This window comes from Falco biarmicus, chromosome 4, assembly GCF_023638135.1.
Source record: "Falco biarmicus isolate bFalBia1 chromosome 4, bFalBia1.pri, whole genome shotgun sequence".
Lineage (NCBI taxonomy): Eukaryota > Metazoa > Chordata > Aves > Falconiformes > Falconidae > Falco > Falco biarmicus.
In genome coordinates, this window is record NC_079291.1 from 78,552,330 (window position 1) to 78,696,508 (window position 144,179).

Sequence of the window (144,179 nt, forward strand, 5' to 3'; positions counted from 1 at the left end):
TAGCCTGCTCCTGATGTTGCTCTCAGAATGATCTGAAGACAGATAATACAGCTGTCATTTCTCAAGGCTCCACTGCCATGCTGTGATAAAACCCAAATCGTGGTTTTGATGGTGCCAGATTTTACAAGCCTATTAAGCTGTCTCTGCCAAGTGATGGTTTTCCCTTTACAAGCTCTGGGCTGACACAGGGTTTCCATGCTTTCTGCAACGTTTAACATCCCATCTCCGCCCAACAGTCTGCCATTTTTTTAAATTATTTTTTTTTTAATCTGACTGGCATTATAGGAGCAGACTCAAATAGGGAAAACAGCATAGCCATGAGAAGCAATCACCTTATTCGTCCTCAAGCAGGGTGTCAAGAAGAAATATTTGTGTTTAAACAGAAAACCAGAAAGTCTGTAAAAAAAAATAAAATACACATACCCTGCCTTCTGGTTCAGATTTCTGTACTGTTTTTTTTCTGGCAAAAGATCTCTATTCACCAAAGCATTTAACACACATTTTAGTCCCTCCTAAATCTGAGAAATTAGAAACTAGGCACATGCCCAAGCACTGCACTGAAATCCCAGCCGCTTTGGTGAGACTCAGACACTACAGTCAGCAGGGACACAGAACAGGTGGGAAGAACAAGACCTGTTATTCATTCCAGCATTGTTTCTTTAATGTCAGGCAATTGCTATTCTGATGTGTAAACTGGGTCTTGCAGGAGATATCTGCCCTTCTCCAGTCCTCCTAGATTTTGCTTGTGTGGGTTACACTGTACAGGGGGGCAGACACATTAATTTAACCTTTAATCAAACATCAACTCCCAGCAATGTTACCCACTTTCTGAGAGTTTTCAAGGGGTTAACCAATTCTTGTGGTAAGCAGCCAAATAAAAGAGAGTTCACAGTAAGGGAAAATATTCATCATTAACAGAGATGGCTCTTCTGGACAGCAGCACAGCCTGCCCACAGCAGATGGTTGCTTTGAACCACATTCAGTAGCTCCTCTCTGCAACTGCCTATAAAAGCTCATACACCTAAGATAAGTGGTACCCTAATACCTTCATGGTCTATTATTCATCAGACCCAGCCTCCCCTCCACGTTCCCATCCTCACTCTTCCCTTGATAGACGGCAAAACCTCAACAGAGGGAGTGAGAGCAGTTCCTGTTTCCCCACTTCGCTGAAACTTAGCCAAGCCTAGAGAAAATTTCTAGCTGAAAATTTTGTAATGTTGACAAACACCAATTAAGTTGCAAAGCAAACTGTTGTGAAATGGGAGGTCACAGGGAGAACTTTCCCATTCCTATGAGTGCTAGTAACATGCAGATAAAGGACCTGTAGAAAACAGCAACCTGGCAGGCTGTGCCAATGCCCACAAGTCTCACGTAGCTCCAGCTCTCAGCCAGACCCGCTGCGCTGTCTGCAGAGGTGAGCACGGGTGGTGTATTACCACTGCAGAATATAATGTAAGGCTGTAGATTTGGGAACCAAAAAGGCAATGTTGTGTTTACAAGACAGAAGACAAGGATTCAGAGAAGAAAGTAATGATCTCTGCAGTGCTGATGCTACTGTCACATGACTGAAAAGCCAGGCAGCATGAGAGGTGACCTTAACTTTGTACATAGACCTAAGTCCCTAGAACTGCATCCAGACCAAAGAGTCAGTTTTCAGAGAATAGGAAGACGTGGAAATGAGTTTAAATGAGAGCTGAAAGGAAACCAGGGTCTGGAGAGCAATTCCGGCAGAGACAGACATAAAGAATTTAATATGTCTGAATAAAATAAAGGGACAACTCAATTGATACTCACAGGTACTTGCACATGGAAGAGCTAGCCAAGAGGAAGCCTCATTGAAATATGACCCAACGGGCAGAAACAAGTCAAACAAATTCAGCTTTGAAATAAAAGCTTGTTTCCCAGCATTGAGAGTAATTAAACCATTGGAATAGCTTCCCTGGGGAAGTGGCAGACTTCCCCACTGGGTAGTATATCACTGCTGGGTGATATACTTTCATCTGCTTTGTCTATCCCTACACATCCAAGCATGCCAAATAGACATATTGCAGTGGTCCCATCCCACATGGCCTGCCTTAAGGCTAAGGGCCTTTGGCTTACATGTGTCCTGCTGTGAAACAAGAGCCTGGAGCCAAGGAGCTCCTTCCCTAGCCAGGACTTGGCTCTTGTTCCCCTGGCAGGGCCTACGGGAACCTGAGGACCTCCAGGCCACGCCAGGCTCAGAACTCATGAGCTCTTATATTCAGAAACAGACTGTTTATTTTTTTAGAATTATGGAATTTGGTGAAGAGAAAGGCATACTCAACCACTCACGTAGCACACAACAATTAGTCATGCAAACTGCAGGTCCCTCCAGCCACTGCCACCACTCTTTCCTTTTCTTGGAAACTTCTCTCATTAAGTGCACTCTGGAAATGAATGCAGTACCAGAGATGCTGGGTCTAACTCTCTTTTGCTCATAAAAAGTCATCTCCCAAAGGCCATATTCTAGTCAAAAGGCCTCTAACATGGCAACCCACCACAGAGAGGTGATCTCCCCTCCCTGCAGCATGCAGCCTGTGAGCAGACCTCACCTGCAAGTCTGCCTGACAAGGTCCCCCAGCTCTGAAATCACAGCAAAAGCCCAGTACGCTGAACTGGCATAAGGAGAGCGCAGGCTGATGCAACCATCTGTGCTATCTATTGCTAGCCTGCTGAGCTCATCCCCTGACAGTACACTGTGCCTGCACTGTGGAACCAGCTCATTTTCCCCAAACACTGTGGCAGTGCCTATCACTGGGACCACACTTCCCAAATGAAGTGGTGGGGCACCAGACCAGAAGTCTGTACTGTGAACAGCAAGACCATAGCTGGCTTCACTGCAAGGGACAGACAACACAGTTCACTTCAAATTCTTCCCTCTCAAGCCTTCCAGATATCTGGAAAAGGCCATTTAAAAAGCCAGACAATATTGCTTGTTCATTTGCTTTTCCATCCATTATACTTATTTCCAACCAAGAGACTTTGCTCCAACTTGATAACCAACTGAGCCACATTTACACTTGCTCCCAAACCACTGACTCCTCAGTAACCACTTTAAGATGGCAAGAACACCAAGTTAAGTGGCAGTAATTTTCCAGCATGAAGAGATGAAGTCATATCTGCCTATTCTACTTTAGATTTTCAGTGCAAGAGTGGGCCATTTCTCTTTATGCATTGCAGGCGCCTTTCAAGCATACAGTAAGTTGTTTTCTAACGAGCTGGAACATCTTGCTTGATGAGATCTCTGTTCAAATTGTTATTTTCTTTCAGCTGGGTCAGGACTTTCTGGCTTTGACACAATGAGAAAAGCACACACATTTTCTGTGATTTATGTACTGCAAAGACTCAAGTGTCCATGCTGGCAGATGCAGTGCTTAGGCATCCACCCCTTTCCAGCAGGTTGCTTCGCCTTCTTACCAAACTCTGTCCACAACGGGACATTCCCCCCTTTCTCCCCCCAACTTCAGCAGAACCAGTCATGGTCCTTGCACATGATTCCATATGTAATTTTCCTATCTAACCCACAAGACAATGTGATGGCAACAGCCTGCATCTCACACTGAGTAGGAGCAACATGTGCACCAGGTACACTTTACAAATGTCTCCCAAGAGCAACCACCAGCATGTGACACAGCGATGCAGCCAGTGTTGCTGCCAGATGAGTTCACCTGTCACAACTCACAGATCCTCATTAAGCACTTGGCCAACTTGCAGTTATTTACTTTTGTAATGTCTCCTGCTTGACAACAAACCTACCATGCTGCTGCTTCAAAAGAAAAGTTTCACAAATAGCTATGCAGGGGTTTTATCTTCAAAGTAAAATCCCAGTGAGGCCACTGTTTCCACTCCACTACTCTCCCTCCACTGATAGCAGGTGTCCACCCTCCCCAGCACGCATGAAGCAGCAGATGTGTGGCAGACCACACTGCACAATTTGTTAGATAAAGGTTAGAAAAAACAATAATAAGCCTGCATGAATTCATGAATAAACAGACCAGTTTAATTATAGGTATGCTGTGACAGAAAGAACTTCCCATTCAAGCTTTTCACAGCACTCTCCCAAAAACAGATGAGAACCCCAAGAATATCAACAAACATATCCTCACATCATCCCTGCTGGGTGAAGCAAAATCCATTTTACAGAGAAGAACCTGAAACGGGAGGTTTGACTACAGAAACCTGTGGCACATGGTATCTAGCAGCCCCAGTGACATGACAGCAGTAGAGTCCCTTTTTGGAAAGTGAGGCTTTCCATCACAGGTAGGCAGCACATTTCACCCATGTGCAATGTTCTACCTAAAACGTCACAGTCTTAATAATATATATTAATAATATATATAATAATAATAATTTTTAAAAAAAGTTTTGTGCTGTCATGCTTCATTTATCAGCAGAAAAACAGAATAGAGGCAATTCCTGCCTTCTTTCCATCCTCCTGGCCTGCCCTCAGATTACTCAGTAACTTGACTGCAGAATGTGAAAGCCATCCTACCTTTCCGAGCCATTCTCCTTAGAGCCACCCATGAACATTTGTTCCCAGTTACCAGACATTTCATATCTACCATGCATTCACAGTTCTTGATTTATACCGTTAACACCAAAGACAGCAAAAAGCCATCAGCTCCATGATAAAGACATTTCTATCGAGCTCTGGCTTGGTTCTTCAACTGGCCAAGCCTACCTGGAGCCCACCAGGGTGTAAGCGGCCTTTCCTTTACAGCAGGTAGGTTTGGGCATGGGCCAGCTCCTCCAGGCCAGGAAGGCAGATTTCCCAGGATGAGCTAGGCAATTCAGGCTCAGCACAAAGGCCTACCAGGACTTCTGGACTTTTTGTGGTGCTGCAAATTCCTGTTGACATGCAGCACCCAGATTACCAGATATATATCCCTTGATTTACTACAAAGCCTCAAGGTCGGCTGTTCTAGAAGTCTGTTCCACCAAAGTTCAGAAAAACCTCTCTGCCCCTTCAGACCCAAAAACCTGAGAAGGCAGTGGAGCCAGCATCACTCCAGTGATTTAGCTTTTATTCACGCTGCAGCTCCCACTGTCCGTTCCAGGTAACCCAGGCACAGAAGAGCAAAACGTCAGCCAAAAATTGAATATTGAGGAAAAGAGACAGAACCACCATTACACAAAATGCCCGAGGTAATCCTGCAGGGAAGGTGCAGCCTGAATAGAAGCGAGCCCTCCAGAGGCAGCAAGTCTCTGGAAGTGTGCACATGGTAGAGCAATGCACTATTCGTTCATCAAGAATTCGGGCATCTCTCACCCTGACTTTACTGAGGTGCTCAAACAACATGGGAATGGAGAAATGGGAATTTGGGTCTACTTGAAAGTCAAAGGACAAGTATGAGCTAAAACAGTGCTTTGGTTGTCAGTTAGGAGCTGGATTGTGCTCGCACTCTTACATCAGAGATCAAGGAGATGGATAAATACACTGTCTGGACTTTGTGCTTCTGGCCAGACATTACTTGGTGGCCACTGCCACCTCGTGGTACTGCCACCCATGGAGAGGCCCAGAGACAAAGTAAGGACCCTTTCACCACTGTTACTCAGCCATGAAGACCACAACTTAAAACAAAGGAGCTCTCTGGATTGCACAGCAGCATAGAAGCAAGAAGAGACCACACCATGCGGTTTTCCCTGGCTGGAAAATCCTTGCAAAACATTCTCTGCCTAATTCTAGCCCAGTTATTCAGCCCAGGGCTTCGACACCCATCCCTGTCAAGACATTTTTGCTAGCACAACAGAATAAAGCAGGTTCTGCTGCATTCAGAGCACACTTGGAACTAAAATCTTTCATATATGGTACAGTTGCCCTTTAAAAAAAGGGAAATCTAACATTTAAGAGAAAAATAAGGCCTGGAGAGACTTGGAAGTTTTCTGTTCTGATGGGGGAGTTGAGAAAAAGCAACACTCCTACTAACAGAGAAGTTGCTCAGGGTTTACTGGATAGTATCTCCCTGCAGGTAAGGTGTGGTCTGTGTTACCCCAGCCACGCCTTCCTGTCTCAGCTGGTCCACATCCATTACTACCACTCATTAACAGATCAAACAGTAACAGCGCAAGCTTAATAGTTCAGATGCTCCATGTTCAATCTGCATCCAGTGCCCCAGCTGAACACTAATGTTTGAGATCTCCAAACTGTTGTTACACCCTGTTTTCACATAAAGTCAATGACAGGGTTTGCCCGTGCCACCATACAAAGACACTACTGTTACATTACATTACTTTCACTGAGGCAAGCCCTGGTTCTCCCTGCAGATTGACACCACTCGTGTATCCTCAAGGCAGTACAACCTCTTGTCTGTTGAGAATGACGTACCACCACTGCTGAATCTTCCAGGGCAACTTGATCACCAACCACCATTACAATACAAACCTCTCCTGAGGACTGCCTTTAATGGCAGATCTTAAATCTCAAGGCTTAGCACCATTTGTGCTTGCCCTTTATTTTATTTTTCTTTCTTTAAGATCTCTGTGTACATAAGCAGTGTAAAGCCTAAATCAATGCACACAATCAAACTACAGATGAAATTGTAACGAAAAGTCTCCTTGAAAGACAGGTTCCTCCTTCTATGGGAGAGAGGACAGCTGGGGTTACATTCTCGGCAATCATGAGCTTCCCTTTGCCATTGCTGGAAGAGAACTTGACATGTATTTGGTAGGAGCTGATGAAGAACCACTGTTTTCATTGTCTGCACACAGTCCTTTGGGCAAGGGTCACTGCAGGTTAATGCAGGCAGCACAACAGTGGAAACCATTTCCCCTTGGAGTGCATAAAGCCTTCCCCAAACTTCCCCTCCACAACTCCAAAACACAGCAAAGCTGTTGTAAAAATGTGGGTGAAACACGCAAGTTATACTCCTGAAGACGTAAGACCCACTTTCAGATGCCTGGCAGAAGACAGTCAGACCATTTCCCCACCACCACCAGCTTATGTTACAAGCAGGTCTGGGAGCACACACAGGAAAACAGGCACCCCTGCGTGAGTACACCTGTAATTGTAACTACAAACCACCTTACCTTGATTCTCCTGTGGAAATGTCAGCAGGAACCCTCCCTGTCGCTGCTGTGTGACCTCTGACTACTGTCTGTAGCAATACTGACTGTTGTAGTGGTCCCCCTTGCTCTGTAGCCTGGCTCCCAAAGTCTTCATATTTGGAATGTGTCAAATAAATGGAAACACTGACAGGGAAAGGAATTTAAGCCTCCAAGAACCAAACTACCATTAAACCACTAGCACACACAGAAACACATACTAATATCCTAAGGAACAACAGCCAATCTGAAAAACAATAGGTTATTTTCTTTTGTCTCCTGCTCTTTTTTATGGCTCATACTACCTGTCATAAATAGCTACTAAAGAGCCCATACCACAGCACTGAAGAGAGGAGGGGAAAACCCAAAATACACTACAAAACATTCTCCCTCAAATTCTGCCCATCAAAGGAAATTTAATCTCCAGCTGTCTACCATTTAAGAAATATCAAGTAAAATGGTGAGAACAGACTGCAAAAAGCCTTTTTTTGTCATTATACTCACTACTGAGGGAAAACATTTTTGATGGTGTGACCTTTGCATTGAGCTGTGTTCATACTGAAACGCATTTTGCACACCATGAAAAAAGCAGCTCCTTTTGACAGCTGAATTCAATACATAAGAACCATTTAAGAGAAGCTGCTTTACAAACAGTGGGTGGCAGATGACAATTAGTTTTATTCTTCTATTATGGCAGTGATGGGGAGAAAAAAAATTATCACCATTAGTCACAGTGTGCTTGATATGACAACAAAGAGGGACCGCACTCTGTCTTCATTCCCATGTTTTATTTTCCCTGTGTATCTGCAGGCATCGCCTCTTCCTTCACACACGCACAGACACACTTACTCTTCGATCTGTTCTGTTTTGTCTCCCTTTGCTTTAATTCAGCCCTAAATATGTTAAATATGTTGAATACAAATCTCAGCAGCTTCCTAAGCCGTGGAAGCATTTTGCATTGGTCCTTGAAGATCAGGATAAAAAGTTGAATCCAACAAAGTTGGGGATTAAAGAGGAGGAGGAGGAGGAGGGGAGGAACAGCAGCACAGGGAAGCATGAGGGCACAGAACAAATCCTCCACCAGTGCATGTCTCTCCCTCTGGGACCTGAATTACACAAGATTACTTTCTAAGTATCACCTCACCTCGACGGAGGGCCTTGTAGAAGGCCAGCCTAGAGCCATTTGCGGCCCTCCGGGGACGCCTGCCTTGCTGCTTCCCTCAGGCCGCGGCTCCGGGCCGCAGCGGCCCGCACGGCTGAGCAGAAGGCACACGGGGGCCAGGGGCAGCTGGGCTGAGGGGGCAGCTAGAGACCCAGGGGCCTGGGGCAGCTGCCAGCCCCTCAGGCCGCGCTCCCTGCCCGCCTCCCCTCAGGAGGGGGCCGCGGGGTGACCGCGCTCCCTGCCCGCCTCCCCTCAGGAGGGGCCCGCGGGGTGACCGAGCTCCCTGGCCGCCTCCCCTCAGGAGGGGCCCGCGGGGTGACCGAGCTCCCTGCCCGCCTCCCCTCAGGAGGGGCCCGCGGGGTGACCGCGCTCCCTGGCCGCCTCCCCTCAGGAGGGGCCCGCGGGGCGGGTCCGGCGAGAGCCGCGGGGCGGGGGCAGGGCGGCAGCAGCGCCGGGCCAGGCCCGGGCCAAGGGGCTGTCGCTGCAGTGATCTGAACCGACACAGAAGAGTGAGTCACAAGGAACCAGATGAGTGCAGGGATGACCCCAACCAAGCCAGTGCTGGTGCCCAGCAATCAAACGTGACATGTTTCCTGCACTGAGCACCCATCTTCACGGTGGGGACCCAGTCACAGCCCCTTCTGAACACTGGGAGGACTACAGGAGCTCATGGAACAAGATAGCAATACCGATCTGTTAAAGGACAAGGGATAGTAATTAATGAGACTGTATAAACCCGTACGTTGGCTATAAAGATGGTTTAAGTATGTAGTTGTAAATGTTGGTGAGAAGGAATTTCAATAATGAGAATTAAATACAACGGAATGGTTAGAAGACACATGTATGTATAAAGTTACATGGGACCCAAGCATGACACAAAGGGTGTGGAACAGGAGTGGAGATTGTACTGGGCCTGGCTGAGCCCCCTGGCAGCCCTCATGGTGCTGCGCTCACCCCATGGCAGCCCTCACTGTGCTGTGCTCCATACCCGCAGCCAGAGAGGTGCTGATAACACACCGGTGCTCCGGCTCCTGCTGAGCAGGGCTGGCACAGCACCAGGGCTGGCTCTGCCACATTCCCCCTCGCCAGCAGGCTGGGAGTGGGTAGGATCTTGGGAGGGGGCACAGCCAGGACAGCTGACCCACACTGACTGAAGAGATATTCCATGGCATATAATGGCCGCTCAGATATAAGAGAAATTGGGGTCGGGAGGCATTCATTACTTACAGCATTTGTCTTCCAGAACAACCGGTAAGTGTACTGAAGCCCTGCTTCCCAGGAAGTGGCCAAACATAGCTTGCTGATGGGAAGTAGAGAATAACATCTTTTGTTTTCCTTTGCTTCTGTGCATGGCCTTTGCTATTGCTTCATTAAACTGCCTTTATCTCGACCCACAGGGTGGGGGTTTTTATCTTATCCTCCCCGCCACCCTGCCCCTGCCACTGTTCTGCTGAGGAGGGGAGTGATAGAGCAGCTTGGTGGGCACCTGGTGTCCAGCCAAGGTCAGCCCACCACAGCCCTGACCCCCACAGCCCTGCCCTCCCCAGAGCCGCCCCATCCCTGGCATACTGGTAGCCGTGTGGCTTTTAAAGGGCTCAGTGGGCCAGGAGCTGAGCTGTGCCAGTAGCCCAGCCTCTTTCAGGAGACATGAGATTCTGAAACTCCAAGTCTGACAGTCATTGCTGGGCTGAATGAGGGAGAAATGAGTCAGTGGGGTGCACTCGGAAATGGGGCAACAAGAACGTAGAGCATCGACATGACACTTGCTGGTGCTTGTGCTGCACGTACCTCAGGTGGCCGCTCCCTTCTCACACGCGTAACGTCTCAAAATCCCACAGCCAACTGCTTTTGGAGGGGGACCGAGGGATGAGCAGAGCCCCTAGTCCAGGTGCCACGTGGGGAAGCACACATGTGCCTGGGCCCTCTCTGAGGCCACAGGCTAGGACAGGGCACCGGGAGAGCAGCTTGGCAAGGGGAGGGATCCCCAAATGCCCAGGAGCGAGGCCCAGCGCCCACAGCCTGGAATGGCGCAGGAGGGCAGCAGCCTTGCCTTTGGGCACCGCAAATGCAGATGCCACTTTGCCACCAAAAGGCCTGGCTTTGGAAGCACCAGTTCCTATGCAGGGATCCTCACAATGCTGCCTGCCTCTGCAGGGAGAGAAGCCCAGCCCGCCGCAGCCGCCAGCCCTCACCAGCGGCACCCTGGCTCCAGAAACACCAGTGAAACCCAGCCGGGTCTGCCCCGGGCCCCTCAGCACCAGCGAGCCCCGCCAGCAGGGCCCTGCCCCGCTCCCCTCAGCGAAGGCCCTGGCATGCCCTTGCTGCAACCCTCACTCACCTAAGTACGCGGTGAGCTTTTTCTGCAAGGGACTGAGCATGGGAGCACTTCCTCAACATCAGACGGCAGGCTGGGCTAAGTATGCAGCATCTTTTTCCTAAGAAAAAAATTCCACCACAGCACCTGCAGAAGGGCAGAGGCCAGGCAGGCTGCAGGCCCGTGGCCAGTGAAGGCCCGAGGGTGCCATGTGAGGCACCAGACAGCAACACATGAGGAGAGACAAAGACATTTACTGAGCACAATCCCATCCAGGCAAGCAAGTAAACAAAAAGTGGAAGCAAAGCTAATAAAAAATATCCTATAAAGAAGTTATTTGGCCATAAATGAACACCAAGGTGGCAGCATCAGATATGATGGCTCCCAGATATATATTTTTTTTTTTTCCCCCTGAAGGTCAGGCAGCCCTTTGACTAATAAAATTTGAGAACCACAGCTGTAAAGTCTGTTCCTGCCTCCGTTCTTTGCCTGCAGAGAGAATATATGTGCATGAGTCTGTATTTCAGATAGCTAGGGCCAAGGATAACTCAAAAGATCTTCAAAAAGGATAAAAACATCCTTTGTTGTATGGCAGCTCCCAAACTGTGGTTTTGGTAGAAAATAGGCAGAGTCTAATTTTAGGTAGAAAATAGAGCTCTACCTATTTTTGGTAGAAAATAGGCAGACCATACAAAAGGCAACAAACAAAAGCACGTGAATTCAGGCAAAGGTTGAAATCATTTTAATATCAGCTGAAGCTTTGTAAATGTGATTAGCATATAGTTAGGAGACACTTCTCCTTTGCTTCTAAAAATACCATGCCAGCTCTGGAAGGGAGCAGCCACCAGCAGAGCAGGAGAGTTGCATAAGCCTCTGTGCACCATTGTCTACGGGGAGCAAAAGGGTCCCAGGTGCTTTCTTGGTGTTGTGCAAAACAGCAGATAATTCATCAAGCATTTTGATTTTCAGGACACTCAGCGTAACAAGTCCATCAAGGTCAGCCTGAAATATTCACAAGACATAGGTATTCGCACGATACATTGGCATCCTTTCGATATGAGGCTGTGCATCTCTTGTAACACTTAAAAAGTGACACCAATTTTTAAGTGAAGGCCTCCAAATGACAGTTTAAAACCTGAAGTGGGAAACAACATTTAGAGCCTGGTTTTGTGGCTCTGATTTGCATGAGACTGTGCTCCCACATAGCAGGGACAATACCAAACTCCATGGGCTGCTCCCAAGTCGGTTCAGCTGGCAGCACTGCCTCTCAGAGCGTTCACAGCCTGGTGGGGTTTGGATCTGTGCCAGTGGAAATCTTCCCTTCAATTGTTTGAGCTTTGGATGAAGACTGACTTGCACAGACCTTTAAACATGAACTTCAGTGAGGTTCGCTGAGGAAAGCCAGTTCAGCACACACTGCCCATCCCTGAGTTGCTGACCTTTGATGAGCTTCACCAGGCAGGAGCAGGCACTGGCCAGGATCAGCCATTATCCTTCAGACAGACCATAAACTACTTTATCCTTCAGACTGGGTGCTAAAAGCAAGGACCTGAATGTCTCCCAGGCTGCCTGAAATCTGGATCTTTCTCAAGTCTAGGCAGGGGCTCTTTCCCCCCCTTCCTTCCCAGCTCAGCACTGGCATAGCACGAGCCTCACTGCAGCCCCACGCTCAGCCCAGCTCCCCATACCCCTGTGTGCTTCCCATATAATCTCAGTTGTTGTTCTAGGCAGACAGCTCTGTTTTTACTTAAGGCAATTCTATGCCTTTCATTGTGTTTTTAATTTTCATTTCACCAAGATTCACTCCCACGACTGTGCTTTCTGGCTTCTTCCAGCTTTTGTCCTTTATTTTTACTGCTGGAGTCAGAGATGATTATCTCCAAGAAAGAAATTTCAGCTGCATTATGTTGATGGTAAGTGCTTGTTTTCCTGCCCTGTCTGATTTTCCATGCAAGATGCTTTTCGTATAGCTTTAAGTGTTTTATTATTTGCAAATTAGTTGCCACGTCTCCAAGTTTCCCTTTCCCTGCTGCGGAGAGTGCCAGCATCACTGTAAGGAGGGGACTGCAGCCTCTGGCAGGCTCAAAGAAGCAATCAGTTGAACCTTGAAGAGGGCCATAGAAGCCTCCCACAAATGCAGGCTGCTCTGGGGCACCGTGACCTCCCATGGTGGTACCGCAGTGTCTTCAAGCACCTCTGCATACCACAGCCTGTGCCAGGGCATGGCTGAGACAGCAACAGGATCAGAGGCTTCCCAGCAGCCAACGCATTCAGTTGCTGGTACACAAGCTGTGACACCTCCACCCTCAACAGCACGTTCTCCAGCGTGCCATGGAGATCCTCAAACTACCACTTCTGCGGCCGGCACTGGGAGATGCCCAGGCACAAGGGAAGAAGTGCTGAAGTCTGAGACTAAAGACAGACCCTGATGCCACCTAAAGTCAGTACGAGCTGGACCTGGCCAAGACTGTCCTTCTACAGCATCATCTTCTCCATGACAGGAGGCTTCTGAAGATGCCACATGAACCTCCAACCACGACCAAGGTCTTCAGAGAAGCACCTTCCTCCTCCTGTCAGGCAGAGGAGATATGCCCTCCCCAGCCTCTCCAGCAGTACTCTGCGATAGCTTTCCTCACATTTCCGTCCCAGCACTGTTGCTGCCTGCTCATGCTTTGGACCACCAGTTCTCAGCTGCTTCAGCCACCTTTCACAGGTCCGCAGCAGCCTTGTTGGTCCTACACACGTATTACATAGGACCTGGCGATGCCATGAGCTCTCTCATATCACTTACTGCACTAGCACCCAAAGCTAGAGGGGCAGACAACCCTGTAAGAGAAGGCAAGAGCAGCAAAAGTGTCCCCACACTGTCACAGGTCACCAGCAGCCACAAAAGGTCCAACAAGGTCCTTGGCCCCTCAGCTAGCCATGCTGGCCATACCCTACAGGGGACACTTGTCTGACTTCAGCTAAGTAGTGCTGTAACAGCAGCATGAGTTTTTTCCTCCCTGCAGACTTGTCAGGTCCCTCTATTGACATATGCTACCTGCTCAGCTCTCAGCTCTGCAATACCTCCCACATGCCCAAAACCAGCAGGCAGGAGACCCTCACACCATACAACATCCCATAGGCTTGTGAAATAATATACAGTCAGGGCAATACAACAGAGCAAATGCTACTGAAAGCCACTGCTGGTTCAGCATTTTTATTTTCAATCAAAGCAGCATTTTCTATTTTTTGTAATAGTTTTTTTCCCCCTTTGGCATTTTCATTAGATGACCAATAGGAAAAAAACCACAAAACCCTCAGCAACCTCTGAGTGAAAGTTATAAGCAGCCTTACACCTGGTAACGAGACATTTCAAGCTATGTCCTGGCACTTTTATGGTATTTCTGAATCAACCACTCAATCAAATGAACTTAGGAAGAACAGAAAGTTTGTTACTCCTAGGCATACATCTTAAGGTTTTTCATCTTACATTTCAGCAATGGAAGACTACAGTACCAATAAGGCAGGCAAATACCTCGCAAGTCAATACTTTTGCCACAGTATAATTATTCCCCTCAGAAAAAAGGCTTCCAAGACAGCTCCTGAGACAGTACTTGGCATTCACAGCTGACCTGAGAACCTCTTGGCTCCTCACTCGAAATGCCTCACAATTTTTCTTAAGGAATCAGAGCTCAGACATTCACTTCATTTGTCCCCCTCATTGTCATCCCGTCCCCACACAGCTCTGCAATCCACCAGCCAGTTTCACTCAAAGTTTGAACAGTATGATAAAGGTCCAAGGTTGTCCATTTCCACACATACTTACATTAAAATGTGCGCAGAGGAGCTGGGAAATCTTACTTGCTGATGCAAAGCAACAATTCAAAGATGATGCCTGCTGAACCACTCGAGTGCTAAGACATTCGTCCTGAAGCTGCTGTGAGGGGGTCCTTCGCCCATGCCAGTGGGCAGCCAGTGTCTGCCCAACACCCAGACCCTCGGCAAAGCTTTTCCTCGCTCCAGAAAACTGGGGATGAAATATCAATCATATAGTGGGAAGCCCTCACTGAGCTGCTCAGTGATTTTAAAATTACTGCAGGTTCTAAGGGCAAGAAACTCCAAACCCACAAAACCAGAAGGAGCAGGGCAGCAGTGGGACTGCCAGACCCTGACAGCCAGCGTGACGGAGCAGGCTCTGGGCAAGCAAGCAACAAACACCTCCCTGCAGAGCCTCCAACCCTGCTCCCAGCTAAGAGCGCCAGGTACAAGGGCACCTGAAAGGACATGAGCACAGAAAAGCAAGACAAGAATAAGACAAGCGGGTTCCCATAAGCAGAAAGGTGGGTAACCTGCACAATTCAAGCAAGCGACCTTATCTCCATCGCCAATCTTCACTTGGAGCACCCAGCTCCTCAGAAGACAATCAAGCTTTCACCCAGCCACCCACAGGTCTGTAATTAAATTCCTGTGAGATAAGCGGGATGTTTCCACTCCCCTCCCACTCCAGCCACAGCTCAAATTAAGGCTGTTGGCTGTGACCAGGAGCCCCAGGGGCTGGTGAGAGGTGACTTGCCCTTGCAGGAGCTCCGCAGCACCCAAAAGCAGAGCAGAGCCACCATGGACAGGCAACTGTCAGGAGACGGGGGAGAGGAGCTGGCCTCTTGTGCTGCTGTTTCAGTCGTCTCCTGTTTGACACAAGGCACAGAATGTTTTCGCAAAGCACAGCAGTGCTTCGGCCACTCACTCATCTCCCACCACAAATGATGCCATCCAAACATCAGTGCTAATTGCAGAGACAGGAAAATCATCTGCATTCTGCCCATAACAACGTCGTTATTTTTACGTGCACACACACACACAGGCATGAGTAAAGAACCCTTCTCGTTTCAAGCTGTGCTATTATGCTAACTACAGGGAAATAAATATGCCACACTGTAGCTAATAAGTGTCATTCACATCAGTATTTATTCCAAACATGTTTCCCCATCACGTCTGTTCTGCCTGGAACTGCTCATCACTAAAGAGGAGACCTTTATTTCTAGTGATTTTAGCAGACAGGAGAGAGTTTGCAATTAAAGTACACTTTTGTACAGTTTAATTATTTTTATTTCAGCTATCAGGGAGTGTTATCTGCTATTACTGCACCTTTCTATTTCTGGAGCCGTCACCTACCACAACTGGGTTCATATTTTGCCAATTTGCAAGATGGATTCTTGTACCTGGGCACGGTAACAGGGCTGACTCCTGATGTGCAATGGGTCTGCTGTTCTCAGCCCCGTGCCATACACTGTACAACTGGGTCTCCATGGGGAAAATGGGCTTGGAGTCACTCAAGCTCAGACACATTCCTGTACTGCAGCTCCTGCCACCCCGCGTGTGTCTCACCCTCATCTGGTGCCTGCCATTCGGTGATGTCTGGGGGCGGCTGCCGTGCCAGGTGCTGCCCAGCACTTCCACAACCACACTGGGAGCTGCCAGCAGCTGAGCATGGATCCAGGCACCTTCAGTTGTTGCTTTCAGGGATTACATCTCTGCTCATCAAAGGCTGGTGAGGACTGAACATCATTCCAGAAAAGTATTTCAGAGCTAAAAATAGTCTCCTGATTTTTGCTTCCCTCCCAAAGCAAATGCCTGCCTGGCAGGCAGCAGATGAATTTAGTGGTCCTACGATGCACATCTCATCTTTCGCCTGAAGATGCTTCACAAACACAGTAAGCAAGGCATCACACCAAATCCCAAAACTCCCACTACCTGGGCTGAAATTTATATAGCATTTTTCACATTGAACTGAAAATAGAACTGATTCCAAAATCCTCCACTGATCATGGAAAACAAGCAAAGCTTTGACTTCTGCCCAGGAGGGACAGATCTACCCACCCATCCACACCACAGCAAACACAGGTCTCTGCACAAACACACGCACCGTGGGCCTCTGCAACACACAGCCTGCTGGAGTGAGGGAAAAATGGTTTCAAATCTGAGGAGCACAGATGCCCAACTGAGGGGCTAATATTGCTGCCCTAAGGAATAAATCCCAAGGACTGAACGAGGGTCAGCACTAACTACCAGCCCACACAAACTCGTGGAATATATGTTGAGGATCCTGTTATGCAAGAATACAGCTGGGCATGTTACTGCAAGTGAGGAGACAAGCATCCATGTGAATTGCAGAAGTACAGGGAGAAAAGGAAAAAAAAAATTCTTTATTTTCCCCGATTTTTTTTTTATTCTTAAGGCCTGATTTGTAAAGATACTAAAACCCTAAAGTTCTCATTGAAGTTCCTGAATTTTCCTTTTTAAAACTGCACAAAACAGTGGACCAAACACCAATTAGGCTCCATCCATTTGGCTAACGAGACTGGGAAAGTACCCCAGAGGTGGGCTTCAGCAGCAGCTTTTCTTTTAATCTCACTCATCACCTGCTTTTCTCCTCCTGCTCCCAGATATAATCCTTGCTCCTTCCTGCTTACAGCTTGGTCCAGCTGAAAGCACAATTTACTTGCATCAGCAGAAGACAACAAGAATGGTTACGCCACGTTTCTTCCCCACAACAGAAGGTGCAAATCCCACTCAAATCTAGCTGGGGAGGTGAAGACGGAGGGGTCTTGCACATAGATGCTTCTGTCCAAGATCACAAGTGTTTTGCTACTCCTGCCTTTTTCTTATTTTCTTATATTAGGGCAAGAGAGACATCTAGAGATCACAGGCAGGGGATTGCAAGTTCTGGAAAAACAGTTTTCTGTAGAATGGGCAGCATGGTGTGTTTCCAGAATGGGAACAATAAATGAACTTAATGAAATATGAAACAAATCAAGTCCCAGTTATAAATGATGAAGACTCAAGAGGGAATAGCAATGGATTAAGAGTAGCAGGGACACAGTCCATTTCCATGGCTTGCCCTCAAGGCAACACTACCCCCAAACTGTGACAAAAAGCACCTCCTTGGCAGACAGAAAGTTTGGGGTGGGTCACATACCCTGCTCGGGAACCTAGTCCAAAAGCAGACAATGCTACAGGAATGCATATGCAATGATTAAGTGCAGCACTAGCAGAAAAAACCCTCAATAAAATATAAGTAAACTAGACTTAGAGCTTGAATCCTGCCCTTTTAATCCCAAAGCAAAAGCTCACATCCATCCCACCAGCCCAATTGCACCAACAGCATCACTATGCTCAACTCAGTCACAATACTGATGAGATGGGGTGTCCTGAGGATCAGGAAAATTACAGCCCAGGACAGGCAGAACAAGCTACCCATTTCATTAAAATATGTACCTGACCCATTTGCTTTTACAGGCCATTTGACATCCACTTTAACAATGTTTTATGTCACTATAAAAAATGTAAGTGGTGGTTGCTGGGTGTTTTCAGCTGGCTGATCTCAAGCATCCTGCTGCATTATGCTGTTGCACGACACTAAAATTTGATCAACTACAAGTGCACAATGATTATTGCCCTGATGCCAACCCAAGAACACAATACATGTCCCCAGAGGTTTTCCTTCAACAGCTGTGTCACAACCAGCGCATGAAGGAGGGGGAACAGGGCTGTAGGACACATAAAGCAGTTGTAGCAGTCAGCTACATTTAGTCTGTTGAAGCAAGCAGACATCAATTTGATAACCTTGTTAGACTGAGGCTTGCCACTGGCACAGCAGGGTGTGCAAAAGGGGGTTTACCTTGCTTGCTGCTTGCTGGGAGTAATCGTTGCAGCTTTGTGGCACTTGCAAAGGCAGCTTCTACCAGCAGCTTACCCTCCTCTTCTTGTTTGCTCCCTCTCACCCAGAAGGAGTCGAATGGGATCAAACTCAACAGGAATGAGGTATGGGGCCTTTGTTATACCAAGGCCAGGGAATGTAACAGAGTACCTCTCCCGGACTTAGTTCCCAACTCCCATTTTAGAAGGTGGAACAATTGTGTTAATGACACAAGTATTTTCCCCACTTTTACTTTACATATATTTTTTGACTTGCGGTTTTCCTTTCCCCTTCTTCAGTCAGTGAAATTCCAGCAGGAGCACACACTGGGTGATTAAGGACATCCATTTCTCTGCTTAAGGAAAACTAGCACACCAAGGTGAGTCAGCACACAGCCAAGACCTGCATTACACAGGCCAAGCATGACTAAAATACTGTTGTATCACAAGTATCCCATTTTACCAGGTTGTAATTTAGTCATTAATCAAGTATCTGCCCATCCTTTCATTCTGGGTACTGCACGAGAAAAGATCACCAGTCAGTACAGCCTGTCCTGGTGGAGCTGTAACCCTTTTGGGATGGTGAAATTCCCAGCGGCTGCCACCTCCGCTTGGCTGTGCCCAGGCTCCCCTCGCAGTGTGATGTGCTCGCCCTGTGCATCAGTGCCCAGGTAATACAGGTCCTAATTTGTACTCCCTATATAAATACATACATGTCAATTTAGCAGCCACACACTGAGCAGGAATCACTTGGTGGCTGCCAAACCCAGCACAGCCAGACCAAGAATGCCAGGACAGCTTTCAAAACTGGGGGTAACCACTAGGTAACTGTGGACACCAGGACCACCCGATTGCACTGAGTTGTCCTAGCAAAGGTCAAAACTCTCCTTACCTTCACCAGAACCACAATACTTCTTTGTACATGTTCTCTGTTTCCAGTGCTTTTATGGTTATTTTTACATATCTCATATAATAACCCAGACTGAATCCAAAACTAAGGGGAAGGTTTTATGCCTCCATACATCCTCATTCACTTCATCTGAGAAGCGCAGAAGGTCAATGGAATTTATTTTTTTTCCCAGCAGAAGATGCACCTTTGCATACCAAGCAATAAAGTTTACCCAGTGATTCTTGTCACTTGCTATGTCAGCACTTTTCTCATTGTAAAAATATCTGTCAACAAAACCAAGTTAATCCAGGTCATGAGCTGGTAGACAAGACACAATGTACCAGAGCAAGGAGACAGTGAATAGCAGAAATAAAGAGAAAAATATGTATTTCTCTTTTAAAATAGAACTGCACAGGTAAAATAGCAGCACTTGAGCAGAGAAAGCATCAGAGGCTTGGGCAATAACAGAGGCCACCAGCTTCTGAAACTCTTTGGCTCTACCAGAATAGTCCTGTGGAATAAACTGAGGTTAAATCCATCCAGATATTTACTGAGAGCCTGATATTTGCATTAATTGGCAGTAAGACTGAACAATAGTCTTAAGTCTAAATTAGCTAAATAGCATTAGACAAAACACAAAAACTATCCTGTCATTTGAGAGCATGTCATTTGAATTAAAAACCCTACAACAGCAGCTTTGGCAGTCCCAGATCCTTTAAAAAAAAAGGATGTCTCCCATCCCCTACCATCAGCCTCATCTGCACATCTTGACATGCCCACCACCGTGCTCCCCGTCCCCGCATCCTGCAGTCAGGACCCCATACCAGTCACGCACAAATTCCCATTCTTTCACTGCTGTGAAATGACTGCTTGGTGCCAAATCTGCTGGGGCAAACTCTAAAGCCTCACTCACCACTTCCAGCCATTCTCTTTCCTTGCTTTCTGCTGCATCGCCACACATGTCCTTGTCTGTTGTGGTTGGTTTTCATCTAGACTCCAGTAGGTGTGAAAGAGCCACTCAGGGAACTGTTCAGACACTGGAGACCAAGGTTTAATTACTGCCTTCGTTTCTGGTGCAAGTAACCAGCACACAAGTTTGAGCAACACCACACAGGCTCCATTCTGGGGAACGGAGCTGGCTGACTTACCTGTGGCAGAAATCAAATGGAAGGATGAGGAGGGGAAAGCACGTTTCCAGTGAAGCTACTGTCACGCACCAGCCTTTTTACCCTGTTGTATTTTGAAGATCCGTACTTATTCTCACCTCCCATACCAACTTACATCAGGCCTTACTGCATCAAAGACAGAAAAAAATTATCTTTGCGGACGGGAGTGCAGGAGAAGCCAGGACATTTAGCTCTGCAGGAGGAGCAGGGAGACCAGCAGCAACAGGAAGCCTCCTCACACAGAGCCCCTCAGCCTCCAGCCATTCGAAGTCGGATGCTGCCATCTGTTGACAACTTCCCACTGCAACAGTAAATAGGTATTTCTCTTAACAGACGGCAGGCGGTTTGAACATGTTTTACCCTGTTTATAAAGAAGCAATGGCAATCGGCATCCGGAAATGCCAATCACGTATTGTGACAGCAGTGAGACCAGGCTGCACCCCGCACACGGGCACCAACCCGCTCCCAGCTACTTCCGACTTCATAAGTAATTTTCACAACTCAAATTAAGTTCTGACCCCATTTTACCACCTGTGACTGGGACTACTGATGCTTACCTTCTTGTGATCAGCTGAGCAGGGCCCTACAGGCAATACATCACCATATGCTATCCATACCATAACATGACCAGCCTCTCCACGGCACAACAGCCGGGCCAGCAGCTGCATTCACAGGGAGCGAGGCATTGGGGTTTGGCTCAGCAAGGAGAAGCAGACCTCCAGCCAAAAGGCCAAGACTTCTCTCTACATCTAGAAGGGTGTGGAGGTGACACAATCACTTCCAGACTCATTCAGCATCAGACTGCAGGGTGCCCAGGGCAGCACCAGGGGTAAACCTTGGCAATTCAGGGGTTTGCAGCACAGGCGCTTTCTGTGCACGTCGCCCACCCTGTTTTCTACACGTGAAGGTCAACTGGCTCTGTCCCACAGGGGATGACTCCATCACTAATGTCACCCTCTGCTCCACAGGTACCAAACACCTTCTCTAAACTAACACTTCACCTTGATTGCCAGTTGCAACCCATACTGCACTTTCAGCTTTGTGCTTCCTTCCCTCTCACCTCCCCCTACTAATCTTTGCATTACCCAAAATGATCGTTAACTTTTACCTACAAACTGCTTTCCCCAGGCGTACATCCTCAGCTCACAAAGCATCACTGAGGCTTAAAAAAGCAAAACCACTTTCTGATTTTAAACACGCCTAAGAATTTCTACAAACCCATTTAAAGCAGATGTGTTGCAGGGTGTGTCATAGTCCTGCCTGTCAGCTCTCAAGTCCCACTTCAGAAGTTCCTTGGGTTTCAGCCAGCAGCGACTGCCCAGGAGTAAAGCTCTCATCAGTGAGACGCAAGCTTAGAGATAATCTCAAGAACTCGGACCAGCCACATCAGCCTCCACAAGCGGTAAGCCTTGTGTGTAGCTACATTCGTTAAGACACACCACGGAGAAGGTACATCTGCTGCTGCATGCGTCTCTCGAAGTCATTCTTTTTACACTGGAGACCTAGTTTCCATTTAGTAATTCTACAAAGTCACTGGGCTGGCTTGTGAAATAAACTAATGGCTTACTCCCCACTGGTCCATCAACATAGAATATCATTAATTCTGCTACTTCAGACGTCTCTGTGGTAGTAAAGGACATACACAGGTAAACTGGTTCAGGAAAACTGGTGCGTGCACTGTATAAAACTGGTTTAAAACAGTAATGTCAAACTAGCAGGGAACTCAAAGCCATAGCACATTCATCTGAAGAAAGCCTTAGTGTCACTGACCTTCTTCCACCAGGTATCAGAAACATGTTTTCTATTCTGGACTGATCCCAGCTTTTATAAAAAGGATCAGTGGAATCTTGACATGATCCTCACGGTTACTCTGAGCAAGAAATACAAAAGCTTGTGTGTGTATCAATACTTAGTACTGCAAAATTATCTCCATTAAGCATAGAAAAAAAGACCTGAATAGCTTGACTTGACAATAAAAAGGGGTCAAGGCAGACTTATTTTGACTTTGTAACTGCTCTTTGTAATTCAAGGTACAGATCTTTATCTTCAGCTGAACAAATTTGTTTCAAATCAGAGAACACGCTGAGCTGATCACATTTGAATGTTTTGATGCCATCTGCAATCCACACTTTGTGACCTTAACCAGCATAGACTGAGACAAAACAGGTAAACTAGCCTGTTTTTTTATTATTCCTGTTCTTCTCAGTCAAGCTGCAAGTCTGTTACAGGACGCTAATGGTCCACCATCAGAACACTTGCTGTAAGCAGTCTTTCACAGCTCTGCTGCTTCTTGTTCCTCACAGGGGAGCCACCACCTCAGGGGAGATTGTGCTGCCTGTCTACACAGTTAAAACCTCTTTGCTTTGAAGGATCACCTTCTTTTCTCCATAAACAGTGACAGACTGAACCAAAACAGGTTAGAGTTTGAGGACTCTGTGCCCAATGATGGTCACTCCCATCCCAAGGCTCTTTGAAAAGCTTTGTGAAGTACCACCTACAAGGCACAATACTTGATCTCAAGCAACTGTAGATATCAAGTATCAGGACATATCGCCAAGAAGGGACATTGTTTCCATCTGTATCGGGAGAACCACAAACTCAACAGCTGTTTTGCAGCATGTTGAAACAGGCTTGCTACCCTTCAATAGGCTCCTTCCTAATAAAGACTCCCAACAAAGTGAAATAAGGCAAAGGATTTCCAACAGCTGGCAAAAGGACAATGCCATCAGCCCAGAAGCTTACCTCCTCAGCTGTAGTTACCTGCTCTGTGTACTGCTTTGAAAGAATTGTCTTGGTTTTTCTTTATCACGTACATTATGCTGTTATGCATCAGACACCTGAAACAAAGACCAACAACTCCTTCAACACTGAACAGTCCATCGCCTGCAAGTTCAGATATCCTTACCTCCTAGCTCCAAAAACTTCAAAGGAAATCCCAGTTGTACCTTCACGGCAACATGCAAAGCAGCTGCACAGCAACTACCCTACCCAAAATGTTTCAAATGAATGCCAAAGTAGAAATCTGAAGAAAAAGCAAGAGAAAACATTCACACCTCTACCTCAGTTACTCCTTACACTACAAGATGCGGAACCAGTTTGTGATCCGAAATCAAACTTCAACCATCTTAATTATTCCACAATCCCACATCTCATCACTTTTTAAACCATGAACAGGAAACAAATTTCTGGCAAGGCATCTCCTATTATTTAGCCAAAAGGTGAAACTATATCATATATATGTAACTATGGAGACACACTCATCCAACACCTATGAGACAATCTCACTGTTTAACATGTAGTTTAACGTGACAGTTCCCCTGCTGAAGTTGTTCTGTATAGCAACCGGTAACTGTCACTCAAGTGGCAGCTATCAAAAGTATGTAATATCATTAACAGAAATAAAAGCTGTGACCAGGGATGATGGGGAACCAGAACGTCACTTGAATTTGGAACTTGCACGCTATTGAAGAGTTGTTACAAGCACTACCAGCAGGTAGTGTTTGAAGTCATTAAAATACCGACTGGAAACACCAGAGTCCATTTGAACAATTTATTAGTATCCTCTTTTTTTACAAGTTTTAGAAAAAGAATCCCAGGATTTTGCCTCCTGTGTGTTTTCGCCTAGCCTCTTCATGGTCCATGATGCCAGCTGAGGTTGTCAGTACAATGTACCTGTTAAGAAACAACAAACGTTCAGTTTCTTGTTTCATTCCGTGCTCGTGCAGAGTTGACAGCGCAAACTTCATTTCTGTGTTACAACAGTAAGATTAGTTTCTGGAAGAACCCAATCTTACTTCCGTTAGGCCCACCACCAGACAACAAAAAAGAAACTCCTCTGAAGTACAACTCTGCAGCACTCAAAGGACATTTACAGGCTTCTGTTCTCCAAGTATCTGCTTAAGTCTCAACAAGAAGTTTTCTTGTGCATTCGCCCTGTAAAGTCAGTTCTGCTGTTGCACAGTAGCAACTCTATCGTTTCTAGACAAAGCCTGCTTCTATTTTAAGCAGACATTTTTCTTTAGAGCAGGCAGAGTTGCCATGGTGCCAGACAGCTCCTCAGCTCCCCACACGTTGTCTCTGTTTTGAGCACTGTGCACTGATGCAGATGAGTATCTGGATCTGGACTGACAAATGAATCAGCCTTCGTCATTGCTAATGCCAGCACCAGGATTATCAGCATACTTCATCCGCACAGCTTCAGGTCTGAGAACCTCTTCTCCCACCACTCTATAAATACTCTCAAAAATCTCAGTGTGACAACACACGCTAGTAAGCCATACAGGTACAGCTACAGCAAGAGGCTTATCTCTGGAGCTTTAAGAACAGAAGTGACAACCAACTGTTAATCCTGCCTTTGACAGGACAGACCGGCTGAGCCCCTGAAGGCTCTTCCAGTCCTGTCATCCTGGTGCACTGAGATTTATTACTCTTGACTCAGTGAATTTTGTGAAGGAAAAAAATACCACAAAATAGTAAGATTTTCTGTGTTACGGAGGTTTGTTTAACAGGGGCTCTGAGTCTCTCACCACTTATTATCTAATCAATTTATACACTATCAAGAAGTTTAATTTGAAGTAGTACAACCTAGTTCCATCAACCTTGTAACTTTCATGATTCCTTCCCCTAAAAACGGCCACTAATAAAATTAAAACCATTAAGAGAAAAGTACTGTTTTCCCAGTAAACTGTAGAAAAGGTGAAATGAGGATTTACCAAAGCCAAGCAAAACCAGGTGCTTGCTTAGCAGTGCCCCTTTAAAACTGGTTAAAAAGAGCATTTATATAGAAGATGGATTTTTAGACCGGTATCTACCTCCAGACTGATGAGAGAAAAGGTGTCAGGCAACTTGTAACTCAAGCAATATGAAAGCATAATAAAAAATCCCACGTTTTTACATACAACACAGATGTGTTTCCATACTTACCCAAACTGACGTGAAGGCAGCAGGTTGTTCTGCCACTTTTCCAAATCCTTCAGCTGAACGTCAAATCTGGGACTGATTACACCACACTATAAAACAAAATTCCATTACAAACTGAAGAACTTTATAAATTGGATTTGCACATTTGTCATTCCAGTTCACTGGATGAAGGAATTTAACAACTGCAATTAAAAATATTTTTGGCAGCAAAAGATTAGAGTACGAAGAAGCATGCTCCATTACCCGTAACATGAAACAGTGCTTCCTCTCATGTACGTTGAGCCTCTCACACAGCTATTCAGCTATTATTTTCTTAGCCTTGCCTCCTCCTCCTCCTCCTCGCTTAAATAGCGACTTACACTGCTGCTGAAGCTTAACTAACAAATTAATGGCTAGACCTGGGAGAGCACAAAAGCACACTATGAACCACTAAAGATTATTAAGCATCCTATATCATCAAAAATCCTTCAATTACTCAGGGATATTCTACTTCTAATCATCATACATAGATGGCAAAAAATACCTGCAGATTTTAAAAAGGGGGAAATTAACATTCCTAAAAGTTAGCAAAGTTTTCAAGTTAATCATATTACTTACTATGACCACCGCTATCACCTCAAGTTACCTCACTAGCTCAAAATATTTTAATTAATACCCAAGAGCAAAACAGAAACACAAATTCCTGCACTGATGGGCATTTTTCTGAATCAAACAACTCTTAGCTTGTTGCAACTATTGAGAGAAACGTTCGATCCAGCTACACCCTGGAAGATCTTTTACAAAAGCATGCTGGAAGAGTTCAAGGAACACTGTACTCAAACCTGACGTATATTATTTTTATTACAGACACATTGACACTAGTAATTTGGATGGTGTTGGAATTCTCCGCCTACTACACTCCAGTAATTTTCAGCTGCAGTACTTGTTCATTGCAGACATAGCCCCCAATGTATTTTGACCAAGTAATTCTTTTATTTCTTTAGTAAAGAGCCACCTCTGATTTGAATAGCTTAATTGGAAAGAATAATGCACAGCAAGTCATCACAGAACCAGATGGCTCAAGATTTTGCGACAAAAGCATTTTTAAAAAATCCAACATACATGAATACTTCATATGCCCCAGGAACTTAAAAAGCACTAATTAACATTCAACTTTCCCTCACCTGCAAGCAAAGCCCATCTAGCAGCAGGAGAAACGCTTGTCTTCTCAACATTTACAGGTATTAACCATCAAGTGGAAAGCAACTCAGTGCCTATCTCTTAAGACAAGTCTTCTAGATAGCTTAAACATCAAAGAAACTGAGAAATCGCTAGGTAACCAGAAAGCCTTTAAAGAGAGAGAAACACACAGCACTTGCAAGCAGACTTCCCTGAAAATGTGTCTTACATATTCAGAGTTTAAAAGAAATTTACCCAGTCAACCATCATGGATCTAGAAAAATTAACAAGCATTTGATAACCACTGATAATACCCATGAGTGAGAGTTGTACAATAAATACCACCTTCCTTACAAGTAATTCTTTCCAAACTGGAACAAACAAGGGGGGGCGGGGGGGAAGGTCTAATTTAAACGCCATCCTAGAGAACTGAGTTCAGGAAAACAAATCCTACCTTGTTGAGTCTGCCTGTGAGATTGACAACAATCTTCCCAGCTCTGTGATCATCAATTATCTCAAATTCACCAATGTAACCTATAAAAGATGAGCAAACAGACACATCAAATATGTATGCTTAGCTACCGTAATACAACTCAATTAACCACGATGTACAAGACTAACTCGAGCACCTCAATTTACTTTTAGCCAAAAAGCACCTAAACATAACAGCATCCACAGAAACCACGAACTGAGAAAAACAAGTCAGTGCTGTGCACTCAAGACTTACCGTGCTTCATCATCACAGTTAAAAAACGGACAATTACTTTGGAGCACGGCCTAATGAGAACTTGGCGTTTCCCACGTTTCTCTGCATTGTTGATGCTTTTGAGCGCATCGGCTAGAACATTCATGCGCACCATGGTGCCTGCAGGGAAGACAGGAGGCAGTTACGAACACCAGCTTTTCGGCACAGAAATCCCAAGCACTCCACTTTTTTTAAGACTAGTTTTAGTCTTAAAAGATCCAAGATTGACAGAAAGTTATGTTAAGCCTCAAAAAACAATTTTAGGCTAACAAGGAGAGCAGCCCTGTTCAAAAACCGAGTCGTACGTGGTGTTAAATGTCATAGATGCATTTACATAAGAGATACGAGCTCGGCTTGCCTAGCTGCAAGAGAAGTGCCGAATACACGCACGACACAGCACTCTGAAAAGGGAACAGGGCACCAGCTCCTGCGTTCTCATGGTACTGACATGGGCACCCGGCCTAGGGCACGGTGTGACCCGGCTGGCACTGTCACCCCGCTCACTAGCGGGGCCAGCGCACCGCCACCGCCGCCCACGGAGGGCTCCCGGGCCGGGCCAGCGCCGCTGCGAGCCGCCCCGGTCCCGCGGCACATGAGGCCTTTCCCGACGGAGCCCGAGGCCGCCGGGCAAGCGCGGCCAGGCCCCGTCCCCTCCCCCGGGGCCCAGCCCCCCGCCCGCCGCTACCTCCTGGCAGGCAGCGCCGCACGACCCTCGCTCCCCGCAGTCCGCCGCCTCCGTGCCCTGCCCGACCCAGCCCCCCCAGGGCAGCGGCCCGGGCCCGGCTGCTGCGCCAGCCCCCGCCCTCGGCCCCCGCCCCGCATCTCCGCGGGGAGCGGCGCCATCGGCAGGAGGGCGCTGCCCCCCACCCGCCACTCTGGAGGCTCCAGAGAGCGCTCGGGCAGACACCGGCGGCTCAAAACGGGCCGGGCCGGGCGGGCGCACCCCCGCGGCCCCGGCGAGGCGGGCAGCGGCGGCCGCGGGGTTCAGATGGGGCCAGGAGGCGGCGGATGCCCGCCGGCACCCAGCGGCAGCCTGCACTCACCGGTGCAGCAAGATGGCGGAAAAGGAAGGGACCCGGCGCCCGCGCGGGATTATGGGAGGGCCACGGGCGCGTGGTGGCGCGCGGCGCCCCGCCAGATCTCGCGAGACTTGGAGTCCCAGTCGGCTGGCGCCGCGCGCCACAGCTGGTCATCCCCATTGGCCGGGAGCCGCGTGGCGCACTTCCGGGGCGACGCGGCTGCCCGTTCCTATAGCAACCGGAACGCTTCGGCCGCGCCGGCGGGGCCACTGCCGGACACCGGGCTGCCCCGGAGGGCAGCAAGCCCCCAGCCAGCCACCCACCGGCCCCGAGGCGGCAGGCAGGGCTGGTACCGCCGCGGCCGTCCCGCAGTGCGCTGGGCTTCCCTTTCCCCCCTCCCATTTCTAATTTTTTAAATCTTTTTTTGCAAGACAGACCACCACTGCAGGGATTCCCAACGCATCCGCTGACACGTTACGGGCAGCGAGCAGCGTAGCTACTCAGTACCGTGAAGGGAAGGCGATGGTCCCAGCTCACCGAGCGGAGGGGTTGTGCTGCTATGGAATTTTCCAGTTAGAAGGGACACAGGGCACTCAGAGCTGGCACAGCAGCCATACAGCACCCAACAGCCATGCCGGCGTGGGGCACAGGCTCCCACCAGTCTCCCACAGACAGCTCCGTGACACTGTGCAGTGTCACCATGGGTCTTCTTCTATCCAGGATTTCTTCCAGCGACAGCCTGTGCCAGTTAAGTGCACAGCTCTCCCGCCAATGCTGACTCCTCCAAGTGGGTCCTCAGGGACATGCGGTGAGGCCTGACTCCCTCCTGGTTCAAAAAGGACGACCCCTCCAAAATGCAGTTAACTCTACAGTCAAGTAGAGCACTTTCTAAATGATGGCACGGCAGCATCTCCCCACGGTTCAGATCTCTCAAGTTTTACTGATTGGATCCAATTTGTCCACAACCTATCCCTTTTATCAGTGTCCATCAACTCCAGGTGACATTACAGCCCTTCCTCCCTGCAGCAGGAGCTGTCAGTGTACTGTCAGGGCTGATACAAGTTTTACTACTTACAGGGAGCCACTCCAAAGGGAGGGTGTTTTTCCATTAGGACACTGCACACCACATGCCACCAAAACACCACTCCCAGCCCCAGCTCTCAACTGGAAGATGTACTTATGCGATATTCTGTACATTCACAAAAAAGTCTTAAGTTTTTTCTCTTTAGTCTGTATTTACCTATTCAACAGTTACAATAGACACTGAAGAAAGTTCATTTTAAAACAGTAAACTTTTAAAACAGTAACACAGGTTTTAGCTTTTTAAAGATAAAGTTCAGTTTAAAAAAAAAAAAGAGAGAAGTCATAGAAAAGAACAAACAATTCAGAAAGGCTTATTTACAGAGACAAACCTAGCATATCCAAGGTGATTTTGTATACAGACAACAACATTCAGAAAACCAAACGTGCTACATGGCTCCACAACAGCAGTTTTTAGAACAATCGGCCATCAAGGCAACATGCACCTTAACTCACTTTCTACAGTCTCAGTGCAACGAGTTAAAATTTTACACTACAGCTAAATAAATGAACTACAAATTTATATGTTCCAGAGCCCTATTCAACAGATAATCTGGTATATGCAGTCAAAAAAAAAAAATCAAACAGGTTCAGCGAGATGATCACCTTCTGCCCCAATTTTGAGTATGCACCCTCAGCTATGACCATTCGTAGTCAGCTAATTGTCCTCCTTCCACAAGGATCAGTAGTAATAAGCCTCCAAGAAGCAGAAGCTTTCAGCACTGCCTTTCATACTTGCTGTAGGCACACATTAATGATCAGTGAAACTAACACATTTACAGAAATGCTATCACACATTATGATTCTGCTGTTTCTTGAGATTGGGTATTTTATCACAGGGCCTCTTAGTTTGGTGAAGACACTTAATAAGCTCTGTACATCAAAGGTCAGGATCTTTCGTATAAGATCAGCTGCAGAACTCAAGTCAGCACAGCAAGAGACACACAAACCCACAGCAGTTGCTAAATTGACATTTTCACTTCATCAGGGAGCCAATAAAAAAAGCCAATGAGCGATAAAATTTCTATTGTCTTAATTATACATTAATTCTCAAAACTGTTCAAGTAAACCTTTTACAAGAGTGAACAGCAGTTAAGTCTTCATTCATTTTTCTTCTCCTTGTGCTTGAGAAGTTTGTTTACCTCCCTTTTCGCCATTCCAACATACTTTGTAATGATCCCATGCTGGTTTAGTCCAGGAAACAGCAACAAGAAACTTACTAGAGGGGGGAAGAAAAAAAAAAAAGAAAAAAAAAGAATTACTTAATACTCCTTTAACATGCTTCTGTCACCCTGCAATTTCTTGCTTTTCTTAAGAACCATTAACTGCTTGAAAACAGAAAAATATGACCCTGCAACAATAACAAATCACCACACTCTCATAACCAAAAATTACTTCTACCAGTCTTGTACCATTTCAGGCAGCTAACAAAAAAAGTTACTTCTGTTTTGCATGCTGCATACTTACCAATAAGATAAGTCAGAAAGAGATTGTGAACTTGTTGTCCAATCCAGGCAACCACAGCAAGAGAAAACAGCATGGTCATGAAGTACTAAAAAATGAAAAGGAACAGTTATCACAGATCTGCTGGGAATTCTCCCTCCTCCCCTTCAGTATTCGGCAACACTTCAACATTTAAAACTAACTTAAAATTTGCTGGCTCTTCCACATGCAACACCTATGCATAGGCTTGTTAAAACTGAGATTACAGAATTGTAAGTTCTCATTTATTTTCCGACCATCAGTTTTACAGGATGCCAGCTCTTTTCTGTCCTGATATCCCTTAGTCAGCCTACATCAACCCCACTGACACAACTTCAGCCTCACGCAGTACCTGAAGCCGATTTCAGGGCAGAAAACTCAGCAGTTCACGTACCTCAGCTGGCATGTTACTAAGGGTTTTTTGGGGGGGTTTTTTTTTTGATAGTTCAAGTACACCAGAAACAAGTTGTGTTTCCAAAAACTGAACTATCCAAAGAAACCCAATGTAGCTTTACCATAGTATCAAGGGTACACTCCTAACCACATAACACCACAAGTTTAAAGTCATGTATCTTGCCACTTTAAGATGTTGACTGGATTAAGTCACAGCCAGAACTGCTGGTTCTTGGTTTGAAATACCAGTTCAATCAGACATGTACCTCATGAAAATAGTTAAGATAAAACAAACCAAATAAAATCTTAATACAATAGAGATGAACTCCTAGAACTCAATACCATTTTAGGCTTCTCTTCCTTCAATGTGAAGAGGCGTTTCCACCAGCCAACAATTCGGCGACGAGATTTTACCAAATTGCTACAAATCTCATGAAATCTTTGCTGCTGTTCCGTAGTCCTTTTATTAAAGAAAAAAAGCCAGAAATAAGAATTCAGGATTTCCTCTGAAATTTTAAAAATCTCCCATGGTATTTTTCTGGCAGTGAAAATTTATCCAGTACTTATCCTGGCATTTGTTTCACTTGGTTCCAGACCTTATTTTTATTTAGCATCATAATGCAATTCCCCATATAATTTTTCTGTACACTGACTCTGAAAGAGCAACACATTCAAACCAGAAGACTATTGATTTTAGTCTGATACCAGTGTGATACACACAAGCAATACACACCTGATACCAGCGTGTATTACTTTGGGTTCTGTCAATTCATTATTAGACAAGAACATTTATCCACTAGTCACCTTAAAGCAGATACACTAAAATTTACTTCTAACTCAATATTTAGTTCAAATAACATTCTTCTACAGCTTACTAATTTTATATAACCCTTGTCCTTCTTCAAATCTGTTTCAATCACAATCACATTCACACTCTCTGCACTGCTCTTTTCTTCACTGTATTTACCACTGCCACTCTTTCAAACATATAATCCAATACCCTTCTTTATGATTTTAATTCTCAGTGTCTTATTATCCATTAATTACTAAAAACCGGTTTAGCAGAACTAACTAGCATCCTTAATGGAAAGCAAAGAACGCACCTGCTCCTTCAAAAAAATCTTATTTTTCGAGAAGAAAAGAAACAATAAAGATACATTGTTGTAGTTCTCTTTCTCTTTTTCTGAATGAAGGACATCTTACTAGTGTCCTCACTTCATTTATTACAGAGACTGCCGATTTTTTACTACGACTATCATCTGGTATTTGCAAGCCACATACCATTTTGATAAAGTTTGTTATTTATTTACACTCAAACTATTTTAATTCAAGCTTTCCTCACCATTTATTAGAGCCAAAGATTCTAGGTGCAAGAGCAGGAACAAGATAATCAGCCAAACAGAGGAACATAACAAAACAGGAGACACCTGAAAGAACTGATGGGTCCAAGTAGTAGATCATCCTGCAGAAAGAAGATAACAGAAATGACTTCTGGATGCTCAGCCTACTAAATACTAGACAGTATTTAGTCCTGACTCAGGACTTTAAACAGTAGACCTACCCCCTTGCACAACCTTGAAAAAATTTTCAAATTTGCTCTTATTACTAGTAAAAAGTTTCAAGTACTTCAGCACTATCACAAAGACGTACAGATTTCAAAACACATTTTTCTTAATGTACTAGATAAGAAAATGCTACAATACAGCAAACGTAGTATGAAATATAGTAGAAATAAAAACTAATCAATTCTTGCCCTCTCAGAAGTTGACATCTAGTGAACTTTAGGCTGACCAGGGGATGAGGATGAATGAGTAACACAGGAAATAACCAGATAAGAGTGAAACCTCTACATTTGTTGGTTCTTAAGTCAGTCACAGAACTCACATCCACTATGGGCTGCCAGTCACTCTGTCTCACCTGTGAGAGCCAACCAAACCTGTTCTGGACAAGGAGCCATAAATCTCCAATTAGGACAGCGTGGTGCTTTTACACATTGTGTGCCAACACTCAGATACTGGAAGAGAACTAGCTCATCTCTTAAGCATCTGTTAAGACTCAGCTGTGCCCTGTGCTACTTATCTGCACTTAACACAACTTCCTGAACACTGAAGCAATAAAAGTAAAGAAATTACAGTCCATTGGAGGGGCAGTCTTTCTATACATCTGGCACAGTGCTACTGTGCTGAGTGTTGAAGTTCATTTTTCATGAAGTACCAATTTAGAATCTGAAGTAGTTCTGTTTCCTCAGAGTATTACTCAACACAAGATCTTTCCTTCTATAATGACAGAATTTATACCAGAATACCCTGAAGTTCATGTAATTACTTCTGTTAAAAGTTATTTTTCTTTTGTTTCCTTTTTGTTTCTTTTGTTTCCTTTTTGTTTCTTTTCATTTCCGTCCTCCTCGCCTCCCTTGAAGGCCGTAAAATTTATATAAACCAGGAAACCAATTATCCTTGCCTCACCTGCTTCAACATTTGTTTTTGTAACTCCCATCTTCTCCTTACACCAAAACCACATGCAACTGGCAAACTCCACAGCTGGCACGGACACTAGTCTGTACAAGGCAGGTTGATGTCACCTACTACCCCATTACATAAAAGCATGTACAAGTGCCTCCAGCAAGCCCGTTCTGCATCTCCAATGCAAAGACAGGCACATCCTCCCATCCTGTTGACTGAAAGTTACCTGCAGTCTCTCCTTTTCCTCCTTTCTCAAAGGACAGGGCAGAGACTGTAAAAGAACAAGTTCTGCAAATCTGATTGCTCAGGATGAGTTCAACACACCAAAGGTGCTGAATAGAAAAGTCTGCCCTATGGAAACAAGTCTTCCATAACAATACTGCTGTTGGTTAGGGGAAAAAAGCCAAAGGAGATAACCAGATTTGACTAAGAAGTAGGTTACAAAGGATGAGGGCAGAATAGGAACATACCAATGAAGAACATACAGCTGAGCATGGTAAAAAACAATGGCAACCACTGCTGGCAAACAGCCTTTGCAGAAAGCACTGCCCCCACCTCTGGGCAGGACGTGACTCACAGTACTTCCTGTTCTCAATACTTAAGGTTTTTCTTTTCAAGAAAGTTCACATGCATTCAGACACAGAACCTGGAGAGAGAGCCTTCCTACTAGATTTTTAAAGACGCCTTACTAATTTACTTAATAGGCTTTCCACCAGCCATGAAAGTACAATGGTGTTCTAGGCTCCGTCTACAAACTACTTACAGAAACGAAAAGGAAACAACACTCATCAGTGCCAGAGGAAACCAAGCTCTCTCCCAGCGAAGAACTTTATCGGTCATCAGAATCACTTCTCCCCATCCTTGCAACTGCTCTTCCAAGCTAGCAGTTTCTGCAGCCTACACAAAAAGAGAAGAAAAGTCTTTTGTTACTAACTAGAGTATCAAATTAATTCCCACACTCAAGTACCTAAAAAAAGTGTTGTAATTAAAAGTCCAGTCACAAACCTTTCTGAGTAATTAAATTACTAATAGTGCTGTAAGTTTTGTACTGAGTTACATTGTAGCACCGACACTTTAAAACAGTCAAGATCCTAACAATGCAGCAGCATATGTTACTAGACCAAATGATACCTCCTCCCACACTCAGCCAAGGTGTTTTCCCCCAATCTCCCATTTATGGTACTTCCTTCCCCAGGTTAGTAAAATGTCAAGTTTTAAAGTCTAGCTAAAGCCTCTCAAGTCTTCACTGGAAAACTGCAACATGAGAACTGTTTAAAACACATGTATTTTCCAAGACAACTCTACCACATTAAGCTGAGGCTTACTAGTTGCTGTCCAACACCATCCCAACACATGGAAGATGGATAAAAACTCAGAATCCACAGTTAAGGAAAATTACCCAATGGATCACATCTGGACTGCAAAGGTAGTTTTTCCACAGGTTGCCCAAGACAGTGATCAGGCAGCCTTTAAACTCCCCTTCCTGTATTATTCCTATCTTCACTGCTACACATCATCTGCAAGGAGGCCTTTTCTGTTCTGGCATCAGCTTGCTAAGCAGGTCACCTGAGATGTTCTGCATTTAACATAGCTTAACAGTTTCCCCTCATTGGGACAAAGAATCTCAGAGATCACAACATTCATTCAACCGCGAACAGAAGCGATCGCTGCCCAAGCTGTGAGAGGTGAACAGTCGCCAAGACCTGCACATAGGCTTGTGCAGAGACAGCAGAGCAGGTTTCATTCTCAGCTGTGTGCTATGCTTAACTCAAACGAGAAGCCTGATACCACTGGAGTAACAAGGACAGCTGAGTGCAGCTATCATGGTAAAGTATGTCTTTCCTGTGTGATTCCATTGGAAACTATTTGAAAACTATAGTTCAGGACAGAAATGTAGAAAACCATCTGGCATGCTGCCGACCACCTGCCCGTTACCACATCCATTTGAAGTTATAAACCCAAACTGTCAGATGGAAGAAAAAAAAGAACAAAAGCTGCATTTTTCCAAAAGTTTTATGACAGACTGTTTTGCTTTATTACCTCTGACCGTCTGCATTTATTATCACAACCAAGAGAAAATTTGATGGGAAACAGACTGGAAAACCACAGCGTTACTCATAGCAGCCTGCCCCTGCCAGCCCAGCAGACACGACTGTAAGGTGTTTTCCCACCGGGCCCGGTAGAGACAACTTAAGTCAGCGCCTGTCAACACCATTCGCATTCCAGAGCCCATCCGTCAAAAGTGGTTTTTCGTCAGTCGAACATTATGGAAGTCTCCACAAATACGAAGTTCTGCTCGAGGCGGGCAGCCCTGCCGAAGGCTGCAGGCGCTTGCACACACAGCTCCTTCCCCGCGGGGGCGGCGCGTTTGCCATTAGAGATAAAAAAGTAATTAACCGAAGGATCTTGCTTAAGTATTCAAACCCACCCTTGATATATTTAAGCCCATCACCCAGCTCCTGACACTCTCCCGCAAAGCTGCAGCATTCCGCAACGCAGCCGAAGAATGTTGAAACACAAAGACATGAATATTTAATATTTCATAACAAGTCATTAAAAATGAGTATCGATACGAGCCCGGCGCGGCAGGTACCGCCAGAGGCTGTTAGAGCTCCGGCCTGCGAGCAGCAGCCCCGCCGGAGCTCAGCCACAAGCCGATGCCCACCCCGGGGACCCTCTGCGGCAGCAGCGGACGCAGGAGGCCGCTCCCCGCCCTCCACGGGCCCGGCGGCCCTCGCCAGCCGCCGCAGCCAAGCCCGGCTCTCCCCGCCCTGCCCGGGCCCCAGCTCCCCGGGCAGCCCCGTCGCAGCCACCGGGCGGCCCCGCCGCCAGCCTCAGCGGGGGCCGCCCGCCCTCACCAGCTGGTAGACGCTGTTGTTGTCGCCCTCCGCCATCTTGCGCGGCCCCCTCACCGCCAGCCCCACCCTCCCGCGCCGCCGGCGGCTTTTGTAGCCTCCCCGGGCCTGATTGGCCTTCTCCTCACTCAGCGCGGGCCAATCCTAGCGCTTCTGCCGCGCCTCATCGACATCTGGTTGGCTGGTGGGATTTGAACACCGAGAGCCGCCCAATCAGCGTGGGGCCTCCGCCCCATTCCACCCCCCTCCGTCGCAATGCGACTGCGACAGGAGCGGGGCGGGGCAGCGCAGCGCAGCAGGGCCGGCCCAGCCGCGGGACCCGCGGGCAGTGCGGCGGAGCAGGCCCGAGGCGAGCCGTGGCGGCCGCCTGCCTGGCGCTGAAGCCAGCCTGGGCAGGGGGAGGCGGGCCCGCAGCCCGCCGTGGGCACGGGGGCGGTGGCGGTGCCACCTCCCGGCAGGCCCTGAGGGACGGTGCGTTCACTCTAAAACGCCCGACCCGTGTGCCCCGGGCGCGCCTGGGGAGGCAGGGCGGTGCGGGTGGTGTGCCGTGGGGAACGGTTCCTTCCCTTGGCAGACACCCGTGCCCGGCGAGCGGGGCGCATTCCCGCCGGGAACAGCTCGGTGCGGGTAAAGCGCCCGTTGCTGCCGAAGTAACGCGGGGCGGGGGGCCCGGCCCCGAACCGGCCGTGGCTGCACATCCCTGCCGTGTGCCCAGCGCGGCTGCGTGGCTGCTGCACGGGGCCCGGGAGCAGCGCCCGCCGTGCCCGCTGTGGGCAGCCGAATTCCCGGGTGGGATTCCCAGGCGCCGGGATTACCGCATGGGAGACCGATGCAGCACCTGGACTCCACCGGCAGGCTCTCCCAGCTGGCCCGCAGCTTGCTTCCCCGTCTTTGGTCACATAGCATTTCTTCCCATTTATTTCATGGGAATAGACACAGGAGAAAAAGCACTAGGATATAAATATTTTTTCTGGCTCAGCTGTCTAAATGTTTCAGGCACGTGTTACAGAGCTTAATCACCATCGCTAGGATGTAATGCAATTCCAAAACAAGGGCAAAGAAAACCTCTTAGGGTTTCTGGCACCAAAACTGTGATGCTTTTCCAAAGCAGCTCACCAGCTTGGTGGAAAGGAAAAAAAGGATTAAGTACGATACTATAAAAGCAAGAATATGGCTGTACTGGATTGTTGGGTCTTTTACAGAGTGCTTTCCACACTCAAGATTGTATGTAAAAAATAGATACTTTACTGAACCACCTTTGAATTCATTTGCATGTTGCTAAAAGCTAAGAGTAAAGAGTATTTTTGTGTCCTATTTTGCCCCTAAAAATAACGGAGTCCACCCTCAAAATCTGTAATTTTACCACAAAGCTCAAGCAAAAGCTAATTTCATTAGGAAGTGATGCCAGTAATAATTCTGATCAGTCTTTTGAGGAAGTACAGACACACATAGACGCATGACGCATCACTGTCCCTAGGAGTACGGGCAGTGTCCTGCAGAAGCCACCTCTCTGGCTACTCGATCAGCCAGCTCCCGGTTTCATCCATGTGTATGATTCTCACCCCAAAACCACAAGCACTCACCAGTGAAAACTCAGAGGGTATTTCCATCATCTTCGTCTCCTACCGGATTCACTACCTTCAAGCTGGTCTTGCAAATGCCAGCTCCCAGGTGAGTCCGCTGTTAGTATTTCTCCCATCCTAGAGGGGCCACCGAGGTGCAGTTCCCTCACGTTACGCCTTGCCCCGTAGCGGAGGGGCAGAAGGAACAGCAAGTGCTGCGGGATGCACTCGCACTCAGAAATACCAGGGCTGGGCCATCGCACTCTGAGACCAGGACAGCACGGGGTCCTGCCACACTGCTCAGGACCTTCCTCGCTGAGCAGCCAGGCCTTCCGAAGCACCGCGTCAAATGAAAAAAAGATGTGTGTGTATACATATACATGTATATGTTTATAAATGCAGTTGTTAAAATCAGAGTCCTACTGTAGAAGGCAGAGAAAGGTAATAGCTCAGAGCATGGAAAACCCTATTCATCACCTCCCGTACACTACCTGAACTATAGACAGGCAACTGTTTTCTGTGTGCTTCAGTGCGTGACACAGGTCGTGCTGCAATGCGATGCATTCTTCCTACGCTGAGCTTCCCTTAGCAGATGCACAGAAAATTAAATTCCCGAGCCAGCTTCAAAGCATCTTTAAAAGGAGCAGTTTATTGCTCTGTGCACTTAGACATCGAGACACAAGTTTTACATGTTAAGCCTCCACCCATTCATACCTCATATAATAAAGGCATCTCAAACTTTTTTCTTGTGCTATTAATAAATCTGATGCATAACAGAATTGCTCTAATCAGCTATGCACTCAAGTATATACAACAGTTTTATGTAGTATCTGTATTTTCAATTAAATTCTTTAACTAAAACATTTAAAGAATACCCATGGGTAACTGTTTTCCACTACTGAAAAAGAAATAATATATGCATGTCATAATTGGGTACTTTGTTAAGAAAGCAAAAGATGGCAGGTGTCATCTTTAACTTTCTTCCTAGACCAATTTTTCAATGTGTAATGATTTTAGGAAAAGCTTGCAAAAAAAAGTAAGGGAAGAAAACCAAAGAAATCTTTGAAATACTTTGAGTGAGCTAGAACAGGACTGCCAAATGTACTAGGCACAGAACACATCAATGAATAATTGAAGCAAATTAACCTTAAGGACTACAGCATTTCGAAAAATGGAGCTTTAACCTCTCCAATCCCACCCAGTATTTCTGAAGGAATATTTTTATATGGTGCTTTTAATTCAGGTGAATTCCCACGGCAGAGCTTGTGCAGGGACACACACCCTCCTCACCCTGCAACACAACCTCGCACCGGCACTATCAGCAATGCTTTTATGGACATCTCATTCATTTTTCCTTGGAAAACTAGCTCCCTCCCTCTGATTTACATCTTAGACACTTGAGTTTTGCAGAGAGGTGAAAAATTAGGCAAACCATTACTATTTAAATAGTTTTGCCCTCAGTGATTAGTCTAATTGTTGCAAAGTAAAACCAATTTATTAACTGTACACGTTACCATTTCAATTTCAGTTATATTAACGTGACACTGCTGTTATCCCAATCCCACCAAAATAATCTAAGACACCACTAACGAATCCTGATTGTTTAACACATCCCAGTAACCCGTTTGGTAGATCCACACTCACATCCTGGCTTTGCAGAAGGGGAGCGGGAAGAGCAAACTAGTAACTGGATTTTCAAAGGGTTAACAGCACGTCACCCACTAGCCTATAATGGGGAGGGGGTAACAACTTAAACACCGATGAGCACACTTTGAGTTTGACTTCAAGAAATCTTATTTAATTAAAGAAATCAAGAAGTCTCATTTAATATGCAAGATGCACACACAGAGCCTACATTTTAGCTTTAACCAAGACTGTACCGATTTGCCATATTGTCAATATTTACCAAGAAAAACATGCCAGCAAAAGCTGAAATTCCCACTAACTCCTAAGTGTGTAAACTGACTCCTCAACATTAGTAACCCAAATCTAAGTCTCTGGAGAATCCTGCTCTAATTTGGGATTTGGTTTGTTATTTGTATTTAGGCACTTCATTCTCCCCCCTGATTTTCACAATCACAAGTAGTTTTGCATACAAGGAAATTATGAATACAATTTTTTTTTTTTAAAACTTTATTAAATTATGCAGTAAGAACCCATCTCCACACAAGTGTTTCATTTCTGGATAGCAGAGGTATAATACATGAGCCACAGGTGAGTGCATTACCCCTCCCTTCCCCCCAGCTTCCAAGAAATAAAACAGCATGTATAATACACTCTTGTTACCATGGTACTCCAAACAGATTGTTCATAAGGTTATTTTTAACTGGAAAAAAATAAAAAGGACCAACAGTGCCAAGTGTCTCGTTCTGCATATGAATGTTCTTCACTGCAACGTTCAGAGCCTTCCTTCTTTCAATGCGTGGCGTGGCAGAGGGTTCAGGAAGCAATGGCAGTGGAATGCATCTGCATGGGTATCGTCAGAGATAAAGCCTGCGACTTCCCTAGAGTTAATCAGGCAATCAGAATGCAAAAAAGGCCGTGTGGCTGTTGAAAACTCTCACACTTCCAAGTGCATGTCCACGAAAAATTGGCAACAGAGGAGAAAGTGAATTCTAAGACCTACCGAGGAGGCAGAGCAGTTAGCATAGTGCAAATACTGAAAATAACACAAGTTTGTCTGTTACTTACGCCTGGTGTTAAATTTATGTTACCTGAAAATTACTAGCCAAGCTTTCTAGTCAGATGAACCGCTGCAAATTCATTCAATTAAATTAATTTTATGCCAGGAATGGGCTTGGCTCAAATCCTTTAATACTTAAGATTTTGATTGACAAAATGCTATATTTAAAGTTTTTCCTTTGAAAAGTAACTAAAATGGCAAAAAGGATTTTCCCATGTCTATTGTTTTTCAACAACTGTGCGTAAAGAATTCACCAAGTTTACAAAAGAGCAACTTTTAATACATAACTGCGCACATTTATCTGGGTTGAGAACACCAGTGTGCGCTTCTGCTTTAGCTATCAGCACCTGTAAGATTGTGTAGTTGTAACTGAATTGCACAAGGTTTATTTGCTCTAAGAAAAGGAAGTTGCTTTTTCTTAAGGGTGTCCGACTTCAAAAAGGAAGCAAGAAGTCTTTTAGACAACTGGCAGACAAGCAGGACATTGATCTCAGTAAGAAGATGCCATTTTTAGAGAGACTTTTCTGAACATAATCACACTTTGAGTACAGAATTGATTAAAAAAAAGCAAGAAACCTTGGTAGAAGTTTCACTGTGGATGCATCATTGAACAACCATTTATAGAAGTAATATGGCAAAGGAAAATTACTTTGCAGAAATCTTTACAGATCTAATTGAACAAAAATTGGAGAGTCCTTCATTTCTTGGATTATACATATACCCCTGTGAACTGAAGCACTATAATTTACAAGTGTAAACTAAAAATATTAGGAAAGTGAAGCAAAAAGCATATCACTCTACCTCCACCAGAACATCACTTTATTGTTTTATCTGTCATCAACAATGTAAAACTCTACTAGATACTCTATCCTGGTTTTTAAAAAGGTAAAGATTACATTGGATTAGCTACGTTGTACAAAAGAAACTACAGCAATCACAGTAGAATGAGATTGGAGGGACAATTTGAATTACAAAAAAGTGTACACTGCAAGCAGAGGGAAGTGCACATTAAATCAAATGCCTGTAAGATTCATTACTTTTAAATGCACAGTGACAATTTTGAGAAACTGTACATAATAGAATCACAGAAATGACTTTAAAATAACCAAAACTACATTTTGCATTTGACCAACTCATAAGTAACCGTTGATGTTCTCTATCTTCAGTGCTTTTGGAAAATTTGTTTACCAAACAAAATTTAAGTTGTTAATTTGACTAAACTGTGAAGTAGAAGCATTGAAATAAAAAGTATATTGGAAGTACGCCTAACCTACAAGAATAAGCCGAGAGGGGTGTATGCAAGGAGAGGCTGGGAGGGAGGAGAGAAAGGAAAGAGGAAAGGGAGAAGAGAACAAAGGCTTTTTCTTCTATCTCAGAAGTTCTTCCAATGCAGCGTGTATCTGATGTACAGCTCTTGGCTTTCAGTCCATTTCTGAAGTTTACATTTTGTAGCCTTTTTCCATACTAACTGGTTGACTCAACCAGCACTGTTGCCACGCAACAAGAGTAACAAGAATCTGAATGCATCAAATCTTCCCTTGCTGTGATTTCTTCATGGCCCCATTTTTTCTGTTTTTCTTTGAACAGGGTTCGGTGTTTCCTGAATTGTTCACAGGGTCGGGTGGAATTGAGTTCCAAATCACTCTGCGGTTTGTAGCATCCCGATTTCTTTCTGCAGCTAACCCCCAGACACGTTTGCAGTTCTTCCGTAGCAGAAAGACAAACCGTGTTGTTCAAGCAGTGAGCTTTCACCCTTGACCGTGGGGGTTGCAGACCATTGTGTTTAGCGTATCCCTGAGTGCAGCTATCCTGCAGGATTTCACTTCCCAGTGCACCGAGATTTCCTAGGTTTCCTCAGATTAAGCCCCAGTATGCATCACCACCGACTGTGGTGCGGCTATGGATGCCTGAGGCCGAGTTGATTCTGGTGGATGTCTGACCTCGCTGAACCAGACTGATCTGCTTTCTCCCTACTCATACCCAGGCAGTCCAACCTTCATACAGCTGAGCCAAGTTATCTAGATTAGTTGCTTCCTTAATCACAAAGTCAACCTATTAAAAAGGTCAAACAAGCAATTAAAAATAAGCTAGATTTTTAAAAGCATTTAAGTGATCTTAAAATTTACTGTTGAATGTCACCTGCAAATACAAAGCTTGAGTGAAAAAAAATCTATAGTAACTGTAAACTTAATCTTGCAAAACTTTATGTAGTCCACCTAAGAAACAGGAATTGGTACTGCAGGGGCAAAAAAAGATCGCACCATCTCATTCATCGCCCTCATCTCAAAAAGAGTCACAATGTTCTCAGATTTATGTGGACATCTGGGTCCCCTGATGCAGTTTCCCAGAGACAGGAGCATGGCTGTGTTATGCTACTAAACACAGACAAGTTCTGTCCTTTAGACAGCTGTACAGATCTCATGTTCTCCCTGGGTATCAACAGCTGTGTAACAAATGTTAGCTTACTGACATACAAAAATCAATTTTATCCAATTCGTGAATTTAGATAGATCTATGATATGGAAAACAAAAGCAATTGATTAAAAAAAAAAAATCAATGCAGCAATATAAGGCAGCAGCGTACCTTGATTTGCATTGGAATAAGTCACACATCTCAAAAGGGACCCCCCATTCACAACAGGATTTCAGCCTTTTAAGGCATACTCCAGCAGACATACACATGTGCTTGCCACCGAATATTTAAAGCGAGGACCAGTACTGGAACTTCATTATTTTCAACTCACCTGTTCAGCAACAGACATTCTCCTGTTGGGATCCACATCTCGGCCCTCTAACTTGGCTTTGACCCGCTTCCACACGCTAACTGCATACGAGTTCCTTTCCTGCACCGCTAAAGGTACAAAATAAAGTTAATTCAATTTTACATTCCCACACAGAAGGCCACTGATATGTTTCAGGGTTTTTTGTTGTTGTCAGTGGTCATTCTTTATTGGGTTTTTTGGGTGGTTTTCTTCTTGCAGTTTGTTTTGGGTTTTTTTGTTTTTGTTTTTTTTTTTTGTTTTGTTTTTTTTTAAAGCCCTGTATTTACCTTTTCCTGTTTTAGGGTCCCTGGCTGTCTTTTTGGGACTACAGGCAACACTTTTGCCAGCTCCTGGGACTGTGCTTGGAGGAGTATCTGCTGACGTGGCAAGATTTTTCTGGATTAGCTTTCTTGCATTCTGTGACATCACCTCTGGCTGAGTTTTCTGCCCGGTATTGCTACGTACAGCTGTAAAGGAAGTTTAAAAGCACTTAAAAGTACTCCAAAGAATGTATCATAGATATAAGAAAAAACACCATTAAACATATATCAAATGCAGTTATCAGTACAAATGCATTTTAAACTTCTATTTTAAAGTCTGCAGCAGTTGTTCCCTCCTCAATCTTTCAGTTTTCTAAAGTTCTTTCACTTTGTAAACAGGTTTTGTTCCACTGCAAAACATTTATTTTTATGGGCAAATTTTTATGGGCTCTCTTAAGCTCTAATTCTATCATTTTGTATGGTAGTTATAAAATGCAATCAGGAGCCTGTACTTAGTCCAAACATTAACAATAGAATAATCCTTGAAATAGAAATCCATGCTCATAAGAAACCTTGAGGTTTTAACTGTAATGTAATGAAAGTTTTACAAATGTGAATGCCCTTGTAGGGTTTCAGGATTAATTTCAAGGTCACTATAAATTTTAGTAGTAATTTCAACAGAAATTACAGTTCAGTTGATATATGTGACAATGCATTCCATGTATTCTGGGCTTCCTGGAGTGAATCCAGATCTTTAAGTCTGTTCAAAGGCTACGACCAAGCAGCCATTCAGCACTGTATGCTGAATGACTTGAATTTTATGGGCTTTTATGATCTTGCAGAGATTGTCTGTATATCAAAGTTTAATAAAAGTGATGATCCCCACTCTAACATCAATTCCTGATGTTTTGGTTTGTACTTTTTCAAGCATTACCTGCAGCAAAGGTTGGCTGATACATAGCAGCTGACGTTGGGCTTGAGCATTCATTTGATGTATCCGTGACTAAGGGTGATGCAAAACCCACCAGATTATTGTAGACACTAGGAAACATAATAGACTTGATAAATATTCATGCAACTACTCTACGTATTAAAAACTAAAACAGAAAGTCAAGTGAAATTTTGCAGAAGAATTTCTGCATTCTATGACTATCACCAAGCAGGTGCCCTGTACTGTGTCACTGCTCCATACAAGCAGATAAGCAAAGTGCCTTCACCTGAAGGCAAGTGACTTTCTTACCTTTGGCTCTGTGTTTTTAGTTCTTTCAAGGTGGGAGTTATTTCCTGCAGCATTTCAACATGTTCCTGACTGCGGGCTTGACCCATAACCTGAACTAATGTAAACAAAACTGTCTGAATATTATCTTGCCACGATTTATATTCGCCCAAGAACTGCCTAACACTATTCTCATAGGGAACATCTTCACCATCTGCCAAAGCCGCTTCTTCATCCTGTAACAAAGATGTGCAAAAAGGTTAACTACTTGCTGTATTTTGCCTAAGAGAATGAAGTTGAGCATTTCTTAGCCTTTTCAGCCCCTCTGTTTGTTATTTGACTACAAATAACCATTAATTTTCAGGAGTTACATTTCAAGAAAATCAATTTGAGAAAGACCAAATGTTTTAAAACATTTTTTAATTAAAACCCAAGAGAATTTGTAAACACAAAGAAAATGTTTCAACTGCCAATTGAGAGCAAAGGTTTAATAAAACCAAAGCCTGATGAGCCTAACTTTAGAAATAAAGCTTTATGAACTGTTAGAGATTAAATTAATTTTGTATCTCAAACTCCATATGCACAAACACATTTCACTGTTCATAGGTACTTTACTAAGCACATATTTACAGGTGTTAATTTTCTTAAAACCATACTGACATGGGTTAGAATAATAAGTTTAATGAAGTTTTAGGCATACCTTCGCCATAGCTTTCAGTAGATGTTTGACATCTCCAAGTTGTCTGTTATGACCCGTGAGCACAGTTTTAATACTATCCACCAGATTCTGAATTGTTTCACAAACTGTTTCTATTTGCTGTTCTCTTTCTGTTTGTACAGTTCTCTGTGTAGATATTTCCTGGGTCAACTGCTTGTGAGCTGAGTGAAGCCATTCAGAGCTGCCAATAGGATGTTCAAGACCAGTGCCCTAAAAATAACAGAAACATTTTTGTATCTGTATCCAGACATAAAACTCAGTTACTGTGTAGGTGCTACTGCCAATTGTTTAGCAGCTGATGGAATACACCGTAATCCACAACCCATCCAAAGGTATACATAACTAATTCAGAATGAAAGACAAAATTCAGAGCTCGTGATTACAGTGATTCTAACATTACATACTTTGCTTTGACCTTTACTTACCACTCTCTGAAGCAGGCGAAGCTCCAGTTCAGAGACCGAACTGTTGAACTGTGACGCAAATGAGCACATTTGTTGACAGCGTTTGAGAAGTTCAAATAATGCAGCATCAAGATTTAAGGCTTCTGCTGTTCTAGTGCGTAAACTTTCAAAATGAATGATATTACTGCAGAGGAAAGTGACCTGAAAAATCGAAGCAAAGTGAGAAAAATTATTCCAATTAAACTGCCTATTATACAAATTGCATTTCTTCCATGTCCTTGGAAGACAGAGTTTTAAATATAGCAGTAAAGCCGCTCTGTTAAGTAGCGGTATCATTTCAGGGCCATCCACCCCTGCAGCAATTCTCCCAGAGATTATTCATATGGCTTTTGAAGTGAAATTCCCAGAAGTATTTGGTTATTTCTGTTTGCTCTTTAGATGCTGAAGAGGAAAAAAGTTTTCTACATAAATCTCAAGCAGGAAATAAAAAGTGAACACACTTATCAAGTCAGTAATACTGCACTTCTGTAGAGTACCTGACTCGCTCTCTGACTTTCTTTCAGTACAAGGTTTCTCCTTTCAGCAATAGTGGCATCAAAATCTTGCAAGACGGGTGCCAGTGCAGGATTAGCGCCTCCTGCCCATTTTAAACGCTGCTCAATACTTGCTTCAAGTGCTGCTAGTTTTTCCTGTATTGGGGAAGAAAAAAACCCAAACAGATATAAATAACCTATTGATATACATAATCTCAAGCCCAACTGCCTAACATAAAAAAAGTGCACATATATAACACAGGCAGACATTCTTATACCCATATATGTAAAAGAATGTGGTATTCAAGACTGACAAATGTTAGCTTATGCTGGTTTTAAAGGTTTATTTTCAGCACACATCACAACTGGATTTGATTGTTATGGAAATAAAGCCATCTGTCTAGATTTTAACCTACCAGAAAAAGAAACACAAAAATAATCACATTTCTAGGCTAAAAATTATGTAAAATCATAGGAATACCAAATTATTTTACAAATAATCTTCAAAAAATTACAAACAGTACCTTCACAACTAAAAGGAAATTAAAACTCAGGAAGCTAAGCAGTATTTGTTTTAAACAATTAAACATTCTATATTACAGACACCCAAAAGCCTAAAAAGCCAAGCCACAGCACACAGAATAGCTGATTTGCTCAGCTCTACAACGGAAGCTTCTGACACTTAGCTGGTGAAATGACAGTAAGGATGACCTAAGTCAGACAAGCTTAAAGAACAGGAGCTTGACCAGCCTTCAGAAGGAAAGGTACTTTCACATATTCAAACTTTCACTCATGAAACAGATTTACTGATATTCCTGAGAGAATATTTTGTATGAGGTAGCAAATTAAAAAAGTGTAACAGTACACATCAGACAGACTGAAAGAGATTAATGAAAATACCACTAAGTTTGTACTTCAGTAGCAGGAGAGAGAACAATCTGGGGGTGGCAGACAATTTTGCAGTTTGTGCTAATCACATTCCGATACGCTGCTGAACAAACCTCCCGAAACCAGCAGTACCTGGACTGTTGCAATTGAAGCTTCAATCTGACTGAGCGTGTGAAGTTTCTTTTTCATGCTGGCTAAAATTGCAGAACGAGGCGGAGGAGTAACAGAAATAGCTTGTGGGCGACTGATAAGGAGATCTTCGTGCTGCCACTTTAAGAAAATAAGGGGAACAATTTTCAGCATTGCTCAGCACGAAGCACTTTGGCCCACAAACAGCAATTCCAGTGGTCCGTAACAGTTTACAAGAAAGGGTGTTTTAAAAGGGCTAGGTGCCAGATGATACTGGCACACTTGAAAGTTCTAAATCATTAGAGAGTGTTAAATTATGTAAGTAGTTGTAAACTATGTTTTGCTGGCTTGGATATTTATACCATTAATCAGTCACTAACTTACTATAAGTGATTTATACACATTTCTTTGATCTAAAGGAAAACCCATCAATATTCAGAAACAATTCACTTGTGACGCATTAAAACCAAGACTGTTTTGCTTACCAGTCTATGAAATAGTTTATTACCTGGCATGGAGAAAGCTTTTACCCTTCACCTACAAATCGCTACACAATGAACATCAATGATACTACAACACACCTGGATACCAGCACACACTTCAAGGGACACAATGTCATTTATCTAAAGCCTCAGAAGGACATTTTCAGGATTGATACTGCCGCAATTTCTATTTTTTCCGTAAGGCAAACAGTGGAGCAAGGATACAGTTAATGGCTTAAAACTTTGAAGGAAGGTACAAGATGACACTCAGCAATGCGTACCCTCTCTTTTAAGCAATCTCCTCCCTTAAAGTCATAGTCTGTTTGAAAAAAGGGGGAGAATAGGACAACATTGCCAGTAAGAGAGCCAGTGAACGATTTATTTTTCTAATAAATGACTATGTGGAGATTGAAAAAAAATACATGTACTGACTTGAAAAATAATTTACACATTGCCACACTGGCATCTCATAAAGCAGCTAGTCTTCAAAAGAAGCTAGCTGTAACATTTTTTTCCTTATACGTTTACAGGATAATTTAAAAGCAACACACTTTATCAAGTCTGTTACAATACTCTAGAGCTCATTCAACAGCATGTTGCTCAGACACAGTAACTAAAGTTCACTTCCAACAGACAACGCAGGCAGAAATAACGCACGTTGTGGTCTCACCTGGAACATGGCAATATGCAGCTGCACTCTCTGAAGGCTGGTCTTGCAAGACGAAATACTGGTTTCAAGCCTGCGCACTAGATCATGCTTCTTCCACGCTGTATCATACGAACTAGCTAATACTGTTGCCCTGTTCATGACCAACTGTGAGAACTTGCCAATTTGGATGTTGTGCTCCACAGCCTTCTTGCACAGGTCATCCACAGAAACCTTGCTTTCTGCCCCAAAGTCTTTAGCCTCTACCTGAGCAATTATATCAACACCCAAAGCACTGATGAAACTGCATAAAGTTAGTCCCAAAGCTTGATTTGGAAGGCCAATTAAGAGCTGCCTCACAAAGTCAGCTGTAAAAGCCTTGATTGGTTTGGCCATTTGGTCTTCACTAAAACAAGAGTTTCTGTAAAGAGCTTTCACGTTGACAATTTGAACAGGTCCATTTACTGCGTTCTGGTCTTCAAGGGAACTGATTCCTTTTAAAGGAAAGAAATAGTTTTCTGTTATAAACAAAATATTTGATGCATCTAGAAAAATATTATCTGACTTATAAATGCAACAAGATTACAGGAAGTAATTTTTAGTTTCTGCACACTTGCCACATATGAAAGGTAAGTTACAGTAGAAGTGACCATTTTATATCCTTCTAAAAAGGACACGGGATGAGAAGTGGACAAAGCAATACTGAATATTCAGTAACATTTATTTACCTGACAATGTTTTAGAAAAGGTACCACAGAGCCTGAAGAATTCTTTAATTGTTTGCAGTCTCTTCAGAAAGAAGATTTCCTCTAGAACTTGCCGATTATTGTCATCATCAAAGAAGTTAACTTGGGTGCTGCGGGCTTCCCTAATTATGTCAATCTTACGCCAAGCAACAGGTATTTCCATCTTGTTTAGCTGAGCAACGTAAAGGAAACAGATCAGTTTTTATAAAACTTTCGTATTTCTGACTCAAGAAGTCCTCTGAAAAGAACAGATCCATACCTTTTCAATCAACAAACCAAATGCAGTTTCCACTTGAGCAAACATTCCATCAAAGGCTACCAAAAGCATCTGACCAGCTGACATTTTGGGAGTTTCATCAACTGAACCATTTCTCGGCTGAATCAGTTCACCATACTGAGCATGAAGTACTCTTTAAAAAAAAAAAAAAAAAAGTGTTACATGTTTTTGCTTAGTCTACAAGAAATAAATAGGATTTTCTTAAACCGATTGATCCCCCAGCTAGAGCAGATTGGAATTAAGTTGTAGCCAAACAAGACAAAATTTTTGCAGGCTTTTCCTAACCCCCTGCTCACCACAATAATCCTAAGGCTGGTGTCGTAGGAACGGCTAAGGATACCATAAAAGACAGGATTGTATTCAAGGACCAACTACAAGGCTAACTTATAATACAGGTAGAGGATACAAATCGTACTTCCTATGAGCATGGTAAGAAAGTTACAAAAAGTGATGTCAGTATCACCTTTCCTTCCTTGAAAGCCAAGTACTAGTTTTATAACATACACGTATGTAACTGACTGACTGGAGTATGGGGTAAAACAAAGGATGAGGTCTCAGGCTGAGATGGTTTAACAGCTTGCTGCTCCTGAAAGGGTGGTCTTATCCTCGCCCTCCCTTATATCACTATTGATGCCCAACTAACAGGCTGAGCAGGCTTGCCAAGGGGTAAACTAGGAAGAAAATTAACCTAAAGGGGAAAAAAAGGTAAATTAACTGGTATAGCAGCCTTCCTTGTACCACTGATGAAGCCACCACAAGTGGCTCAAGGGAAGCAGCGAGATCACTTCTAGTCAGCAGGAAGCTTTTGAATTGGCTCAGCTGTCTACCAAGCACTTCCCCAGAAAGGTAGTTTCCCACATTCCAAGACGCACAGGTCTGTCCTTGGTTTGGGTTTTGTTTGTTTGTGTGTTGTTTTTTCAATCAAGTCACCGATTCATCACGCAAAAGCTGCTCATCAAACCTCCTGACGAGAGGAATGCCATGGTTACAAGCTCTCCCTTTCACAGGTTCCTCCCACACTCAATGGACCAGTTCCTATTTTTAGCATCCCTGAACTTCAAACATAAAATCATATCTACACGTTTTGGAAAAAGTTGACTACCAAAAGTCAGCTTTAAGCAGATATAAGTGTAAATTGCTGTAGCTCTGTATTTCTGTGTACGCATGCGGATAAACGCACAGAGAGGAAACACGTGCAGTTTAGACACTGCACTCTGCTTCAGGGTATTCTCAGGAGGAAAAGCCTGGGTGTCAAACAAGTAATAAAATTCAGACAAACTAGTGCTCTTCAGTCTTCATTTTCTCATACCTGATTTTTTTTTTTTTTTTAAAAGTGATTTACCTTGCAACATCGATGTAATGAGTATGCATTTCTTCCTCTAGTCCCATAGCAGCGTTTCGTAAGTAGGCTTGAAGAGATTCCACCAGTGTTTGCAAGGGGACTCCATCAGTTGTTTGTTCAATAAGATTATCTAATTCATGGAGCATACTTTCTAAAGTATACTCTCCTTTCATCAAGCACCTGAGCGCTTCAGGAAAAATGATCTGTCGGAAATTTGAGTTCAATTCCTGTTGGGAATCATGAAAACGTAAGAAATTTTCCCCTCTGAAAAAATATCATGTGCAACTTTTCTCATTTTAGTATTAGTCTGCCCTGCAGTAGACATCAGTTAAAAGATAACGGTGGTCAGTCAAGGGTCCAAATCTTACTTTTTTAAAATTAAAGAAATCAGGAATACATTAAATCCTGGACAAACCCAAAGGTTTGACATCTGCACAATGTAGCAACAACTACCTCAACAGCATCAGCAGCAACACCTTACAGCAATCCTCAGCAGAGGATTGGTGGTACAGAGATCACACTTCACAAGCCAATTTCATCAAAATTGGTAGCTTTTCTTTTCCATTATGTAACTATCAATGAGTTAAATTATATACTGAATTTATGATTTCCTAGACTGATTAGACTAGGTAAGGGAAACTAATCTAAAACTTGCCAGGTAATGATTATTTTGCTACAGTCCTACTCACGACACAGAAATCAATACAGGTAAGAAACACAATACCTTAAGTGGCACAAAGCAATTTTCTCCAAGCAGAATACAACAGAGGGCTAAAGGCAGCTACAGAAAGAACCAACCAACATGCTCTGTCTCCAAAATGAGACAAGACACGCCAAAAAGATTCGTAACCTTAACTGCCCAGTGAGTTACACATCTTACTTAAGAGCTCACACAGCGAGGACTACAATGTGTAGGTGAAAGATGTCAGCTGCAATGCAATGAAATTGCACGTACGTTTCTGCAAAATTTCTGAAGCACCAATATTTTGAAGAGCGACAAAACTAAGTGATTAAAATCTCCATGCACTTACACAGGTTGGTAGGAAAATATTTTTCAAATACAATACTGAAGAACCAAAAGCCTCAAAAAGCTATTTACACCAGCCACAGTTTATAAACCCCCCAAACCTTCGGCACATATTTCACTCAAGCTTCCGCTAATGTTTTGTGGTTTGAAGTAGAAACATTTCTAAACCACAAAATTATAAATGCATTTTTCTCCTTTTGCAATCTTGGAGATAGGGGCCTGTAAAACACGTTTTCAGAATTTGTCTCAAACTACTTGTTTTCAGGTGAAAATAACTAAGGCTTAGCAGGAGCAGACAACAGAAAAGAACACAGATTAAACAGTTAGGAAGTTGTTCTGGACTGCCAGCAACAGAAGAATGAAAGCAACACATGATGCTGGTGTGTCTATAAATCTCATGCTAACTTTCTCACAGTTACTTACTTGACAGCAGTTTTTACAATTTGTCATGTACAGATCAAAATGTTTTCTTTCAACCAGTGAAATGTAAACGGTAGTAGTGAATGCCTGTTCAGCTCAGCCAAATACAGCAATCAAAACTAAGGTCCAAACCCAACAACAAAACTCAGCAGCACCATAAAGAACCATTTAGCTGTTTGAGGAAGAAGCTTTTAAGAATGGCTTAGCTAAAACCTTAGAAAGTTGGGGTTGAGGAAAGTATAGTAACATAAAAGTAAGTATCACCTGAAGCGAGATATATACTCCATTCGCTAAGTGAACAGCTTCTGATGCTTCAATTGGGTTAGGAATATCTAAGTCCTGGGGTACAAGATGACACTGCTTCAGCAACTGTACAAGGCACGTAACGTTCCCACTCATGCTGCAAAGCTCCTCCAAGAACCAGGCTCCATCTCTTGAAGTCAAATCAACCAGCTGCTCTCCAGCACTAGATGCTGCACCTTCCATCATCAGATTTCGCCTAGATGAATTATGACACTTACTTAAGACAACCTGCTTGCCATTGCATTCTCCACATGTTACTTGAATATTCCTTTTAGGTGGTCTCAAACATGAATGCGTACAAAAAAATTTCACAAGAGGCATCTCACCTCGTCAGCGTGCAAAGAGCAGAGATGATAACACTTGCTAAGCTCAGTGAGCCCTCCTCTCCATTCTCATGAAGGAACACTTTTATGCAACGTTCGATTTCTTTCAGCTGCTCTTCACAAACAGGTACAGTAACTGCCTCCTGTTTCAAACGCTCCACCTGCCTGATAAGTTTGTTATTTATATCTGCTGCATAGCGCTGTAGAGTCATTTCTGTAGCAGTTATGAACTGACACATACTTGGAGGTGGCTGAGGAGCATACTGCATTTCATACCTGTAAAGTAGAAGTACAATGAAAAAATTCTCCCTTCTCAAGCACCAGCAAATTGCATTTTGCTCTGTGGGAGGAAAAACACACTGCATTTGAACAGTTCCCACACCACCTACACCATATCAGCTCTAAATACCACAGCAGTCGATGGCTACCCTAATGACACTTTTGTAAAATCCTAGAATGCACCATATTTCATACCTATTTGCAAGGACAGAAAACAATTAGTAGCCCTTGAGGCAAAGAACGATTAGAAAATAAGAAACAGGAAGAAAATAGGTTTCACTGTAAATGCTTGATATAATCTAGATCTTGTAAACCAAGCGGTAATAATGCTGAAATGGCCTGACTTCAGAACAACAACAACAAAAAAAACCTGCCTGAAAAATCTTGCTTTAATAAAGAGAATCTTTAGCTGACCTAAGTGATTTTTAAATACTAGAAGTTTCTGAACCCACTAAATATCACTACCCTAAGGCCACAAACATGGTTCTTCATTTATTCATTGCATGGCAACATTACTTGGTTTTCTTTTTGCAGTACCCAGATTAAACTTGAACTGTATTTTTAAAGCAGTTTTTCATCTTTTTCTACAGATTTCTAGAATTACAACTTAATCTTGTCTTGCTTTATAATTAAATCGGTCCTTGCAAAAGTATTAATCTTAACTAGAAAACTAAACCCCTAAGGTAGCTTGAAAATTAAGTTCTTCAAACAATCCATTATTCTGTCAACTTACTTCCTAAAGATATCCTGACAACGCTCTATTGTCATGTTACAGATGAGTTCTTCCATCCAGGTTTTCCACTGCTCTATTCGGTGCTTCTGGAACACAGCTTTTGGATACTGAAGAGCTACTGTTGCATAGTTGTGCAATTGTTCAAGACAACCACGTAAGACTGATCTTCTCTGCTGGAGAAGAGCCCCAACTTCCCCTTCCAGTTGTTCACACTGACTGATTAGATGTGCCTGGCCTGCATTTTGCAGAAACGCTGTTGCTGGTACATAACTTGGAGGACCTTATAAGAAAGATGGTTAAAAGTTATGATGCATCTCTGAAGCGCATATATTTTACAGCATACAACTACTGAGCATTAACATCTTTTCAAAAATATTTTTTTTCTATGATAAAGGAGGCATGGAGAAGTCATACTGAGAATTTTGAGCACAAAGAAAGAGAATAATCTTGTGCCCAGCTGGGGTAAAACAGACAAGTTCCTTCATACAGCTTGGCACAGAAACCTTGAGTGCTCTAAATCACCCTTTGAAGAGCCCCCTTTCTTTCCATTTATTATACACAGGTCCTTGCCTTTAAGTCAGAGGATACTCATAATACCTCCTCATATTAAAGTCTAGTTATTTGCAAACCATTAAAAATCCACACAAATACTATTTTATACCTAGGTCCATTTGTGTGCTAATTTCTTGAAGAAGACTTGCAAGTTGTGTTGCCTCCAAATTAGTGAATGCAGTTTGGTAATGTGTTATCCACTGCTCAAATTCATTCAGCTTCACCTGGATTGCTTCCTGGACAGCTCTTTGTTGAGACTGCAACTGTGTGTGCTCAGAATACCTGAATTATTGAAGCCACAGAATCAAGTTAAGTATTACAAGAAAAAGAATACTTAACTATATCGAATACAAAACCCTACAGAAAAATACAACTACCTTGTCGACCAGAAAATGAACACATTCTCACCAATTATGTAAAACTTTAACAGTATTAATAATTCTGTTTACCTACAAAATAATGAATGCATATGCATATTCATGCAATTCTGAAATCCTTGATCAATTTCAAATAAACTTGAAAGCTAAAGAAACTTGTATGAAAAGATTTTTCTGCTATTTATCAATAGCTGTATTATGTGGATTAATGTGATGGGACACCACATTCAGCACATTGTCTCTTGCCTTGACAGTCAGGTGTGGAACACTGACTAGCACAGGTTATATCGATAGAGTACGAGGCGTAGGACATAGATAAGATTATTCAGTAGGAAAAGAGTTTCAGTAGTTCTTCTGTACAAGCAGCGACGTGCTGACTTTAAGAAGAGCTTTCACCCAGCTATTTATCTCTCTCATATATACATTTCTAACATTTAACTTGTAAGTGCATTACCAAATCGCAAATGGTATTGAACTGTGAGATTCCTGACAGGATTTCTGGCTCCTCTGTACCTGTGCTGAAGTGTGTGGGAGGGATGATCCACTCCTTCCGCGCCTTCCAGAAATTCTATCTCCTCCAGTAGTTTTCCTTGCAACTTTTCTACATCTGTCAACTGCTCTTGCAGGTTCAGATACTCTTCTAAACTACTGTCCAATTTTGGCAGCACAGCAAGCATTTCATCTCTGTTCTTAAACCAGTTAACCTATAACCAAGACACAGATGTTATAGAACTGGACTTAGTTCAAACAGATAAGAGAAAGTAATATACAGCAGCATTTAACCCTTCAGCGATGTTGTTCATCTAGGACTACATCCAGTGCTACAAGTACTAAAACTTAACAGACATTCTTCATTTAGATTGCTCACTAAACCTCTATTTTTATTCCTCTAGCCCAGATTTAGGCAAAACACTAAAACATGTTTTAGAATTACACACACAGAAAATGAAAACTAAATACTTGCAAGTTCCATACAAGCATATTGTATTTCCTCAATACAAACTCATTTTAGCTCAATAGAATTTGTGAACTACTTCTAATAAATGACCACCTCTTCCACCACTGCCAAAACACACATGTATTAAGTGAAAGCATAGGGCCTCATTTGGTTATAAAATAGAAATTTTTGTAGAAAACTCACCTTTATCTCGGCCACTCTTGAAGAAAACAGACTACGTGTAATATCTCTTTCCATTTCTCTTTTGCTTTGTTTGTTTTCAGCCTGCTGGCCACCACCACCATAGACAGCTCCAGCAAATCCTGCTTCACCTCCTGCTGTCCAGTCCACCAGAGGATCATAAACAAAAGCTTCAAGCAATGTAAGCAAAGTCTCTCTCCCACGCCGCATAATATGAAGGACCTGCATCACATTTTAAACATTCTGATCTTGCATTATCCTTCTATAGCAGTGGAATTTTAAGTGCAAAATGTTGTACTTGAGTAGGTACAGAAGTCCACAACCTATCCCAAGCCACTACAACTACAGAACACCACCACAATGTATACAAATGCGACAAAACTGTAGTAACATCACTAAAACTAAAGAATGCATTCTAGCCTTCCACAAAACCTCCATACTCTAGCAACAGACACTTGGAGAAGAAAACTCCCTTTTGTTCACAGCATTTTTCTTTTTAAAACTTATCTGTCATGTTTATAAAGGACAAGTCCTGAAGAAAGAGGGCAAGTAAAACTTTACAAAGAAAGCTGCAGGAAAAACTTAACATTTTACATCTAGCACGACAAGTCCCCCTTCCCCCCCCCGAACTGTAATTGTACCATTACTTGCATATGTATTTATTTGACATTCTCTGATTTCTTAAATACCACTACAGGAAGTATCTAAAGTAAGTCCAATTAAAACCACAGCAGAAAAGACTTTATAAATCAACAGCAGAAGTTTAATAAAAAAAGTTCTAAGACAGCATTTGGCAAGTGATAGCCCTCAGTTTTCTGCAAGTTCCCCAACTTACCTGTTCACAAGAAAGCCTGAAAACCCCTTCCACTCCTGTCACTCCAAGTGCTGTCTCAATATTGTGCGTCATCCGGAACGGAACCTTCTCTGGTACCCTAAGGCTTTTTCCTTCAAGATAAAAATTTGTTTCTTTTAATCACCAAGAAGGGAAACCTTTCATTTGAATAACATATAGCATTTTTTAAATTACCTTTTTCAAAGCAAACATTATAATCTATGTGGACAACTTCTCCTGTAGTCATATCTATAAGAACATTATCCAGATGTCTGTCTCCAAGACCAATGATGTAGCCAACCATGGACATAACTGCAGTGGATCTTGCATACGACTTTAAAGAGAGTTTCAGGAAAAAATTATTTGTGGGAATCCTCTGCCAACACATTGGACTGACTACCATCTTAAAACATTTTAAGTGTAAGACAAATCAAAACCAACTTATTCCAAGCTGTCTTCTATTTGTTGTCTGATTATATTTTACAAGAGTTTTCATGTCTTAGGCTGATAATTCTAGTATAATAATGTAGAACTATCAGGTGTACACCCATTTTTCATTCCAGATGGTACAATTGCCAACCTTTCCCATTATATGAAACTTCAGCAGTGCTACCTCACCTAACTCACGAGTATCATTGCTTGAACACATCCCAGGCATTTGTTGCCCCTCATCCCATTAAAAACACAAGAGTTTCAAAGGGAAAATATATTTGTTGTAACTCACCTGCGTAACTCTCCACCATTCATCCGGTGTAGTACATGATGACCAGAGCTCCTTAGCTAGGAGATTTGGGGGAGTTGCTTCCATCAGTTCTTCTAGAACAGCCCTCATGACATTCAAGGGCCAGTCACGACGTGACACATCAAGACTAAGCCCAACTGCCTTTAAAGCAGGTCCAATTTTACTGTAGTAAAGTTCACTGGGTCTAGGCACTATTCCAGGATTCTGAGGAGTCTGGTACGAGTCCTGAGCCTAGGAAAGGTAAAAATGGCAGTTTACATATCGCAACTCATTACCACAGAAAAGTGTCCCAAATTCAGTTTTGGTGAGAATGAAATACGAAATCAACTCTTCTGAGCTGTGAAAGTCATCCTCAGTAGAGAAGTCTTTCAAAATTTGGTAGTTAAAAAAAGTCTGAATAAACTGAAAACACATTGTTTTGGCCTAACTCTACTCTTATCAAGGTAATTTCAAAAATATAAGTGAAAACTATATTTAAATGAGAATGAGAGAATGAGATTTAGAACTAAAATAATTTTAATTGAGGTTAACTGTTTGTTCAAAAGCAGTTCTCCTTGAATTCTTGTGCCAGAACAGTATATTTATGTTACATACTGATATATATATATACACACACACACAAATACTTACATGGTTTCATCACCATCTGGTAAAATCCCAAGAGATATGAAACAGAACCATTTTGCATTATTACAAACAAAACACAATCCTTTTAAGACTACATTATTTAGAATTGCAAAGCAAATCTGAATAAGTGTTTCCCTTCTGATTTGTTCTAGCTGGCATCAAACATATGTTACCTTTTGTGCTTGTAAAGCAGCTTCTCGTTGTTGCCACCGCTTGTAGAGACCAAACAAAGGTGTAGCTCCATCCACCCACTGGATCAAGCCTGATCTTGTTCCTAGAGGTGTCACAGAGTAGTGCCTCGCGTGGAACCTTGGTGTCTCTTGACGGTTAATAGTAGCAAACATTGTGTTCACAATTGATAAGAATTGCATGATTCTTTCATCAAGATGCAAGTCTTCCAAACCTGGAATCAATTTATTTTGTTTAAAATTCAGTTTCTAGATAAAAAAAATTCTTCTCTTGCAGCACAAAACATGTAATTTTTTGAAATCCTACTTAATTTCAGACCATTAATAGTTTAATAAATTATGCAGATTAGGATGAGTTGTTCAGCCTAAACCTAAATGTTTACATAGCACTTACCTACTAGAATCACCAGTTTATGACAGCTCTTGGTGTAAGCAGTACACACAGCATAACGAATAGGCCTTGCCGGGAAGGCATGAAGTCTCTAAAGTTTGCTTCTAGGTGCTACCTTAACCTTCTGGAAAAAATGCATCCAGCTAATCCTAACAGTATGCAAGCAGAAAACTGTTCCTAAAGCAATTCTTATAAAGAAGGGGTCCGAAACACCCCGACTTAGCTTCACAAGGCCAAATTCCTTGAAAATGTATGGTGAAGTGGGAGGTGGGGATGAAAGGGAGCAGATGCTCTAAGCAACTCTTTCTCCATGTCATGCAGGCAGATAAAAATCACAACCATGCATCTTTCCAACTTCAATATAGTCTAATTTATAAAGAGACATTAACTTGTATGAGAAAATGTCAATTTCTTACCTTTGAACAGGTAGGGATAGTTCTTTCCATCTGAACCCAGGAAAAGCAGCTTTTTAGGTTTGGTTTTCGTAGGCAGGATTGTGATGGTGCTGCCCACGCTGTGAATTGTGACTGTGTCTCTGGTAGATACTTCTCCAGGAAGTGCTATTTCAGTGTTCATCATGGCAGCCAACCAAGGACTGATTTCTTCAAGTCGTAAAAGGTAACTAGCCCGCTTCTGTGCTCTTTGCTGCAAACTAAGCATAACCTATTCCACAAAAACATAGTTGTGTTTTAGGTTGAAGTTCATCTTAACAGCTAGCATTAAAAAAAACAAATAAAAACTACCACCGAAACAGACTTAATGACGGTCATTTTCCAGAAAGCATGGAGATTTTTCTTAAAATGCTTTTCACCCTTGCCACCCTACTAATCCATTTACAGCCTAGGATGAAGACGATCAAAACCTGAAAAACACCCTTTATGCAGCAAATATACCCTGCCTGGCAATAACTGCCAAAGTCATAAACAAATCAAACTCATCAAGAAGTTTGCTCCTGCATTTACAAATATTGGAGCTGTGGTCAAAGGCAGCAGCATTCAGCCACCTCCTCTTTATGTATCTGCATGCTTGCTTGTTCTGCAAAGCAGTAGGGGAACTAAAAACAAAAAGTATTTATATGAAAAACCTCGGTTCTGTCTAGCAAGACTTTTAAAAATCACCAGGTTGGTTCTAGATATTGTTTCTCCTCAGACCCATTAAAAACTAAGACAAGACCACATAACTGAAAATAAAATATCTTTGGGAAAGGTTGATCATTTGACTGTTGCTGCACAGCCCAAGGACTATGCTTAGATAACCAGAGTACCAACTTGTTAAATTTTAAATTCACTAAATTCAAACAGCATGGAGTTTCAGAAAGACAGTATTTAAAAAAATAAAGCCCTCTGCCCCTAAAAAACTGACAGCATCCCAGACAGCAGAAGATGCAAGATTTGGAAAAATTCAAATAAATTCATTGGGTAGAAATGCAGTAATGCACAAAGGAAGACTTGTTACAGAGGCAAAAATTACTGTGCTTTAGTGTCTAGCATGCCTGTGATTGCAGAGAAGACTAACTTTCAGGCTGCAATTTTGATATGGCAAGAAACCACTGAGGGTCAAGCACATGGTGTAGCAAGGGTACCAAGAATCTCCACACTGTACTCTTAGTCTGTGAATATAATACCTCTTTAAATGGCAGCCAGCTGCTTCCAGGTTTAGCAGGGTTCAAAGGATTCTTAAGTTTCTCTAGCGCGTTTTCAATTGCATCTCCATAGTTATCCTGAAACCATTTCTCATGAGGAGTTTCTGCAGGAGCTGCAGTGATGCTCCGTACGTGTTCCAAAGCAAATACAATGGGCTTCATTAGAGCTGTATGCTTTTCACGCATGATTGCTATTTTCTCCTCTCTATTAAACAAAAAAAAGACACCAAAATTTTCTCTTAACTCCATAAAACCAAGTTATTTCATAGGCAAAGCATTAAAATAAGACTGCAAATGAGACATCTAAGAATGCATAAAAATTATTACATCTCTAAAATGAGGTCTTCAAGAATTACAGTATTAAAAGGAAGTGTATTTCATTCCACATTGAATGCATGTTCCTATGAATGACACTTTTCCCCACCCCATTTTTTAAAACTGAAACATCTGAACCGGATTCTTCACCACTGGAAACCCTGAGGAGAAGCTCAGAGCTCAAACCACTCCAAGCAACTGATTTCCTTTAATAAAAAGTTCTTCACTACTACTTCCTGAGGATGTACACACTATAATGAAGGGAAAGAGAAATATTCACATCAAGCTGTTCTCCCATCCCATGTCAGCACCAACTATAGAGTTCAAGAGGCATTCCTAAGCTTAGCCAAGTGCCCAGTGAATGGCCTTCCTCTTCCACAAACTCATTCAAAGGAAGACAAAGACAGACTTACTGAACACTGAAAACCAAAAGCAGTTTAAGAAGATCTGTTTACTCCCAATACCTGTATTTACAGTAAACTCCAAAAAGATTACACGTTTCAACATCCTTGTCCTCGTTTTAGATGACTTGTAAGACAGAACTTGGAAAACTATAAGATCTCATAATCCACAACTTCACATGCACTGGGTTCTAACACATTATTGGTACAGAACATGGATTCACAAGCAGACTTGTTCTTTCTCATTCAATTAGCATACTAGCTGTAGCATCAAAATATTCTTGAAATAAGGTCACTGCCTTACAAAGCAGCAGCTAGAATAACATGAATTCAGGAGCAACACCACTGCTTGACTATATGCTTCCCCAAGAACAAACATTTGTTAGGATTATCACTTGAATTATTCAGAGACATACTTTCGTAAAGTGTTGTTGTTTTGGACCCTCTTGACTTCATCTTCCAGTTGCTGAATCCTTCTGAGGACATACATGTGCTGCTGCAGTAAAACTCCCAACCAAAGTTCATCCCAAAGAACTGTAACTCTGCGCAGCTCAGCCACTAACATCTGAACCTGTGTAAAATAAATTAGGATTCACTTATTTTTAAGAGTACTAGTATTAAGACTTATTGTTGTAGATGAACTTGAAAAAAGATGACAGCCTAACAGCAAAGATGCACCAAACTTTCAGTAGGTCTACCCACAAGATACATGAATTATATTTTTTTGTGGTTCAAATAAAAGCACAAGTCGTATATATTTGCATTATTTACCTGCAATACCATTGTTGGATTTGCAGCAGAGAGTTTCTCCACAATTTTGCTGTAACAATCTTGCATCATTGCTTGATCTTCATTTAATCCAACTTTTGTGTCATCCTTACTACTTTCTTGAGAAGCTGGGGGGCTCCCTCCATCACACTCACCACCCAACAGCTCTTCTCCTTGAATATTACCTAGCAAAGTAGGGATGGCAGAAGGCAGCTTGTTTCCTAAAATAAAAGCAGATTTTAAAATATTATCTACACTGTTCTGGCCTTAAAAGATACATCATTCAATACTTCATTTAGCATCAGGTCCCCATATTACATTAAGCACTAGCAAAATATACAATGATAAAATTGAAAAAACTAAATCAAATTAAAGGTATCAGTGAGGTCCCATAAAAAAGTAGTCTTAAGAAAAACTATCAGTTACTGAAAAAACACACCCCTATCATCTTACGGAGTATATAAAGATATATTAGCTTTAGTGTATTTGAACATTTATTTTTCCCTCCATACCTGAAGTCTGGGATTCACTGCTAAGTGAAATGGTACCCACTATTGCAGGATATAGTATGAGATGAGGAGAATCTTGAGCCACTCGACACAGTAAGTTGCAAATACTCTGACGAACATACACTTCTGGGTGATTCAGGCGGGAGAAAAGCTGAGGTATAATACCTTTATAAACAGGAAAAGAAGATGTGCTGACTCAATTTCAAGTGATGAATATTTTTATTTTATTTTTAAAAGCAGGCTGGTTTTTCATTGAGGGAACATAAACGTCTAGTTTCCCAATAAAAACTTCTTTTAAATAACTGCTTTGCACAGTCCACACAGTAGCTTATTTTCTTCTACTATTCAAATACAGAATCCTTTAGTCAAGCACTAGGAATTGAGTTTTGCACACTTATCTGTCACATAATTTTTCAAAAATAAGGGGACTCACATTAGTAGCTCTTGAAGTTAGCATAACTGGATGTTTCAAGAGAAAGTAGAGTTTTACAATAGCTGGCCTCCTCTCCTGCTGCCTTCCACGCTTTAACTCAATAACCTTTTATGGGGAAGTCCCTGAGCAACCTGGACCAGTAGTGTAGTGACAAACAACTATTTGAGATACCTGGCTATACCCACACATCCTTCTCTGAACTGCATTTCAAACCATAGCTAAGAAAATACTAGTTGCTTGTGGTTTTTTTTAAGGTGGTAATATAATGTAATATTTGACAAACTACATCTCCTTTCCCCTTTCAATGCCTTAAGGCACAGGAGGGAGGGAAACAGAATCTATGCCACCTATCTATTTTAAGATCAGAATACATGGTAGACAAATGCCTTCAATGAAATTATTTAGTAAAAGCCAGGCCCTCTTTCCATCATGCTTAAATAAAAATGCTATGAAAGGACAATGATACCTTTCTGCCTGTGTTTAGAGAAAATGCATCAAAATTCATTTTAATAACTAGATAACATATATTTACCTCTCCAAGGAGCAGTAGGTGTAGTTTCTAGCCCATGCTCCAGATACTGTCTAAGCTCTCCAGCATGTTTCACAAGCAATCGTAACAGTCTTAGAGTTGCCATCACAATAACATCATCAGTGCTTTGCTCAGAAGTATTTCTTAAGTGCAGCCTGGGATCATCTTCATCAAGTGGAACCTTGAAAGAAAGAAATACTCCTCTAAGCTAAGTATACAGTTCATATCACATAGAAAAGTCTCTGACTGAATTTCCTCATCAGCACAAACACTAACCTGACCAGCATTGAGTTTGAGGAAAGTAAAGTATGCACTGCAGGAGAGTTTATAGAGACTGAAGATTCTGTCTACAACTTTCCTCCAAACTTTAATTAACCCTTCTGTTGCGTTTTCATCAAGATCTGAAAGCCAGGGACAACTTGTTAATAACTGACGCCATATAACATCCACCATATCATCTTCTTCATTGTCTTCATTTTCAGTGATTTGTAGAGTCATATCTTCATCCTAAATGCAAATAAAGAGAAAACAGATTTAAGTCCTCCAACCATTTCTACAAGCAATATTAGTTCCTAATCCAGTTTTTGTCTAGGCAACTGATGCAACTGCACATACTTGATCATATTACCGTAGTCCACAGATGTGTTACCACTTAGCTAGGAGATTGTTTCTTAAGAGGACTCTTGTCTGAATTTTAAACTTGAAAACATTTACAAGAGTCAAGAATCACAAGTAGAGGAAAAATAACATTCACACTGAAGTTAAACATTTTTTAAACAAGCAAATTTACACTTACTTGAATCCCAGCTGGACGACACACTGCTTGCCCAAGAATCCCATAGATTTTCTCTTTATCTTCTTCTGCAATGTTGTCTGGAAGCAAGTTCTGAACCTCAGATTTTTCCCGGGGCAGAAGACGAACACCTTCTCCCTGACTGTAACAATTAATGAATTACTGATCCCCAATATATTAGTACTCACAGAGCTACTGAACCCATTAAGACTGTGCATATAAAATTTATCGAAGGAAGAAATCTTCATCCTTATCTCAGAATTAAACTTCTTTTTAAAGAGGGCAATAATCAAGAGAACATTCAGTTCTCTGATCACATGCAACTTCAGACCCCAAAGAACAGTAACCAAACACAAAGCTAGGGTTTATCTTAAGAAAACTAACTGTGCCATTTAAGTTTAAACATTAGGATGAATTTACCTAGCATTATCGACTACTTTCCGTCCCCATCTATAAGCCCAGCTAGCCAGGGCTGCCCAAGACTTGGCTACTTCAGGTGCCTGTACCGAAGACAAGTGATACAGCTGTCCCAAGATGAAGTCAGGTTCTCCAACTCCAATATTTACTGTGATGGGAGAAAAGAGCAATACATGTTATGATGCAAAGTCTACGTCTAATTTCTTTAGCATAGAGAATAACACTGTAAAGTATGTAGTATTTTTTTCAGTCAAGTTAGTACCCAAGAGGAAAATTTTCAAAAAGGAAATTACTTTTCAGTTCTGACACAGACTGCAAAACAAAGACCAGTTTTTCATTTGCTAACGACCACTGCCTATACCCTACAATTGCTTTCTCCTTCACAGAAAGAATGGAACTGAGGCAAGAAACTCATGGTCTCCAAAACAGCAAGATAATGCAGGAACAGACTTTTATGAAGTACCTAGGGCAGTGTGTTTATTTGTGTATATATATATATATTTTCTTCACTGTCAAGTCAAAGCACCTACCACTCAACATCCATTAACAGATGTTAAAATAATTCTGACCCTGCAAGACAGGAATTAAGTTATTTATGAAATCCATGTCTAAGCAAAGAAATAACTTTATCTTGACATTTGAAGAAAAGTCTGCTGAAAACTAGGAATTTAGGGTACATTTTGGGGCAACAGAAGTGTTCAAATTAAGTATAGGTTTTCTTGTTATCTTTAATCTAAAGGTAACAGCTTTTCACAATTATCAAGGCCTTAAAAAAATAAATCCTGATGACACTTAATCTGAAAGATTTCATTCAAACTTTAGCAAACACAGGAGCCGAAAGCAGACAACAACATAACAAAAATTAATAGCCTCCTCAACATAAAATAAATGCATTCCAGTTTCTTCTCCAGCCACCATCACTTGAATCAGAAAAATGTGAAAGAAATATGAGACAACAATCTTAAGGTGTTTGGGGTTTTTAACTGTGTATAGCTACCTATTGCACAAAGCACACAGTGTTTATACATGTATTAGGAAAACAAATACATGAGTGATGGAGCACTTAGTGTTTATCAGTGTAAATGATGCTATCCCTCAGTGGAATCATTAGTAAATAATTTAACAAAGCATGAGTGAGAACAAATCTACCTGTAGATTCACTTTCAATCCTAGGATATTCCTCTTCTAGCGTATTAACAGCTGGGAGATCAATCAAATTACATATGTTTTTAGACAGGGTAGACAGACCAGTGTGATTCTGCTGCTGTCGAGCTCTATATACTTGTTTCAACTGTCCTGAAATTTCTTTCCATTCTGCTTGAATCCATTTAGCCAGCGTGAGAATAGATTTAGCAACTGCATATTCAGCTTTGGCAGATTTGCAAAAGGATATGGCACAAGAACTCAGCATTTCCATGGCATGTGTTGACTGACCTGCATATCATGAAAAGCGTATTTTCAGTTAAGTGTTTAGTCAAAACACTTCTGAAATTCAGCATATTCAGATACGGCTGGTAACAATGTATTTTTACAGAGAAAATTCTCTTTTGACGTTAAAAATTACAAGTAACAAAAGACTTGTGAGAACACTTTCAGACTGAGACAACAGTTAATAGGATGAAATTAGTTCCTAATGATACTGTTCTACAATTTCTTCAAGGTCAGGGGAATTAGCATGGTTATAAGGACAAGAAGCTCAAATATCTACAGTGTCATTAGCAAATACTCACCTGCTGTGTATAACAATTTTGTTTTCTCAATATCAAGTTCAGGACCCCATTTTTCATCTATCTGACCTGGTGCAGACAATTTTTTGAAGTGCTGGACTAAGTCTTGTGCAGTGGTGGTTTTTCCTAGCTGAACTTCACTGCACTGGGCAAGCAGTCGTGTAGCTAGAGCAATATTTCCTCTCTTCCGTGCAAATTTTGCTGCTGTTAAGCCCAGCTCCATTAGATGGCTTTTAATTGGGACTGTTGGTTCTGCAGAAGAAACCAAGACATTGTAAACAAAAATATTAAACAAACAATAATTGCACCTACATTATATACATAGTTTCTGTCCAATCTATTCCATATATAGCCATCAGTAAAAAATTGCTCAGGCCTTTTATACTTCCTAACACCTTCACGAATTTGGATGACTTCTGCCTAGAACGTTAATATACCTCATCCAAAACAAAAAAAGTATTTCCACAGATTATCTGTTGGGCAAAAATGTATTTTTTTAACAATAAGCAGTCTTCTTAACTAAGAAATCTACTTGTCCCCGATACAATTTTTCTCCCATTGCCTTTTATCATACTGTATATTTAAATGCCTTCTGACTGGTTTTAAAGACCCATTATTGATAGTGCTGAAGTGTTCGGAAGTGAAAGTATTTAAAGTATGAAGAGATGAGCAAGTAAAAGTGTAACCAGAGGAGTAAGTGTAGAATTGCTAAGCATTTCGGAATAATTTTTGTTCTTTTTAACAGTCTACATTACAGTAGTAATTGAGACTCCCAGTTATAAACAAGTCATGCAAATAACCAGAACTTGGCTTTTTAAAAGTAATCCACCTAAAATAATAGAAAAAGACACAACTGCTGCTTTCAGCAGATTTAAGTTTACTTTTCATAACACTAAAGTAAGAGCTTTTATACCTTTAAGTTTTTCCATCAGTTGATTCTGGTACACTGTGTACCTCAGTGCATGCATCCATGGCCTTACATCATGTTGTTTGCATGACCTCAAAGCATCATTGAAGAGAGGTATAAGACAGTCCTGAAAGAGGCATAGAAATTGCACAGTTGTCATGACACATCTTTACCAAAATGTATTTTTATTTATTAAAACCAATGAGCATTTTTGTGCAGAGCTTTCTTATTTGTATTAGTAGCCGCTCTATCGTTAACTAATAAAGTGCAACTATTTTATTCAACTCTAGAAAGACATGCTTGATTTTGAGAGGACAACTCTAAGAATAGCTTAAAATCAAGTAGATCTGTTTTCTGGACAACATGATTAGAAATTAGAACTAGATCATTCATACTGTTTGAAGTTTGACATGGAGTTTTTAATTGCTGAAGTGATTGTTTTTTGATAAATATTTTAAAGTTACTTTTAAAGTAAATTACACGTGTTGTAGGAATAAGTGCTACAAAGTATTTAGAGATGAAACAGCAACACTTCTCTAAAAAGCAACAACCAACAAAACTTTAAAAATACTACAAGTGTAACTGAAGGAGATAGTATAACTATAAAAAGAAGTCAAATTGAAGTATATTTAAAAAAAACCTGCGTCAAGGCACATTAGAAAACTATGTGTCTTTAGCTAGAAAACTAACAGGTCTTTTTATAGTATGATTAAGAACGCTTAAAAAGATTAATATAAGTTCTATATGCAAAACTTCATGACCTGACCTGGAAAAAGACATTACTCCTATTTAGGTTTTAAACACAGACCTACCTCTGATGTCAGCCTGTTGGATACAGTATTTTCCAAAGCAGAAGAACAATACAACTGAAGAGTGCTCAATACTGGTAAAGACTGAGACACGGTGAGTGTGGAAAGTCTTAAAGGGCCAATAGCGATTCGTGATGTTTGCTTTAAGTACTTAATAACATTTCTGAAATGAAGAATCAGAACAGCCATTTTTTTCAGCTAGACTTTAAGAATAAACAGTGGTCTCAAAATTACTGAAGAAAAAGCAAATTCAACATCTTCAAAGAGAGGAGAAGATCTTGCAATATCACACACAAGTGCCACTATGATACTTTAATTAAATCAACAAGCAGCAGTACTTATCAACTTAAAGAACTACATAATCTCCAAGTTAAACAGTCTTGTTTTTCTTCAGTAAGCTTATAACTCACAACACCTAAAACTGGTAGCAAACTACCACAGATGCTGAAGTACAAAGCAGAGTAGGCTTTTCACAAACTTACGTTTAACAAATAGAACAGCTTTTCACAGTATATTACATTCTTTCATTCAAAGCACATTTCAACTTACTCTGATATTGACTGCCACTTTTGCTCCTGTTCTATGTGGTTTACAGCTGTTGCCAGACATACTGAACTTCTCAAAAGCTGTACTTCAACGGCTTTTTGAAGTTCTCTTGGATCAGGACTTAGCATATTAGGGAGGAGCTTCTTCATGTCTACATGGAGATTAAACAATTGAAACCAACTAGAATTGCCAAATTTTTATCAAGCGTCACTGAGAATGCATTTTTGAAAGCAAGGAAGTTTGGGGAAAAAAAACTTCTTTAATATATATATTTAATATATATATGCATTCATATTAGAAATTGATGATAAATTACTTATAAACAAACACATTAACTCCAGAAAATACACCTGTATCAACAGTTACAATGACCACTGTCAATCATTTTGAAGCTCGATTCATAAACATCACGGTCAGTCCACTGAACACAGCAAACTGCATTCAGAAGGTCAGTCTCTCATTTATAGAGACAGACACATGAAGAAATATTTACTTTTGTATTTGAAGTAATGTTAACTTAGGTGTGTATACCTATTTTTTCTTTGGATCCCCCTGCAAGTAGGTTGATATTTTCTCCTGGTAATAATTCTAGTTGTTCAGTGCATTCAGTAAGTTGTCCAGACTCAAAGCTGCTCAGAGATCTGCAATTCAATGTTTATAGTTTTATTTTCACATTTCTTACTTCATTGCAGTTGATAAGTGTCTTATATAGCCAAAAAGAAAGACTCAAGCCTAACTCAAAATCCTACAGAGCACTAATGATTAATCCTAAGCAAAAATACCAACTTTCACATAGATCAGTAAGAGACAATAGTACTGCACCAACTGGGCAAATTCAGTATCAAAGTGAAAGGAAAAAAACCCACACCTCCCCGGCTGTGAAGCTTTTATCATCACACTATATATAATACTCTACCACCACAGCCAGGAAGAAAAAATTTGGTTTTAAACTCTTTCCAAAGTCAAATCAAGAAAACCCCAAAACTCTTTCCCCTGCACAGAAAAATAAGTTTGGGGGCAGAATTTCATGAGGTGATGGTTTCATCACTTCAGTTTACACAAAACCAAACTACCAGAAATACTGGAATATCGTGCAGGTCGTGGATCATCCAAATTTATATTGTTTAATGGCCTGAAGCAGCAAATTTAATTTTTCCCTCATTATTCCACATTAGGAAATAATGGAAATAATTTGGGCATTATAGATTTTTACGGAACTACACAAAAAAAGGGAATAAAAGGTTAACAGGCTTGACGACTCTGAAATACAGAAGATTCAAAGGTTCAATATTCTTGTTACTATCCACTGAAGGAGAATTATCTAAGTATCTGCATCAGAAAAGAACAGAAGTATTCAGCATGTGAAAACTCCCCCTTCTGCTGAATAATTTTGATTGTCATTACTACACAGGGTCGCTTATCTGCCTGCTCAGGAGTGGAGGAGTCAACGTGCTCCGCATCCTCAGGAGCTCTTTACAGGATTTTTCTGATGATTTAGTATCTTTACTTCCAGTAATTACCTGGATGAAAATTAACTCAAGCCCGTCAAAACAACCAGACCTCTGCATCATTACAGCAAGTACTTGCGATGTTTATCATTACAGTGGGTTTAGTTTACAAAACCACAAAACATTCAGAAAATGACACATTCTCACATCTGTGACAAGCACTCCCTTTCCTAATGGATTAAATGCACAACACTGAGTTACTGCAGTAAGGAAAAGGATCAGCCCTTTCTCTGACAAAAGTAGTCATCTTTTCAGACCTGCAAGATTTTATTTTGAAGCTTCCTTCTATGCTTTTATTTTCAAGTCAACAAGTTTCAGCCAAGAGGATTTTACAATCTTCACCACAATAGTACAGGGATAGAAAGTAATGAAGTTGTCAAATGAAACAGAAAGGACCCTTAAACATTGAGGGAGTATTTCAACATCACGAAGAATTTTCAAGAACCAGACAAATATCAAGGGTTAGGAAATAAATGCACAAACAACAATTCTATGTTCCATTAAAAAAAATGGAACCAAAAAAATGTAAGCAGCCAAGACCACCTCTTTAATATACTTTTTACATTCAACTACTGAATTAAAATATTTTTGAAGAACTGTACCACTGAGATAATTTTTTTTTACTATTAAGTTGTACAAAAGGATGCATCTTCTACCAATAGAAGTAGAATAAATTTTCTTTTACTTTCAATGAAAAGATGGTTTTCTTGAACACTAAGAAACCTTAGCAGTCAGAAAGTCATAGTAACTATTTAGAATTATGTTACCTCTTTATTTATCTGCATGGCTAGTAAATATCATGGCCAAGTTTTCCCTCTCTGAACACAACTTTCTTCTTATCATGCCTCTATTTCAATAACATCTGGTTTCTAAAATCCATAAAAACTTTAGTATTTCAGTTCTAAGATACGGAACTGTAAGACGCTGCTGAATAAATTCATTATATGCTTACTTTATGTAGTTAAAATCTGCTTTCAGATTGATTGAGGTATTACTATTGCTTTTCTTCAATTCATGGACCATATTCTGCCACTCCTGAACAGCAGACCAGTCAGCAATGGAAATGTAACATTCACATGCTTTGTTACCCAAGTAGTTTATAACTTCAGGTGAAGAGTCACTTGGCTTAGTCAGAACAGTTTTTCTAGTTTCTCCTGTGAAACAGCAAAAAAAAAAAGTACATATACTTTAATGTATATTTATGCTTATATATTTTTAAATAACAATTCTATTACTCAAATGTAATTTCTGTGTCTTTTGTCAAGAAAACCACTTAATTAAAAAAAAAATAAAATCAAGTAGTTATATAACATTTACAGTATTCTTCTTTCACTTAAAAAAAACCAGAACCTTTTCAAAGGAGATTTTGGAAGAATTTAGTCCATTTCTGTAAAGAAGCATCAAAACAGATAAACAGAGTAACTAGAATTAAGAACAAAGAAGGCCCCTTTTCAAAGACAAAACTGAATACTGAAACCAAGTCTCAGTAATTAAAACACTTTAACTAGTGCATTTACGATATAATTGTATCACAAATAATAAGCCTTAAGTCATGATCTAAAATAATTTAGCATTCAATTTGTAAGTTACAAAGTATTTTACTATTATTTTTAATTTCATTCATCCAGACCTCAATACTGCAAAGCTTCTATGCATACTACTGGTTTCAACGGCATTACCAGTTCAGTTTAACTGCAAACAGAAATAGATGTTCAGATTTAAGAATTAGACACCATCACTACCACGGCTATATCAACAAACATTCCAATTTTATGTACATACAGTAACAATATTGTATTTCTTCTAAAAAGAAAACAATAAATACCGACCATTCAAGGAATGCTTTGGGCTGGCATTATTCACACTGTTTGAATTGGCCAACTTCAGAACAGTTTTGTCAAAGCCTGTTATGCAGCAATCCACTCCTGTCATGGAGCACAGGTGCTCCTGATACTCCGCAGTTGCTTTTTCAAACCTTAAATGGTTGAATATTTTAGTCAGCATTTTACAGAACCAGTTTTCTTTTTTGGTAAATAGAATATATTTTAAACATTTCTTTAGCACAATACTCAAAAAGTTCATGTCACCTTCAGCAAAAGGAAAGGATAACGTAGAATACATGTTTGCCATCTGAATTTCCAGGTTATAGCACAGTATAAAAACTTTTCCATTCAGGTTTTAATGCCAACTTCAAACCAAGTACAGATTAAAGGAGACAATTAAGTTTTTTATTTGCCTGCCACACTTTTTATGTGAATGAGTAAACCTGAATACTGATTAACTATGTATCATTTAAGAGAGGATTGTAAAACTGGGTCTAGGGCAACAATTCACACCTTAAACTTGACATTTCTGAGAAACTTCTCACATGTTACAAAGCTGCACGTTATTTTAAGTAATCTAACAAAAATGGTAGAGTTGTAAATGCAAAACCTTATTTTTTTGTTTTGTTGTGGTAATCTTACATTGCAGGTAAATAATGACAGGTGTCCCTTTTTTGTTTCATACAGAACAAAGGATGCATTCCTTTAAGGAGCTGAAAACACCAAAAGGAAGGCATATCCCACCTGGAACACTGATCCACTTATTTGTACCTGCAGCCAAAGATTCTACTTCAATAGACGTAGAAGCTACATTTTCAAAACTGAACTAAAACTGCAAAACATCTCCCTTGGAGTCCCTCTCTTTGCAAACTATAGCAGGTAACCAGATCACACCATTGGTCAGAAACTTCATTAGAAAATATTTAAGTTAATAATATTTTGCAATGGAAAATTAAATACAATATGAAAATAGTATTGCTGGGTATGAAAAACCAAGAAAAAACAGCTTAGAAACACCATTTATATTAAATTCCTGGTAATTTAGTTAAAAGTTAAAAGTACCTAAAAACACTGAATGCATTGGGTATCTCTGAAAGACACAATGACTTGGACATGGAAATTACATCAACAGCCTTGATTCACACCACAATTTAAAAGATTCAGAAGCAGAACTATGCATAAGAAGGAAAAAGTGTCCAAGTTTGTAACATTGTTATCTGAGAAAACTTACCGCCCTTCTGCTTGGAGAGCTACAGAATTGATCCAGGCAAGACTCTTCCCAAGTACAGCAGAAGACCAGACAGCGATACCCTGAATAGCTTCAGGACAGTGAAGCTCACATAATGCTTCTACTAGCATCGTAATTGTCACCTCCAATTCATTTCCCTAAAACCAAACCGAAAGCTTTATTAGAGAAGTCTCACATAAAATAAAAGCTATATACACGGTTAAATACTTGGAAATAGTAAAATAGTATTTCATTATATGCATCTACAAGTGAAGTGCTTTGCATATTCATCCACTACACTGCTTTTGGAAAAGCAGGGGAGCTAAGGGAAGAGGATATGCTGTGAATCCATAGCCTAAATGTCAGCAGTTAGCAATCACTATGTGATGGCCTATATCTATGTAAGTATGAGAATTCTTAAAGAGGCAGGAAGCAAGTCTATCAAACCTCCTTTGTTAAAATATTTAAGCAAATCAAGTCATGTACTGAAGAAACTATTCAGCCTTTTTAAGAAGGCTTAACCATTTTATCTACTGATCTCACCCAGCACTTACCTGCTAGCTGCTTACAGAGGAAGGATACCCTCACGATACATCCCCCCTGCCCATACCCACAGGTAAGCAGAGACATTACACTGCCACAAGCTCAGGAAGGCCACACTAATAACACAGCAGTTTCATAAGGTTTAAGCAGAATCTTCCACTTAAAAAGAATTGCTCAATTCCAACTGTGAACAACCTACAGCACTCATTTACTTATAGTATTTGACCACATATATACAGTACATCCTAACCTCCAACATACAGTATCGCTTAACCACAAAAGTCTGTCAATACAGAAGCATGTCTGTACAACACAGTCTTTTACCACTTGGTTTAATAACTACTGATTGCCTTAGCTTAGTTCTTTTAGAATGACGTGGAAATATTTTTGCAATAGCCTACAGAGCTTGAGAAGAGATTACCTGAGAAATACTATTGTTAGTTTTCATTTCTGTGAGTAAATCAAAGCCATGCCTGACTGTCACAGCAGGCTGGCCGGCCAGCAACCCAACTCTCATGATGGAAAGTCTAATCCGCGTGAGCCAATCTTGGCATGTCTGACGATTAGTATAAAAGAATGTCCTGATAACCTTTAAAGACAGAAAAGGTAAGTTTTACAACACCATTCTGCATGAATCAAAACAGTTACATTAAGTACTTAAATACTTACAACAATCAGTCAGGACAGGTAGTTGAGTTTTCAATTGAGAGATGATGAAAGAGGTAAAATTCTGCATCTTCCGTTTTATTAATGAAGATGGTTTGAAATCATGCATAGCCCACAACTGGCCAGGCATACTTGCAAGCTAAAAATCTTGAAGTAAACCGACTATTAACTGTACATTACTACCAAAGTCTGCTAATTAAATAGCTTATTTCAACAGTGAAGAGCACTTTGCAGTTAGAACTACACAAAAGGGTATGTTGTTTATAAATAATTACTGTACTCCTCAAAAAGCAATTTAAAGCCTCAAATAATTGTATTACTTTATAACAGGACTGCTGGCAATCTACAAATAAGTGACTACTACAAATCAGACTTACTACACACTTGATTGATTTTGTACCACTATACAAGCTGGTACTCCAGAAATAAGTCCTGTTTTCACGTTTCTCTAGGAATAAGCCAAAGTCAAAGCCAGACAAATTACAGTCTCCAACTTTGTTTAAGAAGTTTTTCTCAACTTCCACAGTCAAGACCTGAACAACCTTGAAAACACTGTTCATTCAATAGACTTTCAAGTAACATCAGCACCATAAGACAGACAAACCTTGGGTGGAGAGGTAAGGGCATTGGCACATCCTTCATAAGCATTGTACATCAATTTTTCCAAGTTCTCCAGATACTGTAGAAGGAGAACAAGCCTAAGCTGGTTGCTACTGTGTCCTTCATCGTTGTCTGCAGTAGTCCACTGGCTAACATCTTGGTCAGGGTTTAACGTATGGGCTGCAAGACTCCTAATAATACCTAAGCATTTTACCAAAACATGGGAAAAAAAAAGTTACCAGAAGTACTTTATTTAAGTGTGTCAAGGCATAGCAATGATCTCTCAAAATCTCTCAAAAGTTAACAATAATTATGCAACTGCTCTTCTGCAATTACATTTCTTGATGTGTCAGTCAAAAACATGCTAAAAATCTATAATCACTGAAAAACAAAGCCACTGCACTTCTTGCCTTGGACACAAAGTTCTTAGCTGCTCAACCTTACAAAAAAAAATCCCATGAAAATAAACTATATTTTTTACATTACCTTCAATTGTTTGAAATGTATCTTGGGCTCTACCCAGAGGAGTTCGTAACTTCGAAAGAACAGTAAACTGAGCTGCTTCCCAAACAGCCCATTGCCAAAGAACAGCATCAGTCTTCAACAGATTACGAGGGATGGTTGGCTGATCTCTCTTATCTAGTCTTTGACAGCTATAGAATAACCTTTCTAACCAATTATCCTTCCTGAAAGAAAACATCAGCATATTAACACAAATTCACGTGGCAACAAGTTTATATTGCACACACTTCAGCCCCCTGTTGCCCTCAAGTCTTTCATATGATTATTTCCAAGCAGCAATGTACATAGGCAATTATGCAAAAAAGGTGTGCATTTGAAGATACTTATAAATACTTCAAATATAAAAGTAAATGACTGAAGGTAAATCAATGTAATTTGTAAACATAATTACAAATTTAAAACTAAATACGGTTTTGAATTGTTTGCTATAAATTCAACAACCATGGATTTCAGTTTTAAAAGCTCTTACCCAGTTCGGTGAGAGTTTCCATACAAAATAAAACTAATGACATCAGAGAAATCCTGTGGGTGGAATGTATTACTTGGAGCTTTGCTCATATGACTTCTTATAGCCAAAGAAATTTCTTGTATTTCTGTGTGGGTACGGTTACTACAGGAAGAGAGAGAGAAAACAACCCATGTTACAATGCACTTGAATACATCAAAAGAAGTTGTGCAAAAAAGTTACACACACACACACACACGCAATGACTGGAAATAAGTATATTCTCTGGTGCTTTCAAAAGTTCAGGCCTGAGACAATTTGCAGGATGTAATATTGCTGAAGCTCTGGATAACATGTACCTTACAAGTATTCATATTTGCTACAAGAAGTGTTGCATAGTTTATCAGATTTGTTAATTACTTTGTGTACTACCTACTGTTCTTAGACCTGCAAAGTAAGAGATAGAAGACACTCCATGCAGCCATACTTTAAAAATCTAAAAGCATGACAACATTCAACTGGCTTTATTTTTCAAATATGTCATTGAAGTTAATTTCAACAACTTACCTCAACACAACATCTAAAGGAATCGACTTCAGAAGTTTTCCAAAAGTTTGTCTTACACGAGCACCACTATGTACTAGTTGAACACGACACACATCAACACATCTGCATCACCAAAAAGGAAAAAGAAAGGTGGTAACATTTCCATTAACAGCATAATTCAAATATTATACAGAATTCTGTGCAAGTACCTTTGTAAAAGGTCATCTGGGAGGGAGGAAGACAGGGCATGGAGACTACTACATGCTTGAAGACAAATGTTCATATCATCCAGAAGGGCTGAATTAAGGAATTGAAAGAAAAAAAAAAGTTATTCTTCCTAGAATTAGGTAATTTATGCATTACTCTGTTTGCGGTAGAACATCTGCATACATTACAGCATAGCTGGCAGGAGACAGAGGCTTCAAGCAAAACTTTTTCATTGACTAGTTTTACTGTAAGCAAGTATATGACTAGTAACAAAGTCACTTGTGATAAATGTACTCATGGGTCTTTTCCGACAGCTGACAGATTAGTCCTTCCTATGGTCCCCATACACTGGCGTTGTACACAATACATTTCAATAGAAAAAAAGGAAGGTGAAGTTGTAACTCCTGGCCTTGGGAAGTTACTGCTCTTGCTAGTATTATGGTGCTAAAAGCATTTGTTCCCATATTTCTGTTTCCAGGTTTTGAAATCCAAAACAAACAATACATCACATTATGGAACGGTTCCACTGCTTTTGATAAAATATAATGCAATCTTACAAGTAAGATTTGGCACATCACTGACATTTTTGGTAGATGCTTTTCACAATTTCACAATCACAAATTGTTACTCAAGGACAATAAATTGTTTGCATAAGTAATAGGTAGGGATGCACTTGAGGAAAAATACAGGAGTGTAAGTTTTTGTGCAATACAAACTGGAAGCCTACCCAAAAGTAAATTAAACAACAAGTAGTTACAGCTATCGGTGGTATATGACATGGTCACTTAATTATGCCAAGTAAAAGACAGTTAAGTAAAAATATGTGATATCTTACTGTTTGCCAAAAGTCCTTTACAAAATTTATGAAAAGATGGGAGAGAAAATAACGGTGCATATGTTTCTGATTTTTTCATCAGAACAGCCACTTCCAAAGCCCATGTCATAAGTAGTTTCCTTCAAAAAACAAAAGTGTTAGTCACTCTTTACTGTTACAGAAAGATATCTTTCAATATAACTTAAACTACTTTACATTACAGATGAGTATTATACCAGAACTCTTTTTTTTTTTTTTTTTAAACAGCAGCTTTTGGAACATTAAAACGCTCCCTAGCTTTCACAACATTTTGGTAATACAGGGTTGTAACTATGGTAAAAGGGTACTACTACTGAACAAAAACCTTTTTTCAGTAAGCTTGGATAGCTCTGCTTTTACTGTATAGATCTTACGATGGCTTCAATTTTTATAGTTTTCATGCCTAAAAATCAGCAGCTACTTTTTCCACAGGTATGTCATTATCAATGTTTCAAATAATAAAAAAACCCCAAATATCTGATTGGTTAAATTTATCCCAAATTTTACAACTAAAATTATCCTGGTTTCTGAATCAAGGCATTCTACTGGTGGGGAAAAAAAAAGCCTCCTGATTAGTAAGAAAACGTTAGTTACCTGGTATCTTGAGTAAGGTTATCCTTCTTAAGCAGTAGCCCCAAAAGGTTTAGTATGATTGAAAAATGTTTTTTTGTTGCTGTGGTTACAGTACTTATAACTGCTCCATCAAACAGAGAGGGAGAGGAAGAGCTGAGGCTACTGGATATGAAATGGTCGTGCCTGAAAAGGCAAGGAAAAACATAAAATATAAACCCACCCCAAGAATAGGGGTACTTCCTTAAAGTATACAGGAGAGGGGAAAAACAACAACAAGAAAAAAAAACAAACAAATGAAAACAACCAAAAAACCCAGCAGCAAAAGTTAACATGGTTACTGTGTGGGTGTACATTCTGTCAAAACCCAGGTGTTCTGATCCCTAGCCGAAAACAACAAAGCGACAATTTGACATCAGTCCATGCAGCCCCATAACCTGGTTTCAACTGTGGCTGGTATCAAATGCATAGTGAAAAATCACCAGAACCAAGAAATGGGTAGAGTAACAGTTAAACTAGTATATTCCCCTACTTCAGCAACATTTTGTAGTAATAAGTTCCAAAGTGTGTTTAAATCTGTTGTTTACATTTCATTACCTCTCCTAGATCTCACAGTAAGCAAAACAGTAAATAATCTTTCCTTATTTACTTCAGTAGAGTTCTCCCTCAGTTATCTCTATTCAAACACAAGACTTCTAATCTGCCTTTGAATAAAATGCCAAATTTTAAGCCAGGATATGCTTTCTTGGCTGAGATACAGACTCCCTTCAATTAATGAAAGTAAAAACTGATTAGGGAAGTTGGAACAAAAGCTTAATTGTAATAGCTTATTTATATTCATCCCTTCAACAACATAATCTATTCAGATCAGTCCATCCTAGTGCTCTTAAAATACTGATGAATTATTAATCTTCATACCTGGAACAGTGTGAATATAACGTATAGAGTACTGCATACTGGACAGCAGGAAAATGAACTGCTATGTCACCATGAACAATCATCAGATTTTTACTCAGTAGTGCAAATACAGTCGGTGAAAGGGCCCACATCTAAAAAACAACAGCAACAAACAAACATAATAAACAGGACCTATTTTTAAGTGTCATTTCCACACCATTAATTATTGTGTTTTGCTTCTTCCCATGGGAAATAATTTAACTCACTTTTCTGACCATAATTGCAACTATTTTCTTTCATCTTTTTAAGCAACCTGTTCAAAGCAGTTTACGTCTTTATTTGGAAAGGTCTGAAACCAAGGTTTTCATATGGCTGATATACCACCAGAGGACAACCTAAAGCTGCTTTTATTTGTCTTGATTTTCAAAAAGAATTACTATGACTATCTTAGAATCAATCCATTAATAACCCTGATAAGATGCTCCTCCCTAGAAACTGTTTTTCCTTATGCACCAACTAGAGACACAATCCACCTGTTCAGTTTCCCCAAAGTTTCAATACTAAAGTTTTTCTACTAACATCTTAGGAAACAAATATGATCATTTTAATCATACATGTGCGCACTAATAGTGAAAGACATTACAGTATACTTTAAGTAAAAAATTGTTTTTAAACTTGTACAAACTGTATCTGTAGAGTTTTTACTCACCCCAATTAATGAGTTTTTAGCATTTCCAATAGTACTTAGAGCACTGAGGTCAAATATAACAATAAACTTTGCATTATCCACATTGAGGATACGCTTCTTGAAAGAGTCATGCTGGATTTCAGAACAGGCATCAGGAAGATGTAAACTATAGAGAAGACTATTCAGAGCACAGGTCATTTCTCCTAGAATCAACCTATAAGCAGTCTCCAAAACAGGAATGTTCTTCAGGCTCAGTACGGCTTGGTATACAGCAAGGGCTGCTGCAACAACCTTGAGATTATAAAATAATTACAGTAATCATTGATTAGCATGAAATCATAACATATATTCATCACCAAAACTGAATTTAAAATTATGCTTCATTATCTATGAATAGCCTAGTCTGATACACATACCTATCTCCAGTTTTCTATAATTAAGTACTACTTACTTGCAGAATCTGTTAATTGCTTTCCAGATCATCCACACAACACACCCGACTATGAAAGTCACATCAGCTAAGGACTTCCCTATCTGGTACAATGTCCAGCCAACCAATTCCTTATCTAAATGCCAAAACCAAGGACTAGCTGCATCTGCCTTTTCAGAAGTTTTATAGATATGCAGTTAGATTAAAAAAAATATATTTAAGATGAACAAAGTTTTACAGCTTAATAAATATATTCTAGGCAATACATGAAGGCTGTTGTAACACCTGCAGAAGTCACTTACTCTTACCTCTTTCTCCTTATGATAACGAAGAACAAGTAGTTTAGACTCTGGTATAAATAATTTCTCTACAAACGACGATGGTAGTTTTGTATTTATTTGTTCAACAATCTGGGGATAAAAGCCAAGATGGTAAGCATCCTCACCTGAATTAATTTTTATTAGAATAGATTATTTAAGATTAATTTAAACACTGTTTTTCTAGCTTATACACACTGTATCTAGAAAAAACAGCTTCCCAGCAATGCAAGTACGTTGTATTTGCTTTCCCAAATTCACATTCAGAGAATTAGTTATTTTCAGGCTTTAACAGCACAGCTGAGAGCTAAAAGTTGCACAATTCATTTAGATCAATGCAGGTTTAAGAGTCTGTGGCCTACACATGGAGCTATATATATTGACGAAGTCTGATTTCCCACATCATGGCATCAGTAGATAAATAGAACATATTATGCACTAAGATTCTGAAATTCACCAGGTGGTGTGGTGTTATCAACTGCAGAGGCCAGAGAATGGCACTGTCCAACAGTCAAGCCAGACAGGGTGGAAAAAACAACCAACCACCCCTCACCAAAAAAACCCAAACCAAAACAAAACACCACCCCACAAACCACAAAACATGAATGCTCAGGCTAAAACTAAACGCCATGATCTACAAGCCAAATGCATAAAAAAAGCTAGCAGCAGATGCTTTACAGAAAACACAAGCATTTAGAAGAGGAATTTCTTGCTTCTGATCAGGAAGGGAAGAGTTTTGAATATTTAGTACACACAGAAAAACACCCAAGCTTGCTCAGAAAATAGTATTTTCCAATGTGAAAACCACAGTAATAAAAATATGTACAAACCAGTGTCAACAGATTCAGAACTGAAATGATATAATCCGTGCCACAAGTCCGACAGTTTTCCATTTGATCTAATCCATACGTGATGACCATGTCACAGTGTATGGTCATGCTTGGATCTAGGCTGCCAAGTAAAACACCAACACACTCATTGGCAGCTGTAAGTACAGCTTCAGAAAAGAATACTTGGTTCGCTGTAGTCACACATCTCATTACTCTGTACAGCACCTGGAAAATTAAAAACACACCTAAATTAAACTCCATTAAAAAAAGAGTCAAGGACCGCATGGTATTTAATAATATTCACATCCATTTGATATCCCATCCATTACCTACTCTGCAGCTTGGTAAATTCTGTCAAAAGAATATTCTGAATAATGCACATCATGGCACTACAGAAGAAAAAACAAACCTTCAATTGCCTGGTTTCCTACTCAGTTAAAAGCCTAGAAAACCGAAATTCATTATTCAGAATTCTGTTCAGTTCCAACTGATGTCAACAGAACTCCTCTTGTAAAAGACAGATTAGTGCTCTTTCTGAGCTTTTGTCACAAGAAGCCTCTGCAGATTAAGACACAAGTTACATCACTGTCCTGGCTTTCATTGGAAAACCCATACACTTATTTACCCAAGAAGTTTTGTCCCTCACAGAATGTCGCAAGGGCATAAATTCCAGTTGTGCAGCTCACGCAGCAACAAGATTCTGACTGCTAGCATTTTTTTTTTTGATCATCCACATCCTCTAGAGTTCCTGTTACGGAAGTGTAACAGCTATTAGCATATTATATAATATTTATTATAAGTTTACACTATCCCATCCTATACTTTAGAACAAGTGGACTTTGCTATCAGATTTGCTAGATACAATTTCAGCATAGACTAGAAACCCCTACGTTTTATAAATACAAACTTGTAATTTGAGTTCAGTTTTTATACTGTCATAACAATCTGAATAAATGGTAACATTATGGTTACAGACAGGTAACACATGCATAATCCTAGCTACATGAAATTAAAACACCTAAAAAAAGCTAGTTTATGCTGTATGACTCCCATGTGCTGCTATCACAATCTATACCCTAATATTTAATAAAATTCTTCCAGTATGTTTCTTTAAGAAAATACATTTCCTCAAAGCTGAGCATATATATACATATTCATGTAAAATTCACAAAACCTAAACAAACTCAGCAGTGAATAGCATCATTATTTGGTGATAAATTACGTCAGCAGGAAACGAGAAGAAAAACTTGAATTCTTACATCAGTTACATATGCTTCTGTAATTGGTGGCCCTCTAATTGGGCTGAAGCGTTCCCCAATACTCCTCACCACAGTACTGAAAACCCGAAGCAGCGCAGCCAGTTTAGGTAGTGATACCGAAGGAGGAGGAATATCTTCATCTACTGATTCCCCTGAAGCCACATGGCTGAGGTCCTACAGTACAAAAAATGTATATATCAGTACATAGCATTAACAGTTATAATACATGCATAAAAGATCAAAATATGAGATGGAAAATACTTCATCTATTTTCCAGACATATTATAGGTACTATCCTCTGTCTCTAACTTCACATACATAAGATGGGAGATAGACACAGAATGGCAACGAGCATGTCACAGACCAGTAAGGAGATACTGTTCGTTAGTTTAGCGACTGAAACAGTGTATGCAGACTGTATCTTGTAAATTAAAACAGAAGTTTATAATGTTCCCGGCCCCTGGAACAGGATCATCCATATTGCTGCTGTCACAACAGCTGTCTGCAAACTTTTACCACTCTCCCAAACAATTCCCATCCACAAATTGAGTCAGGATGTTTGAGTGGCTATTCCCATCACACTGTTTACATGCAGCTACCTTGATCTGGAGATCCTGAGTTTACTAGCAGGGTACTTCATGCCAGCTGGCATCAGTGCCTGGGAACATTCCCATAAGTGTTGATCTCATTACTATAGATATAGCCTTGGTCTACCCCACTGCGAGATAAACACACACTAGCTGGAATCACCTCCTCCATGGTTTAAGTTAACACACGTTGTCTTAAAACTCTTCCGTGACTAAGAATACACATGTTGTCCAGTTCAGCAGACAAGCTGATAAGCAGCAATTTACTGCACTGACTAATCACTTTCAGCCGTGCGCCTACAGTCGCAGTAGTGCAGGTTTCTGTGGGTTTGACGCTGCCAAAGAGGTCTATGAATCCTAACTCTTAAAGCTGTACCTTTGTGTATATATAGGTACACCAATAAAATCAATTTCTTTCTTCTGCTTTGAGGGAAACAGACTATGCTGGAAATACGATTTCATCTATAGGATCTGCATGTTAACATACATAATATAGCATAATCTACTTATAAGCATATATACATATGAGCACATATACCTTAAGACAACACTCCCCCCACCAAAAACCCCAAAACTTCCTTTATTGACACCGCCAGATAAACTCTATGCTCTGTTAACTAAGCAAAGGTTACAAAGTCAAAATCAAATATGTTAAATTAACATACTTTAGTTTTCTATCAGCTCCTGGTACATGATTTTGTGCACAACATAATCTCATAAAAAAAAGAAAAAAGACATTTACCATTAATCTAAGAATCCCTCTCCCTGCAGTAGTCACTACTTCTAAAAAATTTCTGAAGCTGGGCAATTAAGAGAAAATACCAAAGAAAGACTGCAAAATGTCTTCATTGCAGTTTTTTTTAAAATTAAGGCATTCCTGCTTGGTTAATTGTTTTCATAACATTATATTGTCAATCAACAACGGCTGAAAGCCTGGTTATGATACTGTTTAAGTAGTTCATGAGGATTCGTGTGGAATTGTCATTGTACATGCCATAACTGTACTCTGTAATTTGATCCCATTTTCCCCAGGAAAACCATATAAAGTTATTTTCTACAAGTGTAATGCCATCCATAAGAACCACAGCTGTGGATTTTTTAAGAAATCTGTAACAGTTAACATGGTATATACCATAAAGTCTCATTTACCTCAGCGTAAGCTTCCATATCTTCTAAAAACTGACCCAACAGCGTGGTAGAAAAAGTAAGATCAGCCACCCAAAAGGGCTCCAAACTCTGCAGCCATCCTGTATAAAAATACCAGGGCAATTAAAACAGGGAAACAGGGTAACACATGAAAATTAAATTTTAGTTGCATATTGCTGAGCTAAAAGTTGCTAAGGTAGAGAAAGTCACCTGCATGAAAGCTTTTACATAAGTTGTTTTTAAAATAAATATAAACTTCATTTTCCTCTTTTGTCCCTTTGACAAATCCATTTTAAGGTTCAGTCCTGTCCCATGGCAGTTAAACATTAAGGACAGAACCTAGGACTGACACAGGAAACATAACAGACTTGCTGTGAATAACTCCAAGACAACTGCTATAGCTATACGAAAAAGTTTCCAGTTTCTTAAATGCCAGTACAGTATCTTTACCACAAGGATTCTTTGTAAGCACACAGGAGAAAGCATTCTTTCACAGAGAACATATTAAGATGTATAAAATTATTAAAAATTGTTTAAAACTTACACGAAACAATTTAGGTTCAAATGTAGCCTGAATAAAGCATCCCATTTTTCCAGATATAGCATAATATGGCAAATGCAAGTTTACTAAAAATTTGGAACAAGGTCTCTTGTTACATAGCCAGAAACTCATTTTGGTTTTATGTCAATCTCCATGTCAGTAGGACCAGACTAGTGTAAGTAAACCCACATCATCTGCAACCCAGTGGACTATATTAGTGACTCTTTAGCCAAACTTACCAGACACCTGCTGCGTCAATGAAGGTTTCTGAGTGTGATCTATATGCCACCCAACCAATATGTCCACTGTGTCCTGGAAAGCGATTTTGAAAAAAGTTATTTACCCATTTTGCTGCACCAGCATTTATGTGAGTAAGGAAACACAGAGGATAAAGTAAGCTTACCCTAAAATTGGTGCTGAAAATGTGTGGGTAGCATCGGGACACCAAAAGGATGCACTTGACACATTTGCACAGTAACTCTGGTGTATCCACATTTTCTAGAATGGACTGCAAGCTGGTCATCACAAGCTAAAAAGTAAAGCAAAGCCACTAGACATAACACTTCATTAAAACGACATACAAAAAAGTTATGATATTAGACACAGATTTATTCAGTGTTGAACACTTTTCAAACTACTCTGACTCAAACAACAGAAGCATCTTAATACTCTTTCTGCAGGAAGAAAAAAAAATGTAAAAAGCATCACATACTGCATGAAAATAATAATTTCAAGTGGGCATTTGTTTGAAATATGACAGTCAGGTTCAAGGCTTGGGGACACCACATTCTTTAATTCTTCAGCCACAGAACAACTAGTTGTTTTAAATTCCCGTTTCTCCTGCTGAAGTTTTTTGGCTCTGTAAAGTAAATATTACATTGGAGCACAGACCTGGATGTAGTTGTTCTACACCCAAAATACAGACCCTAAAACTTGAACCAGAGGGCCAGATTTGTCTGCATACATCCTACATCTAATTACAATTCAGGTTAGAAATTGTAAATAGGAGGGGTAGCATAAAGTAATCAACAGGTTGGATTTTGTGTACCACTCCACTTGAGTTCTCTTTTTGGTCACAACAAGGTTCTTCCTCTTGGATCTGCAATATATACTAAAAAGTCACTTCAAAATACGTATCATCCTACAAAGGCTTGACATTCCTTTCCAATGTAATCAGAAACAAATAATTCCTTTGGTCAGAAAGTTCCCTCCCAGTTATTATATTTACTATGTTAACATATCATTACTTATTGTTCATTCCAGTTTAAAAAGTTGATTCAAGCATTGCACTGGAAAAAATCATTAATAATCCTGTTTTAACTTGTAGTCTTACCGGCATCAAAGATGAAAAGGCTTTCTTTTCTCCTACAGTCTCTAATGCTTTGTAGGTTGCACACAAATAAAGAAGTTTAACTTCATCTTTTGTGGATGAGCTGAATTTGCTAAAAATCCATTTAAAGATCTTCTCAGCCTCGTAGCTCAGAGAAGCACAAAGAAGGCCAAGACAGCATGCTCCTTCCTGTCTCAGTTCTTGAAGCAGTTTGCTACTGTATTTTTGGGGAGGAAAAAAAACAGTAGGATCTCCAGACACGACAGCAGAACACAAGAAACCACGAACAAATTAAAATATTTCCTAAAGCAGAAAAATATATGCATGAATGAAGCTTCTTCTCTCCTACTTAATGGCAGCAGTGATGAAACTAAAATAAAAATAACCTGAAAAACTCTGTGAAATATTTTTTCTATGGAATACATCAACTTGAATAAAAGCATGCAACAGATAAGCCATTCTACTCGCGACACTACCCAAGGAAAAAAATTCTTAACATACAACTGACTTTGGATAATAACACTGAACACCAAAAATCCCATCGACATCTAAGCTCCCTCTACATATGCTCTTAGTAGGATGTAAATTAATTAAATCAGGTTGTAGAAAACAATCCAATTTGCAAGCTAGACAACCACAGCAGCGTACTACTACACCCAGGTGATTAAACATAGCTGAGACAGACTTCATATTACCTACAACACAGAAGCCACGCTTGTGCATTCAAATTGTCTCCATGTGAAGTGTACTTTAGACAGTCTAACAGTCCTGTTGATGTGCCTAAGAGTCTTAATTCTCCCCCAGTTCAGTCTTGTTACTGCAATGTCACACCCATGCAAAATTAGTGAATTAATTTCTTTCAGTCTTTCCCCCCTCCGTTACATTTCTACACTGAAATCCAAACTTAAAACTGAAGTTATTTTTCCTCTTTAAAACCTTCAAACCGTTTAGCTTTTCCAGCTTACCTTTCATTGAGTACATCATGAATGGCAGTCAGGATATTATCCAGTTGTTTAATTAGTACCTATAATACAGGATATATAAAAGCATAAGCACAATAACGGCACGATAACTTCTGCAAACTACGTCCTGTTTACACCCACATTAAAAACACCACTGCCAATTCTGTTTGCCAATAGACTACTATTATGCTTCCCACAGCCACTGCAGACAGCATGAACTATATTAAGCAATACTGCAATATTATCCTACATGTTATATTTCATATTTATTTACACTACCCACAAAAATACACTGGCAGCCTGCTATCACTGTTTGTTCTAAGTTTAGTTCTTGCTGATAAGATTACATCACAAACATAAGATTCACCATCCAGCTCACCAGTAGCATCTACTGAAGACCTAGTCTCCTATACTTATAAACAATCGTATCAGCAGAATATTTAATTGATCAGATAGCAGAATCTGAAGTATTTTCTCCTTAGGCAATCCAGACTCTCAGAGAAACAGAGTATTATTCTGGGGAATGAAAATTATCGATGAACTGGTGCTTCTCAGTAAACATAACCAGAAATACTTGTTTTGCTAATATGCACTAAAGAAACCCAACACATCAGTTAATCGAGTTGTAAAATACTACATTAGCTGCAACTGTGTATAAGATGAAGTAGTCTTCTTGACAAGTTAATAAAAGCTTTGTTCTCTTTTCTTCAGAAAGATATTAATCTTCAGCACCATGGACATTATATAGTTTTTGTTGTTGAGTTTTGAGTAACATCACTCTTTTGGGGGTAGAAGTGGGGAGAAAAAGAGGTTCACATGCTTGATTCCTCAAGAAGTCACAAGGACATTTTAAAAATGTGGCTGGTGTTTGCAAGACGTTACAAAAGAGACGGGAGAAGGCATCTATACAACTTAGGAGCTGGAATATTATGTCATTACATGACAATGCCACTGCCTGGTGACTTTTATTACTTTGTTGAACACACATTTCAACCCTGAGAATGAAGAGAACTCTGCTAAACTGCACTTAATACTGTCAAGATCTGCAGGAGCTACTGCTAGGTTAAATACTGTCCATTAAAAAGTTTTAGGCTTGACATCGTGGATATCACTTGACATACGGTCTTGTTCTCATTGGCAAGCTGGGAGAAGTTTAAAGAAAAGTTTCTCAGTGAAAAACTTTTAACATTCTGATCACTAACAAAGTTTGTCACCACCGAGTTAGATATTTGACTGGCAGTTCCAACAGGGTCTGATATGCCAATGAACTTAAATAAAATGCAGTTACAAAAAAAAAAACCTAGGGAAAAAATGCATTGAGAATAATGGAAGTAAATAAAAAAAACAGCCATGGAATAATTGTGGAAAGCATTTACTCCCCAAACCCTTGTACAAACAAGGATTTAGTTTCAGAGGAAAGCTGAAGTATTAGCTAGGCTTGCACATGGTCTGCTTATACCTAGGTCCACAGAATAGGTAAGCCTCAATATTTAAGTGTCATGACTTTTGGAAAAAGAGCACAATTACCATTGAAAAATTAATACATAACGAGAGAATGAACCAACTTCTTATAAATATGGATAAATGTATAATTCACAACCGAAAGGTTGCAGCACTGCGTGTAAATGAGCAGCACAGTATTAAACCATCACTTCCTGCTTTTTTAATACTTGGAGAACTCCTAAGCTCTCCAAAACAGTGAAGGAGATGTGTCAGATTAAATATTCTTAATACTGCACTTCAAAATAAGTAATATTAAAAACGCATACCCACAGTGGGATACTTCCCCCCCCAACCCCAAATCCTTAAGAATCACCTGAGGACACTAAAGAGTTCAACAACCCATTAAAAAACCCAAAGATCTAATGAAAACAAAGATCCTTTTGTTCTATTCCCCTAAAAGGGAATACACATACAAAGGTGTTTAGCTGGAAAGCTGAGTTAACTCTAAGATGAGCTATTCACAAGACTGTAGAAACATCTGTGTATTTTGTTTAAAATACAGAAACAGTTCTTGAACAAGACAACAATACATTTTACTTTTCTCTACTTCCTTGTTGAAGAATCCAGAGAATATTGCTAAGATGAGGCAAAAAGCCCCATACACATACCTTATTTATTGCTACAGTGCATGACTTCAATAGTTTGCTTTAAGGCAATGTGTCCCAAGGAATCAAGCAATAACAAGTTTCCTGAATGCTGGAAAAAGGGCAGGCAATCCAGAAATACACTTTCCTTTGTTGTGGAAGGAAATTCCCTGTATATAAGATATTCCTTGCAGATATTTCTCAATACTCAGATTTTTAGTTAGTTTTATAAAACAAGAAATACTCCAGTGCTACAAAAAAGAATTACTAACCAGTTTATTATCTGGTTGCTGGATGAATTCTTTCAATTGCTTTACAGTAGCCAGTCTTCGGTCTCTGTCGTCTTCCCGAGTAATCCTCCGAAGAAGATTTGACAGTCGAGACTCGTCAGAATAAGACAACGATCGCTCTGAAGAAGAAAAGGCAATTATTTCTTTCCTCTACAGCATTTGATCAATAGTATCTGTATAGTCTGAAATGTGTATTTGTGGACTCAATAAGTCATAACAGTAATTTGAGAAAAAAGTAAAAAAAAAATCCTGATTTGTTTTAAAGCTACTATAAGAAAAATTAAACGTAAAATCTAAGTTAGCTACTAAAATATTTCATTTCTTCCACTGGACAGCCCAGCACCTGGGTAAAATTCATTCAGAACTAAGCAGAACTGTTTTACTTCTACACAAAAACCTGGATTTGGTTCCCTTCTACATAAATGGACCTATAAAAAGGTGGGGGTGTGGTAAGGTTAAATCAGATTTCTGACTGAATATATAAACAAAAATAATTCAACAAATAATATTTAAAGAAAACCTTGTGGAATAAACAAGCTGCTTCTTGAAGCAAAGAACCAAATTTAAGCTCAAGCATCTACCAAGAAACAGGATTTTCTCCACCATTTTGCCAGAAGAACTAAGATTATGAGCAGTTCTCTGATAGCTAGCAGGGTTCTGCTTTGAAATGGAGAACAGAATGACTCTTCCTTTATTGATGAACAAAAGTATACAGGCGTGTAGGGGTGCAGCGGCTACCGAATTAAGTGGATAATACAAGAGAATTAGCATCTTCCAAAGAAAACATTTCATTAAAGTTGACCAATAGCACTATTGATACCAGTGAAGGTCACAACTCTACCTGATTTAGGTACCAATTACAATGAATTTGCATGAATAATTCAATTCCCTTATTTGCAAAAAAGAAACAAAGTTTCTTTTGAGAAGTTTAACATTAGATGTTTCACAGTGATTAAAATTAGAGGTTTCATGGAACATGATGGGTTTTTTTTAGTCACCAAGCCTCTTATAAGAACACCCAAGACAACTAAAGGCAGCTTTTTTCTCCAGTATGTTACACATCAGTCATCTGATGGGAGCAGCCATAAAGGCAGCCTGGTTATAATGGAAAAATACTGACAAATGATGGGAACTGCAGCCTTGGAACCTGGAGCATCCTTGAAGGGCAGCTGGGCACCTAAGAACCTGAGACATCCCGAGATACCCTTGATAAGCACAAACCCAAGAAAATGCAGCAACAACCTTATTGTCTAGAAAGGAGAGAAATAGACTGTAATGGTGGAAAACATCCTCGGAAGGCAGGATTCTGCAACAGCTACTGGCTGCTCCAGCTGGAAAGAGAGACTGGGAAAACAAACATTGGTCTGAGAAAATAGAAAACAGCACCATCTATTGCCTGTTCCAGGTGAAAAACAGTAGTTAGTAAGAGCTGCTGGTGGCTCCAAGGGGTTGCATCCTAAGAGCCCTTACGTCTTAACAATAACTCGCTTTCCACCCAAAATGAAGCTTCTCCCCAAGAGCTCCCCCTGCAAAGACTTCACTATGCAAGATCTCCTGGACAGACTGGACCCGTGCTGGGAACACCCGACTGACTCCAGGTTCCGTGATGCAGATCATCGTTGAAGTTTTTCTGTCACCAACTGGCACCACTCCTAGAAGGTCTGGTGAGTGCTGTACCAGTAACACTTTGAATAGTGTATATATATAGGTGTGCATGTAAGTAAAAAATCCTAAGTATATACTTGCTTTACTAGTGGTAATTTGTAGTAACTTGTAATGAAGAAATTTAAGAAATAGAGAAACCTTTGTGTACTTGTATATTACAAAATCCTATGAACCAACCCACAGGCCAGTAAGTCTTATAGATCATCATCTACAGGACAGCATGTCTTCTGTATTAAAATCATGAAGAATGTTCTCAACCTCATGTCTTTATTTTTTACATTTTAAAAGAGTATGAATAAAATAGGCTTTGATGATCTGTTTCTTGCCAGGCACCAGTTTAAGCAACTCATTTTGAAGACACCTGACATTCTGAAGGATTAGGCAGGCTTAGCAAACATTAAAATAGCAGTAAGAGTCTGAAGGATTGAATCTACATTTTGTTCCTAGCTAGCACAACTACACAAGACATGTCGAGATGTTACCTGACAGGCATGAAAAGCACCTGTTTTAAGATGTCACTGATTTTACAGAAGACTAAGGCATACGTATCCATTTAGGAAGAACTAAGATTCTTGCCCCTTGCTTTATCTAGAAACCAGAGTCTTCAGTAGTGGACAAAAAGACAGATGTCTGGTGGGAAACATACAAGAAATCATGAATAGCAAAGACACCTTTTGAAGAAGTATCTGAAGTCTTCCTGAGTGATGGTACCAGACTAATAGTGACAATCCCTGCTAGATGATTGCTTGCATCTGAAGATCTCCTTGTATTTCTGCCCACAGCTGAGCTAGCAACTGTAGTCCAAGGCTTACCTGCCAACAGTTAATACACTGCCAAACTTCAGAAAGATGGACCTAGTGCAGTTACTGACCCCAAAAATATATCAACCCTGGAGAAAAAAAGAAAAGGACTACCAGGAAGAATGCAGCCTGCCCATGGGTGTGCCATGCCTACTACCATTTTTTTTAAAACCTGGACAGTAGTAGGTCACCAGACCAAGGAAAAAAGGAAATTTTTTTGAGAGTTCAGATACAAAACATATGCAAACAAGAATGAAAGTTCTTTTAAAGCTGGGTTACAATGGAAACTAACACAGACCACAGTACACAAAAAGCACAACTGCGATCCATCAATGATTCCATGTAAAAACCCTTCTGCTAGGGAAGTAGTTTTCTACATTACTGAATGTATCTTGAAAACTTAAGCTGAACCAAATCTACACATGCTTATTTCACTATTAGACCATCTACATATGAAGCCTCTCAAAATAGCAATTTGAATAGGTTGTTGAATAATTAAATGCATTGGCCACCCCATACCACAGTCCTTTCCAAGACAACAGATGTGCCTCATGAGAAAGAAAACTGTTCTACAATATTCCTAGGGTTGTACTCTACCAGCACTAACCTGGACCAGAAACACACAGCACACATTTCTGTCACTCCCACTTCGCACTGACCTCTGCCACTCAGCGAGCGAATGGGAGGCTACACCAGCACAGCTGAGTAAGGTCACTAGAAACTGCTCTTGAAGGGCAAACCAGGATGCAGTGGTTTGGAAATACTGAAAAATATTTTTTGTAAATAACTTTTTATAAAGATATTCTAGGTCTTTGTAAGGTCCCTAAAAAAGTTCCCCCTCCTGTCCCTAAAAATGCTGGTTGACTCTTCAGTGTTAGATGAAAAGTCAGCAGTAACTATAAGCCTTGAATTACTTAAATCCACAACTTGCAACTTATTAGTGTTATCTTCCCTGCATTTATCTTTTTCTTTGTAATCTCTTCATGGAAAACTGTAATTTGTTTTGAAATACAGTTGCACTGTGCTACATACAAAAACATCTTAAAACCAGAACTGTATAAATAAAACTAACACCATCAAGGTTACTGCTATGAGACACACATTTAACTGCTGCCAGAACAAGACATACTGTTCAAAACTCTACTAAGAGCAACTTTTGTTTTTATTAATATCTGATGAACATTGGCATTAGTCCCTAAGAGTGTGAGCTGTCTGTTGAGCCATAATCATAACTTAAAGATAAATAAAAGAAGGATAAACTAATCAAGAGCATGACTGAAGCTATACTAATCAAATCACTAGTTAATGAACACCAGTATGACTTCCACTTCGTGAAAAATCCATGAGGTCTCAGCCACATGCTAACTCACAGAAGACAACTACTGTAAAAATTGCTTCATGTACACATAAACAAACAAGAAAATATAAAAAAAGAAAATAAGATCCTGTTGCAACATAATCTCACTGTATTTTGAACAAGACATGAAAAATCAAAATGACTTGCTGAAACCTACAAACAATTACAAAGACAACCTAATTAAAAAGGAGAAACTCTTGAAATCTGACATCTAGAGGACAGAATACAAGTCACAGGCAGGGTCTTCAGTCATCCAAAATTATAGTTCTTAACATTTTAAGGATTAAAGAGGTACTCACATACGTAGGAGGCCAGTTTTAATTTTCTGCCAGTACTAACAGTAAATTCACGCACTAGCCCACTACCGAAAGTATCATTTACACAGAGCTCTCAATTAGACAATTCTCTGTTTCCTCCACAGACATAATTTAAGACACTAAAAGGACTGAATAATTTTTAGATCAAGACACCAGAATGGTATTATAAATCTTGAAATTAACCCATTCCAAAGATCAGGCTTCCGCAACACTCATGTCATCACTTGCACCTCAGTCCTTCCACCCAGAAAGCACACAACATTCTTTTTTCACCTTTTGTCACCTCTGAAATAGAAATTCCTGAGGAGAAACACCGTGTCCTCATATGTTTATGATGTGGCTGGTATAAAGCAGTAACAGTTTTTGTCAGTGGCTCCACTACCACTTACACTAAGTGATGCAATAAACAACAGTGCTCGGTCCTAACAAAGTTTCTATTTTCATTCAAAAGTCCCTGGAATTTTTTTTTTTTTAACTATGATTTAAACCCAAATAGCAAAAGCACAAGTCCAGCATTCTTGCACCCTCCTGCAACTCCAGATTCCCTCTCCTTGCATCTCCCAAGACCCTGCCCACATTCTTATGATGCCTCTGGTTCCCCCCTGGCTTCTAATCCTCAGCTGAGCAAGAGGGAGCATGAATTGTTGCTGGTTCAGGAGTATGCATCTACTAGTGACTAACCAGCTGGTTTGATGTGATGACTGGTTGACCTGCAGGCCAGTGAGAACAGGTAACGGCTGAGCTCATTGTCACGGGTTTTCTCACACTAGGACTCATTAATAAACAACTTTTCAACAAACCAAAGAGCAAATTCTCCTCCTTGGAGCCCTCGAACTCTTAGCCAAATCTGGTTACCCTGAATAAGGGTTTAAAACTTATTTAAGGGAAACGGAAAGATTGACAGCATAAGCCATAAAGTCAAGAGATGTGCCTAACCTATGGAGGAATGCTCAACACAGGGAACAGTAAATACAAGATGAGTGTTTCCATCAGCATCATCTAATCATATATCACAAAAAAATATCTGTATAGATTGCCTAATCATAGTGAACTTCTTTTCATATTCTGAACACAAGAGAGATTGCTAGAAGACATCCTCTTTTCCTATAAGTCTGTGGTATCCTTACCCTGTGATTTCCTCATGTCTTTTGTGGCTAAAGCACGATTCCCATGCGGAACACTTGTAAAATCAGGATTGGTCACATTGTTAACTCTCAGCTCTTGCCCCAACGACTTCCGACCATAAGTATTTTCCCCAGATCCTCCATTGACACTGTATCCACCTGTGGAAAAACCAACATGAGATTAAAATGGGCTATCAGACCATATATTTAGTAGGGTAGTATGTTACGAGTTATTCTATTCATATGCAAATTAGCAGCCCTATGCTCTACCACCTTCTTTAGCTTCCTTTCTTCACATGAAAAAATGTTTTGTTATGCCCTGCAAGTTTCCAGGTCACATATTCAGAACCTAATCAGTCTTTTTTTGAAGCATATGAAAATCCCTCTATTTGGGGCAAAAACATCGATTTTGTAGCATTTGGGGGTTTCTTATTATTACTTTTGACCCTGTATTTTACAAGGCCCTTCATGTCAAACTGCTAGTACACATGATTAGATACATTCACTTCCTTGATTCTTGATTACGCACATCAAATTTCCACACTGTTTTTGTTACAAAGGCCACCACATAGGCTCAGTAAAACGGGAAAAAAAAAAAAACCCCGAAGAAAACTTCTCAAAAGCCACAGGTTATTTATATGTACAGATTGAACACCTCTCCCTAAACACACAACAGTCAATATTTTCATACACTAATACTAACGTTATCTTAAATTAAACTCAATCCTACATACTCCCACTCAAGATACACATGGCACATCTCTGGTAACAATAGAAAATCGAGGTAAAACTGTCATTGTGTAATGCAATTACTTTTACTCCTAGACTCACAAGAATTTACATACACAAATGTTAAAACCAAAGATCTCTCTAGTCTGCCACACCACTTTGAGGGGCAAGTTCTTGAGCCTGCCCAATATTTCATTCAATGTATCACAGCTCACTTTTGAGGCAGTTGTGCACACAGCTTTCCAAAGTACCTTTCCTGTCTAAGACAAGGAACAATCAACTAATAAAATTAAATCCAGAACAACATGAGATATGCAAGACTTCTTTCAGAAAAGTTATTTCCACAATTCCACCTGCATCAGTGAAAGGCTGGGGAAAAGGAAAGGTGGCTTTCTGTAAAAAAGACGCAGCCTCCTGAGGCGACAGGATGGATTAAAACAAAAAAAAAAAAAAGTTGAAACATCGAGGTGAAACCAGACTTCAGCAGATGTAAAGACGTCATCTTGAAGTCAAAGCTTTTAACATAAAGAAGCTGTGAACTACCAGCAGAATTTTGTGCATTTCTATACACATGGGACTATCCTACCATTACAGAAAATCCTGTGCAAAGTCTCAGTTGTAATTAGATAATTATAATTAAAATAAAAAAATAATTTTTTATTTGTGTATATTTGGATTTGCAACATTAAACTCAATTTTTAAACATAAACTAGCATGTGTGCCACCTTAATGTTATTTTGTCATAACAAACCAACACTGTCCTATGAAGGAAATTACTTCTAACAGCAATAATCACGAATTCAAAGCAACAAAGATTAGTTTAACTGAATATGTCAGATAATCATGTTTTCAGACCACAAATATTAACTAGCAAAAACAGACATACTACCATATACTACCGGAGCTCTTAAGGTTATTCCATACTTCCCCTCTAGCACATAAAATATCCCAGGGGTTCTGGTTGTCTGCAAAGGCATGTAGTATTCACTATAGCATATTTGACATTATTTTAAATTAAACAAACACAAACCTATATTCTCCCACTGGACATATAGTTGGTACATCTTTGGTAATAATATGAAACACTGTCATTTAATTAAAAAACAGCAGGGCAATCAGGTTTTTCAGCAATAAGGTTGCAAATATTAAATTATAACTCTCCCCAGTTACCTCCTGGTCTGAAAAGTTTTTGAAAATCCTAATATATACAAATGCTATTAATTTCCCTTCAAATGCTAAATCTGACATCAAATAAGAATATGATCAGCTATGTCATCGTTATTAATTTTAGCATAAATATACAGGTACCATGACATACAAATAATAATGCAGTATCTTTTTAGCAGTAAGGACTCCGAGTACATCATAATTACAAATCAAAAGGGAGGTAAGTGTCACAGGGAGAACACCTCATCTATAAGTAAAAAGCCAAGAGCCTTCTTTAAAAACTTCTATCTTCCAACTTCCTTGTCTTGTTCCGAAAATAAAGGGGAGAGATCTAATTGCAGTCTTCCACTAGTTAATGTGATGAGTTTTATAAAAATAAAGAAGAGCCAGGCTAATCTTACAGATACAGAGCAGAAGTACAGGAATCAAGAGTCAACAGTCATAAGCTGCAGCAAGGGAAATTTGAACTGGATATGAGAAAACAATTATTTATCAGGAGAGTGGCAAAGCACTAAACAGGCTGCTTAAGGGACACTGCAGAAACTCCCATCATTGGAGGTTTTCAAACCTGAACAACTCCTAGAAATCATCAAGTTGGAAGTAATTTTTATTATGAGTACCAGAAACTAGGGGAAGGGGGCTGTAGAATCTCTTCTCAAGGATTCTAGGAATTTATGACATGGTTATCCAGGACAGAAAAGCTAGATGTTTTTAAAACGAAAATTTCACGCTGGCAGACTCCAACAGTTTAAGTGAAAAATTTTAGGAAACAAGGAAACTATTCTGTAAGTTTACAAGTTTCTCCAAAAATAAAAATGAACTAGAGAGACCTGGAATTTGATTTTATGGTACAGAATATCCTAATCATCTCTTTTCAAGTCATACCTGAACAAAACAGCATAGTTAAAGTGCTGAGCTAGCAGAGACATGCCCTGTAAGATAGAGTACTTGAGGGAGAGATAAGTGCATTTTTCTTTTCAAATGGCACTTTCCCAACAACCTCAGGAACTACCTTACTGAATTTGTCCAGAACTTACTATTTCAGTATCCTGCCAGTATGTTCTTTAAATTCTAGCACACTTCAAAGTATAAGAATAACCTACTATGGCAATCTGTGTAAAACACAGTAAAGCTCCCCACGTTAGCAGACACTCTGACAAATATACTCACTTTCTAAGCAATTCCTCTGTTAAGGTTAACCAAATCTCAAGGTTCTCAAGGTATACAGATAAACAAATACCCGTTTCATGCTCCTGCCTCCTACTAACAGTACCTAAAAAAACCAACTTTGCAGCAGCACACCCAGCTGTAACTTCCCCTAAGATGTAGCAATTCTTTGCAGAGAGTTAGAGGGCAGAGAAGTAGGGTGAGTGCAAATGCTTTTCAGGTTCCTGAAAAAAACCTCCCACACTAATCTCCCTGTGAGATTTTTGGGGGTTTTCAATCTGGCCTGCCTGAAGATTTATGTAGTCTAAAAAGTGACTCTGCAGGTAAAAAAATCTTCCTATTTGATACCTTGATCTGGCAATTAAAAATATAAAATCAGAATACAGATTTTTCATAAAGATGAAAAAACGTGACTAAATTTTCAGCTGTTTTCTACAGAAAGTATTTCTATTCTAAAAAAAAAAAAAAACAAACCAAAAACCACACACCAGAAAAAATTGTATGAAGCATACATCATGCAATTTATATGAAATCAGATTGAGGCACACAGAGGTAGGAATTCCCATTAATGACAAAACATAGATATGATTCCCAAAGATTCCAGCTCACTGCAGTAAAGCTGCAATAGGTAATATATCAGATTAGCAGCCTGCTTAATCAGGCAGTCCATTTTCAATACCATCAGGACTAGACAGTATTCAGGAAGAAATTACAACTTGTAAACCAGACAACTATTCTTTAGGAAAAAGTGCCTATTCTGTTAATGCATTAAGTCTTCTCTCACATTCTTCAGCTAATGCAACTGCATATTTTTCTCACTATTCATATCAACCACACATTTATTTGATCCCTGATAAATTTCTCAACACAGAGATACTGTGGCAATAACTTGAATCAGTTCACAGTCTTTTTTTGGGGGGAAAAAAAAAAAACCAAACCAAAAAAATAGTTCTCCACCATTTCCAACTTCCTGCCTTCCTCTGAATGTCCCCTCAATTTACACATGAAACAGCAATCTGTATACCTTTTTCTTCATTCTGTATGTCAGTGTGGACTCTGATATCATCGTGTCTTTGTCGAGACACCACAGCTGAATTTGAGGGTTGTAATCCATAGGAGGCAGAACTGCCCCGATCTCTGGATGAAGAGTATTTTAAATTGTCCTGGTCAGCTGATGCACTGTCAGTTCTATAAAGAGAAAAATATTTTTTTTTATGTAGGGATATAACAGGAGTGGGATTCACATTCACTTATAAATGCAACATATTTAAATGACAATCCCAAATGTATTTTTCTGTGTCAAAAAAAAGTTGTAAATCTAACCTGCTTCTTAAAAAGAAACCTTAAATTCACGTTGGCATTAGAATTGACTTAATTATTATCGCAACATGCAAAGGAAATGCATTCTAGTGTGCCAGTGCCTTTTCTCAGGATGTTCTCAAGTCTCTTTTCAGGTAGATGCCTACATAAGGAAAAATGACTTCCCAGAAGTGAAAAGTAAAATACAACTAGGTATAGGTATATGCCACAGCTAGGCAATACAGCACCTGCCATTTATGAAAGTCATTACTAATGCACACAAGTATTTACACAATACACTATGGGCTTTATTGAGCAATGTAAAACCACTTATTAGATGGAGGTGTTACTAGTATGTAACTGATAACGAACATAGGAATCACATATTAAGTTTCTGCAAAACAAAAATTGCAAAACAAGAAAACAGGCTTTACCATGGAAAAACCTGGAAATGTAAATTAAGAGCTGTTATCCTTTAGAGTAACTGTTTGCTGATAAGAAGTGAGTTTAAAAAATCTGCGTTAAGCTTAAACCACTCTCATATTAGAAAACTGATTTACAGCCCAGCATAAACTTTTGCAGAAAAAGTTGAAAATTATAAAGCCAATTTCTCACTGGACATACTACGTGATTTCATTTTTTAAAAATACAATAACTTTAATTTACGAAACTTGTGGACATGAGACTTCAGAACTTAAATTCAACCAATGATTTTAAATGCATCCTTACGAGCAATACTGGAGGTTTTACATTAAAACTGGTAAAACAACACCCATCCAAAACACCATAGAATTTTGTTCAGTTCAATTATATCTGGAATCATACTATTCAAATTATTTACAGAGGGCTTTCCCCAAGCAAACTCTAGAAGACCTACTATTTTTATTTTAAGCTTTGGATAGTTCACTTGATTATTTAACAAAAAGCAGGACAGGTTGTTGCTTTTCATTCCTGTAAATTAACTATAATTTGTGTAATGAGAAACATCACATGTTCTTGGAAAAGTCTTTAATTTTTACTTTCCAAGAGAACACTATGATTAAAACTGGTAGACACATTCATAGAAAAGGAGTTGAATACATCTTAAGGCCAAAAGGGAAAAACACAGCTACAATTTTTGAAAAGCAGTTGTTAACTTGAGCTGTCCTGAAGGCTTGCTATTTTCAAACACAGCCCGTCCTCCATACAATTGGAGGAGTAATACCATGAGGGCTGATATTTGCAAAAACCACTGGAATTAAAGACACACACACACACACAGACTTTATTCACTTGAGACAGTTAAAAGACAATATACCACCAATTTGGAACAGGGTTCAAATGAAGAAAATTGTGCGTTTGCCCTGTTCTCACAGTACAAAGTTGACAGTACGTTTGTTTGGCAAATATTATTCCCTTTCGCTCTACTACAAGCAAATTCATCTTCAGATATACAGGAAGACTTTTCCTCATTCAGTGTTCACTGTGGCATCACATCTACTTTTTTGCCGAGCACTTGCTTGGACTATTTCATAAAACAGGCTGTGGTACTCAAGAGGCAAAGCCTTAGTAAGTCTTTCCTCATGACAGTCAACTAAGACTGCAAAAATACAGTTGGACCTTCATCATTCACCTAAATTATGCTGAACAACAACAAAGTTCTGCACTGCACCTCCAAATGGTATGAACTGTAAATGTGCATACACCATGTGCAAATTTTCCAGTCTGCCACAGAGCCCCCAGATTTTCTCCCTGTCCTAAAACCTCAGGAAACTTCCAGCTCACTTTGAGGAACAGCAGAGTTTATTACGGAGGATTCAAATTATTTTAGCCTTCCAATGAAACAGACAAATTTTCAATTGGTAACTGTAAGTACTGGTAGGTTCTCAGTAGTGTACCTCCCCAAAGAGCATTGCTTTTTTTAAGACGATGTGCTGCAGCCTGTATCATCTCCAATTGTCAAGCGTTAAGTCTGAAATTCTTAAGTCTGAAGGCAAGCTGATTAAATGGAACAGTCTAAAAAATTGTATGTGTATCCCAATCAACTGAAGAACTACACGTGTTCTCAGCTAACCTCACTTCCCACAGCACAGCCTTTGAACAATCTGTAAAATTTTCCATTGTGGTAAAATACGTAAGCCTATTGTCTCCCTGGGAAAAACCACAGACTCACTTCATTTTCATTTTGTCTTTGGGAACGGCTTTCTGCAAGCTGATCTGTTCACACTTTATCACCCAAGTAGAAGGTGAGCACAATTTTGTTAAAATATATAACTGTTCTCCAATGTATCAATTTAAGAGACAATAGATCCCACTGAAAACATTGTTCCCACTACAGTAAGTGTGTAGCTTGGATATCTAGCGGTTTCTAAGCTTTCTTTAGGAAGCAGAGAAAACAATGCTTCATAGAAAAGATACTGTTTCCAGAGAACTGGGTTCTGTGGCCCAATGGGCTGCTACAGCCCGCATTGCTTTGAAGGATTTTGAACTGAAATAAGCTTAGAGTAAGACTTACACCAAAAGCAGAGCCCGTCATCTCATGGGCCTGTACATTTCTAGCTGTTCAACACGCACTGTTTCTCAGGCGGGAAGGGAATTTAAGACTTGTACTGTTGCTCCTGCACAGGCACTCTGGGAGTTTGTGGTGTAGGCTCGTCAGGACCCCAGGGATAGGACCCCAGCACCCGTCACCTGTGCTCCCTTACCCAGAACCCAGACGCCTGGGTGACACAGGATGCCGCGGTGCAAACTCACAGTGAAGCACAGCCTGTGTGCACAGGAAGAGACATACAATTTTCAAATCTGTTTCTGAAAAATACCGTTTTTCATGCCAGTAACACGTTTGTGATTTTGAAAGACAACCACTTAGAACTCAAAACGCAGCCACTCTATGAGCAGGTACTTGCCAAAGTCTTACAAATAATTACTTTCTCTACCTGCCTTCAGCCCTTGGAGGTACACTGCAGCCATTCCACCAGGTGACGGTAAGAACTACTCCCAGCTACCTCAACTCACACCTGCATTTCGGGAGCGCACTTTTCCTGTTCACACAGCAGTATTTCCACTTTACTTACATTGTGCCAAGCAGACAGTAGGTTACGTGACAGACATAATGCTTAACATCATCTTTCAAAAAAAGCCTATGTCACAACAAATTTATCAGTTATACACACTGACATTGCCACAGACCTGAACAAACATTGTATGCTAATAAAATCAGTGTACAACGTTAGCAACATATAAGCAGAAGTACAAAAGCAAATGCAGTGTTAGACAAAGTTGGAATGGGAAACTGCAAGGATGAACTTGATGATGATCACATTATACTGTAGCTTTAAAAGCTTATTTCTCATTTTGAGACACTACTCTTATTTTCACCCAAAAAACTCACTGATGGAAACTAAGCACAGCACTTCAAGAGCTCACATGACAATTTTCACCTGTGCCTGGTTCTGGGTGGAAGACTACCTGATTACCACCAACACCAATTTCCTGCATACACTGTTTTAGCAACATCATTTACACAGAAAAGATTACATTCAGGTTTCTGCAGGGTGATGTTTAACCTGCCTTTACCCATCAGAAAAAGAAAATAGTTTACCCACCTAAATAAGCAGAAATGGCCACTAGTTCTTTCTAAACAAAAAGCGCTACTGATCTCCCTCCCCCCCCCCCCCCCCCCCCCCGCCCCCCCGGACGTACAGAAGGAAATAATTCCCAAAAATAAATGTGTATCTCATTCCATCAAAAGTATCAGCATGATTTGACTAGCCAATTTGTATGGCTGAAGAAAGCATGGCTGAGAACAACTGGCTTTTAAAAAAAAAATATCTAGAAAAAGAAAAATAGGTCAATCAAAAATACATCACACTTCTTTAGTTATATGGAAGCCTTAAGAATTTTTGTCCAAAAAACTTGTTACAAACAAGCTGGTGTGTTCTATTCATTATCTGTAGCACACATATCTGCCATATGGATATTATTTTGAGACAAAAAAATAATCATTTAATTATTCCATTTATTTCCAAGTACAGGTTCTACATTTATCCCAAGACAGCTCTACTGTATGAGTTGTATTATCATGCAAGTCAGTCAATTTTACTTGCTTATTTGTTCCATTTGTCAAGTTTATTTGCTATAATGCAGATAAATTCTTCATTACTTAAAATCTTTATCAATAAAATATTTAAAACTTAGAGCCACTGTATCCACTCAAATCAACACCTTCCTGTCAAGTTTCCAACCTTCCTTCCACTGGCATGCAGAGTGATGACAGCCACCTTTGCCATGCTCTTTTATCATCACTTAGTCCATCTTGCCAAGCCCACCCCAAAGCCACCTTCTGTTTCTACTTCTGCGCTGAGAGCGCGTAACAAGGGTGTAAGTTGCCATGTTTTCTACTAGTGAAATAACAGCTGTCTATTTTCCTACTGCAATTCTGTCATATCCACTGCTCGACAACTACCTGCAGTCACAGTACCTTTTCAGATCACCGCTCGATTCTGCATCACTCCCTTCTTAACACGGCAGCTCACCAATTTCCTTCTGTCCTGTGATGGACATTAGGAGGGAACATCAGGGTAACGTATCACACACACACATCCTGTTCTTATTTTTCCATAGGCATCTTCTGATAGCCATTTTTGGATACAGGATATTATGCTAGCTAATTATTGGTCTGATCTAGCATGGCTATACTTGTATGGAAGACTATCTGCTCTCCAAGTTCCTTTTGCTTCCCACTGACACACTTTCACCTTCTTTCATCTCTCCCACACCTCATTCTCCTCTGTCTTCACATTAAAAACAAAGGCTTTCACATTACAAACTTGGGCTCCCCCATTTTACCAAAAAAACAAAAATCACCACCAAAAAAGCTCTTTGATCTCATACCTTCCCAACCTTATCAGCATATTCAACACACTCAGATGTGAAAGGAGATTGAGAATTACTTGTTGTCAGTTCAGAACTGAACACATTCCTGTTCATCTCCCTCAGCCCACTGAATCTCTTCCCAAGGTTTCCACTGATCTCTTCACAATGGCACCTCACAACTGATACTACATCTAGATCTCTAAGCAGCCATCAATATCACTGACTATTTCTTTCTCTCTCCCTATGCACACTTTATCTCACCTTTTGCCCTCTACTCTCTCGCAACCATCCCTGAAGGGATGGAAATGCCTTACCAACTTCCATCATACACAACTCTACACCCATTCTCTGGTAATTTCAGCAACATCCTCAAACATCTCTATGTTGTCAACTTTCAGGTCTCTCAGTTACAGACCTGTCCAAACCAAGATTTCAGCCTATTTCTAAGAAACACGTTCTGTTTAACTTGTACATGCAAACACAGAAGAAACAGTCTCTGTTTCAGCTTCCTTCTATAGAGCATCCCCTATTATCACCCTGCTTGTCATTCAATGTGTTAATTGAGCATTACGAACAGACAACATCCACAATAACTAGTTCTTGCCTTTTGTAGAAGGCATGTCTCTGCTCTTTACAGCCACATAAAAAGCACTACTCTCATCACTTTCTTAGCCTATTTGCTCTGATGAGCTTCTTTGCTCCCTGCCAATACCTCCCATTCAATCTTTAATCAAATACAGGGCACTTGTCCTCAGTTATAAAGTGCTAGCCAGTACTGTTCTCCTGCTTAAGTTATAGGCTACCTGGAAGGAAAGCCATATTCTATTGTCTTGTCTTATCCTGTCTAGACACACAGAGACCTAGGCAGCGACTTGGTTTGGCAGCACCACGCTAAAAGAAATTAATAATTTGTAACACTGACTTACATTGCATGATGAGAAGGATACACTTCATTTTCAAGAACGAATTTCAGTACTAAACCTAGTAAGACTTCTGGAACTTCTCTCAGATGCAAAAGACTTTCTTTTTCACTCTTCCCTGTACTCCCCTGCTAACCTATATTTATGACAGGAGAGACAGAGAGGTCCTGTTAATTAAAATCTTATCTTCCTTTCCTCCCTTCCACCTAAGAATAAGCAAGCCATGGTGCACCCTGTACTTGCTAGCCTGCTACCCTGCACTCACGCTCCTGCTTCATACCATCATAAGGACATGAAACTTGCTTTGCCACTCAGACCATTTTGTATCAAAGGAAGGTATTGCTTGTTTCAGTATATAATTAACCTTTGGTACTCTACCAAATTAATTCTGCTCATAAACAAGACCTGCACACTGACATGATTTTATTTTTTTTCCCCAGAAGTCATATAAGGGTATATGCAGTGAGATCTGTCAAACAAAAAAGGAAAGAAAAAAAGAAGTAAAGGTCTAGAAAACTGGGAAGATTAGACGGGGGAACAAGATCTTACATAGCCTTTTCAAAAAACCCCTGTTTTCTGTCACAGATATACAACATTTATCTAAAAAGTTTTTGTGTTACTATTCATTTAAGTCTGGTGCACAACCTAATATGCCCATATATATCAGGACAACTCCCTCTGCAATACACAGCTCTATCAATGCTCACACACTGCAGGAAAACCAGTTCATGTGCATCTGACAGATATGACTGTATTCATGCAGGTACAGAAAAAAAAAATTAAAACTACTCTCCCTTAAAGAAGGATGTGGACTCCAACTTTCAGTTTCACAAAGTTTTCATCCCAGATCCCAATGCTGATTAGCATTACTAGAACTTCAGAGGAATTTGGACCTAGTAGTAAGAACCAATCTAGTCATTTTTACACACACAAAAATGGGCATTTGAAAACACTATCCATCTGATAATACACCCATGCATTAGCAGTTCCTTCCCCCCCCTTAGGAACTTGAAACAACTACAATGACTACAGCTTTCATTACTTTGGTGAGTGCACTCCCTCTTCCACGCCCTGCAAGAAAGCATTTACCAGCAACATCACCTAAGCTAAACGAAACTAACAGTCAACAGAAAAGAAAGGGGAAGGAAAGAATACACGGGTATATTTTGTGTTGGGGGCTTTTTCGAAGAGCATAAACGAAACAATCTATGAAAAAGAAACACTCGTTGCAAGTTTTATATAACAGATCTCCTTTCAACCATGCATGTGAATCACTTCTAAAAATTAGTTAACGCCAATACAACAAAGACTGATAGACTCACAGGTTCCATATCACCAAAGCTATCTTTCTCAGATTTTAAAAAACATGAGCATAACATATAGAGAAATACAGGCTCTCCTGTTTGGGACTGTGTGAACATTTTTGATTGCTGGGCTCTCTCACCAGATTAAACACAATAATATTTAAAGGAAAGAATAATTAAAGGAAAGAATAAAGTTAGATTCTTGCAAGTGACAGGATCAGCGAGGAGATGTTACCCATTTCTTAGCAGGGGCTCTAATCACCTGGTGTGATGGAAACAGAACGAGGCCCTATCTGCACTATGAAGCTCCCCTGGTCTGCCACACTTTCTCTAGTGCTTTCAGATTTTTGTTTCTGCTGTGGCTTTTGGGATAATGATTTGAGCAGCCCAGTTTACAGCAGCTGTGCTTGAGAGCTAAGGAAGCAAACTGCAGCACAGGGAACTGACCAGAGTCAGGCACTGAGGTGACAGTCCAACTTCTTAAACCAGCCTTAACAGGAGGCAAAGCATTTCTAGCAGCTACACTCTTACTTTCATGCCTAACACAACTGAACCTATTGCAGGCAATGCTATAGTGGAAGAAGTCAGCTTCCTAGCCCCTGTACGATGTACTTTTTAGGCTAAAAAATAGAACTTGTAACAAAATATATCCAACCACAAAGCATTTATAGAAGCCATCCACTGCAAAGACACATCCAATTCGTTCCAGGTGGGAAGGTCAAAAGTTAGGGTCCAGAATTCCAGACTGCAGTCCAGAAATCTGAAGCAAGGTAGTAGCTAAGGAGCAAGAGAGAAACCAGACTTCTTAATTCACCCAAAACCCCCAGGTGCTATAAGACAATGTCACCAGTAAGGTTTGCAAGTTTTTAAGTAAGGAAAAAATAGCAAGTTATTTGACCATGCAGTTCAATAACAGAAGAAATTAGAACTTAAATAACCATGTCCCACAGACCACTAAGAATTGAATAGCCTCTAGCATTAGGCCTAGAGGCTGTGCTGCTAGCTGTTCAAGCAAAAGGAAAGCTTCCTTCACAATAAATACTGAAGTTACACCTGTGTTTGCCAAGATAGATCTTCAGATCCACCCAATTTTCCTAGTCCAAATTGTATGTGACCTGGACCATTGTCCGTAAGTATGTTCCCAAGCACGTGTGTCACTGTTCTTTGCTGCTAAAAAGTTTAAAAGCAGGATCCCATGTTGTGTTAAACTTTCAAAAACACTAAAAAAGCCCCAAATCTTCCACATTAAAAAAGATATTAAGAAACACCAAATTTATTTACAATTTCTACATGACAATTTTGACTCTTGAAGTAGCACAGCTGTGCATTAGAGCTAACCCATTGGCATCAGATACATCAGAAGCAATCAAGACCTGAAATACACTCCCTATACTTGATTAAAGAAATCAACAGACTTTAAATGTCACTTATGATGAAGTACCGGGTGTAAACACACCTTAAAACCCACCACGTTGTATAAGCCCTCACCCCAGCCTACTCAGAGCTCAAGTACTTCCCCCAGATAAACAAAAATAATAAATAATCCTTTACTGTTTCACTAACCCTCAGAGGACTACAAGTGCTCCTGCAGCCTCTGTGCTTCGATCACCTGCCAGCTGACAACCAGGCTGGAAAAATACAGGTTCCGAGTCCGTGTCGCTCCCCCCCCCCCCCCGGTCCCCTCCGCCCGCTGCAGGCCCCCAGCGCTTCAGCTCTCCGGTGAAGCGTCCCCCGCCCGCTGACACGCACCGGGCACCGGCAGGTACGTTACAGGCCGCCGGGGGGGCCGCCGAGGGGTGCGGGGGCAGGCCGCCGCGCTCCCGCCCGCCCGCTCGGAGCTCGCAGCGGCGTCCCACCGAGCCCCGGGCGCTGACAGACCCGTCCCCATCCCGCCTCCGGCGGACGCGGATCCGGAAACGCCCTGCGCGCCCCGGCCCGGCTCCCGCCGGAGCACGGCCGCGGCCGGCCCCCTCCCCGCCGCCTAGGCCCGGCGGCCGGCCCGCCGCCACCCGCCCCGCACTAGGCCCGGCGGCCAGGAAGTGGCTCCGCCGCCGCTCCGAGCCGCCGCGGCCCGCGCCGCCCCGCTCCCCCAGGCCCGGCGGCGGGGCCGGGCCGAGCCGCCCGCCGCCGTGCCCCGCTGCCCCGGCACCCGCGCGGCCGCGCCCCCCGCCCCAGCCCTGCCCACCTGGGTTGCCAGTCATTCCAGCCCCGCGGGTGGTAGTGCTGCCTGCTGCCGGTGCCGCTCAGCCGAGACCCCGGGGCTCTGCGGCTCATTACCTTGCCCGAGACGGCATGGCCGGCCGGGCAGCGGCGCGGGGCAGGGGCGGAGGAAGAGAAGGAAGCGGGGCGGAGAGGCGCGGGCGGCGGCTCCTCACTTGCGCTCCGCGGGCGGCTGCTGTCTCACACCGGAGGGAGGGGACGCGGCCGCCGCGGCTGCTCCGGCTGCTGCCCGGCCGCGCGGCATGCCGGGATCGCGGACATGGGCCGCCCGCCCCCTCCGCGGGGCACGCCGGGAGGGCGGGGGCGGGGCGCTCCGCCTGCGGCAGCCCCGGGCCGGGCTTCCCCGCCTGCGGGAGGGGGGTCCCCGGCCGCCAGACCCGCGGGGCCGCGGGCTGCTCTCGTGGCGGCCGTGGGAGAGCGGCCCGGCCCGGGGCGTGAGGGGCGCGGGGGCTGCCGCCTGAGCCCCCGCGCTGTCAGGATCGGTGACAGCCGACAGGCTCCCGACCCTTCCGCCTTGAGGGGGACCCGGGGCCCCTGCGCCTGAGGGCAGCCAGGGGATCCCAGCCTGACCAGCAAGAGGGTCCGGGGTGCCCCGCGCCCTGCGGGGATCCTGGCACCGCTGCGCCCTGAGGGGACCGAGGTCCCCGGGACGTGAGGGCAGCGGGGGCTCCCAGTCCCGCAGCTATGAGGGCAGCCAGGGCACCCCAGCCCCCGGGTGCAGAGGGGACCGAGGTCCCCAGGGCACAAGGGGAGCCTGAGGGGAGCCGTGGCTCCCAGGCCCTGAGCCGCGCTGGGGGACCCCGCGCTGCTCCCATCTCCCCTCTTTAGGAGGATGCGGACATCGTCCCCCCTTCCCTCTGCCCGGGTCTGTGCTGGCACTCCTTGCTGGAGTGTCCGCGGCGAGCTGTGTCCCTCTGGATAGATCGGATCCTCATCTCCACATTTTCTCCCTGTAGGATGCGTCGCCCATATATGACTGCCTGGGACAAGTCTGATGTTTGGCGCTGGTCAGCAAAGAGCTGAGTTATCCCATGCTAAACTAACTAAACCCCTGAGGTCTCTCCTTCTTCTGCACAGCTGCTAAAATGCATTTCAAAAGCAGACTAGCAAATAGTGTATTTCTAAGCCCAGATGACTTTCCTGTGTAAAGCAGTTGCAACATTTGCTAGAAGAGCATTTGGTGCTCATTGTGGGGAAAGCCCGTCTGTAAACAGGAAGGCAGGCAAATCTGGAGGAAGAGAAAAAGAGTCTCCTCAGTTTGGTGGATACTCCGAGTACATTTCCCCAAAAAGATGTGAAGACTGTGTGACGCGTATTCTTATTTCTCCTGCAAGACCTGGAAACTGACATTAGCTGATCTGATAAACCAGATTCCTGACTGCGGAATATTTCCTTAGTTATGAAAAATTTTAATAGTGTAGTCAGCAAAGAGACCTGGGTAGACCAAACTTTTTTTAATTACAATATCCTAGATTTGAGACCACTGAAAGACCTGAGGAGACTTTTAAAACTCCCCTGTGCCTAATACGCCACAGTTCTGTTGGTGATTTAGCCAAGACAGATGGCATACTGCCGCCTCCCTTGGATTCTGCTGGGCAGCTATCATCCTGCTGATACAGTCTTGTTGGCTTACAGTCCATAAGCAGTGCATGCAAGACATGGACAGATTTCAAAGTGCGTTTCGGGATAAAAAAAAATAAAAATTGTATCATAAGTCTTTATTGCGACACAATGCCATTTTGATGCAATATGGCCCAGTGCCCATCAGACTGTGCTTCAACTGACATATGCTTGCGTATCTTAAGTGAATCAGTTTTGGAAAAACTATCAATTCTATAAGCCATGATAGATCTTTTTTCCCTTCTTTATAATTGAGATGGACATCCAGAATTACAGAACATGTGGCAAAATTAGATTTTTACAAGTATAGCAACAATACTTGCTACAAATTTGCTCAGCCTTTCCAACAAAGTCTAGCAGATCCTCTGCCCCAGTGATGCAGCAGGTGATGATTTTATTTCATAACTGAGTAGCAGCCCAATGGTAACAATATGAATCACTTGAGGGACAAGGTAACTTTAGGAATGTTTATAACCACCTTTGAAATTAATTTGGCAAGGGGAGGCAAGAAAGCAAACTGGCATACTATGACCAACAACTGCCAGCATATAACAAGAGTTTAAGAACCACTGATTTAGCTGATTGGTACAGTAAATTTTGTATCAGAAATTCTGCATTCTAGTGATGAATTTGCTGCAGTCTGTGTGGTCTAATGCAGATCCCTCTTCCGAGTGCAGTTGTTTCCATTTGTAAATGTGATGTTTAGCATTCTAAACTGTGCTGTTGTGCCTTAAAACTGTAAAATGTTATATAGTTGCCAAACAAAAAGGCATACTTGATCTGTTTTTACAAGGATGATTATATTGTGAAATTTGAATGATATTACAGAAAATGGTTTAAATGGTCATCAAGCTTTGTGAGATAGAGCAATAATTATTTGTATAGCACTTTCTCAGTTGCAGATTTCTATCAATCACTTTGCAAAGATGGATAAGGCCATTCCAGCACCACTCTAGGAATGAAGCAGCCCAGGGAAGCTGAGGCCAGCATTTTCCAAACTGCCTACTAATTTTCTGTCCTCAAGTTTGAGACTTCAGTTTTGGATACTTAGTGGCTGGCACTGACATTGGTTGAAGCTGTAGGTCATAAATTCTTGAGTCTTGTTAAAAAATAAATAAATAAGTTGTCTAAATCTGGACTTTCTTAAGATAGAAACATATAGACTTAAAAGACCTGCTTTAAATCTCAGGATGAGTTGATGACACTTGCAGAGATACGTCTCCTGTCTCACTCCTGGGCGTACACTCAATCCACTCCATCAAACTGTCCACATCCATCCTAATGCAGAACTCTGGAGTGACAGACACAGTGAGCCACACTTTTCCTGCTTTATAATTCATGGTAATGATTTCTCTATTTAATATATAAAAGAAAACTGTATGAATCTGAGTGTTATTTTTAGTTGGAATAAAGTGCAGATTGTACATATTTAATGTGCTGAAATAGGGCGGTAAGCACCATATTGCATCTTTTACCCCTTACTAGTTTATTTTCTTACTAAGCAGTATGTCTAGAAAAACCAGCATGAGCTGAGGATTGCAAGTCACTTTTGGCCCCTGGCTCCCTCTGATCCATAACAAAGCTACAGATTGAGAGAAAAAAAATCACCAACCATGAGAGGGAAAGAGATGCTATTTCCTCTTCTGGAAATAGGATAGAAGCCAAGGAGCAAAACAGTATTTAACTAAAGCAGAGAAGTACCAGACTCCAGATCCTGTAGCCTGTATATTGCAGATGGATGCCTCTTAAAAATTATAAAGGATTCCTAGAATAGTTACTCCCTATATCTGCCAATTCTACTGCTTTGATGGCAGAATCCTGTTTTTATCAGTAACCTACCAGATTTTCAGTTGAATGGCCTCATACACTATTTTCTGGACATAGCAGACTTAAAGCACATGTGATGTATGGCCAATCTGTGCAGGCATAGACGGCCCAGGGTGTCCAGAACATATTGTACTTGTGGCGCAGACACAGCCCATCAGCACATGCACAGTAGGTCCCTCAGGTCTCCTACTGTTTTCTTCATTAAAAATGTCGGCAGGTATAATAATCCGTGGAGATTGCACTGCCAAGCAAACATACTGACTATCATGACCAAATGGTGCAGTCCGTATTGGGGCCTACCTGGTTTCATCCCAAACTGGAATTTTTCCTTATCCTATAGAGTGTATGAATACAGAAATCCAATGTACAAATAGTCCCAATAGCAAGGCATACTGAACCATTCTAAACGTTTGAGCTGAAAATATTTTTAATGCAAAAAAAGTCAATCTTTTATTTTAGAATTCCATAATAAATGCACCATGATTGTAATACTGACAAAACTAACCTTTTACCTTCTTTTCTTTACATAAAAGACTAAGGAAAATATTATTTTACTTTTTCTGAGTATTTATAAAAGCACTTTGAATTTAAGTGGGATAGCACATGGAACCATCTGCTCCATTTCCTCAAGGTCTTTTAGAGGATAACTTCTACTGAACAGTATTCCTCTACATCAGTGCAACAAATACAACACGTTAACTTTCTTAGAACTTGCATTTTTGCTCTACTGAATTTCTTTAAGGCTATTACATCTTTAAGGCATTTTACATCTCCTAGGTAAAGTAGCATTATGTACAGTATATGACTAAGTATCTGAGTTCCTGTCACAGATGTTTGTTACAGATTTATCACATCATGGATTACAGAAGTCCTTGGTTGTGTGTATAAGCTGTTCCTTCATTTTCTGTTTATTAACAGTATGCTTTTCTGTTTATTAACTATATGCTTCCTTAAATGTCCTAGACATTATTTACATATTACCAGCAACGGGCATATATAATATATAAATTGAGCACTTCCATTTAAGTGACTGGTTCCTAAACAAGTAGGCATTGGAGTTACTTTGACCTGACAAATACATAGCCGAAAACAGTTGTAGGTCTTTAAGTATTTAGGTCTTGAAATGTCCAAGGAAAAATGGTAGAAAAGTAAATTTTTTTCTCAATCCTATCAGCCACATTACATCTATTAAAGTTCAGCCAGGGTAAAAATGGCAAGATAGCCCAGAGCAGTAGCTTCCATGCTGGTCTTCAGGACAGCAGAAACTGCAGCAATCCTTTTATGAGTTTTGGAAGCCACACAGAATGCCTTAGAGGAAAGTCATAGTCTGCATGCAGTGTGTTTTGTAGTTAAATTGGCAGCATCATAGCAACTCAGTTAAAAATATTTCTCAGCATCTCTGAAAAACAAACTCGTTGTGGAACAGGTACATGTCTGATTGGTAGACAGCGCCAGCCAAAAATCAAGTATGCTTTTACTCATTCTGAATAAAACGTGTGCCCACAAGCAGCAGTTCCCTCCCTTCTGTTCAGTGAGGCAGTGCCATACCCAAGGTCCTGCCTAAGATGTTCTGTTATCTGCAAGCCAGGCAGCCTGGCTGCAGATTAGTTCACATTGCTGCAAGAGTTGGCTGTTTTGACTGGCAGCTGTTGGGAGATTTGTGGTGCTTGCATTATTTCAGGAGAGCCTGGGCAGAAACTAAATGAGAAACACTGCATCCTGCAGGAGTGCAAAGCTGAATCAGGACTTACAAGCAATTGCATATTATGAAATGCTGCACAATGCTGGAACGGAGCTGGCGTTCACTGTACTGCACTGCAGAGAAAGACAAAGTTGGAGCAAGAAGCAGTTATCTTTCACCATGGATGCCAATACTACAATACTATTATCTGTGAAGTCCTTTTGAAAAATTAGTAGTGTGCTTGATACTTCAGCTTTCTGGTGAATCCGAGAATTTCCATCTATTAAAATAACTGCTCTCACATAAATTTTCATGCTCTACAGACCCAAGTTTATGTCATGTTTGTTGAAGGGGTAATTTGAAAGAGACTGTCACGAAAGTATTGAGCCCTTAAGGCATAATAAGCCCAGGGAAATCTGTTTGGATGGCGTAATGAATCCAGCTTGTTAATTTAGCTCAGTTTGGTGCTTATTGCTGATAGTGGAGTGCTATGAAAAGTAAAAGAAAAATTGGTCTAAGAGGTGCAGTACAATTAAAAGTAAAACATACAGTAGACTCCCCCCAAGGTACTTATCTTTTAATCTCTAATTTTAACTGCTTTTTCCAGGCTTATTTTCCTACCTGTTTTGTAATGTGTTTCAGGTCTCAGCATACCAAGTCCTTATCTGTCTTTCCTTGAAGCCTCTGGAAAAGACTTTGATGATACCACCAGAGATGTCACTTGGGTCGTACTGCGAGTGACAGCTTGATAACTAGCCTTTATGAGAAAAGACATAGTATCAGAGCACAAAAGGGAGGAGCCATGCACCAATTCTGCACACATTTCTCAAGTCCCACTTAATTTTCTCACAGTCCTTCTGAAGGGTGTTTTTGTGGAAACTCACAAGTTGAGGTGTTTGACCACAGAGCTGGCAACGGGACCAAAAGTTATTACTAGAGGACCCATGGCCCACAGTCTTCCACAACTCTGGATGTTTGCATGATAACATGCCACCAGGGTGGAAAAATACTCGACAGCAGAAAACAAATGGAGTTGGACTCCTTCAGTTGTGGCGTGTGGATAAAGCTGGGGTAAGCTCAGGGTCAGCAGCAGCAGCAGTTGCTCTGCCCCAGCTCAACCGTGGTTGTTGTGCTTGGTGCTGCAGACGATGGGCATCCCTGTGGCTGCAGTCACCTGGCACTATCTAGAGCAAACCCAGGAGGATTCAAAGTCCCCACAGCGGGAACTGAGGCCCCAGGCACTATTTGGTTGAAATCTCACCTGCATAGTTGTTATTGCATGTTATTTTTGTGAGAAAGGCTGCATCTGTATCTAAATAATGGCACAATTCAAGCTGAATCAAATCAGAATAAATTGCCTTCTACTGCCAGATACATGCAGTGCGAAGACAGTATTAATTTGAGCCTGTGAAAAGCTTGGTGTGGAAGAACTGTCTTATGTAAAAGAGAATCTGATTTCCTAAATAACATACACACATTGTAACCACCAAATCATCTTCCTGCACTACTGCCCTATCTAAATCACTACAATTTCCAGCTTCTCTAACAATAGTCTTACAAACCACAGCTTCCTTCAGTACACAGCTTTGACTCATCTCCAGGCCAGGATGAAAAAACAGTGTGCATTCTTGTGCATGAAAAGCATACACTATTCCTAGTCAACCCAAATTCTGACTTTTCCCCAATTTGCAAGTTTTGCTTTTGTAGCCTTCATAAAGTTCTCTTAATTCAGTTTTTGCATGTTTACAGAGACAACTCCAAGGACTTAATCAGAAATAAACAGAAGACAGAAGATCTTACCATGCAGTATTAACGTGTTCTTTGTACATCATTTTTTTGCGATTTACACATCAGTGATATCCTTAGTCCCCAATACTTGTGATTTCTCCTGTAAAAAAACATGTTATTCTATAAAACTCTGTATCTTTTAAAGTTTTCTGGGCAGAAACTTTCATTATGTTTAGCACAGTAAGACCTTGATCTAGTTGGGATCTTGGAGCACAACAGAACGTTTATTCTAATCATTTTGCTGTAGGTTCAAGAGCCTGAAGTCGTTGGGAGCTTTGCCATTTGAAGCTGAACGAGCCCTTAAACAGAGCACATCTCTCCCCTTCTCTTTCTGTCTTTCATTGTTTTTCTAGACCATGGTTTACGTTACGCCTTCGCTTGGCTCCTTGCAGCGCAGCCATCCTCCTTAGACCACAGCTCACGCAGCCGATGCACACAGCAGCATTACAGCCCTTTAACCCAAAGGCCTTTTAACAAACGTCATCAGCCTTTCACTCAGCTAGAAAGTAATTGATAAATTACATAAACGTATTTTTGTCTTCCGTGTAAGTTCCTTTAAATTCTTATTTGAGATATTAATTAGATTGTTTTCAGCCTTGTAATTACTTGATTCTCTCGGTTCCTTGAACTTGTTCCCCAGTCTTGCAGATACAACGATCATTCAGAATCGATGAAATTAACCTTGAAATAATCAGTAAAGCAAAAGGATAGTGCTTTATCATGGTGTTTTTTCATGTTATTTCTGTTCACTGAATATAAAAACAGTCAATGTTTTGGTCTCTCAGCTCATTCATGCAGATGTTTTTGTAAAACACTGTCACTAGAAGCTGCCCTGCATTTATGCCATGTCTGATGTGCCCATTAGTTAAACACCTACTCTAAGATAAATGGAGTTCAGCTCCAAGTGTGCAGACCCAGTCCACCAACCCCATAATGACAGGTTCACAAATCCATAAACCCTGGCTGTATGCCTTCACCAACACACAGCTAAAGAACAAGTTACGCGTTTAAACACTGAGAAGAAAACACAATGAGACAAAAAAAGTGACACTGAGAAATGCAGTGGTACAAACCAGAACTGCACAAGTAATTGCTCTTTGGGCACAGCTACCCCTCTGAAATGCATTTGCATGTATGGTGTATACATACATACACATACATTTCTATAGACACTAGCTGGATTCATTGCCCTTAAATCTGTAATTCAAGTTGAAAAAAAGAACATCTACGTTTGAATGAAATACATCCTTTAAATTTTGAACTTTGTAAGATTAAATAGACACTGAAGCAAAAAGCCACCCATCATTTCTAAGACATACTGACATCAGTTGTTCAAGGTAGATGATCTTTAATGCATTTCCTTCCTCTTTTCATTTGCCGCTGCCTGTGAGTGTGTCAGTTGCTGTGCGCTGGCTCCTGAACACGGAGGGTCCTTTCAGGGTATGCCTCCTATACCAGCCCAGCTCTGTGCTGTGCTGGACTGGCTGTAGTCCAGCATATGTAAACAAGGCCCATACATCAGGGAGATCCACATCAACATCTTAAAGCAGCTTCACACGTCGCTAACTGATTTTTTACATCAGTGAATAGAGTTATTTGCGTAAGTGACAGGGTATATGTGATTCTTTTCAGTTCCCCAAATCCTACTTCATTACAAATCATGTGACACAATAAAATATGTACATTTTACATACATTTTGGTAAAATGCCTGAATTGATTAATTACTTCATTTTATTTATATATTTAGATCCTTTAAGCTGGGTTCAGCTGTTCCTAGTACCTGCTGGATATTTATGACTCTGTGTTGCACTAGGGTGGTGATTTGGAGACTAACTGGCTGCTTACAGATTTCTGGGTATGGGTGGGCTCCGATTTACCCAGGGAGGGTAGTGGAGTTACCGTCCCCCTCTCAGAGCCCACCTATGGCCTTCTAGCCCTAGTAGCCAAATGACAGTATATCTGTTACTGCAGGGCATAGACTGGCATATTAGCGCAAACTGGAACTGAGGATTACGTTAATATGTCAGACTGTGCACTGGAGTGGGCAAATAGGGCAGGGAGCTGGGAAGTGCAGTCTCAGCTGCCATCTCAGCACAAACCACAGAGCTCATGAGAGGGGCTATAATTCCTACGCTGAATGTGGAACATTATTATTTTATAGGCAGCCCTATTTATTTCTTATTTTTGCCTGCTTGTTTGCACCCACTTTGAAAGGGGTCTTCCCATGGACTGGGTCCCTGTTGGGCTGGGTTGCAAGGATTGTTCTCCATCCTCTCTTAGAAGAAAGACGCTGCTGTGCTCAAACCCGCTGCTTGCTGGCCCTTCAGCCCAGCAGTGACCGCCTTCCTGTGTACCAGCTGTTGTAAACCTCAAATGGTAACTTCTTTTATGTCTTGGTTTTCCTAATAAAGCCTACTCTTCTGTACTGGCCAGAGTGGTTTGAGTGCACAGTGTCAGCACATGGTTAGGTTTCTCCAGCCTGCTGTTGCCACTTCTATTGCTGGGATGCTGCTGCTTCTCATGCAACTGCCCCGCCGCTCTCTGGGAGTCAAAAGTGCCACCGCTTGACTGACACAAATGCAGGTACTGCCCTGAGGGGGATGCAGCCTTGATCCACAGTGTCAGGATGCTGACAGTCTTGGGAGCTGGTCAAATCAAGCTGCAGATCCTCCATCTCACTCCTTATCTCCACGCCGCTAGCCCCACTGCATGGTTCCCTCTCTCCTGCCCTGCAGTGGTGGCCAACAGAGCAGTTCTGTTTCCCTCTTTTTTGCACCATTATAGTTAGGCATTTTCCTTGGTTTCATCTGGTTTGCTTCCTACAGCATCCATGAAAGACAACCGTATCTGTGTTCCCTGTCCCGATCCTCAGGTCTGTGAGCTGCTTCTGCTCTTACCCCAGCAAGTTCAGTCCCTCATGCTATTTGGCCACTTGTCTTTTAATGTTCTTTCCTGTAATTATGTCTCCTAAACATACATTATTAAGAAATCCTTAAGGTCTCCAGAGCTACAGTTTACCTACAGCATGCAAACACTTACTCCTTGATCTGAAATGGTCTCTCTACTGGAGATAGCAACGGCACAAGAACTCAGCAGAACACAAGATGAGGACCTGTAGAATAAGAGGGATTTGGACTTGGAGAGCTACGCCAAGTAGCCAGGGCAAGCGTTTGGCTACCTTCCACGTGCAAGGTTTGCCTCAGCTTCAAAACTGTCCCCATTGAAGCCACCTTTTTGTAGCCCTGCCCTTAGACCTGCGCTGTATCATTTCAGAACGTCTTGGCACAGAGAGTCCCTGGCGTAGCCAGGCTGGACAGTGCAGGTGAGAGGCCAAAAATTAAACAGCACTCCTTGTTCTGAGCAGTGAGTTATGAAATACACATTCCTCGTGGGGCACTGGGAGTTGCTAAATGAGTTTCTGATAGTCTCCATAGCAATGGAAAAGCATACTAAGAAGAGAAACCACAGAGAAGATATATGCCAGAGATATGTCTCCTTGACAACAACCGAGGCATGGGACTGAAAGCGCTGCCTGGAGAAGCTAAAGCTGGATCGTCGTGTCCTCCTCTTCTGAAGTGACTCAGGACGTCAGAAGGGGCTACGCTAAATAAAAGCAACAAGCACCAAGATGAGAATAAATGGAATCACTAACACCAGGAATGAAACTACCACTGATTTATGTGCGTTGGAAATACATGCCTGGGTATATCAGTTCCTTTGCCTACCTATATAAATCATGTATGAGTTTTATATGTTCGCACTATGCAAAGTATTCAAAAATTACCAGGCTTACTACAGGCCATGCAGCTGTCTCCAGTCCTTCCGTTTCTTCACCTTACGAGATATTCCTTAATAACATGATCAAGGGGAGATTGTTCTTACAGGACTCCTGCCTTTTTCAGCACACTAGGCAGATGATGCTTGCTGAATTGGTGAGTCAATATTTTGTCTTTTCCTTGTTGTTCGATATCTTGCGTCAGGCCTTCTTTATTTCATGCTGTACAAATATATTCACAAAGACAGAATAAATTCCCTCTTGACAATTTCTGCAGCAGTTATTGTAGCAGCAAGGTTAAATACTACCAAACTGGAATAATGCTAAAAATACCAGGAAAAAAAACACAAACCAGCAACTACAAAGGCAAAAAAAGCAGGAAGAAGCAAGCCAAAACTGTTCTACAGCTGTGCCACTCACCAGCTCGCCTGCGGCGCTCCAGCAGCCAACTAATCCGGCTGTTACTTTTGCTCTCATTTCCCTTTCTGTTTACCCAGATTTTGGTAAGTTTTTCCAGCCCGGGAGTAGCCAAAGGTCCCCCTCACATCCCCCTCGCTGAGCCCTCAGCCCTTCCAGGGAGAGATCGAGTTAGCCGTGTGCTCTGTAAAGGAACTGTAATACTTGGGGGCATCTAAAAAAAATGTAATTAATAAGTAATACCAAAACAAACAGGGCATCATTCAATTTAGTGCCGGGTTCTGCCAGTGAACTTTGGCACTGAGAACAGACACTGCTGTACAGATTTGGGATTATAATTTAAAAACAAAGCGTAGGGCCCTGGTTTATTTTTCAGTCAGGTGCTGAATATTAAGCAAAGCCCATACCATGGTTTATCGTGCCAATAGTGACGATAAAGCATGGTATTTTCAGGCACATAGGTTGTTGCAAAGCGCAAAGTTCTGTTACTTTTGTATTAAATAAAAATCAGAGTTGAGTTGTTTGAGATTTTATTGAAATTAAATCCTATTGTTTCCCCCATCTTGCTTGTAATTAAAGGAAGTAATTGCTCTTTGATTGCTCAGGCGGTTTAAAATTAATTCCATTGTTATACTCTGCTTCAGTTATTAGCTGAAGGATGCAAATCTCCCAGGACAGTTGAATAGCTATTGCAGTGTTCCTCCTCCCTCCCTCGCAGCTGACTCTTCCCTGCCTTGGAATTGTCGATATTTCCTGGAAGCCAGGAGGAATCTACGAATCTTCCCACAGCAGCATCAGGAAAGAGAGCTTTTACCATTTACTCTCAGCGGTCCGAGAGAGAGAGAAAGACAGACAGAAAGAAAAGAAAAAGGGAAACCAGGGTCACAACCTGGGACCCAGCAGGCTCTAGTCTGGAAGCGACAGGTTCCCAAGACAGGAGGCTTGCTGAGGAGCCCTGCTTTCCTTCGGTCAGCTCTGCTGAATCCTGGCAGGTCATTCTGGACCACAGTTTGCCCCTGTTAAGAGGGAAAGGGCCACCAAGGCACAAGGATGAATTCACTGAGAGCTGGGGCTCATCCTACAGATGTAATCACCGGTACGGTGTAAAGTACAATCACACTGACTTCAGGGTCATCCAACACGTCCTCTGCTAGTAGTCAGTGTTATTATTCCCTTTTATCTTTCTGAGCATATTTTTCATTTCCTACACAAAAAAGCAGATTTCTTTTGTAGTTAGCCCCAAGCTGCACGTACTGCCCCTGCTCCCCGAGGAAGTTTTTCTTCCATAGACCATGATGTCACCAGTGACTCGGACCTGGCTATTCTGGACACTGTGTGCAGACACTCATGTGCCAAATGAAAAAGAACAATGGCAAAATATTTCACAGGCTGCCAACAAGACAGACTGTGTCGCGCGAGGTGCCTGCCTGTGAAGCCAATTAAATACACAGCACTTGAAGAGAGCTTCAAAATGCGTTCAGCATGACAGCACAAACTCGGCAAATGGGCAAGTCCCAGAAAAGACAACACATCGAAAAAATAAGGGAGATTTCCTTAATGCCTTTTATCCACGTGTGCAAAGCTGACAGTCTTCATAAGCCCTGGGATAGATCTTGTTCATGTTGTGTGAGTAATACCGTTTGTCTTGTGGCAAGAAATAACTCCGTGTCTCCTGCAGTTTAACCTCACAGCTCTCCCACCCCGGGTCGCTTTTGCTGTTGCTCAGTGCAGCCACCCCTGGAGCAGGGAGCGACAGCCTGAAATACAGCTCAGTGATTCCCCACGGCAAATGCACGGGGGAACGCCTTTACCGTTCCAGGCTCTGGAGGTTGCTCAGGCCTCCAAGAGGTCAAATATTCTCCTTGAAGTTAGGGGGATCTATGCCTAAAGATCAGTATGGCCCAGCTGATACAGCAACAGCGGTTGTATGTCAATTTTACTTCAGCTGAGCTACAGGTAAGCAGGACCAAGAGGGAGTAGGTCAGGAACACTTACGTGAGCCCACAGAAACTGTCTTTTCTCCTCCCTTCCTTTTTCAGAGATTTTTTTTCTTGAATTGAAACAGAAGATATGAAAGGGGAACACTAAACAAATGAACAATGAACTCAGCATAAAAGAAAGTTTCCATTCATGTTCCAACCTCCAGCTTTGTAAGGGATTGATATTCAGTCTGCATCAGATATGGCAGCTATAACAGTAGTATTAAATGCTACTTAGGATATTATTAAACTAACAAACAAGAACATCGGAATACAATTGCTATGAACAGTGTTAGGCCACAGACAAATCTCAGCCATGTGTGGGAAGATTTTCACTTACAATTAAGGACCGTGGTAAGAGAGTGCACAAAGCTTTTTTGTCTTAGCAGGGTGAAGGAATTGCACAGGATTTTTGGCCAAAGGAACATCCCACGCCTGGAAATCAGGCTCTCCCCAACAGGGAATTTGTCCCCATACCTCTAACACAAGTACTTCACTCCTCTGTATGAGATCTCCACCAATTCCTTCAGTATGTCAGGTTTATTTTTTACTCTAAGCTGAAACAAAAACATAGTGCTGCAGCAAAACAGCTACAGTGCTGTACTTGAGCTCCTTAACACAGCCTTGGCCGCGTTCAAAACATTGGCTGGATCCAAATTTTGCAAATTGTTCAGGTCTTTATAAAAAGCCAAGCTGCAAGCCTTGGAGCAGACATCTCCTGTCCCAAATGTGCAGTTTTGTTTGAGGATGTGCCCTGTCACAGAAAGAGCACTAACCCGAATAGCTTGTGGTGAGATGTTGAGAAATGCAAAATGAAAAACGGAGCTGGAAAACAAATGAGCAGAAGTGAGTCAATACACTGCCTGTCAAATATAGAGGCAGTTTTCAAACTGATGATAGCTGGAAGTAAAAAACCACATATTTTTTACATATGCAATCAACAGAGTCCTTACCTGGCACAAATTCATTGCAGTAGTGGAATGACCCCAGGGCTGAACCGAGGACTGGGGAGTTTCAGGTGATGACTTCTGACAGATGATGGGAATTTCTCCTTCTCCCCCAAGAAAGTCAGACCAGCAGGGATACACATCCTGAGGGCTGCTCCTCGTGCTGGAGGCTCTCAGCACTGGCCAGCCTGGGGACTCCTATAGAACTCCACAGCTTCAGCATCTCTGCCACGTGTTTGTTACCTTCCCTCACTCGATTCCAGCTCTCGCTGTAGGACATGGTCCTCTGTTCCCAGCTCATGACCCCCAGCTGAGCCTCAGGGTAGATACAGGTGGGACTGGTGCTACAGTGATGCCAGGTGCCCCTGTCGCTGTCAGGGGTGGGCTCACAGGGCGAAACTCTGGCTGTGCTGAGAAAATGCAGGATTCATTCAGCAGAAAGATTAACAAATGTGCTTAGGAAAGACAGACAGAAAATGGCTGTGCTATTATTTTATCTGTCTCTTCTAGAAAACTTCCCCGACTCATGTTTCTGTGGGTTTAAAAGCCAAGTCCTCCTTTTTCTCCTTCTAAAACATCTCCTCAGTACCTTTTGTGGGGTGTCAGGGGTAGGAACGCCTGAAAGCTCCCTCTGATGGGAGAAGATAATCAGATATTGCTGGAGCTCACCTGGCTGCCTTCTGCTGGGCAGCCTGTAAAATCACCCCCCCCCTGCACAACCTGTTTCGGAGTGCACAGCACCGATATTCTGCCATAAGTGCGTGCGGTGGGGGAAAAGCCAGAAGGGACTGCGAAGACTTCAGCACCAGGTGTCTTCTAGGTGACACAGTCAGGGCACCAGTGTTCCTGCATCCGTCCACGCTGGCCAGGGCCACTGCAGCGCTGGCTCGTGCTGGCACACAGAACGGGGCCGCCAGTCTCAGAGAGGAAAAGGAAAACAAAACTAGTGATAAAATCTTTAACTAACATATTTCGGTTCTGAAACGGAGTCGAGGCAAAGTTAGACCATACCTCTGCTGTCATGGTGTCACATCCCTGCCGCCACCCCAGCACCCAGCGTGCCTGCCCCAGCTCCTCCGCACTGACTCCAGCTTGTGAGTGTAAGACCTGAACCCGCTGTTTTCTCCAATCCATAGGGAAAGCCAGCAGGCTGGAAGGGCACTGAAACACCCCACTCTGCCCACGCAGGGACAGTGCACCCCACTGCCCATCAGGCACACCAAGCCGAGCAGGTGTGAAATACAAGTGCTGGTGCTGGCAGGGCTCGGACAGAAGTGGAAAAGTCCTGCATCCTCGCCTCTTCCCCCTGCCCCACAGCCTGTGTGGGGAGAGGAGGAGCACAGGGGACTTTCAAGGGACAAGTTTCTATATATCATAACCCGAACGGCATATCCTAATTTCTCTCTTTGGAGAAAGGCTCTTCATTTCCACCACTCCTTGCCTTTCTCCTTTTCTTGTCTCCATGTCTGCCCTCATCAGCTTTTCCTTGCTCTCTCAGCCTCCATCTCCTCCTTCAGCCAGCCTTGACCTCACAAACCGAGAATTTCCCACCTTCTTTTTACTTAGACCTTTTTTTGGTTGGTTTTTTTTGTTGTTTTTGTACTGTGTGTTTTTCTCACCTGCCCTACTTTCTTCTGCCACCTCCTTTTCCTCTCTCACCTGGATATTGTGGTTTTGTTCCCAGGTGCAGTCCGTAGGCCACAGACATTAGGCAAATGCATTTCTAGAAACAACTCCAGCCATTGGAAGCAGCAAGTGGCCAGCAGCCTGGGGAAAGCTTGCCATGGGCCAGCAGGGCCACCTGCTAGTTGCCACCCACAGATACCATTACAGACCAAGGTCGTGATCCCAAACCTGCATTTAGGTTTCTTTTGATGTCAGGATGTCCGGCTGAGGCTGTCATCCCCATCCCAGCACGTGGGGCAGATCCCAGTACCTCTGCGGGGTGCTGGGGTGCCCCAATCCCATCCCCAGCCTGCAGCAGAGCCAGCGCGGAGGGGCTCCATCCCGCCCTGCCTGTGCAGTTCTTACTGTCATCAGCAGATGGCCAAATATTACCACACATTCATAACATTTACATCAAAAAGGCCACGTAATTAGGCAGAAAACGCCTTTCCGTGCCAGAAGCATTTATTTATAAAATGGCATATGTACATTTGGCATTTACCTTTCTATATGCAATATTACCAAATGTGTGACAAATGTTAACACGCGTTTCCTTTCCCACTCTTGACATGCTTGCCAAAGTAAAGAGCATTAAGCAAATAAGTAGTAGGATAAAGCTCTGCCCTAAGACACCTAAATATGATTTCTTATTTCAAATTTATTTTACACTTCACCCCAAGGTCTGGGCTGGCTGCAGTGAAGCCAATGCTTGCAGCAACTGGCAGCAGGTGGCAGAGCGAAGGCGCTGTCACACAGAGCGAGAGGCAACCGGAATTTGAATGCAGAAAGTGTTTCATTAAAAACGTAAAAAGGCCCAGCGAGGGGCTGTTTTTGCAAATGCACGGGTTTATAGTTGAAGTTGTTTTGAAGAAAAGCGTGCAAATCTGCTCTCACGCTGCCTCGCAAGGGCGGAGGGGCTTTAACATTGCATAATGTCTGAAAATAATCAATACAGGCACAGGCGCTAACATGACTAATAGGAGCAGAAAGCCAAGGAATAGCCTTTCCAGCATCACCTCGGGGCATGCCTGCGCAGACAGTTGGGCGCACACTGGCTTGATTCAGCCAGGACACATGCCAGACAGTGAAAACGAGCCGGCTGTAGCTGCAGAGGAACAGGAGCACAGGCACAGCGCTATTTGATTCTCCATCGCGTTTTCAGGACATGGCAGAAACACACATTTTGCTGCTTTGGCCAGGACTCCCAGGCCGCTGCTGCTGTCACCTGCCAGATCCACCTTTCCCAGGGCCAGTCAGAAAAAACAACTTAGTAACTAGCTCTGCATCCTTTGCTGTACCTCAGTTGAAGAGGACAAAGGGAGAGGAAACAGCTCCATCACTCAAGCACGCTTTAAGAGAACGATTTTCCTGAAATGCTGAGTTTCCAATAGTTCAGGAATTGCCATTTCATCTTTAAGTGTTTAAAGATTACTCTAGGGTGCAAACCATAACCAGGCTGAAATGCCTTCTCTGTTCTGCAGTACTGTATTTTACTCTTCCTCAAACTGAGCTCCGTTCCAACTTACCAGCTAGTTGGATAGTAGCATGGGCCACCGAGAATGCCTTTGGTGTCACCACCACCTGCAGGAAACACCTGGCTGCCCCATTCCCATTCCCTACTTAAGTCTTGGCTGCCATTTATCAAGAGTAGTGGCCTGTAACTCTGTTACATGAAGGATGTGGGCTGGCTTTCTAAAAATGCATGATCTGTGGACCAAACTGGCAAAGCAAGCTGATTTCATACTTGATTTCTTCTTTTTATGCTGAATCAATAAATCTACAGGTATGCACGGAGGGCTTTTATGCTGGGAGCCAAGGCTCCCACCTCTTGTCCCTGCCCACAGCCTAGGAGGGGTGTGGAGATGCTCCAGGTGAGATCCTGGCCATAAAACACACAGCAGCATAACCTACCCTGCATTAAACAGGGGATGATACTCAGAGATCACCTCTCTTGAGTAGGCGTCTGATTCCTGGTTTGGATGCTGCAGGACTACTCCTGGCAGCACCTGACGTGCAGCAGAAACCCTCTCCTGCCGGCAGCACTCAGGCCCTGGTGCCTGACAGAGACCTTCCGTCTCACAAACAGCATCGCTCCTGAAATAGCATCTATCCTTGCAGCGACCTGTCCCTCCTCCCTCCCTGCTAGCTGGGCAGTGGGTTATTGAGGAGATCCCAGACCTCAGTTCCCTCGCTCAGCTGCCCAGATCAAGCATCTCCCAACACAACAGCCCTCCTCGCAGGCCCCTCCTGCCTTCCCCTTCCCTCTACCTCCTCTGCCTGTGCTGAGACCTGTGGCTCTGCAGCTTGGATGCACTCCCAGACATATCTAGTCAGAGACTAGGAGGAGGTGCGAGTGCAGGGACAGGAGCTACAGCATGTCCCTGAGGGGCTTGGGCAGGCAGGAATAGGATGTGCCCCAGCAGGCGCACACAGCCTCAGCATGATTTTTCAGGTTTATCAGATTATGCCCCATTTTCCACTTCGTGCAATCTCCAGTTTGCTCCACGTCCATGTGCAAGCTTTTGATCACTCTTGAGGAATATTATTTGCGCTATCCTGGAATTTGAAGAGGATTAAAGGTGCTAATGAGGGGCTGCTGCTCCCAGCTGGGGCCCTGCTGAGGAAGTTCGTGTTCTACAACAGCTCAAAAAAGACACTGCTGAGGGCCAGACCACAGTCAAGGATGGCATTAAGGTGGTGGATGTCCCTTTATGCCCACTCATGAAAGTCCCAGTCTTTGCCCTTTAATCTCTAAGACCTGTGTGTCCCTTTATGGAAGCTTCTTGGGACAGGCATTTGGCCAGCTGTGCTGGCTGTCCCTCTGCGCAGTGGCTGTCCCCAAGAGGCACTGTTCAACATTGCCACTGAGCCAGACCATCCCTGAACAGAGGCTGAAGGACCACTTTGCTGTTGAAATAACCTCTAAACTCCTAGGAGGAGCTGCAATACTCTGACTGTTGGAAGGCTGCAGTGGTCTCCAGGTGCAGGCATCACTTTGCCAGCAGCTGGGACACGCTTATAATTGTGCGTCAGCTTAGACTCCTGCCATTTTGGAAGCCAGTCCCTAAAAGTCATTTTTGTATATTGTATTTGTACTCACAGTAACTCATTTCAGGATTTTCCAGCTTTAAAAGGAGCCTGTCAGGGCATGGAGACTTAAAAGATTTTTTTCTTCAGCTTAATGTATTTACAGTGTTATCTGTGGCTCAACAGTCTGATTTAATCAATTTGAGCAGATATAATTCAAGTACCAAACTTTTCAATTTTAGAAAATAACTCCCTTTGTCTTCTGAGAGCCCTAATCATGACCAAGGGTACCACTGACTTTACAACAAACATAATTCTGCACTCAGACACCAGCAATCCTGGTAGGCAGTTTTAGAAAAATACAGTTCTATACATGTCAGAGAAAACAGATCATCTGAAAGTAAAATGGCTCACCAAAGAATAAACAAAGCATCCTGCCAGTCTTTTGTGCACCGTGTTTTCTTGGCTGCAGGCTGGGGACTTCCACAGAGACAAATTTTGAGCTCCAGTCCCATTTTTGATGCCTGTTCCCAAACAGAGCAAACCCAGAGGGAAAGGGTCCGCTGTGCTGGAGGGGTGACCCCAGGACAGGGGGCGCAGGCAGCCCCCCCAAGGCCCATGGGGGCTGTCACTGCTGCACGCAGGGGACAGCATCCCCTGGGGCTGAAACCCCCTGCCCCCAGACCCATGCATCCGAGAGCCGTTAGGTTTTCAGGCAATGACCAGGTGGAAGCTGCAAGGTAATCTCCGCACGTGTGCATTAATAACTGCCTGCTCTCAGCCTAATCATGCCAGCCACGAGGTGGCTGCTAAGCAACTAAACCCTGGCGAGGAGGCACTTTTGAGATAATGCTAAAAATAGTCCCCAGCAGGCGAGACAGAGCGAGCAGCCGTGGCAGGTGACGTCAGGTTTCTTACTGCTGCCCTCCGTGCCATCGCTTGCAGATGCCTTTGATGAGCACGTGAATTCCTCCGGGCATCCCTGGGGACCAGCATCACGACAGGGACCTGCTGGCGGTCCCCGACTTGCTGCTTCTGTGCATCCAGCCCCAGCCTGTGCCTGAAGCAGCACAGCCCCCCAGCAGTGTGCCTGGCCACCAGCCCTTTGGGGGGGCTGCAGGGCATCGAGGTGGCCATGCCCCACCCTGCCCATGCTGGGTCCTCACCTGACATAGGCAGGAACGGAAAGGAGCCCCTGCATGAGTCAGACATTAAAAGGAGCAGTTTGATTAAACTGACAGTCACGCACATGATTGGAAATGACAAATAACATCTACAACTTCGGTATAAATGAGAAGCAAAGCACGCGCATCCCTCTGTCTTTCCAGTCTGCTGTTCTTGGCAGTTGAAACCGCTTTTGTAGCTAGTCTGTTCCCAGCTCAGTTTGCATCTGTCTTCACATAGGGGTGGAGGAGAAAATAAGCCAAAACACAGGAAAAGGTGTCCATACCCTTAATGCAACAGTGTTTGAATTTCTGGATGCAGCAGAGAGAGAAATGGGATGAGGGAGCCCTGTGTTTCACCTGTGTGGCCCCTGGGGACATTGCCCTCCTCTCGAGGGCAGAGCCCATCCTCACCAGCTCAGTCCTGCCCAAATTGAGCCACTACACCTTTTTTTGGGAGGCACAGTGCAAACCACACCAGGGAACTGATCCAGTGCAAGAATAACCTCCCTTCTCAGGTGGTTTCTTTCAATTTATTATCCTTGAATGCTGGCTGAAGCCAGCACAGCTGCCACCTGCCACCACCTCTCAGGCGTTTCTTTTGGCAGCAAGAAATTACTTAAGCACACCCTTCCTCCAGGAGCAGCAGCCCCTCAATCGCCTCAGGGAGATTATCAAGCTGAAAAGAGCCCCCTGATCCTCATCCCCCAAGGTTCTTTTGGCCCAGGTGGGCTCACACAGAACCCTGTGCCAGCCACCCCAGGTTCCAGCAGGGTCTGATGGTGGGTGCCCACTCCCCCCGAGAGCTGTGGGTAGGGAGGGCTGCGTTAGTCACAAACATTGAGCAATGGCCTCCACCTCCTTGCAACACCAACGGCAGGAACAGGAAAGTCTGGGCAGGTGCCACCCTGCATTTAAGGCTGACTGTTGCTTTAAATAACACGTCTGAGAAATGTGCTTTACTCCTTGGAATACCACTTTCTTTTAAAACAGTGGCTTGAGATCAAACAGAACTGGTAAAGCAGCTTGAGAAGAAAATCAGCAGCCAGAGCCCCCCTGTTCAAACCAGCAGAGGAGCACCCCAGCATCCAGCAGGGCCCCACGCTGCCCACGGGGAGATGCCCATGGGGACTGGGACAGGCTTAGCTCAGGGTCTCTGGTAACCCAGGCCAGCACCTTTACCATGCTTTCTCCTACCTCATCTCTTCTTCTGGCAGAGCAGCATAAAGCCCTTGGTACCAGCCCTGCAAACCTCTGCCCCACATCTCACAGCGCTTCCCTCAGAGGTACCTGTGGTGGTGCTTCTCCTCTTCCCCTTAAGCTGCTGTTATAGACCCCAGGGGTGCAGCTCTCAGGCAGGGGAAGTGTTTCCACCTGCAGCCCGTACACACGCTGCAAATCAGCTCCTTTGGTTACCCAAAATAAGCCTCAGGTGAAGGGAGCGAGGTCTGAAGAATAGCAGGCGAGTCCCAGCCCCTCCTGGCTGGTGCTGACCCACTCGCTCTTTGCAGGACTTTCCCTCCTGTACTCAAACGGAGAAAGAGCAGAGGCAGAAACCAAAGTTTCAAGTTCACTGCAGAGGAAATGGCCTCCCTGCAGCTGGGGAGAGCACCATAAATTTTCTGGCGAGCATAAGCGAGGACGTGGGTGTACATATGTCTTCCAAATACCATTGTCATTTTCAGTGGGAGTAAAAGCTAATTGATCTTTAACATGCAGCACTTCGTTTCAATGCCTTTTGTACATCAACACTACTAGTGAAACAAATACCAGATTTTACTAAAATGAGTATGTGTCAACATATTGATGACTCACACACCCAGTTGCAAAGGGAGACTCTGAATTACTCAGAAGGGTTCTGCTTCAGTGCTTTTAATCCAGCAATGATAGAAATATCCCGGCTGGAAATCCTGGTGTGTCCTGGGTCTTCCTTGCTCTTGCCCTGGAGCTGAGGTCTCAGTGCATTTGGAAAGGGATTTCCAAGTGAGCAATACTGTACGTGGCAGCTGCACATGTGTGGCATTGAACACCTCAAGGCAGCAGCCACCACTAAACCTTTCTACAAGTGCAGACGGAGAGGGTTCAGCCAAAAGTGGACACCTGCAGACAGCAGGCTCTCTGTCACCTTGCCTGAAGCACACCAGTGACACACAGCGTGATGAGCACCAGGGCAGGGGAGCTGCCCAGGGCCCACAGATGCCCAGCCTCTGGCTGCAGGCTGCCGCAGCTCCATGTACACTTGCTGTTCCTCTTTACAGCTTACTGTGACTGAAATATCATTAAAAAGCTGAGGGTTTGATACCTCACAGCTGTGAAGTATAAAGGCAGACCTTTAGAGATATCTTGCACCATAAACGTACTTGCCTGTGCTGGTCTATATCCAGGTGATAAATGAAGCCCAAGACACTTGAAAGAGCTTCTTAATCTTTGCAAAGCAAACCAAAGCCAATAATTCTTTGTAGTTTTATTATACCATCCATCCCATTTCTTTTGCTCTGCTTCCAAAAGCATTTGTGGCAGATGGGCAGTCTCTGGTTTCCAGCCTGGTGGGGTTTGCTGGTGGGATTCATTGCACAGGGGCGCTGGCCCTGCTGAGGAGTGGGGTGAGGAGGGGGGAACCAGCTTCAGCTGCCCTGGAGAAAAAGGGGTGTGGAGGGATAGCCTTAGATTCAGTGAGGGATGCCTGGACCCTTGAGGCATCTCCCTGACTGAGGTCACCTGCTGCTGCAAAGACTTCCCAGGCACCACAGCCAGCAAGAGTTGGGTTTCTCCTGTAGGAGCATGAACGCTCTTTTCCAAGAGGCATTGCAGCATCCCAAGCCATCTCTGAACTGTCTGAGCACCAGTAACTCCCAGCAACACCTTCAGCAGTTCTGGATTTTCTGGTTTCTGTTCCAAAACCCGTTTCCCTGTCACAGCCCTGACAGCCAGATGGTTTCTTCTGGTCTACTCTCCTATCACTGTTTCAAGGAATACAGGGAGAGACTTGAGCTCTCCACTTATGGGATGTTTTTAAAAAACAGCTCGAGGGAGCAGTGAACTGGCCAAATCCATCCTTTTGCCTGCATCCTTTGGACCGGAACATTTTTACCCTTTGACCATTGGGGCACGTTCATGTCCTCAGCGGGTGAAAGGGAAGGGAATGCTCCTGGGACCAGTGCTCTGTGTGTTTGCTAGTAAAAGGCATTAGGAGGCAAATCAATATGACTTTGCAGTTGAAAAGGACCAGCCTGAGGATCTCAGCTGTTCAGGAGCTGCAGCTCAAATCAGCTGGGAGCTCTGCATCCCCACCACATTGGCCTCAGACCTCATCAGCTTTGCAAGCCCTCTTCCTCAAGGACAATTACGACAAAACCTCAGCTCTAAACCAGAAGATTCAGGTTGACCTTAAACTTCTAGTAGAAACAGCTCCACAGGCCATCTGTCATCTCCTGGGAAATCTCCTTGCAGAGCTTTAGCAACTCCCACAAGTCCCAGACATCCACCCCATCCCACAGCCATCCGCAGCTCTCTGCGGACCCAAACCCAGCCAACAAAGACAACCTGTCACCATCACAACCCCACAGTGAGGTGGGAGTATGCTACAAAACCAAGAGCCTGTTGCTGTGCTTTATTTTTCCCCTAGGCTCCACCACGAAGCCTCTTCAATAATGTTTTTATGGCTCCATCAATCTTATTTAAACTTCAGTACAAATACATTGCAGCACATTCACAGTCCCATCACAGCGCTCTGACTCACCCAGTCCCAGCAGACATCATATATTAAATTAATTTTGGAATGTATTCCAAATAATTTTTTTCAGCTTCTTCAGCTAAGAACTCCCCATGCTCTATGTTAGGGCAAAGCAGCACAGGATGTCTGATAGGAGGACTTTAATTAGCTGGTGATTAGCTTCATTAGGACTCAGCTTATGAATAACTTAAGTCACCTCCTCATCCCCCTCTCCCTGGGCTCGGGGGAGATAACTCTTACACTGGTGGGGGAAAATGCAACATTGGTCTCGGATTTCTTCTCCTGCCCAAGATGTGGATCCCTCACCAGATGCAGTAATGAGTTCTGCACTTTGTTACACCTGGAGTAACTCTAATAAATAATTAAAAGACCTTCAAATTTACTCTGGCATCATTCAGGGCAGGGTTAAGCCCACAGACTAAAATGTTTACCAACCAGTTAGAAAAAAAAATGCCTTTTCCAGCTATTAATTTTCTGCCCCATCCAGTGCATGCATCTTTGGATACTCATGTAAGAAGCATACAAGATTGGAGAAATTAGGACCTGGAGCAACCAGGGCACGCGCTTAAGAAAAAAGTTTCTGTACTGCTCAGATTGATGTCTCTTATTAAAAGTGTTCGGGCTATTATTTTCTGGTTAGCTCTGGCCCTTGTGGACCACTGCCCCCATGTATCAGGCTGAAGCCTCCTGTTTTCTTTGGGCTTGTCTTTTGGCCCCATCCTTGAGACATAATTCAGGGTCCAAAAAAAACCCCCAAACAAACAAAAAAACAACCCAACCCCCAACATTTCATCCTTTGCTGCAGCAGCAAGCGAGGCTGCGTGCAGTGTCACCCAGAGCCCGTTAGTGGCTGTGACCCACCTTCCCACAGAGCCAGGGGGTTAGCATCCCACAGCCTGTGCTGCACCGCAACGGTGCGTGGAGATGCCAAAGTGCCAAATATGCTTCCAAATAGAGGGGGAAAAAAAAAAAAAAGAAGAAAAAGTGTGCTTAAACTGAATTACTACTTGACTTACTGGCTGATAAGATAATTAGTTGTCCCACACAGCCAATTAGTGAATTCCTGAGACTGTAGTAACCATCAGACCAAAAGCATGCCAAACTCCTTGCTAATTCAGCCTTGCTGCATGTCTCCTCTGCCTCCTCTTATTATGTATGCTTATCTCCTTTCAGCAAAGCTTGTGCATGAATAGGAAACACCTTCCTATTTAACTGCCTGTGCTCTGGAGTGGTTTCCAATCAGTGGGCATCAGCTTTGGATGCAGAAATCCAGCTAATCTAATCTGCCCAGCTGGCTGATTAATATCTGTGAGGTGGGTGTTCAAGGGAGAATGTCTTGAGACCAGCTGGGCTGACAGTGTTGATAGTGATGACTTTGCAGCCTCACACTTTCCCCATCCCATCACTTTGCCTGCACAGGGAGCTGCCTGAGCAGCCGAGGAGCTTGTCCGCTCTGAGCCTGGACTGAGCAGCTGGGGCTTTCGCAGGGCAAAGCCCAGGCTGTGCTCCTGTAACTCCGACAGCGCTTCCATTCCCAAGCAAGAAGCAGAGAGGAGCTGTGGCAATAAGGACTTCAGAGGCAAAAGGGCATCTCTATTGACCTTGAAAAGCTGCTGAAATACTTCCCTCTGTAGCAAACTGTGCTCAGTCTTCCCAGATCCTGCCAATGTGTTTCATCATCTGCTGTTGTTGCCGGTGCTGTGGGTATGTGCCTGTACCCACAAGGACTGTCAGTCAGCCCCGGCCACAGACTGACCTTTTGCTAAGCCATGCTGGTCAAGCCTGGAAAATGACTACAAGCACTGCGGCTTTTCTTCTTCCAAATCACATCAGGCTGCTCAGCAAAAGCTGCTCAGCGACATCCATATCCTGCAGCTTTTCTGGATAAATCCAGGTCCCTGGCTTTGTGCATGTGCAGGCCCAGAGGAGAGGGCTTGCACAGCCCTGGCAGTGCCCCGGGGTGACAGCTCTGCCCTGCCAGGCACCACACTGGCCCTCCTGGAGCCACCAGTCTTGGGGTGGGCAGCAGTGGATTTGGTGCTGAGTGGTGCCTCCCACCTGCAGGGCCATGGCAAGCCCCAGGCATTGTTCATAGAATCATTTAGGTTGGAAAAGATCCGTAAGATCACAAAGTCCAACTGTTAACCCAGGATTGCCCAGTCCATCACTGAACCAAGTGCCACATCTACATGTCTTTCAAATACCTCCAGGGTATACCTTCCCTGGGCAGCCTGTTCCAGTGCTTGACAACCCTTATGGGGAAGAAACTTTTCCCAATATCCAATTTAAACCTCCCCTGGCACAACGTGAGGCCATTTCCTCTTGTCCTGCTGCTTATCTGGGAGAAGAGACCGACCCCCACCTGCCTACAGCCCCTGTCAGGCAGCTGGAGGGAGAGATAAGGTCCTCCCCACTCTGCTTTTCACCAGATTAAACACCCCCCCATTCCCTCAGCCGCTCCCCAGAAGACTTGTGCCCCTTTCCCCAGCTCTGTTGCCTGTCTCTGGACACGTTCCAGCCCCTCAATGTCTCTCTTGAACACAGGATTCAATGAGTGGTCTCACCAGTGCGGAGCACAGGGGGTCAATCACTGCCCTTGTCCTGCTGGCCATGCTGTTCAGACACAAGCCGGGATGCTGTTGGCCTTCCGCGTGGGAAAGGAGTTGGACCCCACCGACCTTGCACCAGCTCTGTGCAAGTGGGTGCACGCAGGGAGCCCCAGTCACAGGTCTGGGGACATGCCCTGGGCATGCCCTGAATCCATACTGGGCCAGGACACCAAGGTGCCAAACTCCCCTTTCCCCACCCAACATCCTGGTGTCTGCAAGACAGATGCTCAGCTGCACGGGCCAAAGGGTGCTGCAGCACACCCTGGCTCCCCTTTGCTTTGGTCCTCGCTGAGCTGGGGGAGGGGAGGGGAGCACCGGCTGTGCATCCCCAGGGATGTGCTGGCAGCAGCCATGGTGGCATAGGGGTGGCCAAAGTGCAGGTGGGCAGACTCTGCCCAGTCTTTTGCCATCTCCTACTCCAGCACGGGAACAGGGCACCGCTTCTTTTGGTACTGAAAGTAAACATAGGGTCTCTGGCTCCTGAAACCACGTTTCCGTTGAGTGATCGTTGTTTTGGTGCTGAGGACGGCCAGGATCAGAGTCCCACTCCTGTCAGCAGCAGGGGAAAGCAGCAGGTTTCGGCAGGCTGCGCTATGAACCACTGCAAACGCCATGGCAGCTGATACCGTCTGCCGTGATGACTCACCGCTGTTGATTTGGGCAGAGGCAAGAAAAACAGCCTGAAATGTGCCAGTTCAACAGTCACATTCTCAGCGATGGGCTATTAGCTCAAAGCAGGTCCCCGTCCCCCGTACCTCACCTTCTTTCAGTGCAGCATCACTGAAATTCGTTTTTCTGTGTTGGAAAAGTGATATATTGGGAGCCTTTTATTTGGGAAAGCAGCTTATGCCACTGCCAGAGATGTCACATTCAAATGGATCACACCTGCATCAACAAAATACCAGGCACAGTTTGACCCTCTAATCTCCCCAGGCAATTTTTCTTTCTTTTTTTCATGGCTGTTCAAATATTGGCTTTATCACCATGGGAAGGGTAGGAATGACCTATCGAACAAATGCTCATGATAGCTTTTCAGGGCTATTTTCACAGGACTATCCTCCCAAAAGCATTCACCCAAAAAGAGATGTTTAAATCCGGGGGGGGGGGGGGCGAGGAGGAATTTCAGCCCAGCACTGTGCACCTGCAGCCGAACCTTGGGCAGGACCGTGGCCGTGATGGAGTTGCGCCGAGCACCAACGGCCGGGGAAGGGATCATGCCGCACAAACCAGCCTTGGTGGGGTTCAAAACATGCCACTGCAGCGTGGGTTGCAGCTGGGCTCCAACCTAGCGTGGGAAGCAAGCTGTCAGGTCATGTTTCCTACATCCAGCCTCAGCAGCCACAAGAATTCACTTATGTTTTTCCAATAATTTCCATTTTCTTGTCCTTTTCAAAGGCAAAGGACTTCAGATGAGCTATTTGGACCCACACAAATGTAAAAGAAAGGCTGCCATACTGACAAATAACCTCTACAGCTGATGGTGCCCTGGAGCTGTCAAAGCATAACCTGTTTTCTTTGAGGGAAATCACACTGGTGGAATTTGTGTTGATGGACGGATGGAGTGAGTCATGCTTAGCTCTGGATGGGGCTCACCAGAGAGGAATCAGATATCCTATTTTCTGAAGTTCATTTCTGAAACCTGTTGTGCTTAGTGGTAGTAGTTGCCATTCAGTCCTGAGCAATGCACACGGAGTAAACACTGTCTATAAAACAGAGCGCTCACTTGTGTGCTGATGGTAAGCTCCGTTTTTAAGCCCAGGAAGGTGCTAATTACATGGCTCCAGATACTGCAATGCGCCACTGAAGCAAACAGATAAGCCTGAGACTTTCCATCATCCAATAATTAATTCTGAAATTTACAGCAAATCTTTATATGTATCTAAAAATAGATACTCGATCAACCATTTTGTTTGGAAGAAAGGGATGCTGGTGTCCCACAACACAGTATGCTTGCCGGGATGCTCAGCTTGGGCTGTCGGGAGCCACCGCGGTGTCCCCACAGCCAGCACCGAGCACCGGTGAGGGCTCTCCCCTCGCACCTAGGGTCACTTCACATGGTAAAGGGAATAACACACGGTAATGGAAATAACGGCAGCAACACACAGAACAGAGAGGAGTGGCAGCAACACACAGAACAGAGAGGAGTGGTGCATAGGCAACATTTTCCTAGCCCATGCAAGCTCCATGGGACCCTGTATAACTCCTCTATACCTCTCCTGATTTGCATAGCCAAAAGATGGCAGCACTCTCTCACGTATGTGCCACAGCAAAGGCTCCCTCTCTCCCTCCAAATGCATACGAACCTGTACAACTTTAATCCAGTGGCGATGCACATTGGAGGGACACTGTCCCGTCTGGTGTGCTTTAGCACACGGCCAGGCTGGCTGCCATGGGGCTGGGGGCGAGCGGGGCAGGGACAATGCTGTGGCCCATGTACTGCAGCACCAGCCTGGCCCCCACCAGCATGGCCACAGGCGGACAAAGCAGCAGGAATCGCTTCACACACGCCTGGGCATCCCCATCAGCACTGGGTGGATGCTGGGCTGTCCATCCAGGTGTTTGCTAGGTGTCAGTGAAAGGACTTGTTCTTCATTTTCTGAGTGTTGTATGGGAGAGAAAAAAATAAGTTAATAGCATCCTTTGCCAAATTTTGCATCTGGACTGACTGTTCCTTCCCCTGCCACCCCGCACAGCTCTCAGCCATCCCCACTGCACACCCTCTTCTAGTTCAAGTGCGCCAGCAGAGCTCGAGCAGAGAAACTCAAAGAAAATGCTCAGTCTTGATTTTTGCCTTTCCCAAGATGATACGGCCACCACGTGATTCCATCCACTTGGGTTTTTTGTGTGTGTTTGTTTTATTTCCCTGCACCTAGGAACTTTGATGAGCTCTTTGGTGTCCACCTCCAGGAGCCTGCTGTGCACTGATCCACCAGTCCCTGCCAGGGCTCCCTTCCCGTGGGATCCCACCAGGCTGTTCTTGCTGCCTGGGATCACAGCCATCCCTCCTTCGTTCCCGGTGCTTTGCACACAGAAGAACCTGAGGTTTGCTTTCAGTAAGTCTGATGCAAAGATTTGCTTTATAATCCCTATGTAAACAGAGGGAACCAAGAGATAGAGAGCTGCAGGGAAATGCAGATTTGCAAGGCAGATTCTGGCAGTTGCATGCAGAGGGAAGGCTGGAGGTGCTGGTCCCTCCCCACCACGGGTGATGTGGGTGCTTGCACCCCGAGGAAGCCACTTTATATTGAGAAGCCCATCGGCAACTGGACATAATGGTGTGACAGGCGCTGTGCTGCATTAGAATAATCACGTCTTCGGTGCATTAAGGTCGAAGTCAGGGCTGAGTATTTCCAGCCCCCCAGGGGTCCGGCCGGCAGATCCAGAAAGCCTGCAGCAAGGAAGCGACCCCAGCTCTGCATGTCGGCTTGTGCCAGATTAAGGAAAGAAAACTTCATTTCTCTGGGCATGATGAGCCCAACAAGCAGTGCTGCACCCAGGGCAGGCAGGAACAGGGGGGAACCCTCATCACTGCTGGCTCTAACGGGGCCCCCACTGCAGCCTCGTGCCCGGCTCCCTGCTGGGTTTCTCCTTCCCACAGGGTCCCAGCCGGTGTTTGCCGTGCCCCCACGCCAGGCAGCCGGGGGGCTCCAACCTGCCTTGCCCCGTCCGGCCAAATCCCGCATGCACGCCCTGCTTCCCAGCCACAGCCCTGCCCCGGTTCCCAGGGGTCTGGTTAAAACATCACTTGGGGTTTAACTTACAGGGCATAAACCCCCTTAGAGGATGCTCCTGGGACTCCCACCTTTGGGGACTCCTGGCCTGGAGCAATGATCTCCCAGGAGTGGCACTGTGGGGCAGCGGACCTGGGCACAGCTTTTGGAGAGGGACAGACCCTTTATGCCCACTCACCGTTGACCGTGACCACAGGCAGATTTAGTGTGAACCATGAGCATGACCTGAGCCCTCTCCACTTAACTCTGTCACGTCAAAAGTAGCAGCAGTGAAAGGTGTCAGTCTGAGAGCTGGGGAGGGAAAATACCTTTAATTTATGACAATTTTTTTACACAGAAGTGCCTCTGAGGTGAGCCGTGTCTGCTCAGCTGGTAGCACCAACCAGAGATGCTCCTTTGCATTGGGTTTCGGGAAGACCTGCAGTTCCTCTCCATCACCTCGGGGTAGCCTCTGGCTTGGGATTCCGCACTGGACAGCCCACTGCCAGCAATATGGAAAATCTGCATGGAGAAGCACCTGGGACAAAAATTAATTAGGGACAGCATTAATTAGGGGCAGCAAGGTAGCACCCCCTGCAAATTCACAATGCCACAGCCTCCTTGCCTGTCGCAGGAGGGGAGACCAGCTCTGGCAGCACCTTCCCACAGGGCACCCACCTCCTCTGGCAACCTGTGGGAACCAGCTTTGATGGGAAATGTTTCCTTGGAGCTCTTTGCTTAAAGAAAATGCATCAAATGTTTTACTCAGTGTGGAAAACTTGCCATGTGCCAGCTGCTCGTTAAGCCTGACTACCTTCTGTCCTCTGGTCTGCGAGGGCATCCAGCTGTCACTCTCCTGCACAGGTACCCGGAGCAAGGCATGCTAAACGCCCAGATCCAGTCTTTATAAAGCAAGGAATCTGAGATCTGGACCAACTGCAAATAAAAACTGTCAGAAAACCTACTGAGCATGCATGGTTTAGTGTTTTCTCTTTGATTTCCCACAGATCTGATGAGTTTCCATTACAGTGCTCCCCAGGCCATGGGGGCAGACGCTGTGTCTGCAACTCCCAGCCAGTCACATCCTTTCCCCTCCTTTTTCTTGGTATTTTCCATGCTGCTCCTGGGACTGGACACTGCCCAGGGGCCAGCATCTGTGCACCGTCCCTGCGGGTGCTGCTGTCCCTCTCAGGGAGAGCAGAGCTGATGCTGCCCTTTCAGGCTGTGCAGCTGGGTCATCCCTGTGCCACCTGGGCAAGCCTTCCTGCTGGGTAACCTTGGGGTAACCTTGGAGTAACCCTGGTGCAATGTGGACTACCCACCTACCTGGGAAGAAAGATGTCACCAGCAGCGGGGCAGCCTCTGTGACACCTGGAAGCTGCTTTTGGCAGTATGTGAAATATCTCAGCCCCACAGACTTTTGGGCTTCCTTAAAAGCCCCTGCACTGGTCCAGCACTGGCAGGAGTGACAAGGATGCAGCAGGCACTGCCTTACCCTCTGTGAAGCCAAGGAGAGCCCAGCACTTCCACCCAGGCCAAATCTGGCCCGCAGCCCCGGCGTGACCTCAGCAGCATCGCTAGGGGATGAGCAGCAACAAACATTACAGCGACCTGCCACGGAAATGGGATCATTATAGTCTCTCTTGAAAAACACAGAGCATAACGTCTCCTCAATTCGCTTACGCTGGCAGGCATTTCATTTGGTCCCTGGTGGTGCTCGAGGATGTCTTGTCTGGGCTAATGGAAAAACCAAACACCCAGAGCTGCTTGGAAATTACATGTTCAAAACGAGCATAATAGAAAAACAGGAGTGCAATATTATTTGTGTATTTGCAGATGCGCTGTGAGGAGCAGAGCAAGCATTATCACAGTACCCATCTGTAACTTGCCCTACGGGCTCCTCCGGTGCCCAGCTTGTGCTGAAGTGTTCAAACAAAGCAGAGAGCTGAGCTGCTTTCCTGAGAAAAAGGACCAACAGATCTAATCTCTGCAGGATGCTCATAACCGATGGTAACTGCCTCCCTCAGATCACAGAATGGCATTGCTGAAGCTCCAGGCATTGAGCTGCATTTCAGGCTTTGCAGAGCAGCTCTCTGCAGGGAGGCAAGTGGCACCAGCCATCACAGGAGAGACCATGTCCTCCCCAGGACACCCCTCACTTCACCCTGGCCACCCCATGCTTCATCCTGGCCAACTCGGCAAGCACCATGCTCTGGGTACAAGGATGCCATGGATAAACATGTGTTCCCCAGGAGCTCAGCTGCCTGGAAAGAAAGAAAGCCCAAACAGGAAAAATTTTATCCACGGTAGCAATCAAGAACCTTCAGGAAAAGGCAGAGGCCAGCAGCAGTCTTGGCTTAATAACAGAGATTTTAGGCTTTGTTTTTAAACGGCTTATTTAGTGTCGCAGAAAGCATTTTATGGTGAAACTAGCAATCTTTCTCAGGCTGGCATACAGGAGCTGTGCTCTTTTACACCCTGGGCATCGTCAGTGAAGGGGCACGAAGTACGTAAGTGCAGAGTTTGGCTCCATGAAAAAGTTGTCATTAGCAGAGAACCCAGCTCCCCAAATCAGCTAGCGGGGATGAACCATTTAACTAAAATAAATGGCTGCAAGAGCAATTCAGAGAAGTGGAGACTGCTTTTGTTCTTCAATCACTAATTCCCCAATGACCACGGTACTGCATCCTTCTGGGTTTGCTCACCAGTACTCCTTGTCTCATAGAGATTTTTCACCCTGGGCGTTTTCCCATACAGAATGCCCAATTCTTTTTATTTTTCATGTACTGACCTCTCTCTTCTGGAAAGATCCCACTCAGGTTTAATTTTTAGGTTTGTTTTTCCCATCCCTGCTCTGCCGCAGCTCCTGGTTTTGCTGTACCTGTGGCTACAGTTTCACACCTGTGGCATCTTATCCAAACAACTCCTATTTATTTCACTCCAGCCAGAAAACTACTCCCTCGCCAGCAACTAATTCTCGTGTGAAAGGAGGAAAATGCTAATAAACAGCGAGCCATGACCATTCCCACCACTTGGGAAGTCCTTGCTGTAAAGCAGCTTTTCGCACCCTCGCTGCCAAGGCAGCGCCGCCCAGGCTGGCAAGTGCAGGGCAGATACCTGCGGCAGCCACAGCATCTTATTTTATCTTATCTCAGAGCCTTCACTTAACAAAAAGATGCCACTGGGCCAAATTCAGATCACATAACAATTTGGATGATGGCAAAGGAACTCAAAAATAAATCAGCCCTGTCTTTTTTCCTGGCCCTGCAGCGCTGGTCGGAGGGAATAATAAGAAAAAAACTAACAACCCACCATTTACTTTAATCACACACATAAAAAAAAATAAATACATCAAGTTTGGGGTGAAATTCAGGGTCAGCTGTAGCACTGACTTCCACTTCCCCAGACCCCCACGCTTGGTTTCTCAGACCCACGGAGACCAGGGAAGGTGGTAAGCAGATTTCATCAAAACTGCCATAACTCGCAAGAATTAGGACATTTCAGTCAGCTCTGCTTCAAAAGGCTTGGCAACGCTTGAAAAGCTGAGGCTTGTACAGAAGTGAGCGTGCCACCCAAGTGGGATTTTCTCTCCCAGACTATGCCAGCCCACAGAAGAGGGGCAGCAGCTGGCTTCCCACCCAGCCGAGGGACACCCCCAGCCCCAGCGGGGCTCACGCCCCAGCCAAGCCCATGGGATTTCTGCTGCTGTTGGTCCAGACCTTGCATGGGACCAGGGATGCTGAGTCTGACCCCGCTCTTCAGGGGTTACCTTCCCAGCCTGACCCCAGCTCCATGGCACGGGTCTGCCCACCACATCGTCACCCTAAATGGCCATGTATTACTGACAACGACAAGATCCAGGCTGGAGACTGCCTCATTTCAGTGGTGGGAGCCGTGATTCATCCCCTACGGCCTATGGCTCGTACAACATATGGCAATGCTTTTTTAGAAATCCGGCGTGGAGAGAGGGAGAGACAGCACGTGCCAAACCAGGGAGCGCGGCAAGCTGCCTGTCTGGTAACATAGTCGGCACGTGGCTGCAGATCAGCTCCTGCATCCCTCTGTGCCTGGGGGAGACACGTGGACCCCAGCAAAGCCACCATGGCTGCTCTCCATCCCGGCATCCCACCCTCCTGCTGCGTCACCTGTGTGAGCTGCACTACTAACGCTCAGCCTGCTGGATTTTCTCATGGTGAGTCCAAGCCAGAAGATACCTACAGCAAACTGTGTGTCTTCTGGCAAATTAAGAGAGATCAGATTCCACCTTGCAAAAAGGATTTGCGTGGGCTCCTTCACCTGGCCTGGATGGTCTCACTTCTTCCAAGATGCTGACAGGCAGATTTAGCCCAAACTACAGACAAACTGTAGTTTCAACCACACAAATGTAAATCTAGAAGCAATTCCACTGTCATTAATGGTGTTGTTCTGGCTTCATTCCAGCATACTAGAAATGAGAACCTGGGCCAGAACACAGGCAGGGACAGATGAATTACCAATATATCTTTGTATCTGCTTTCTCCTCTTTTTTTATTTTTTTTTAACCCATTCAGGAATGATCTGCCATTGCTACACATCTTAGCGACTTCTTCCAGGGACTGCGTTTGCAACACACAGGGCTCCAGGTAATCATCACCATCGCAAGCTCTAATGCAATGTCAACACAAGCCCATCAGGCTGTGGCAAATCCCATTTAAATGGAACTGCTTTGGATTGGGGACTAGTCATTTAACGAAAATCACAAAAAGTATCCAGGAGTACAAACGTTCAATAAGTCATTGGTGACTGCTGAAACTAATTTAACCCTGCGGTTGTGGAAGTGGCACTTAATTAGCATTTTTATTGCAGAGTCACACACTGATCATTGAAAAACATATTCAAAAAGTGGCCAGAGGAAATCACACTGATGCCAGAGATTGCCAGGGGATGCAGGGATGCTGTTCTAGCTGCATGATGGCAACTTGCAATACAGCAGCCGCAGCCTCTTGGAGTCACAGAGTCATGCTTGTGGCAGCCGGGACCCCACAGAGCAAGTGGCTGCCCCGACCCAGCACAGCTCTCACTCGAAGCATGGCCTGGAGAAACTGCCTGACCAGAGATCAGAGACTTCATTTCTGATTTATTGGACCGAGGTCCATTCTCCGAAGCACGCCACGTAAAGCCCGTTGTCCAGCTCTGCAGCCCTGCCTGGGACTCCAGGAGGCAGGAGATCCCTGCTCCAGTTTTCCCAGGGTGATGAGCACCACAGGGGCTAATTTATTTCTCAGTCTCCATCCCACCTTTTAATTAAATCTGACATCAGTTCCTGTTTGATGAAGCTGCATGTGAGATCACCCTGCTTTTCCTCCTAAGATGGGCGAGTGGAAGGCAGACCTTCACCGTGCTGGAGGGGACATGAAACCAGTGACCAACATGAGCTGCCCCCAGAAAGCTGGTGCCTGAGTTCCCAGAAGCGATGAAGGGCTGAGCCGGGACACGGCTGGGGTGGATCCTTGGCAGACCCAGGCACGCTCCCAGGCAGGTGCCGACTGCTCTGGCTCCCTTCTCACCTACTTCTTTAGAAAACTCTTGCACACCCTGGGGGTAACACTTCCATCCCAGCTCCCCCAGAATGGGTCGGTCCTCACCACTCAGGCTGCCTGGTGCCATTTCAGGGAGCCTGAGCAAGCACCGCCACTA

The 144,179-nt window shown here is 42.7% G+C and overlaps 3 protein-coding genes across 4 annotated transcripts; all 3 read right to left on the reverse strand.

Annotated features, from left to right (window-relative positions):
* Window positions 1–23,809: 23,809 nt before the first annotated feature.
* On the reverse strand, window positions 23,810–28,253 carry RPS15A (ribosomal protein S15a). Its single transcript, XM_056337169.1, has 5 exons — window positions 28,140–28,253; window positions 27,079–27,216; window positions 26,806–26,885; window positions 25,197–25,282; window positions 23,810–23,945 (listed from the first exon to the last, which is right to left on the reverse strand). Exons 2-5 carry the CDS (start codon window positions 27,209–27,211, stop codon window positions 23,852–23,854), a joined length of 393 nt encoding a protein of 130 aa, XP_056193144.1. The 5' UTR covers window positions 27,212–27,216; window positions 28,140–28,253; the 3' UTR covers window positions 23,810–23,851.
* A 1,074-nt stretch (window positions 28,254–29,327) lies between these two features.
* On the reverse strand, window positions 29,328–36,510 carry ARL6IP1 (ADP ribosylation factor like GTPase 6 interacting protein 1). Its single transcript, XM_056337496.1, has 6 exons — window positions 36,391–36,510; window positions 34,296–34,429; window positions 32,413–32,532; window positions 31,413–31,530; window positions 30,663–30,747; window positions 29,328–30,414 (listed from the first exon to the last, which is right to left on the reverse strand). The coding sequence occupies exons 1-6, from the start codon at window positions 36,424–36,426 to the stop codon at window positions 30,296–30,298; spliced, it is 612 nt and encodes a 203-aa protein (XP_056193471.1). The 5' UTR covers window positions 36,427–36,510; the 3' UTR covers window positions 29,328–30,295.
* A 4,924-nt stretch (window positions 36,511–41,434) lies between these two features.
* On the reverse strand, window positions 41,435–108,804 carry SMG1 (SMG1 nonsense mediated mRNA decay associated PI3K related kinase). Of its 2 annotated transcripts, XM_056334968.1 has the most exons (63): window positions 108,527–108,804; window positions 98,989–99,152; window positions 94,905–95,060; window positions 89,621–89,757; window positions 87,265–87,323; window positions 86,303–86,516; window positions 85,373–85,498; window positions 85,209–85,281; window positions 84,432–84,529; window positions 82,696–82,869; window positions 81,437–81,661; window positions 80,598–80,699; window positions 79,881–80,150; window positions 79,193–79,323; window positions 78,299–78,460; window positions 77,687–77,805; window positions 76,854–76,941; window positions 76,666–76,767; window positions 76,123–76,263; window positions 75,618–75,817; window positions 75,136–75,332; window positions 74,287–74,454; window positions 73,326–73,480; window positions 72,101–72,246; window positions 71,224–71,425; window positions 69,295–69,404; window positions 68,767–68,914; window positions 68,221–68,380; window positions 67,415–67,535; window positions 66,505–66,753; window positions 65,924–66,208; window positions 64,778–64,922; window positions 64,361–64,499; window positions 63,841–64,071; window positions 63,568–63,745; window positions 62,606–62,767; window positions 62,097–62,314; window positions 61,742–61,896; window positions 60,592–60,814; window positions 59,384–59,630; window positions 58,562–58,791; window positions 57,744–57,992; window positions 57,215–57,353; window positions 57,023–57,132; window positions 56,191–56,409; window positions 55,563–55,753; window positions 54,782–54,954; window positions 54,121–54,400; window positions 53,112–53,384; window positions 52,747–52,981; window positions 51,036–51,262; window positions 49,676–49,826; window positions 49,399–49,588; window positions 48,695–49,164; window positions 47,546–47,683; window positions 46,529–46,681; window positions 46,014–46,193; window positions 45,571–45,798; window positions 44,895–45,106; window positions 44,589–44,695; window positions 43,682–43,861; window positions 43,377–43,483; window positions 41,435–42,684 (listed from the first exon to the last, which is right to left on the reverse strand). In XM_056334968.1, exons 1-63 carry the CDS (start codon window positions 108,613–108,615, stop codon window positions 42,607–42,609), a joined length of 10,989 nt encoding a protein of 3,662 aa, XP_056190943.1. In that variant the 5' UTR covers window positions 108,616–108,804; the 3' UTR covers window positions 41,435–42,606. The 2 variants fall into 2 exon arrangements, with proteins under 2 accessions (XP_056190943.1, XP_056190944.1); XM_056334969.1 differs by lacking the exon at window positions 98,989–99,152.
* Between the last annotated feature and the right edge of the window lie 35,375 nt (window positions 108,805–144,179).

Coding starts and splice junctions, on each gene's coding strand:
- RPS15A (XM_056337169.1), bottom strand. CDS start 27,211: ATGGTGCGCATGAATGTTCTAGCCGATGCGCTCAAAAGCATCAACAAT. Junction 26,886..27,078: donor AACTGTGATGATGAAGCACG/GTAAGTCTTGAG, acceptor CATCTTTTATAG/GTTACATTGGTGAATTTGAG. Junction 25,283..26,805: donor TCACAGGCAGACTCAACAAG/GTAGGATTTGTT, acceptor TTTGTTTTATAG/TGTGGTGTAATCAGTCCCAG.
- ARL6IP1 (XM_056337496.1), bottom strand. CDS start 36,426: ATGGCGGAGGGCGACAACAACAGCGTCTACCAGCTG. Junction 31,531..32,412: donor ATCTTTGGCTCTAATAAATG/GTGAGGAAAGCT, acceptor CTTTAATAAAAG/GACTACGGAACAGCAGCAAA. Junction 30,748..31,412: donor AGGAAGAGAAGCCTAAAATG/GTATTGAGTTCT, acceptor TTCATTTTTTAG/TACTTCATGACCATGCTGTT.
- SMG1 (XM_056334968.1), bottom strand. CDS start 108,615: ATGAGCCGCAGAGCCCCGGGGTCTCGGCTGAGCGGCACCGGCAGCAGG. Junction 85,282..85,372: donor TTTTCAGCACCAATTTTAGG/GTAAGCTTACTT, acceptor ATCGCTTTCCAG/GACACAGTGGACATATTGGT. Junction 79,324..79,880: donor CTAAAAACTCATTAATTGGG/GTGAGTAAAAAC, acceptor GTTGTTTTTTAG/ATGTGGGCCCTTTCACCGAC.